This window comes from Caretta caretta, chromosome 4 (assembly GCF_965140235.1).
Source record: "Caretta caretta isolate rCarCar2 chromosome 4, rCarCar1.hap1, whole genome shotgun sequence".
Lineage (NCBI taxonomy): Eukaryota > Metazoa > Chordata > Testudines > Cheloniidae > Caretta > Caretta caretta.
The window spans coordinates 134,994,986-135,139,164 of record NC_134209.1 but is presented as its reverse complement, the minus strand read 5'-3'; the positions used below and the strand labels follow the sequence as shown (position 1 = coordinate 135,139,164).

The window sequence follows — 144,179 nt, the reverse complement described above, 5'->3', positions numbered from 1 at the left end:
TTCAGACTCTCAAGTAGAGTCTTAGCTGCTTGGAAATGAGCTCTTCAACAAGAGATAGGAGCTCTTTCCCTCTCTGAGCTTCTTTGGGAGCCTACTACCCACCCACCCCCTGCCCAAATCCAAATTCATGTATATTTATGGGGACCTCCCAAGCGTCACTAGAGGAATTGTGGGATAGGCAGCCTATGCAAATGAAGCTGATTATGGAAACACTGTCACCTTGTCATGACTGGAGGGAGTAGAGAGCTCTTTTCCTTCTGCTTCTCGCTAAAGCTGGGCAGAAATTTTTTGACAAAAGCTTCATCAGAAAAGCCAATTAGTCAACCCCAAAATGGCTTGTGAAAATGGTCTGGGGTCAGTGGTGAGCTGGAGCCAGTTTGCACCGGTTCACGTGAACCAGTTGATAAATTTTGAAGCCGGTTTAGAACCGGTTGTTAAAGGGGTGGACAAACTCCGGCCCGCAGACCACATCCAGTCCAGGGGCCCATTCTGCCCGGCCCGCCTGAGCTGTCGGCTGGGGAGGCTCCCCTGAGAATCCCTTTGTAATTTTTACTCACCTGGCAGTGCTCCGGGTCTTCAGCGGCGGGTCCGTCACTCGCTCCGTGTCTGCGGCGGCAGTTTGGCGGCAGGTCATTCAGTGCCGCCGAAGACCCTGAGCGACTGAAGGACCTGCTGCCGAAGTGCCGCAGAAGACCCAGAGTGACTGAAGGAACCGGTTCTTCAGCTTTTGGCAGCTTATCACTGCCTGGGGTCCATTATTTTTTGTTGCGTTGCAGCCTGGGTTTCGGGCTCTGAACTGGGAGACTGACAGCCTTGTGAGCCCTGGCTGCAGCTGGCAGTCTATTCCCAGATCAGGCAGGGAGCCTGGAACCCTGCAGAGCCCCAGCTCAAGCCAAGTCTCCTTGCCATAAAGCCAGGAACCTGGAAGTCCTGGAATGGGCTTCCAGGATCTATGGCTCCAAGGGAGCCCTGTCATGCAGACTGCCCTAGGATCCCAGGAATCCTTCCAGACTGTCAGGCAAGCTAGCTCCCTGTGCTACCTGAATCCTGAGCAGGCACCCTGGGGAAAAGTCTGGCTGCAAGTCTGGAGTCTGAAGACCCTGGGGTCTTTTGCCCAGGAAGTATGGGCCGGGGGGCCTGCCCCAGAGCCATACACCCTGGGAGCTGCTGACTGAAATTGACATTCTTGTCAGTTTCACTGCTATTATAGGTTTCAGAGTAGCAGTTGTGTTAATCTGTATTCCTAAAAGGAAAAGGAGTACTTGTGGCACCTTAGAGACTAAATAAATTGGTTAGTCTCTAAGGTGCCACAAGTACTCCACTGCTATTATAGTGATTTCAATCAACAGCTGCCAGGGTGCTGTTGTGGAGTACATTTCATGGTGGTGTTTCCAATTATTTTGGAATTTCCAGTTTTCTAGAAATTTCAAAATATTGAAATTTGCCTGCAATGAGAAATCCCAGGTAAGTCAGTTCTACTTCTAGCCATAGGGTTTACATAAGAAACATATGGCAATCCATATGACTATGTCCCTCAAGTGCTGAGAATGTTTAACCCCCTGGTAAACAGGGACTGATTCTGACTGATCAGAGGTTTTATGCCCTGTAGCTCGATTGATGATGGAATTACTCCTGGTATATGCTATAAGTGAGATCCCAAGCATTCCTATTAACCTGAGTTAAGTGAAAAGGATAGTTTAGAGACACACTTAAATTGCCTTTAGAAGCTTCGTGATGCGGGTAGTGTTGGGAAATTCAGTAGACAAAGAGAAGAGATTATTTTTAAATGTTTATTTTGTTTTATTATTCTCCTGCTCATTATCTGGGCAATTCAGGTTGAGCCTTGTGTATCTTTGAAGGTCAGCGCTGGCAATCAGGCAGCTAATTGCATCACAAATGACTTTGTAATTGAGTGGAGTGAGTGAGACTCTTCAGTCTGGCAAATTTAATAGAGATGGGCCTGAGCTGCATCTTTCCCATTCAAATCTATTCATCAAATCTTCTGACTTTGGGGGTGTTTTTGGCTGAGGAGTTAATTGTAGGTTTGGGGTGGTATTCAGATCTGTGGTTTGACTGCTTGCCCCCCTGTAAAATGTCATTTAAATCACTCTTTGCAAGCACCAATGTGCTTCACAAAAAACGTGATATAAAGTTTAAAAAGAAGAGCAACTAGAGAAATGAGTTTTTAAAGATTTAATTTGAATTGAAACCATTCATTTAAAAAAAAAAGACTCAAACCAGAGAATTCGTTTGCTGTCCTAGTTCTTTCAAAATAAGGTTTTAAGTATGGTCTCGTGGATCCTGAAAGATTATTTAAAGCCTGTGTAATGCAGCATGGCAAATGTTGGGATTCAGATAACACCATGGTAATTTATCTCATTGTATTCTCATGCCATAAATTATGCACATATTGGAGCTTTGTTCTGAATGAATCTCTCTGGAATGCTACCTACCAATATCCAGCCATTAGAAAGACCCTCACTTGCCTTGATTTGTGATTTGAGGCCCCCTCCCCCCAGTCAGTGTACCACGAGTACTTGATGAACATGAAGGTACCCATAACAACAGTGTCATCTTAACTGTCTTGAACAATCTTGTTATCAAAATTATTAAAACAATTCTCCCATGTGAGAGCAATATGGGTAAAAGCCTAATGTTTAGAAATAGCCAGTAGTAAAAATGTAGTTACTAGAGCAGGGGTGGGCAAACTTTTTGGCCCGAGGGCCATATCTGAGTATGGAAATTGTATGGCTCCGGCTGGGGGTGCATGCTCTGGGGTGGGACTGGGGATGAGGGGTTTAGAGTGCAGGAGAGTGCTCCAGGCTAGGTTCAGTGGGTTCAGAGGGCAGGAGGGGGATCAGGGCTGGGGCAGGGGTTGGGCGTGGGAGGGGCTCAGGGGTGCAGGCTCTGGTGGCACTTATCTCACGTAGGGCTAGCAGTGGCATGTCCCCACTCCAGCTCCTACGCGGAGGTGCGGCCAGGCGGCTCTGCGCACTGCCCCGTCTGCAGGTGCCACCCCTGCAGTTCTCATTGGCCACGGTCTTTAACTTGAAGTCTTTAAATCATGATTTGAGGACCTCAGTAACTCAGCCTGAGGTTAGGGGTCTATTTCAGGAGTGAGTGGGTGAGGTTCTATGGCCTGCCATGTGCAGGAGGTCAAACTAGATGATCATGATGGTCCCTTCTGGCCTTAAAGTCTGAGTCTATGACAAAGATGCGGCAAAAGCCAACCCAGAGCAATGCACTTCAACAGATTTGCAGCCAAATATTTTTTCTCCACACCCATTTTTATCTTGTTTCATATTCTGTAGGATTTTGGCCTTGTAAAGAGTGTTGTTAAATGTTACAATAATCCTCTCTGATTGCATTATTTATGGGTGTGTGAGACACCAGCAGAGGTGCTCCTGAGGTGATGATACAAAGGGAGAACCGTTCAATGAGGAATGGAGTTGTCCTGAATGTAGTAACTGGTTAGAAAAGAGACTACGGAAACTGTTGTCTCATGCCTAGAAAAGCTGGGGAGACTGTACAATTGAGGTACTTGGGTGTTGTGTAGACATTCAAGCTATATCATGTGGGCATGCACGCCCTCACTCACTCATCCAGCACAGATCCAGTGTACTCTACTGACTTCAGTGGAATTACTCTGGATTAATATTTATGTTCCTGAACACAGAATTTTGCCCTTACATAGAGGTGTCTATAACACAAAGCCTTAAGAAACAATCTAGTATGAGTCTTTATGGCAGGGGCATAGTCCCTTCATAAATCCTTCTGTGCTTCTCTGACTCTTGTATCTGGGATTCCCTGAGGATGGACAAATTCAGTCATTATGAATGTGAGACCTAGAGTGATCTTAGTTTCCGGGCCTTGCTCTGGGGTAAAGTCTTTATCCTGTGATATTCCGTATGTGACTCATTTGGTCAGTATAAAGGGAGTTTTATCCAGCTTGTTCTGTCCTCCTATAATGTGCACCCAGGCAGAGAAACTCATGTGCATGACAAAGTGTGCTAGAGTAGAGTACATTCACAAGCTGGCGAGAATAGTTTCCTTGCACTTTCATTTGCACAGGTGAAAAACTAGAGGTTATGTGGGAGGCGGGGCTCCCTCCTCATAGACAATAAAAGGCTATATTGGCTTTACCTCCTTCCAGGAGCTCAGCCTTGCTTCCCTTTCAGCTGTACCTGATACCACCCTGCAGAAGAATGCACTATTTATTTCAAGTCCACTTCAAAAAGGAGTGTTGGCTGAATGTTATCAGTTCAAAGGAAGTGTCTTCTTCAGAGAACCTATTTCCCCAAATTAGTCCACCGTGGCAAGCAACCATGAAGAGACTGAAGTTTACAGCCCTGCAGGTGTTGTGCTTAGAACGCCTCATCCTCCAGTTTTGCCAAAATGTTTAGCAATTCGGACACTGCTTGTAGCCCAAAGCGAATCTTGGGGTTCTTCCCCATATCTCACTTTGTACGTAATTTATAGGTATGTAATTATGATAATAAATGTTTCAAAGCTAATTGTTTCATTAAGGAAAAAAAGTAGAAGCCCCTCCATTCCTGAGCAGCCTGACAGTAACCTGTCAGTCACTTCTGGAAAGGTGCTATTGAATTCAATAGGAATTAAACAATGAGAATGAACAGATATTACTCTGAAAACCTGGGTCATTTCAGACAGAGAATACTGTCCTGTCTATAGAACTTGTAAACCAGCCTATAGCATTCTGTAGCCAGGATATAATTCTCTATTAATTCTACAAGATGGTTTAAGAACCCTGGAGAAAGTTTGTTATTTTCTATAAGACTTTTCCACAAGAGGTTTGCCTGGCAAACAAAATGGAGGTGAAAGACTTGGGGGATCATATTTCACTTGCAAGGTTTACAGGAGTAACACGGCCAGCTACTGCAAACTTCCTTTGCAGGGTAACCAGGGCTTCTCCCTAGGCCCCTCAGTAGAACTCAAAACTAGAAACAAAATTAAGCACTAGTGAAACATTTTCCACCCCTCACTGGCTTCAGCCTCTTGTCTTTCTTGGGCTCCTCTTCAGCTCCCCAGTCCTTTTCTGGAACATTGGCCCCAAGACTCCCCTGGACCCTGGTCCTGGTTCCATGGTCCGCCACTATATTTAGTGCTACTCCTGTGGTTCCCGCTCCAGCCACAACCCAGCTCAGCCACTCTCTTCCACAGTCAGCACCTTGCTGCTGAGCCTCCTTCTTAGATACAACTCTGCCCACATGTAGCAGGGCAGAGCTAATTAGGGGCAGGCCATGCTGTTACAGACAGGTTATTCCATAGCTGTACCCCATGCGGTTTCTTACATTTTCACGTGAAGCATCTGGTGCAGAAGTAGGATAATGGACTAGATCCAATAAAGGAATGTTTATGTTCCTTGTTTTTACCTGCTGTTTAAATACTCCCTTTCAATCTGCTTTCTAGGAACCACTCTTGTAGCCCCACGGAAACCAGTGGCCCAAATTAATCTCTCTTATAATTCCACTGAAGTATATGGAATTACATCCTGGGGAAATTTGGCCCAGTGGGGGCAACTCCCATGAGTAAGGGCTGCAGGCCCAGGCCCATATTCAGCTCTTATTTCTTTCTCTCAACTAGCTTGTGATATAGAGAGTGTAACATTTTCTCAAGCTTATTGGTTTCTGCAAGTCATCACCTGGTTTCCCATGACTGGCCTGCTGCAGTGATTCTTCTTTTACAACATTTTTGCATATTCTTTCTCTGAAATATCTTGAGAGCCAAGCAGGGGGGTTGGTCTGTTGGGAGGACAGATGAGTCTATGAGATGACCTAAGATGGTCTGCAGGATAAAAAGACAGGAGAACCCTATACCCAATGTGTACTTCCCCTATTCTGCCTTCTAAATCTCTCACGTCATAATCTTGCTGTATATATACATCAGTATTGATCTTTCTAAAAGAAGTTTGTGGAATTCTTTGTGGTCTACCTTCAGTGCCTCTCTCCTTTACTGCGTTGTCTGTTTACAGGAATTTCCCCAGGAAGCTGTCTGCTCTATACTACAGCAGCAGCTGCAGCAAACGGTTTTCAGCTATTGCTTCTGTTATCCGCTAAGTTTGCCAGTGCTTTCCTTCTAGCTTCCTACAGTTCAGGCCTACCTAATTATTCCCATTGTGTTATCTGTTCTTCCTTCTCTGGACTCACTGGCAAACCCAACAAAGACAGAAAAGCTCATCGAGTGAGCCAGGGGATTATTTCTGCCATGGTTATACACACATTTAGCACAGCCACTGCACTGTTCTGTAAACTTCCACTGCAAAAGCAATTTCAGTGTCTCGGCCCATTAAGCAAACACAACACAAATCACTTCTATGTGAGCAAGCTGTCAATTTCCCAAAATATCTTTAGAAGCAAACCTGAGTAGGTATGTCTGCATTCCTGGTGCAAAAAGCACAGATTCTTATAACACTGGAGTCATCATGGTCCACAAGGACAAAAGGCGTGTTTCACATCTCAAGCACATGACTCCATTGAAGAACAATGTATTCAGACACACACTGCTCTCTGCAGGTTAACAAGAGTTAGTTATTAGTGAAACACCCTTAACGTCAGATAAAGATAACAGTTATCATCACTGATATTATTCCAAATCTTACAAAGCATTAGCGATAATTTAAAGTTGGGATGATTCATTCAAAACGACCCTGCTATATGTCGGACATGAAAATGTCACCAGTTGTTAGTTCATCAGCATATATAACAGCAGGGTTTTAGTTTTCTTAGTTGGGTAGGTCTGGATTACAATGACATTAAGTCCTATCACTCAGGATACCCTTGCTCTCTTTTCCATGGCTTGATTTATTTGTCATTGTAATCCGGACATGGTATTATGGAATACACCTGTAATCTGTCCCTAATTTATTTTTTCCCCACACATAACACCCTCCTTTGATCACAGTATCACAATTCTTAGGGATAGGGTCTGAATCATCTCTAGCCTTGATAACCCTTTCATTCACTTTGCTCACAATCTCTGCACCTTTTCCCTGTCCCCTCTTAGGCACAGAACATCTTCCCAACTCTGGCCTATCAAACTGCTCGTCCCTAAATGAAATCCCTCCTAAAGACTCTCTTGTTCTGCAATGCCCACAATAAGTGAGTCAATAATATTGTCTTACACAATGATGATTTGTGTCATGGTCATACTCAATACATAGCAAAGGATGGCCTCTGCCCTGAAGTGCTTCCACTCTAAAGGGACAAGCAACAGACAAAAGAAATAGGAGTAGGATACAATGTACAAGCAAAGTGTTTGGGATGCTGGTAGTTCCATGTTGTTCATTTTGCTGGTTGCTGCAATATGTGAAGGGTTAGGGTGGCAAGGGAACAAAAAAAGTATTTACAATTTGTTATACATAACATATTTTACATACATTACCAGTTTTTTTTAAGGGATATGGGTCGGGTATATCCAGCAGCCCCTCAGCCTAACTATCACAGCTGGTTGAAAAAAAGAGACTTAATTCTTGCAAAAAGTTTCACAAAAATGTCATCCCTTTTTGTTATTATTGAGACTTTGAGAAACAATGTTGAAAATTTGAAACCAGCTCCCCTAGCCATTGTTAACTGGCTGATTTCTCGCAGACATCATCAGTGAAGTGGGTCTCAAGGAGGGATTTGAATTTATTTTTTGTTTCACGCACACATAAGCTTGACTAAACCACCAAGCTGTGCACATACCTAAACTGAATAACCTTGGGGCCAGTTCTTGTAATTTTCCTTTCCCATCTGTTCCCTACTGGTTGTATTGTAGCTACAATTTACTTGATAAGCTCTTTTGAGGGCAGGGACCATTGGTGAAATCCTGGTCTTATTGAAGTCAATGGGAGCTTTTTCATTGACTTCAGGAGAGCCAGGATTTTACCCCACGTCTTTCCAAGTCTTCTGTGAACAGCTAGAGTCTCTTTGGGTAATAAAAACAATAATTACTATGACTAGCCCTTTAAAGCAGGGACTGTCATTTACTAGATGTTTGTACAGCACCTAATACAACAGGGCCCCCACCTGGTTGGTCTCTAGGCCCGACTGCAATATAAATGTTAAATAAAAACTGAACCACCTTCCAATGCATCAGTTGTACTACACTGTTTGATTTCCTTTGATTATAACGGAGACTGTACTTCTTGAAAACATACTTTTTTTTTTAGAAAGCACAGTATAAAGGACCACTTACAAGGTTGTGGTGGTTTTTGTTTCTTAAGGCCCCCTCTTGAACACATGTATGCATGTAAGTAACACTCCTCACGTGAGTAACAGCACTGAGGTCAAGCTGTTATCATGCTACCAAACACCAGTAATCATGAGGGGGCACTAGAGAGCTGTCAGCAGAAGAGACATTTTGAATGAGACCTGAGGAAAGCATATCTCAGAAGCTTTTCAAACCAATAGCAAGCTGTAGTTTCCTTTTACCATTTTCCTCTCACCATCTTAAAAAAAAATGGGTACAATATATCATGATGCAATAACAGAGCAGGTGTCTGGTAAAGGTGGAACAACGGGTTTTTTAATGATGACATTCCCAATATTGCCTGCCTCCAAAAACCCTGAGAGATCTTTATTTCCAAGTGTATGGTATACACTAGGCTTTCTGACGTGTGAAAGTACTTCACAGCAGAAATGTGCAACTAAATGAATTAATAAAACTAATAAAATGAATCTATAAAATGCAGACTTGAAGTCTTGATTAAAGAAATAGAAGTTTTTAAAGAATGGACTATGGATTTAATGAAACCCAGTCCGCTAGAGAGCCAAAAGAAAATCCTCTAGCTTACAGGAAAAACTAAGGATTTGAAAAGTTGCTCCAGGGCATTTCATTTGCATCTTGTTGGCATACCGGGGGGGTGGGGGGGCTGGTGAGGGCCTGGGTCACATCATGCTTGTGACCATGCTGCTAACAGATGTCCTTGAAATTGATCTTTCCTACCCTCTTGAAATGGAAAGCACATATGGCACAAAAACTGCATCCAGAACCTCACAAACTCAGACTCACATTGGCCATTAATTTTGGGTGCCCACTTTTTAAAATGTGGACAATAGTGAACGACCCTGCTCCAATGGAGTTAATGGTGCAAACCTCCCACTAAAATCAATGGGAACAGAATTGGGATCCAAATTACCCACAACAAAAACCACATGCTTAATTATAATCTATTTATAGCAAACCCAGGACTTTTCACAGAGCTTTAATTCCATGGGCAGTTTGAAGGAGCAGTAACAATTCTTTTTGAATTAGAGGGAGACAAAAGGATGTTAGACAAAATTCCAGGTTTTGAGTGTAAACTCAAAAATGGCTTAATATATTTTTGAGACTTTCCAGAAATATTCTCTGTAGTCTTGAGAGGAAATATGCCAATTTCGAAACCAAAGCTATAGGAAATGTTAAAATAGGGCTTTAATATGGAAGCTGGTTGTAATCTTAGCTATGGAGAAGCTATTGCCTCTGTAGCCACAATACAGAATATTTACTTGTGCCAGCCTAGCTTTGTAGGAGGGAAGGGGTGCATTTCTATCCAGATATATATTCCCTTTAGCTAGGTGATTGTTTTTTGAAATAGATTACCCTTGGGAAAAGACTCCATTATCATAATTACAAGAAAAAACTTTTACAAACTCAGACTAGCTTTGTGATCTAGTTTGCAAAAAACCCCACAACCTTCACAAGGTTCACTTATTCTTACTTGAAATAATGCAGAAGCTTGTTGTGGTTGCACTACTTTCTGCCCACTGGTTATGTAAATGTATTTACTGCTGCCCAGAACTTCAGGTTGTTAGTTTGAGAATAGCTGTGTTCTGGGTTGGAGCACAAGCGGTGGTTTGATCTAATAATCACATTAAGTTGCAGCCCTAGCTGAACAGAACATCAGGATCTGAGTCAGTTCTTACGTGGGTTTTGCACAGATGTACCTTCATTGACCTTAGTGGATTTAATCTTAATTTACACCAGGGTGAGACTGGAATTAGCTCTGCAATATCTTATTGCTGTCCAACATATGGGTTGGAAATGAGTGATCTGACAAGGGATCGTTGATTATGCATAGCTCTGTGGGTTGAGTTCCATTGTAACAAAGACTGCCACAGAGAGAGAGAGAGAGAGAGTTAAATTTGCCTTTTTCCTGGATTAGAGGGCTCAGCCTTTGCATTTTCCTTCAACAACGCTCTCACTCCATGTTCACCCTTTGTCCTTCCAGTTTATGTTCACCCACTACCCACTAAATTGAGATCCTATTAAGCTTCACACCTGCAGTGGCTTTGTCCTCAAAATACTTTGCTGCAGCTAGTTAACTCTCTTCAACGTAGCATAAATTCAATACAGGTGCATTTTTATCATTTATAGGCAGAAAATGAGCGAGCTCTGGGTTGATCATGTGCCTGGGCCAATGTGATCAAGTTAGCAGGTTTGGAGCTGATCTGTCATAGTCTGGCATTGAGACTAAATTCCAATCCCTACATTTTTTTCAAGCTATTTTCCCATAGCCATGGTCTTACCTCTTGATGGGAAAGATTGTGCTGAGGTACAGCTTGGCACATCTTGCAGCAAAATGGCTTCTGACACTGTACTGCCTTCTACCCTTGTAATTAGCAAAGGGAAGGCCTGTATTTTCAGACTCCTTCTCCTCCTCAGTTCTCCTTTCCCTCTCCTACAATCTCCCTCTTCCGTCACTTGCATTCTGCTTATAGCAGTCACTCTTAAAAAACATTCCCATAGTGCCTTAGGTAGTTAGAGAATGTTACCTAGCATTTATTGTATTCTTTCATCTTCTCAGCAGCTGGTATACGGAATGCAGAGGGAACTAGGCTCAAAGGGGGTAGCAATATTTAAGGATGATGAGTGTACTTAAAAATTCCATCTGAAGTTTCACTGAACATGATGTTTTTCTTCACCTTTTATCCTAAACTCTTGTGTTGCTGTTAAACAACTGCTGTCTTCCATTCCAAAGCACTTCAGTGGAGGGGGTGAGTGTGCACAGTTGTAAAGCGCTGTTGTGATCTTTCTAGCTAAAAGGCACTATACAATGGAAGATCACTACCGTTTGCAACCAGATTAGTTACTCTTTATTGTTTGAGATGAATGACATATATTGCTTCTTTAAAGGGGCTTCCCAAGTCAGTTTTAAACATCAATAGAAGATGGGATATTCAGTTCATCACTGATTATAAACCAATATGGACACATTTAGGCTATATAATTATTATCAACATGCTTTCAGTGTGACGAAGGGTCTAAAAATAATCAACTATAATAGAAGATAAGGAATGGTGAGATTCAATCTGAGAGTCCAGTGAGAGTAGGGAGAGAGGGAGCAGGCAAGAAGAGGAGAGCATACTTTAAATATGAGAGTTTACTCCATCCAATTTAGGAATGAGCATTTTGTTGTCCTGGTAATAACAATATTTATAGAATGCTGAGTGCAGGCCTTGCAATGTTCTGTTTGCACAAAGTATTTGATTTTAGTAGCAATAACCGTGAAATTAAATGTTGGCAAATTTTCAGGTGTTTTTTAATTTTAAGACATTATATTAAAAATCAGACATTCTACCAGAAAATCTTTTAAGCGAAGAAGTGTCAGTTTATCAACGAGGACGTGGAATTCCTAACACTCCCTGAACTCATTCTTTCTAGAGGGTTTTCTATAACACCAATCACTCTAGTATCTAAGCCTTTAGGCTGCATATAACATTTCATGCAAAATCCAAATTATTTACTCATCTGATGGACAAAGACCAATTTTTATATTTTAAAATACAAATTGCTCCCAAACCCTGATTCTGCAAGGTACTCGCACAAATGCCTAACTTTAAACATATGAGTATTCCTGTTGACTTCAGTGGGACTAGCCATGTGTTTAAGTACCTTGCTAAACTTGGGCCTTAATATTACTATATTTACACTCATAGATCCCTGTCAAGGTTTCTTCCCCACTCTGAACTCTAGGGTACAGATGTGGGGACCTGCACGAAAGACCTCCTAAGCTTATTCTTACCAGCTTAGGTTAAAAACTTCCCCAAGGTACAAACTTTGCCTTGTCCTTGAACTGTATGCTGCCACCACCAAGAGTGTTAAACAAAGAACAGGGAAAGAGATCACTTGGAGATGTCTTCCCCAAAACTATCCCCCCCCCCAAGCCCTACACCCCCTTTCCTGGGGAAGGCTTGATAATAATCCTCACCAATTGGTACAGGTGAACACAGACCCCAACCCTTGGATCTTAAGAACAATGAAAAATCAATCAGGTTCTTAAAAGAAGAATTTTAATTAAAGAAAAGGTAAAAGAATTACCTCCTTAAAATCAGGATGGTAAATACCTTACAGGGTAATCAGATTCAAAACAAAGAGAATCCCTCTAAGCAAAACCTTAAGTTACAAAAAGACACAAAAACAGGAATATACATTCCCTCCAGCACAGCTTATTTTACCAGCCATTAAACAAAAGAAAATCTAACACATTTTCTAGGTAGATTACTTACTAACTTTACAGGAGTTGTAAGGCTGCATTCCTGATCTGTTCCCGGCAAAAGCATCACACAGACAGACCAAACCCTTTGTTCCCCCCCTCCAGATTTGAAAGAATCTTGTCCCCTCATTGGCTATTTTGGGTCAGGTGCCAGTGGGGTTACCTTAGCTTCTTAACCCTTTACAGGTGAAAGGATTTTCCCTCTGGCCAGGAGGGATTTTATAGCACTGTATACAGAAAGGTGATTACCGTTCCCTTTATATTTATGACAATCCCTCTATCTTCTTTTATAGTATCCATCATAATGGAATTAGAGCACATCCCAAAACTACAGTGTACACATTAAAATATATTTCTCTCTCTCTTACTCTCTCCCCCACTTCCCTTACAGTCAACTGGGACTGGGCTTGTTTATTTTTCTATTTTTTAAGGGATTGTCCTCTGAAAACCAGGATGAATGGAACATGCTTAGGCTCATGTACTAAAGGAGAACTATAGCTGCACGTAAATGCTGATGGAATAAAAATATGGTCCACATATTAAAAATGAATGTTCAGCCACATCTGGAAATACTAGCATCCACTTCAGAACCCAGTCCCTGAAAATGAAGCTAGATAGAGTCCCTTTTGGAGAATGCTGCCATTTTGCTGATCGTCTGGGCCAGATCTTGCTCCCAGCAAACTCAGTGGGAATTTCACCCTGTGTTGGGACGCAGGAAATGAGCTCATTTCAGAGCATGACAAAGCAGGGGATTTCAAAGATGTTGTCAGATATTGTCATTTCTCATATTTTTTATATTGATCAGACATGATAATAGAATTTATCTTACAACAGCTTTGCCTACTTATTATTAATTATTTTGATTCCAATAGCACCCCGAAGCCCCAGTCAGGATCAGAGTCTAATTGAGCTGGATGCTGTCTCTTTTGATCTATTCAGTGCTGAGTTATGTTTCTGGGGCCAAATTCAGTGCTAGCATAAGTGGGGGCAACTTAGTTAACATCACTGGTGTTGCCTCCATTTGCATTAGAGTCTAATTAAGCCCTACATCTCTTACCCTACATCACCAGGCTGTCATGATGGTCCACTGATTGTTTATTATACTCAACATACTTATTATTTTACTGATTTGCTCTCCTTCACACATAGACGCTGTGACCTGAATATCCCTTGTATTACATTGCAGCTCCCTACTAAATTTTTCACTTCTGTGTTCCTTTTGCACTCTCTTGGGAAGGGTCTGACACAGAGGTGTAGAAACACTAGCGTAGGAGCTGTGCAGAGCTTTACTGCAAACAGTCACTTCCAGTAACTTATGGGCAAATATGATTGGCCCATAAATCCCTTTGGGCTGGGCTCTGCAACAGTTTACTCAGTAAAGGATAAGAGTCCACTGGTCATGCTGAATGGCCCATTTGTGTCTCCAGACCTCCTGGATCTCACTTCCTCTTTTCTTCCCAAGTCAGCTTTTCCTGTGCCCAATCACGTTTTCTACCCGGAGTGCTGCTGTTGGCATGTTGTTGTCTGGAAGCTCCAAATGGAGAGTTCCTCACGAGGATTTGTTTTAACTTTCTCTTCCACCAAAACACAAAGTTCCACATTGTTCTAAAATACTTTTAGGACACGAACATCGCTACACTCCACATACATAAACACCAGCTCTGGAAACATGGCCTCATTCTGCCACAGCCCTACATTCCCAAATAGTTATAGTACTGGCTCTTCCCCGGGAAGGCTTATAGGCTTACAGCGTAGCTTCATGCTGCGTACAAAGAGTTCATTTAGACAAATGCTATGTGAGAGACTGTGGTTTCAGTCTCCAAGGAAAATTGGCACCGAAATCTTACAGTATTTGTACTTTGCAGAGATTATCATTATTTTCTATTAATATCTCTGCTCCAGTTAGGCAAAAATGTGTGACACGGTAAATAGAAGAGTGATACTTTTAACCAAAGTTACAAATTTTACAAAACAACAACTCCCGATTTGTGAGCCTTTAGTTTACTCTTGGTTCATATTTTCAAGTTTCCCGCCATTAACTTTGAGGACTAGAAACTTACTTTAAAAAATTAAATCTGAGATTCTCCTTTAATCGGTTGCTCCCCAGAGCTGGGGCTTAAAGATAAAACCCAGACGTTATGAGACTCATGATAAAATCATAAGAATTGGCAACACTAAGTCGTAAGAATAAAAATATTCTAGAAGGGTTGTACTATAGTCCCTTGAGGAGGAAAAGCATATTTACTGAACAGTTTTTAGGGATAGCAGAGAGCCAACTAAGTCTCTTAAAAAAGGCAATGATGGGTGATCTCAGCTACCCACATACAAACAAGTCAAATGTCACATTGGGACAAGTTTTAGAGAAGCAATTTCTTGATATGTTAAATGATCATGTCTTGGAACAGCTAGTTCTAGAACACACAAAAAGCGAGGCTATTCTTGACTGAGTCCTAAATACAACACACAGGAGTTGGTTGAAAGAGTAACTAGCCAGTCAGTGCCAGATTTTCAAAGATATTTAGGTGCCCAAATATACAGATAGGTGCCTAGTGGGATTTTGAAAAGCACCTATGTAAATAAAGTGCCTGACTCTATAGGCCATAGGTGCTTGCCTGGGTGCTTTTGCAGATCCACTGTGTCTATCTGCATCTTTGAAAACCTAGCCCTACGTGATGATCACTATGGTATAATTAAGTTCATCTTTAGGGAATGGACAATATCAAGAGTTAACATTGTGACACTAAACTTCAGAAAGATGGATTAAAAAAAAGAAGCTAGTTAAAAAGACACTAAATCTAAAGTGAGGAAATTAAAAACATTAATGTAAAATCCTGTCTCTATTAAAATCCATGGTAACACCCCATTGACTTTAATAGGGCCAGTAATTCATCCTTAGACTCAGCATATAGATAACTTAAGTAGCCATAACTGAGTCATAGAAGGGTGGCCAGACTCCTAAACAAAAAAGAAAACAGGAAGACTGTGATGGTGCTTCTGCAGTGAGTGAACCCCTTTACAAAGACAATAGAAAAATTCAGGATGGTTAAATGGCAAAGTTGGCTGAGCCAAAGCAGTCATCCATCAGGAAATGGAAATCCAGCCCAAGTGAGACCAATAGAAAGAAGCATAAAACTTTGGTAGGTTCAATGTAAAATAGAAATTAGAAAAGATAATTGGATGTTGGAGGCATATCTACTCTTTTCAGTTACTAAAAATGCACTGTCAAAGACTAAAGTGTTGAAAGATAAAGTATTGAAATAAAAATAGTTAAAGAACAACAAGTCCACAAGACTGCCTGGGATACACATAGGAGTTCTGAAGAAACTGAAAAATAAAGTGAACGAGCTGCTAATACAAATATTCAGGGTACATTTTCAAAAATGCCTAAGTAAGGTAGGACCCTAAGTCTGAGGCCATCTGTACACTACAAAATGATGTCGACCTAAGTTACATCAGCATTCAGCCACCACAGTTATTACATCACTTGTGCATGTGCACACTATGTTCCTTGTGTTGGCAGTGTGCATCCTCCCCAGGAGAGCTTATCATAGAATCATAGAATATCAGGGTTGGAAGAGACCTCAGGAGGTCATCTAGTCCAATCCCCTGCGCAAAGCAGGACCAATCCCCAACTAAATCATCCCAGCCAGGGCTTTGTTAAGCTGGGCCTTAAAAACCTCTAAGGATGGAGATTCACCACCTCTCTAGGTAACCCATTCCAGTGCTTCACCACCCTCCTAGTGAAATAGTGTTTCCTAATATCCAACCTAGGCCTCCCCCACTGAAACTTGAGACCATTGCTTCTTGTTCTGTCATCTGCCACCACTGAGAACAGCCTAGCTCCATCCTCTTTGGAACCCCCCTTCAGGTAATTGAAGGCTGCTATCAAATCCCCCCTCACTCTTCTCTTCTGCAGACTACATAACCCCAGTTCCCTGAGCCTCTCCTCATAAGTCATGTACCCTAGCCCCCTAATCATTTTCGTTGCCTTCTGCTGGACTTTGTCCAATTTGTCCACATCCCTTCTGTAGTGGGGGGACCAAAACTGGATGCAATGCTCCAGGTGTCACCTCACCTGTACCGAACAGAGGGGAATAATCACTTCCCTTGTTCTGCGATAATGTGCCTACTAATACAGACCAATATGCCATTGGCCTTCTTGGCAACAAGGGCACACTGCTGACTCATATCCAGCTTCTTGTCCACTGTAATCCCCAGGTCCTTTTCTGCAGAACTGCTGCTTAGCCAGTTGGTCCCCAGCCTGTAGCAGTTAATGGGATTCTTCCTTCCTAAGTGCAGAACTCTGCACTTGTCCTTGTTGAACCTCATCAGATTTCTTTTGGCCCAATCCTCCAATTAATCCCATCATCCAGATCATTAATAAAGATGTTGATCAAAACTGGCCCCAGGACCGACCCCTGGGGCACTCTGCTTGGTCCCGGCTGCCAACTAGACATCGAGCTGTTGATCACTATCCATTGAGCCCGACAATCTAGCCAGCTTTCTGTCCACCTTATAGTCCATATCTACTTATATTGATGCAGAGGCTAGATTGCTGTGGGACGTAGAAAGAGATCATTCAAGGTTCCTGGCAGCATTCAAGGAGCAGCTGGAGACAATGGAGCTCCAGGTCTGGGCCCAAGAAACAAGCACTGAGGGGTGGTTTGGGATGACAAGCAGTGGCTGCAGAACTTTTGGATGTGCAAGGCCACATTCCAGGCTCTGTGTGCCAAACTTGCCCCAGCCCTCCAGCACAGGGACACCAGAATGAGAGTCACGCTGACAGCTGAGAAGTGAGCGGCGATTGTACCGTGAAAACTTGCAATGCCAGATTGCTACCGGTGAGTCGGGAATCAATTTGGAGTCGGGTAATCCATCACAGAGGCAGTTGTCATGCAAGTGTGCAGAGCCATTAATCGCCTCCTGTGACTCTGAGCAATTGCAGCTCTGTGACTCTGAGCAACATCAACACGTAATGGATGGTTTTGAAGCAATGGGGTTCCCAAACTGAGGTGGAGCAATAGATGGCATACACATCCCTATTTTAGCACCAGAAAGAGCTACTTTTCTATGGTTGTGCAAGCACTGAAGGATCACCGGAGATGCTTTACCGACATCAATATGGGCTGGTCAGGGAAAGTACATGATGCACGCATCTTTAGGAACACAGGAGAGCTACAACCGGGGACTTTCTCCCCCAACCAGCAGATTACCATTGGGAATGTTGAAATGCCAGTAGTGATGTTGGACGACCCAGCCTACACCTTGCTCCCATGGCTCATGAAGCTGTACACCGCCCACCTTGACAGCACCAAGAAGCATTTCAAAAACAGGCTCAAAAGGTGCAGAATGACAGTTGAATGTGCCCTTGGTCATTTGAAGAGTTGCCAGCATTGTCTACTTACAGGAATGGATCTCAGTGAAAAAAAGATCTCAGTGGTTATAGCTGCCTGCTCTGTCCTGTATAATATCTGTGAAGCAAGAGGGAAAAGTCTCTGTCATGGTTGAGGAGCTCACTGCTGAATTTGAACAGCCTGATACAGGGGCTATAAGAAGAGCTCAATGTGGTGCTATATGGGCTCATGGAGGCTTTGAAAGACTACTTTAACAGTGAGCCAGAATATTAATATTGTCTGAGAATGATGTTATGGGTTCTGTGACAAAATGAAATAACAGGAAATTGTTGGGTGTCAGACCTGCTCAGACCAGGCAACTTATGTTGTGAACTAATAAAGATAAATTATGTTCCAAAAATAGAATTTTGTTCTGTAACATGAACCAGGCAAATAAAAAATAGTTAGAACTTCCTAAACTTAATAAATTAAGGAAACACAACTTATGAAGGGGAAAGAACAGTCATGTCCATTTCAGGTACACATACATCAACCATGTATTTCACACTTCAGTGTATGACTAGCTGTGGTTGCCTTTAATGTCCCCCAGGGTGGAGTGGTAGGGAAAGTGCAGCAGCCCCTGATGTCACATTGAATGTAGGGGGGAGGTGTAGGGAGGTCCTGATATTTAGTTGTGTATCAGTTGCATAAGGAGGCAAGCAGAGGAATCTTGGATCTGCAGGTCCACCAGAGTCAGCAGCATTTGTCTGCTGCTTGAGAAGCCCCATTATGTCCTGGTGCATCTCCCGCTCCTTTTTCCTGCTTGGACTGCCAGGCCTTTCTCCTCTCCACTCTTTCCTTCTCCATGCTGTCTGCAGGGTTCATCCTCCAGGCCCTGGTCTCATTCTCTGATACAGCACAGGCTTGCAGGATCTCCTGGAACACGTCATCCTGAGTCGACTGGAACGCCCAGTCGAAAAGGGACCCTGGCAGCTCTGGTCAGCACTGCTGACCAGGTCATTAAAAGTCCAGTTGGTGGTGTAGGCAGGCTCTCTGCCAGGCTCCACATGGCTCCCAGGAAGCTGCCAGCATCTCCCTCTGGTTCCTAGGGAGAGGGACGGTCATGAGGGCTCTGTGCGCTGTCCCCACCCCATGACTTATGAGGAGAGGCTGAGGGAACTGGGATTGTTTAGTCTGCAGAAGAGAAGAATGAGGGGGGATTTGATAGCTGCTTTCAACTACCTGAGAGGTGGTTCCAAAGAGGATGGTTCTAGACTATTCTCAGTGGTAGAAGATGACAGGACAAGGAATAATGGTCTCAAGTTGCAGTGGGGGAGGTTTAGGTTGGATATTAGGAAAAACTTTTTCACTAGGAGGGTGGTGAAACACTGGAATGCGTTACCTAGGGAGGTGGTAGAATCTCCTTCCTTAGAAGTTTTTAAGGTCAGGCTTGACAAAGCCCTGGCCGGGATGATTTAATTGGGGATTGGTCCTGCTTTGAGCAGGGGGTTGGACTAGATGACCTCCTGAGGTCCCTTCCAACCCTGATATTCTATGATTCTATGATTCTATGACATGCAGCAATTTGTAAAAGCAGCAGGTCTGCAGCTCTACACCAGATCTATTGTTGGCCTCCCTTGTCTACTGGTATGCCTACTGCAGCTCCTTGGCTTTCATACATCACTGCTGCTGGTCCCTGTTGTAGCCCTTCTCCCGCATGTCCCGTCCAATCTGTTCATAGATGTCAACATTTCTATGGCTGGGTCAGAGCTGTGTCTGCATGGCCTCTTCTCCCCACAAGCCCAGGAGATCCAACACCTGGAAGGAACGCGTCTGCAGAGGGTAGCCACCATGGTCAGCTGGGCAGTTACACACAACAATGGAGAGTTGCTAGGTGTGCTTGCCAAGCCGGGCAACCAGGAAAAGGAATTTAAAAAATTCACGGGACTTTAAAGGGGAGGAGCAGCTTCCTGTCCACCTGGCCCCTGGGCAGTGGAGTTCACAACAGTGACCAGAGCAGTCAGCGTGGGGCATTGTGGGACAGCTTCTGGAAGCCAGTAACTGTTGATATAAGTAATGGAATGTCTACACTGACACTCCCTCAACCTAACTACATGGACCTTGATTCTTGGGGAGTTGGTGTTATTAAGTCGGCGTAGCAGGGCAGTTATGTTGGCAGGAGCAAAATTTAAGTGTAGACACATCCACGGCTAGGTTGATGTAAGCTGCCTTGCATCAGCCTAACCATGTAGTGTAGACCAGGCCTGACTAACTTAGAATTTTATAATGCTGCCTATCACCACAGTGTTTGAGTATCTTCCACATAAAATCAATAGCAATAGTGAAGTCCCTAGTTAACTTCACACACTCTCTAGTACTCTGGGGTCAGAACTCTGCCTGGCATAGATGTTTGGGGGGAGGGGGAGGCATTGCAAGGAGTTTGGGAATCAAAGGGGTGTTTGAATTCTGAGTGCCACTTATGATAGAAAGTCTTTGCAATGGTTCGTAAATACAGTCTGCTATGGGTGTTGTTTGGATTCAGAATCTTCACTGGAGGAGAAATTTGGTCAGTCTTTTAATTGGTAGACTGCCGATAAACATCTGATGGGCATGGCTGGCCATCTCTTGGCAGTTCTGAAGTGCACTTACAAACCATGTGCTTATACACCAGCATTTGATTATTTTATGTCCAAATAAAAGGAAAGATGCAGTGCGGAGGAGACAAGGATTTTGGCTGAATCTTGTCTGTCTCTCCATGCATACAGAGAGCAGGGCAGGTCATCTTAGTTAGAAGGGCTTAAAGACACCTGGAGTAGGTGGGTGGTAGTTACCGGACATATTCAGGAAGCTGTTTCTGAAGCTGCACAGAGGGTTTCCACTGAAGGCAAGCAATCTTACAGGTTCCACATCTGAGAACTAAGCCAATCAGAGCTCGTCAGGGGAAAAGTTATAAATATAGGCGGTGGAGACAGCCCTGTGTACTCAGCAGCTGATCAACACAGGACCAAGAGATGTGTCTGTGTTGCATGCATTCCAATACCTATATCAGTCTGGATACAGGCAGGCTTTATGGATTTTCCGCCTGTTGTTTGTTGAGGAGATTCTGCTGAGACACTGCCATTCTCCTCAGGCTCTGGAGAATCCAGGTGATGGACACACATGCATTTTGAGGCCCCCCTGTAAAGACTGAGAGAAACTATCCCTGCGAGAGCAGAATGGAATGTGACTGTATGTGGTTGCCAAAGTTCAAAAGCATAATTGTTTTATCAGAATCTCTCATTGAAATACATGTAAGAGCAGCATAAAGAACACAAATAAATTTACTACCTAATAGTTTAGTTTAAGAACATTAATCAACATATTTCTAATATTTTTTGGAAATGTGTTTTTATTAAGTGTTTTGTTCACTAAGAATCTGTATGGTACTCTCCTTCTGAGGCTGACTGGCAGCTGTTATTTCCACCCACATTCAGGGCTTTGCATATCTTCGCTCAGAGGTTCAATTCTGGGGTTGTCTACACAGGACACTCAGAAAAATTAATCTGAATTCATTAAAGGTGTGAATTTAAAGTGGATTAGTTCAATTGCTTTATACCTGTATATGGACACTCTCATTCAGAATTGAAGTGGCCTTAATTCGGTTTAGCTTACTTCACTTTTGGAAGCCCTCTGTATAATACTTTTTTTCCCCTGAAGAGTTCTGAAAAGATAGAACTCTGTCCTGTGCTGGAACTGAGATGCAGGAAAAGGGAAGTTATAAGTATCATTACCTCAGCCCATTAAATACTGAATTATTTAATCTGTCTCTTGAACTACAACTGATAAGAATGAGACAAATGGCATCTGACGGCCATTTATATTTGATTCATGTTTGAGCTTGCAAGCTGCACCTTTGAATGTGTGCTAACTTATCAGTGTGTTTTTATGCATTTTGATCCTACTCACCAAAATACCCTTGCAGGTTTTGTACAGGTTTTCAGCTGTATTACATGGTTGTTGGGTGCGATTTTCAGAAGCACAAGGCATTGGTAAACTCAGTAATTTTGAAAATCCTACCTAATGTTGGTGATAAAATAGTGATACCTTTAGTCAGAACTATCCCTTGGGTATGGCGAATTGGGGTGACTGCTCCGGGTTGTGCTCTTTGGGGGACCCTGTGGGCTGGCACGATTGGCCGGCGCAGTCAGTCCCGGAAGTGACAGGTCGGTCCCCAAAGGGACGGATTTGTCATTTCTGCCCTGGGCCCCACAACCCCTAGGGACGGTCTTTCCTTTAGTGGAGAACTGTGCTCTACCTAAGCAATTAAATGTCCCGTTTCAAGAGGAGTATTCAGCTATGTGTTTGGAACCCCTTTTATGGTCTTTTTGTGATGCTGGTAATGACACAAAAGGACTGAAGATGTGCCAGAAATTAGATTCCATGTCTTCCTACCTGCCTGCCAAGTGCCTTGCATATCAATGGTGCTAAAGAAATAATAATTATTATTATTTGGTAAGTTCCTGCATTGTGCAGAATAAGGCCTTTGTCAAAATGGGAACCACATGATCAAAAAGGGAACCAATTTGTCTGGCAATTCTTATATAACTCAAGAGAACAACCATTGGGCACTTGGGTCTTACCTAATTGCATGTGCCTAATTACCTGACTGCATGCACCTAATTAATTTCTAATACTATCATGGGAGAATCCAAGGTCTTTCCAAATAATCCTCTAGTTTCCAGAGATTAATCCCCTCAAGAAAAGAATCAGTTTGTTATAGACCCTTGGGCCTGACCAGCACTCTGTTCCATTTTTCTTCCAGCACACACTTCAGAGTGGCAAGTAAAGAAAGGTTTCAGAGTAGCAGTCGTGTTAGTCTGTATCCGTAAAAAGAAAAGGAGTACTTGTGGCACCTTAGCGACTGATGACCCATCACTCTCACAGATCTTGGGAGACAGGCCAGTCCTTGCTTACAGACAGCCCCCAACCTGAAGCAAATACTCACCAGCAACCCCACACCACACAACAAAAACACTAACCCAGGAACCTATCCTTGCAACAAAACCCGTTGCCAACTATGTCCACATATCTATTCAGGGGACACCATCATAGGGCCTAATCACATCAGGCACACTATCAGAGGCTCGTTCACCTGCGCATCTACCAATGTGATATATGGCATCATGTGCCAGCAATGCCCCTCTGCCATGTACATTGGCCAAACCAGACAGTCTCTACGTAAAAGAATAAATGGACACAAATCAGACGGCAAGAATTATAACATTCAAAAATCAGTCGGAGAACACGTCAATCTCTCTGGTCACTCGATTATTGATCTAAAAGTGGCAATTCTTCAACAAAAAAACTTCAAAAACAGACTCCAATGAGGGACTGCTGAATTAGAATTAATTTGCAAACTGGATGCAATTAACTTAGGCTTGAATAACGACTGGGAGTGGATGTGTCATTACACAAAGTAAAACTATTTCCCCTTGTTTATTTCCCTTCCTACTGTCCTTGTAAACTGCTGGAAATGGCCCACCTTGATTATCACTACAAAAGGTTCCCATCCCCCCAACCCCGCTCTCCTGCTGGTAATAGCTCACCTTTCCTGATCACTCTTGTTACAGCGTGTATGGTAACACCCATTGTTTCATGTTCTCTATGTATATAAATCTCCCCACTGTATTTTCCACTGTATGCATCCGATGAAGTGAGCTGTAGCTCACAAAAGCTTATGCTCAAATAAATTGGTTAGTCTCTAAGGTGCCACACGTCCTCCTTTTCTTTTTGCAAGTAAAGAAGAGTGCTGATCAGAGGGAGTGGGGCTCCCACATGCAACGGCAAAACCCAGTGCAATTGACAGGCACATGGAAATCCCCTACCCTTTCATTTAGGAAATCAATTTCTGACCATTTAATTTTCATTTAGAAAAAAAATCTGTCCCTGCTTATCTTTCATAGGTCTAACCTAGTCACATTCTCTTTCCATCTGGCCAGCAGCACCTCTGCAGTCACTACTTTAACTTGCCCCATGTAAAGTTCAAGAATTGCCTCAGTTTCCCTTGCATAAAAGACAAACAACGCCTTGCACTTTCATAGGAACACAGGAATTTTTACACCTGAGCACTGGACTGGAAGTCAGGAGTTGTAGCGCCTAATTCTGGCTCTACCATTAACTTATTAAGTGACCTTGGACAAGTCGCGTAGTAACATTTCTGTGCCACAGTTTCCCCATCGGGAAAATGGGAATAACAAGACTTACTTCAGAGGCATGTTGTGAGGCTTAATTTATCAATGTTTGTCAAGTGTTTTCAGATCCCTAGATGGGAGGGACAAAGAAGATCAAGGGATTGTTATTAGTTATTTATTATTTATTTTATTATATCAAATATGGTCCATTTTATCCTTTATAATTTCTCCAGTGAAGGATACCTCAGAAGAAAGCATACCCCACTCTGGACTTAATTCCAACATTATGCACCTCAGGAGTAAATCTCTTCCTACCCCAAATAGTGATTGGCTTGTGGCTTAAGGAATGAGAATTTATACCCTTTGTCATTTCATCCTGCAATTACATATGCTACATTTTCCAGGTAAAGATCTAATCCTTACTGGAGTCTTACTAAGCTGTTGGCCTGCAGCAGTAATGCAGTGGTCATGCACTTAGGGACTAACAACATGAATTTTTGCTATAAACTGGGGGTGTATCAGTTGGAAATAACAGAGGAGGAGAATGACCTGGGTGTACCAGTTGATCACAGGAAGACTATGAGCTGCCAATGTGATGCAGCCATGAAAACGGCTAATGCAATCCAAGGCCTTGCATCAGGCAAGGTATTTCCAGTGGAGATAGGGAAGAGTTATTACCATTATGTAAGGCAGTGGTGAGACCTCATCTGGAATACTGTGTTCAGTTCTGGTCTCCCATGTTTAAGAAAGATGATTCAAACTGCAACAGGTACAGAGAAGGGCTACTAGGATTATCAGCAGAATGGAGACCCTACCTTACAAGAGGAGATTTAAGGATCTTGGGTTGTTTAGCCTAACCAAACAAAGGCTGAGGGGAGATTTGATTGCTGTCTATAAATACAGAAGAGGAATAAACACATTGGAGGGAGAGCAGTTATTTACATTAAGGGCCTATGTTGGCACAAGAACAAATGGATATAAACTGGTTATCAATAAGTTTAGGCTTGAAATTAGATGAAGGTTTCTAACCATCAGAGGAGTGAAGTTCTGAAACAGGACAAGGGCAGCAGTGCAGGCAAAAAACCTTAGTTGTTTCAAGACTGAACTTGATAAGTTTGTGGAGGGGATGGTATGATGAGACTGCCTACAAAGGCATATGCGCCATCCATGACTGCTATTAGCAAATATCTCCAATGGCCACAGATGGAGCGTTAGATAGTGAGGGCTCTGAGTTACGACAAGAATTCTTTCCAGGTGTCTGGCTGGTGTCTCTCGCCCATAGGCTCAGAATCTAACTGATCACCATATTTGGGGTTGAGAAGGAATTTTCCCCCAGGTCAAATTGGCAGAGACCCTGGGAGGAGGGGGCAGCTGCCTTCCTCTGGAGCATGGGATACTGGTCACTTGCTGATTTAAACTTGTGTAAATGGTCGATTCTTTGTAAACGGAAGTCTTTTAAATCAAGATTTGAGGACTTCAGTAACTCAGCCGGAGGTGAGCGGTCTATTACAGAGGTGGGTGTGTGAGGTTCTGTGGCCTGCAATGTGCAGAAGGTCAGACTAGATTATCCTGATGGTCCCTTCTGGCCTTACAGTCTATGAACAGGTTATGCAGGTTAATTATATGGTTAATCTGTGGAGATAGAGGTGGTTAGGGACTATTTAGAAAAGCTGGACGTGCACAAGTCCATGGGGCCAGATGAGTTGCATCCGAGAGTGCTGAAGGAATTGGCGGCTGTGATTGCAGAGCCATTGGCCATTATCTTTGAAAACTCGTGGCAAACGGGGGAAGTCCCGGATGACTGGAAAAAGGCTAATGTAGTGCCAATCTTTAAAAAAGGGAAGAAGGAGGATCCTGGGAACTACAGGCCAGTCAGCCTCACCTCAGTCCCTGGAAAAATCATGGAGCAGGTCCTCAAAGAATCAATCCTGAAGCACTTGCATGAGAGGAAAGTGATCAGAAACAGCCAGCATGGATTCACCAAGGGAAGGTCATGCCTGACTAATCTAATCGCCTTTTATGATGAGATTACTGGTTCTGTGGATGAAGGGAAAGCAGTGGATGTATTGTTTCTTGACTTTAGCAAAGCTTTTGACACGGTCTCCCACAGTATTCTTGTCAGCAAGTTAAGGAAGTATGGGCTGGAAGAATGCACTATAAGGTGGGTAGAAAGCTGGCTAGATTGTCGGGCTCAACGGGTAGTTATCAATGGTTCCATGTCTAGTTGGCAGCCGGTATCAAGTGGAGTGCCCCAAGGGTCGGTCCTGGGGCCGGTTTTGTTCAATATCTTCATAAATGATCTGGAGGATGGTGTGGATTGCACTCTCAGCAAATTTGCGGATGATACTAAACTGGGAGGAGTGGTAGATACGCTGGAGGGGAGGGATAGGATACAGAAGGACCTAGACAAATTGGAGGATTGGGCCAAAAGAAATCTGATGAGGTTCAATAAGGATAAGTGCAGGGTCCTGCACTTAGGACGGAAGAACCCAATGCACAGCTACAGACTAGGGACCGAATGGCTAGGCAGCAGTTCTGCGGAAAAGGACCTAGGGGTGACAGTGGACGAGAAGCTGGATATGAGTCAGCAGTGTGCCCTTGTTGCCAAGAAGGCCAATGGCATTTTGGGATGTATAAGAAGGGGCATAGCGAGCAGATCGCGGGACGTGATTGTTCCCCTCTATTCGACATTGGTGAGGCCTCATCTGGAGTACTGTGTCCAGTTTTGGGCCCCACACTTCAAGAAGGATGTGGATAAATTGGAGAGAGTCCAGCGAAGGGCAACAAAAATGATTAGGGGTCTGGAACACATGACTTATGAGAAGAGGCTGAGGGAGCTGGGATTGTTTAGCCTGCAGAAGAGAAGAATGAGGGGGGATTTGATAGCTGCTTTCAACTACCTGAAAGGGGGTTCCAAGGAGGATGGCTCTAGACTGTTCTCAATGGTAGCAGATGACAGAACGAGGAGTAATGGTCTCAAGTTGCAGTGGGGGAGGTTTAGATTGGATATTAGGAAAAACTTTTTCACTAAGAGGGTGGTGAAACACTGGAATGCGTTACCTAGGGAGGTGGTAGAATCTCCTTCCTTAGAGGTTTTTAAGGTCAGGCTTGACAAAGCCCTGGCTGGGATGATTTAACTGGGATTTGGTCCTGCTTCGAGCAGGGGGTTGGACTAGATGACCTTCTGGGGTCCCTTCCAACCCTTATATTCTATGATTCTATGATAATCACAAGTTAATTATACGTGGTGTAAATAAGTGCTTCCTTGTATTCTTGTTTGGTTTGTTGTCTTTTAATTTAGAGTGCCCTCAAGGTCTTGTACCATGGGAAAGGGAGATAGGAGTGTCCATTTTGCCTTCTCTGTCCCATCCTGTATTTGATATACTCTGTCTCTATTAAATAAATTATAAATTGTCTCTTTACTCTCCTCATAAAAAAAATTGTCAACTTTCCTCCTCTTCCATTAGTCACGTGCCTTGACCTTCTCTGTACCGTCTCAATTTCTGCTACGTCTTCTTTGAGATCAGGGACCTATTTCAGCCCTGGTGTAAACAGAGGCAACTCCACTGTGGAACTTCTGCTCGGATTGGACGCAATATTGTAGGTGGGACTATACTACCATTATATAGAATGGCCTGTATTATTTTCTATATTCACTTCATCTCTATCCTAGAAGAGAGCTTTATTACCTAACTTTATCTTAGTATAACTGCTTTTTTCACTAATTTCTGCATACTGACCAGCCATCTTCACTGAGCTGCCAGCAGTGACTCCTAGAGGCAGATTCTCAGTTGGTGTAAATTTTCATATCTCCATTGAAGCCGTTACCTTGCATTTGTCTACTGTGACTTTCATTTGCCATCATGTTGCCCAATTACCTAGTTTAGGGCCCCATGCTGCAGAATATCTCCTAAGGCATCCAGAGTGCTCTCAATTCCCTTGCAAAATTGGACCATGAATTAGTTTTTTCCTGAGTTTCTAGTACTTCTTCGTGGTCTTGACTGTCCTGAATAATTTTGTATCATCGGTATGTCTTTGCCTCCTGGATAGCTATTAATAAATACACACAACACCAGCCTTAATTCTAATCCCTGAAGCAACCTATTATTAATCTCTTTCCGTTGCTTAGAATTGACCATTTGTTCCTACTCTTTGCTTCTTATCTCTTACCAGTTTTTAATCCATGACAGGACTTTACCTTTCACCTCATGCTTGCCAAGTTTCCTCAATAGCTTCTTGTGTTGGACTTTATCAAAAGCCTTTTGAAAGCCCACTGGGTTCTCATTTATCCACTATTTTGTTAACTCTTTGAAAGAATTCTAGCAAAAGAGAGAGATGTGATTTCCACTTATAGAAATTCTGCTGGTTGGTACTAACATTTATAATATTTTTCTATAATGTATTTCCTTGAAGTAAGGTTGAACAGTTTAATTCCAGGAATCACACTTAGTACTTACTTTTTAAAAAATTAAATGTGTACAACCTGGGCCAGCCTCCAGTTCTCAAGATAGTGGGTGTTTTTAGTGATAAACTGCATAATTTTAGTAGGTCATCTACTTTGGTCTTTAGTTCTTTCCTTCAGAACTCTTAGGTGCCTGCCATCCAATCTTGGTGATACATTGACATTGAGTCCCTCAAGTCATCCAATTATCAGTTTGTTTGTTTGTTTTAAACAACTCTGCATCTGGCAGTGCCTTACCATCAAAATCTGGGAAGGGTAACCCGAGATCGACTGCTCCTTAATCGTCCTTTGGGGTGAAGAGGGAGGCAAAGAAATCACACATCATCTTCTCTGCAAACCTCCTTCACCCCTTTTATTATCCCCTTTTATTTCTTAGCAAACTCATTGACTTCCTTGTGAGTTTCCTACTTTGGATGCACTCAAATATAGAATTAGTCATATTTAGCACTTTGTACATGGCTTTCAAAAAATATAAAGAGCTAAGGGCCAGATTCTCTCATGCTCTGTAGTACCTTACTCAGCAAATAGTCTCAGGGAGTTTAGTTGGCTGCTCACAACATAAAGTCCTACTCCTTTAGACCTGTAATTTTGATTTGGAAACTTCTGGACTTAAGAGACTGATGTTTAAAAATTTCACACTTATTTAGCATTGTATTAAATCACATCTAACTCCTTTGTCTTACGAATCTTCATGGCATGATTTTTTTTTTTTTTTGCAAATAATGTCCCATTGCAGCAGCAATCATTGTCATTCACTATTTTAAATTAATTCAGCTCCCTGGTAGCTGTCCCAATAAAACAGCTATCTCTGTTAAGGATTTACCTAGGCCAGAAAAAGCAGTCCGTGTTAACAAACATATTTTATAAACTTGTCCTAACCACAACCTTTTTCTGACCTTGATCAAACAGTTTAAAAGAATTACTGTCCATCTACACTAGGGAAAATGTCAGTTAGCTAACCCCAGCATCTCTTCCTAAGCTAGACGTGCCCTAAACGTGTTCGTCTTTATCTATATTTGTTCTGCTGATTGCTTCTTCACCCTTTTAAGATACCATCCTGCAAGGGGCCAAGCATCTCTTCAGAAATTCTGAGCACCCTTAAATCCTACTGAGCATCCTCTTCACTGGGAGTTGAGTGGGTTCAGCATCTCTTAGGATATGCTCAGCACTGCACAGATTGAGCCCTTTCACCTCCATTTTACCAGCCATTTCACCTGGTTTGTATTAACATCTATGTGGTTGGACTTCCATTTTCACATCCTTTTGCTCTAATAATGAAACTGATAAGAAACATCAAAAATACAGTGAATGAATAAAGGATGTTCTTGTTACACTGCATTTAGGTACAGCTGAAAATACTTTTCATACAGTGGGCCTGACTGTTCACTGTTCCTGTCCTCCACCAGTGATTTAAATGGAATTATATTGATGTAAACGCTGGAGTGATGCAGTATGAAAGTAGGCCCAGTGGATTGAATTCACCTCCTCAATCCCCAGTTTATACAGGCATAAACTCTGGCTGAGGACCCTGGTGGTGGAAACTCTGCCAGGGGACCAGGTAGTACTGGCAGAAAGTGCCGCAACCTCATGCAGAGGATGTGTGAGAATGGATAAAGGGCAAGTGCAGCCCCAAAAGTGGGTGGTGCTGGACAAAAGGGAGGCATAACTAGTAGAGCACCAATTCAACTGCTTCCCACAGGGGCTTCTATCCGTGGAATTCCTAGAGAGAATTAAAGCTGCTACTGGGATAGGAACTTCAGCACAGCCTTCTACAGGCATGAGCAGTTGCTGTCACAAAGTCAGTTTAGCTCATGGAGGCGAGTGTACTTTACCTTTCCTGGCACCAACTGCTTTTCAGTTTGGCCCAATACGTGTCTAATTGCATCAAGTCATCCCTTGGGAAGTCTGGGTGCAGTTCTGGCCCCACTGAAGTCAATGGCAAAACTCCCATCTGCTCTGAAAAGCAAGCATAGCTTTTAATTTTGGTTAAGGTAAGAGTCAGGAGAAAGATCTTAGAGTCATCTTGGATAGTTCTCTGAAGACGTCCACGCAGTGTGCAGCGGCAGTCAAAAAAGCAAATGGGATGTTAGAAATCATTAAAAAAGGGATAGAGAATAAGACAGAGAATATCTTATTGCCCTTATATAAATCCATGGTACGCCCACATCTTGAATACTGCATACCGATGTGGTCCCCTTATCTCAAAAAAGATCTACTAGCATTAGAAAAGGTTCAGAAAAGGGCAACTAAAATGATTAGGGGTTTGGAACGGGTCCCATATGAGGAGAGATTAAAGAGGCTGGAACTTTTCATCTTGGAAAAGAGGAGACTAAGGGGGGATATGATAGAGGTATATAAAATCATGAGTGGTGTGGAGAAAGTGAATAAGGAAAAGTTATTTACTTGTTCCCATAATATAAGAACTAGGGGCCACCAAATGAAATGAATGGATAGCAGGTTTAAAACAAATAAAAGGAACTTCTTCACTCAGCAGACAGTCAACCTGCGAAGGCTAGGACTATAACAGGGTTTAAAAGAGAACTGGCTAAAGTCATGGAGGTTAAGTCCATTAATGGCTATTAGCCAGGATGGGTAAGGAATGGTGTCCCTAGCCTCTGTTTGTCAGAGGGTGGAGATGGATGGCAGGAGAGAGATCACTAGATCATTACCTGTTAGGTTCACTCCCTCTGGGGCACCTGGCATTGGCCACCGTCAGTAGACAGGATACTAGTCTGGATGGACCTTTGGTCTGACCCAGTATGGCCATTCTTATGTTCTTATGTCCCTGCACAGGAGTTCTCCAAGGGTGAAATCCTGGCCCCTCTGAAGTCAATGGGAGTTTTGCCATTGGCTTCCATGGAGCCAGGATTTCTCTCCAGGTCATCTTCACTCCCACATTTTCTTTCTTTAAAAAATGACACATACATCAATGATTTTTTTTTAAAAAATAGTAATTCAGAGCATTGTCAGCATGGAAGTAGGATACATATTCAGCGAAATACTGTGTAGCATACTCCTTAGACATCCACTAATATAATGTGACTCTCTCCACAGGGCCACAGAGCAGAAGTACAGAAGTCTATGGCTCTCACAAGGAGCCGCAGAATTCCCAGGACTGTGGAAAAAGGTAAGGCAAAAGGAGTTAGTGTACAGCTATAATCCTCAGGTGTGTCAGAAACTGTGCAGATGTCTGAGTGCTGATAAAGGGTACAGAGTTTGAGCATTACAGTTGCCAAGGAATTAATTCCCAGATCATATAGACAACTAATTAGCAGAATAACTGAAAGGAGAAAAAACTTTACCTGAAGGTCTGACTGTGCCCTCTCTTATGTGCAAGCAGCATATACAACTGCATCTCCTGGGACAGCAAGATTCCAAGAGCTTTAAATCTGCCAAATCCGGGGTGAGTGGCCATGCACCCCATATATGTCAGCAAATCATAGTATTTAAGCCACATGCCTCCTTTGGAAACAAACTGAACTTTTCTTAAAGATGTCTTGGGGCGTGAGCCAAAGGTCATTAAAAACAATGGAAAGACTCCCATTAACTGCAACAGGCTTTGGATCATACTTTCGTGTAAAAGCAACCAGAAAGCTGGCTACACATGTAGAGAGCTGCCAAAAGAGCAAACCTGAGAAGAGTAAAGAATTTAGTATAACTGTTTATTTAAAGAAGAAACATTCAAACAAACTAAGTCACTGTTACCTCAGGTAGAGAAATCAGAGTCTTATTCTGCTTCCAGAAATTAGAAAAGTAATCTTCATAGAGTGAACCTTGTTTCTTCATCTCTGCAAATACTTGACATCTTTTCATCAAATCCTGGCAAGTTACATTAATGTTTCAGCTGCTCTTGCCTTTTTAAAAATATTGCTCCTGACCCCCCAGGGACCCACAGACTACTAAATTCTCAGAATATCGGTGCTCTTAGGTGTATTTTCGAGGAAGTCTTTTGACAGTTGTAAAAACAAGTTGCCCTGTTTATGCTGTTGAACGTATTACGTTTGGACTTCTCTAATGGGACCAAAAGAGTTGATCTGATGGAGAAAATTACAGAGGTGGGAAACTCAGTCGTGTTTCATACCTTCTTACAGTCAAGAGAGATTGACCAACAGGGTATGAAATAAGATACAATACAGAGCTACCCTGGCCGGAGGAGGGATTAGGAAAAAAGTAGATAATATTTGCTGGAAAAGGAAAGGAGTTATACACAATGGGAAGGCAGTACATCATTTCCTTACATGTCAGTGGGCTGACTGATTGCATAAAATGGAAAAGAGTTTTGCTGCACCTGAAAAAATGGAATAGTGCCTTTGGATTCCTGCAGGAAATATATCACCTAGGCCTAAATCCAAATGGGTAAATCAGGGTTCAGCCCTAGAGCATAAAAATCAAAACAAACACCTGATGTTCCGTTCTTCAAAACCCTAGCTTTTACCGTACTTACTTATGGGACTAACAAAGGGGGAAGATTGTTATGGGGCAGGAATAAATTTTGTTTAGTATGAATTAACTTTTTATCAATATCACTGACCTCAGCCTACAAAATACATCACAGCTAAAGTTTATCTAGCCTTTCTTCAGGGATTTTCAGGGCTCCAGCTGGAAGGATTGTGCTTTCAGATACATGCGGATTAGTCTTTCAAGAGCTACAAGCTGACTATTATACCACTGTTACAGAACCTGGCCATAAGGAAGTGTCTGCTCATTTCCTTAATAGGGAGAGTAAAGGCAATGAAATGAATGCACTCTTAGTCAGGTTTAGACTCTCCCTAAACCCTTCCCAGAGAGAGATTTTGCCCTTTTGAACTGTTGGATATCACTTTCTCCAGGCAGCTAGGCAGCCAAGAATAACACCATGCCATATAGCTGAGAGAAAGTGAATGGACTCACACTTCCAAACTTTCTCTTGTACCATTAGGCAGCCCTGATCATTGTTACTACAGTGGCTGGGGAACCTGGATGGAAGACCTTGGCCATACTGTTATAACCTGGCGCAATCCTCCTCATTGAATGGACCCCAGCCCTGGCCCAGGTGCTTCTAAGATCCCCTGGATCTGTGTACTGACTGGTCACTGTTTCTCGCTCTGTGTCTCTCGGGCAAATTCCCAGGATCAGGCCCTCCATGTCTGACACCCTCCTTGGGCAGAGGGACCCTGCTATTCCATCACCATAGGCTCTGAAATCGGCGCCACATCCCTTCTCAGCCCTCAGTTGCTTAGACATGTTCCTCCAGAGTCCATCTAGCTCTGGGAGCACTAGTTTCTCAATTAACCCTCTCAGGGATAATGTGACAGTAAGGCAGATACTGCAGCCTTAGCCGAGGAATTTCTTAACCACAGAGACTTTTACTCTTGAAGAGCAGTAGAGTGTTAGAGACCTTTGGAAAACAACAAACCTCTGAATGCTAGTCCCCTGGTCAGAACTCCCCACTCCTCTGAGCCCTAAGCTTGGCCAGAGTCCATAGCCAGGCAGCCCTTCCTGTCTTCTGGGCTTGGTTGTTTTATTTCTGGCATTGGTCAGCCTCCCCATTGTTACAGCCACTCAGGGTATGTAGGGAGCAAAACACATGAAGTCTGGTTTCAACAACTACTTCTTTATAACTTACCAATTGGCCTGCAGCAACCTGGCAAAACTCCTCACCCTCGAATGCATGTTTAGGGACTATCCTAAAATAACTGTCCTGAACATACAACATCCCTCCCCCTTAAAGTTCAACATAAGTTTCTTGATAAGAAAATCAACAGCTCAATATAGTAACTGGAACTCTAACTAGAGGTGCCTATTCTGCCCAAGTCACCCACTATCTACAGATTCAAGAGTTCAGGGGTTTGTGTTGTCTCATGGAGTGGTGGCAGACTGGAGTAGATATTCCTGGCATACCCAGGAGAGGAGAAAATGCTACAGACACCGTAGTTCTAAGAGACTGAGAGTCCCTCGAGAGGTCCACTCCAGTACATGCTCCAACAGGAGTAGACTCTATCTCCCCAACTCTGAACTTGGGTGAATCACAGGAAAAGTAGCATATGCTGATCCTCTGGCTGGAGTCCTTTGAGCCTGACTCAAGTTCTTTGCTTCCTGTAGCTTTTATGACTGTGCCAGGCAGCCATTTGGGCATTTCCACAAAATTGTGACCCTGAATGAGTACTCCAAGAGTCAAAAAGTATGTGCCCTGTTGACGGTCATGATTGTATTTCATATTTTCTTGATGTTGATGCACTTGTTTCTCCAAGCAAGGTTTCAAGAAACTCCAGCTGGTACATACTGGCTGCCTCATAAGTACTTCCGCAGGCGATATCCCCATTATGGCATGAGGGGTTGTTCTCTAATTACTCAAAAACTGAGACAGCCTGGTCTGCAACCCTGTCTAGTAACCCTTCTAAGTCCATTCTTAAAGGACTGAACAGCCTATTTGTGGATGGGTAGTAGGGAGCAGATGTGATATGTTTGATCACATTAGCCCTCAAGAAGGCCTGAAATTCCTCACTGGTAAAGACACTAGCATTGTCAGAGACCACAGACTCAGGGAGTCCATGTGTTCTAAATAAGAAACAAAACTCCTCAATAGTTATAAATTAGGTAGCTACTCTGACCAAAATTACTTCCATCCACTTAGAATGTGCATCCACCACAACAAGGAACATTGACCCAAGGAAGAGATCAGCATAGTCTATGTATAGTCTCATCCAAGGCCTTCCATAGACATTGCCATAGGTCTGCTACCAGAGGCAATATTCTTAACTGTTGTTATGTGGCACAGCCCAGTACTGTTTGTTCACTCTCTTTCTCTCTGGGCTTGACCACCAGATGTAACTTCTGACCAGAGCGTCATTCGGGTCTTCCCATGGCAAGTTCTGTACTCTTCTTCCAGTATTAACTTTCTTGCCTGGGGAAGTATTAAGAGTCGTGATGCCCAGAGGAGAACCCCGTTTTGGAGACTTTGTTCCCAAGGCCTGTGAAAATAAGGATGTATGTCCGAAGAGCCCATCAACTCAAGCCATCCGTTTTGTACAAAATGAGACCTGAGACAGAACAGGATCTCATTTAGTCCACTGAGTGATCTGCTTAGTTGTTTGTAGAGCTTCTTCTACTCTGGCTAACGCGAGCACCACTTGAGGTACAGGAATGTCTTCTGGTGCTCTACCCACCAGCAGCCAACTGAGGCCAACTGCATTAGCAGTTGCAAGTCCAGGCTTATAGATCAGCTGATATTGGTAGGCTGTTAGCAATAAAGCTCAATATTGCAGGTGTGCAGAAGCCAAAGGGAAAGCAGCTTTGGCCTCCTCCAGAAATCCTAAAAGTGGTGTATGGTCAGTTGTTATAGTTTGTTGCCCATAGAGATACTGATGGAACTTCCTGACAGCAAAGACAATAGCTAGCTTTCTTATTGAACTGGGAATACCGTTGCTCTGCTAACAATAAGGAGCATGAGGCATTGCAGATGGGCCTGTCAATCCCATCTTCCATTCAATGCAAAAGTACTGCATCCACACCATAGGGTGAAGCATTGCAAGTAAGTAACAGGGCATGCTTGGGGTCAAAATGCACCAGGAGTTTGGCTGACTTCAGAAACTCTTTGGTTTCTTTGAAGGTGATCTTCTGATCCTTACCCCAGTGCCACTCTGACCCTTTTTTGAGCAATGCATGAAAGGGGCAGGCCACACTTGCAGATTCGCTATGAATCATTCATTACAGTTTAAAAGGACAAGGGACGCCTTGAGCTCACTCACATTTTTCGGAGCTGGAGCTTCTTTGATGGCTTTCGCCTTCTCTTCTAATGGTTACAGGCCTTTCCCCAAAACACCATGGCCTAAATAAACCACCTCCTTGGCCATGAAAACACACCTTTAGTGCATGAGTAACAATCCAGCTTCCCTTAACCTCTGCAGGACTTTTTCTAGACTCTCTAGATGCTCCACTTGTCACAAAAACATTGTTGAGGTACACCATGACATGGCACAATCCAGCCAATAATCCTTCCATGACCCACTGGAAGATAGCTCAAGCAGAGGAAATCCTGAATGATAAGTGCCTATAGTGTCTCTTATGTGTATTGATAGTGGCCACAGCCTGCAAGTCTTCATCCAGGACTAACTGTTGGTAAGCATGCAACATATCTAGCTTAGAAAATGAGACTCCACCCGCCAGTTTGTAGTAAAGCTTTTCTAGTCAAGGAATGGGATAGTGCTCCAAGTGGGTAGCCTGGTTTGCAGCTTGTTTGTAATTGCAGCAGACACGCATGGAACCATCAGCTTTTACTATAGGTACAGCCAATTCAGAGAATTTCACTCCGTATAATCCCTGAAGTTTCTAAACGTCACAGTTCCTCTTCTGCTCTGGCTTGTAGAGCATAAGGAACAGAGTGGGCCTTACAAAACCAAGGGCATGGAATGGAATCTATATTTATTTTTACCTTCAGATTCCAGAGTTCTCCCAGCTCTTCTCTAACTACTTGCTCATGTTTTTTCCAAAAGGTCACTGATCACTCCTGCACTTTTGTGATACAAAGGTCCCAGGAGTCTTTTCCAGTCCAGATTCAAAGTGGAGAGCAATTCCATCCAAAAAGCTTTGGCCCTGGTCCAGCTACTACAAAGAGAGGGAGATGAGCCCTCTTGGGCCCCATACCTCACCTTGATTTCGACCCTCCCCAGTTTAGGAATTTTCTCCCTGGTGAAGGATTTGAGTATAGCTTGGGTAGGGGACAAAGTCAAGCTGGGTCACACATCAGCAACAACTTTATAGGTCTCTTGCCCCAGCACCAGAGCTGCTGCCCCTGTGTCAAGCTTTCTGCTTATTCAACTGTAGCTTGACCAGGATTGGTTACTTACAAGAGTCTGTCTGATTCAAGAGAGCATACACCTCATCTGGCTCCTCCTCTTCCGGTTCAGGGTCCCAGCTGATGCTTCTTGCACATGGTATGTCCTATTCCCTCTTCTACCAGGTATCCCCACATTCCCTGCCTCTAGTTCTGCAGCACTTAGCCAAATATCCCTTCATTTTACAATGACACTCTGAATCTTTATGCCTGCACTCCATGTGAGAATGATCCCCTCACATCAGTAGAACTCCCTATTCCCTCTAGCATAGCCGATCTGGAGGTTGGACCTCCCTGACATGTCTTGTCTGTCCCTTTCCTATCTCCCAACTTGCTGATCCACTTTGCAGGGATTTGTGAAAGTTCATGGGTGCCTCTGGCACCCGTCTCCAGTGCCAGAGCAATAGTCATGGACTTTTGGAGTGTTAGAGTAGGCTCTGCAAGACTGCCCCACTGCATAGCTTCATTCCTGATGCCACAAACAGTGCAGTTGCACAACATATCCTCCAAACCATTTCCAAATTCACATTGGGCTGCCAGCTGGCATAGATCTGCCACGAACTGCGAGACGGATACATTAGGTGCCCTGACACAGGAGTGAAACTTGAACCGCAGGACACTAACAGACGGTTTTGGTTTGTAATGATCTGTTGCTACTTTTAACTATCAAATGTCACTGTTTCCTGGGCTCCAGGAGATTATGAATGAGTTCAAGGGTCTCACAACCCTCAACGCTCCGGGGGATAAACTTCCCTTTTGCCTCATCCGTGACACATTCTATGTAGTGTGTCCAGGTTTCCTTCTGAGGGTCAAATTCATCCACCCTGCCATGACTCGCCATTCCCTTGTGTGGCTGAAGAACCCAGAGTCTGCACCTCCGCACTTCCCCGGCTTGTCAGGGAGGCAAGACCTCTTCTATCCTCTCAGGAAAACAGGCAGTCCTGGGAAGCAGCTCCTCAGGAGCACCACAGCACTGCATCCATGTACAGTGCTTTGCACGTGTCAGTCAGGGCACCTCGTCGCCAATATGTTACAGCTGCTCAGGGCGTGGCGGGAGCACAACACACATCAGGTCTCAACAATTGCTTCTTTATTAACTTACAAAAAGGCCACCAGGGTCCAGGCAAAACTCCCCATCCCAGAATACATGTTTAGGGACTATCCTAAAATAACTATCCTGAACCCCAAGGAGACAACACCCAGCCAGAGAGGACCCCTCCTTAAATAAAATCTCCCCTCATTAGCCAGGTGGAGAAACTGCAGCTCTCCCAGCTAAGAGCTTAGACTGGGGAGTTCCAACCCCGCGCTCCCAGACAGGCTTCTCTGTAGAGTCCATTCAAAGTCACTAGCTTTGCTGGTAGAAAAGCCATTGTTCCAGAAGGGAGGAGTCATCAAATATTGATGCCCTTGCTGGCTCTTTCATTGTTAGCTGTCTCTGAGCCCCCTGCGGACATGAACATGCAGTGTCTAAAGCAGCCTGATCTTGTCAGGCCAAGACAGTTTTTCCCCAACATGGAACACAAAATGACAGCACACAAAATGGATGGTCATACTTTGACACACAAGTCTCATGTGCAGGAGCCCAACTGAACATTCTACCATTAGCATGTAAGGTCCAAGACATAAGCAAAGCCTTGTTCATCTGATGGGTAACCCACACCTAAACCTTTCATGTGATACTTAACGGACAAGTTGTCACTCATTCCCTTCTGCTGCAGGTTTGCAGCATCTGCTTGTCTTTCCAAATATTTGCCTGAACCACCTGATTAGCTTGAGGGGAAAAAGCTATGTTTACATTTAGCTTTTGGAGGAAGGAATTATCTTATGCCTATCACACAGGATTGGAAGCCAGAAGATTTGTATTCTCTTCCCAGTTTTGCCAAATACTGTCTCTTTGACTTAGGCAAGACCCTAATACTTCTGAGTTTCAGTTTTCTTAGTTCTAAAATGGGGCTAATAATACTTCATTACCTCATTTTGGCATTGTGAAGCTTACTTCATTAATGTCTGTAAAGCACTTTGAGATCTTTGGAGGGAACATTCTATAGAAGTAAGAGTGTCCTAAACTGGGCTTTCAAAAATATAGGCACCTACAATTAGTGGCCATTTCTGAACATGTTGGCCTATATTAATTGTCCTCCTCTTTTTAGCCCAAGAGAAGATCTTGCTTCTGGGACAGGAATGTTACTATAGGTGTCTCAAGCAGGACGCAAAAAATTAGGTGAAATTTTTGGCAACAGTGCCCAAAGTGCGGTAATCCCTCATTAGGTGCCCAGGCCCTCCCTATTTCTGCCTTAGCCGACCTAGCTAGTTAAAGGTTCAGGCAGTTAACCCTGATGCCTGTTATCTGATCCCCTCTTGAATACTGAAAACCAGAGGAAAACCCTGAGGACAGTCATGGTCAGGACAGTCCCTGACAGTCTGGCAGCCCCTAAAGGAACTGTGTTATCGAGGAAACCTGGGAGGCAGAGTTGAGGCAAAGGACCAGCTGTAGGAGAGACTAAAAGAACATATGTACCTGATAATAAAGCATATAGTTGGAGTGTCCCATGAATCAGTTCAGTAACTATTTCCAACCCAGTGGAGGTTAAAAAAATGATCAAATCTAATTACTGTCTCTTGTTGCACTTCTTGGGATCACTGCTCCATGTGCCGACTTTTTCAGGTAGTACTAGTCCTCTGGAACAAGAGTTGGGAGAGCTACTTCTGGGCCTGCAATATGGCTCAAGCCATTTAAACCTGCCCCTGACAAAGTACTGGTGAATTTAAGGAGCAACAGCATGTGGCGCAATCCTGCACTTCGCGGGGGATGGATTTAAATCGTCTCCAGTTCTTTTCCATTTCTAATTTCTTTGACATTTTAGGTGGGGTTTGCTTCTCCTCTGCTTTGTGATGTGGTTGGGATCCCTGCTCTCCAGGTTGCTTGTGGTCATTGTTTGGAGCAAGTCTATAATCTTACTGGACTCAATTCTGGCATTCTATGACCATAGAGGGCCCAAATATGCATAGAAAATACAACTTTTCCCCAGCAAGGCACAATCATACCTTGTACGGGGAATTGATTTCTTCTTATCATTAACATTGAAATATCTGCTTTGTCTTGGAGCTCATTAAAAGATTAGTGTCATGTAAAACTTGCATAGTGATAATATATGACTTAGTTAAAGGTAACCTCTTCCCACTGAGTAGTTAACTTTCCTCAGGCACTAACTAAACCTTCTCCTGGAGCTGTCTTTCAGAAATAAATCTGCAAGTGCTACCATCCCCCTGAACGCCTCCTGTGATGAAGTGTGTAAACCCTGTCCCTGACGGGAAAGGGATAACCAGCCGTCTGAGGCTGAATTAGCCACCTCCTGTTACTTCTGGCTTGGCTGTTAAGCTTGAGAGAAGGAAAAGGGGAAACTCCAGCCTATGGAGGCTGGTGGGGGAAGTAAAGCAGACAGGCTGTCCTGTGAATGGTCAGGAGCCTGACTGGAGTTAGGATCCCTGATGAGCTGCAGCCTGCCTGACCCCCTGAGTAAGGGAAGGAATGTGCCAGTCCCGGATGGTGAGGTTTTGTTTGAGGCACAGGAGTGTAGTGACAGACTGTAGTGGCCAAGGCTTGCCTGTGAGGTAGAGACAGCAAGCTGAGCCCAAGGGTTGGTTGTCTTCATATTTTTGTTGCATTTTGGTAAAAGGCCCCCAGAAGGGGTTGGACTCCATAAAGTGGTTTGACCAGAGGGCCAGGTCATTCCTGCAGCTGGAGTAGGTCAAACACTGGGGAAACTGAGGCAAAGTTGCTGCAGCACTAAATCTGGCCACAAGCAGGTGTGCTGGAGAGTGACAACTTTGCTACATCTCCCCACACCACTGACCACAGTCCTGGCAGCCTCATCTGTGACTTCGCTTCCCCTGGATATTGTAGTCGTCACTGGCTGATGGGGCATTGACCTGAGGCAGCTGGGCATGCAAGTGGGCTGATGCACACTCCTTAGTTCCACTTACCGCTCTCAATTTCCTGTGCTCATCCTAGTGACAGGTTCACACAGGGTGGGCAGGCTGGGAAACAGCAGCACAAATGAAGATAGGCCATTTGGAAGCACAGCCATAGGGCAAAAACCAAGACGATTCCTTGAGGAAGTCAGGAGCATGGTGGACTGCAACCAAATCTGGGAAACATAAGAGAACTTGCATAGTTCATTCCTTATGCTGCAGCTGTCCCTCCCATGCTTGCAAGGGTGACAGAGTCTGACAAGAGGTGCCTAGTCTTGATCTTATTGGATGGCAGCTGTTTGAATAAGCTTGCCAGTACAGCTGGTCAGGAATTTTTCAACAAAACAATATTCGTTGGAAATGTTGATTCATTGAAACTGAAATTTTTCCTGAGAAAGCTGGTTTCAATTAATTTTTCAACTGAAATTTTTCTTTTGCAATTGTCATCATTTTGTTGTGATATTTTCTAAGTGGAAAAATTCCAGTTCTTCCATTTGAAACAACGTGTCATTTTGAAATTTAACCTATAATAAAAAAAATACATAAAAATGATTGAAATCAAAATGAAATGTTTCAAAATGATCAAAATGCAGTATTTTGATTAACACAAAACTGGTGTGTTTTTCCAGCTTCTGAACATTTTCAAGATTTTCACTTTTTGTGCCAATTGGGGACTTTTTTCAATATCTCAAATTTTCATGGGACAGGAAGCTGGTTTCCCACCCAACTCCGGAGCACAGTTTGGGCAGATTACACTCAGACATTGTTTTGCATGGAGTGCTGCAGTGTGTACACTTGCAACCAGGATAATCCAAAGGGCAGTCGTGCAATGCGCTAGTTACCCCAAACAATAATATTAGCAGTGAACATATCAGAACAATTTTGACAATGCTGGTCCTAGCACTACACCCCACGGTCTTGCCTCTGGCAGATACTCACCCATTTGGGGGCAGGGAAGAGATGCTCCGTTCCACTGGGGGCTCTGGGAGGCACTGTAACTGACTCCTGGAGCTCCATGTGTGATATCCTTGCGTCTCAGTACCTGGGTAGCTCCACTTTCCAGTGCAGGGAGGAGCCCTGGCCCCACCCCTTCCCAGAACCCTTTGGAGATGCTAGCATAGGCAGCCGCACTAGCCGTAGGGAGTTCTTGCCCCCCATGGATGCAAGGACACCATTGTGCTCTGTCCCTGCAAGGGGCTGAGAGTTTCCTTGCACCCTCTCCCTCTCATGCATATCTGCACTGGCACAGCCTGGCACTGAATGCTGACAGTGTATTAAAGCTGAGCCACCATCTGTCTAAGGGGCAAGCTTTCACCCATCTGACTCTTGTTCTAGATGAGAGTCCCTTGTGTCTGAATTGGCACCAATACTCTGGCACCTTTCATCATAGTATAGGAGCAATGACCTTAGACACAGGGAGGTTCAGTGACTTGCCCTAGGTCACACAGCAAGCCAAAGGCACAGTCTAGAACAGAGACTGGCATTTTCAAAGGTGCCTATGAGAGATAAGCATCCAGCTCCAACTAAGAGCCTATTACAGTTGGATAGATGACTTCCTTGGATACCTTTGCAAACCCCAGCAAGAAATTAGACCTCCTGATCGCCATTTTCATATCCTAACCACTAGGCAGCGAGGCGGCTCTGGTTTTTGGGTGTCAGGACTGAGATGTGTGGTAAATAACATTACACAGTTTTAGTCTGAAAAATCTTTTAGTTTTCTGGTCCCAACTGGCAAATACTCCATGGACTAGATTGAAACCTGGTGTGAGAGGTACAACTTGAAGTCAATGAAGTTTCCCACCAGACCTGAATTCTCCACTTATGTTGAATGTCTGGGAACAGGCAATAATGGTTCTGCTGGCCACCAGCTCCTTATTTATTGCTGTAGTTCTTTTGATGCCGTATGCCCACTCAGTACAGATTCGGTTCCTGCAATATCTAGCTTTAGGTCCTGGGGGATCCATATCACTGGGAACACTGGGGGGTATTTTGTGCTGGTAGGTTGAGCAGATGAGGATTTTAAAGATGATTTGATGGTTCCAGGACTGGGCTCGGGGGAAGGGGTCAATCTCCAGCTCCGTCACAGATTTCCTGTGTAATCCTGGGCAAATCAAATAATCTCTCTCTGCCTCAGGTTCCCCTGTAAAATGGGGATAACACTAATACTTCCTTTCTCCTGCCCTTTGTCTGCCTTCTTGATTTAGATTGTGATTTAGATTTAGACAGTCTTGGTGGCAGGTGTCTGTCTCTTCTTACTCTGTGTTTATACAGTGACTAGCCCGAGGCCCTAACCTTGATACACGACTCTAATACAAATAGCAAATGTTCATTTGATTCTGGAAATCCAGGGGTTGGATTTTATTTTGAAGACCTTTGTCTTTTACGAAGGATGTGTGTAACTTTGTCACAGGGGTATGTTTTCTCATAGAAAGCTTCCACTGGCCTCAGCAACAAGGACCTGGCTATTGTTTCTTCTGTCACTTCTGGCGTCTCTCACACCCCACGCAGGCCAGCACATCATCAGACACTTTACCTAGGGCTGCTGCTGGGCTCGGTGCACTCCTGCATTTGCTGTGAAAGGCCTTTAGCGTGGCACGGAGAGATTTGCCTTGCCCGATGTTATCTGCTGCATCCCCTCCAGAAGGATTCATCAGGCACGATGAGGCATCCTTGCTGTGGAAAATGTTGTTCATGAGCCTTATCGCTGTTTGTGGCATGATTCTTTATCAGCTGGGTTCCCAGGATTCTCTAGTTCTTGATGAGTGTTTTCATCTGCTAAACTACACACATAACTTGTTTTAGGAGAGAAGGGCCAACTCCTGAGAGGTGCTGACCCCTGCAGCCATGTCTCAGGATTGGGCCCAAAGTAGCCAGGGCATTACTCCTCTGAATCTTTCTTCTAGGTTGGGCCAGCCTCTTTTTTAAAATGGATTTACTAGCACCCAGACAAATGGTGACTTAATTAGGATTACTCATAATTTATGCCGCTGTAAGTGGGAGGAAAGCCAGGCCCACTCTGTTTAGTCTGTCAGCTGGCATCTCACTATCTGACTTCCTTTTCTAGCAGGACCAGCTGTTCCTCCACAATCAGTTTCACTAAGATAGTAGATTCATCTAAACATGCCATTCTTATGAATGTCCCCAGACTAAAATCAATCTTATGTCCTCCAGACACAGTCACTGTTCACACAGGGCCCTGTTTCCCCTGTCCTGCAGAAAAAATTGTGTGGGGTGGGGAGGAGGGGGCAGGTGTGGAAATCTTCACAAGACTGTTACTGGAGTTTTTGCCACAGTGGTTCTGTCAGAGCTATCTTTGTTGACATACATAAAGCTCCACATTCAGGCACACAACGTGAAAAGCTGCTTTAAGGCAACTTTAGTTATCCCTCCCCTCCCCCACAATCTATTACCGAGGCTTTTCTAGCACTGGGGGAGCCGATGAGTTTGTTGTACTGTCATAGCACACCACAAGAGACCCACCCTGTGTTTGTCATATACCGTTGGAAGAGGGGTGGAAGACAGCAGCAAGCTATTTAGAAACAGGAAGAAACAGCAGTACAGCCTCACACCGTAGGGAGGGTTTGGAAATCCCAGGAGCTGGGTACCCAGCTGAGCTGAGGCATCAAACAACGTTGTCAGCAGTGAATGCTGAGAGCAGGTTTTTGAAGCATTAGTACCCACATTCTGTTCTGACAATTCCCCTTGTTGTCTCAGGCCCCCAAACTGGGTACCCCTATCTTCTGCAGTCTTCCCAAAATAGGCCCTTTGAGTATTCAGCTCTATGCCTGTCTGTAGCTTCTACAGAAGAACATGTGGGAAAGACCCCAGGTAGCTATGTAAGCATACCAGCCCCAGGCGCTGTGCTAGAAGGCAAGAGATAGGTACCATTGGCACTATCCTGAGACCAGCTCGAACACAAAGCAATCAGGGGGATGAAGCATAAGACAGAAGCTGTGTGTTTACCCTGAGCTGGCATTACCCGCTCTTTGGATTTGGGTAAAGACAACACCAGAGTTTGCAGGTCTGATTCTGCCCTCATTCATATCTTCTGCACCAGCAGCAGGCCATGGCCTGTGCCAGCAGGCCAACCACTCTCCAGAGCAGAGGGAACCAGTCATTGCTTCTCCCACCAGGCCACCTGAGCAGACAGAAGAGTCAAGCACATGAACTAGAGGAAGTTGCCCCAGAAAGCCATTGCTGGGAAGGTGGGAAAAAACCACCCCAGAGAGGGGAGCAGCAGGAAGCCCAGGAGGAGCACAGCTATGTCAGTACAAATCACGCCCCTGACTGTGATAAGTACCAAAATCTTCAGGGTTGACCCAGCCTTAGGTTTGTGTGTAACCCTGGTTATCGGCAGGTGGGATTGAACCTGGGATCTCAGGAGCTTAGTGCACGAGTCCAAAACCAACTGGCTGTTTGTTAAGGCTGTAGAGCAGACTCAGTTTCTCTCTCTCTCTCTCTCTAAGTGGTCTCAGTCCCACTATATGGGACAGAACACCCCACCCGGAAGGTGTTTGGGTTACACGTGCATGTCCCTGTATTTCATTGTCTCCTTAGGTAGCTGTTTCTTTTTTTAATTAATGCGTGCAGTGGTCAGTTACAGCCCCTGCCCTTTTGGCACTCTCTCGGGCATTTTGCATCCTTCCTCTAGGAGCAGGATTGCTGCACAATACCCAGTTTTTCTCTCTAGACGCATCTCACTGATATCACCTTAGACTGAAAGTGGAAAGCATTAGCGGATCCTCCTAGGTTTTAAACCCATGGTTCCTAGGGCTCCAGGCAGCCTAAACTTGATACTTAAGCCAGTGAACTACACCTTCCAAGTAACCAACTCACTAAATCTTCAGGGACAGATTGATTGATGCTGCTGGAAGTCTGGAGACATTACGGTGACCTCATGCTATTGAGCAGGAACCAACTGGTCCTTCAGGTGCTGGTGCTTAAAACAGGTGGATTAAATCCCCCTACACAAGAAAATACAGCATTTAAGTTATTAGACAGTGTCAAACTTGCATCTGATGAACTCTTAATAGATAAGTGCTGAACAGTCAAATAGCGTATCACCCAGAACAGCTGGATCTAATATAAAGTGACTCAGGATGATACATAGCTGGCATTGTATGAATAACAGATGGACACTGGGTTGGTTGTAGCAGCTTGTTGATGTACTGAGGCAACTGAAAAGAGACTCACATAACCATGGAGAGTCATTCTTTGTCTGTACACTGAAATTGAGATGACAAGAATTTGGGTTTACAACAGATGTTAATATACAGATTTTTGATGCCCAGTTCCCAGAGAGATGGATAGAAAGAAAATCTCAAGGCAAAAGATGGTTTTATCAAGTGGGAGTTGTAGTGAGGAATGTGGTCCAAGAGCAGATTGCGAGTTAACTGATATAATTTGCAGATCTGATTGGCATTGGAATCCCTGTGTATTAATCTTTAAAGCCTCCCTCTAGTCAAACAGGCTCAGCAATGTCTGTAGTAGCATCCTTGTGCAAATGTGCAGGACATCCAGACTGGATGCACTCTTGTCAATTTGAGTTCCTGACCTTAGTAAGGAGATGATGACAATGATGATTCCAGGTGAGAATAGTATCTGCATTGCTTATAGCATCTCCTGGTTGCTAATGTACAGTGAGACATTCTAGGTTGGGGCAGGGCACATGGAATGGTCTTGGTAGGCACAATGAGCTCCCCCTCCCTTCCCCCAGTGGTCAGAAAACTTTCCCTTTTTTTTTTTAGTAGTTTATGTTTAACACAGTACCATACTGTTTGCTTTTTTGTTGTTTCGGCTGCTGCCTGACTGCATACTTCTGGTTTGAAGTGAGGTGTGTGGTTGACTGGTCAGTTCATAACTCTGGTATTCATAACTCTGAGGTTCTACTGTACAAAACAAGAACTAAAATCCCACTGGTAAATTGCTGAGTACACTCCCTGCTGTGCATAGCCAATCAAGTTATGGGGAGTGAACTATTTTCAGAAGATTTGCTGAAAATAACATGGGGCAAGCAGTAAACAGAATTATCTGCTAGATCAGTGTTTCCCAAACTTGGGACACTGCTTGTTCAGGGAGAGCCCCTGGAGGGCCGGGCCGGTTTGTTTACCTGCTGCATCCGCAGGTTCGACCAATCGCGGCTCCCACTGGCCGTGGTTCGCCGCTGCAGGCCAATGGGGGCTGCGGGAAGTGGCGTGGGCGGAGGGACTTAATACTGTGCTGGTAGACTATAGACCCTAGCTCTGCCTCTAGAGACAGCATGAGCTTGTGGATAAGGCACTGGCTTAGGTTACAGAAGCCCTAAATTTTATTCCTAGTTCACAACAACTGACTGTTGGGTGAGTCACTTCCCTTCCTGCCTTTTATCTATTTACATCACAAGTTCTTTGGGGCAGGAGCGCTCTTACTATGTGTTTGGTTAATTCCTAGCACATTTGGGGCATCTGTAATACCGGTAAGAGTACGGAATAGGTGTGGCTGAAAAAGCAACTTGTGTGGGAGATCACAGCTTAATTGTATGCAGCATCCACACCAAGGTTAGTTTCTAAGATCCAAAAAAAATGCAGAGCAACAAACTCATGTAATTAACAATAGTTTCAATTGTGCTGCTCTACTGAGCACTGGTGAGGCCTTAGCTGGAGTATTATGTCTAGTTCTGGGCACCACACTTTCAGAAAGATGTGGACATATTGGAGAGAGTCCAGAGGAGGGCAACAAAAATGCTAAAAGGTTTAGAAAACCTGACCTCTGAAAAAACTGGGCATGTTACAGTCTTGAGAAAAGGGCCCTGATAACAGAATTCAAATACATTATGGGCTGTTACAGAAAGGATGGTGACCAATTGTTCTTCATGTTCACTGAAGGTAGGACAAGAAGTAATGGGCTTAATCTGCAGCAAGGGAGATTTAGGTTAGATATTAGGAAAACCTTTCTAACTGTAGGTACTGGAACAGGCTTCCAAGGGAGGTTGTGAATCCCCATCATTGGAGGGTTTTAAGAACAGGTTAGACCAACACCTATCTGGGATGGTTTAGGTATACTTGGACTAGATGACCTCTCAAGGTCTCTTCCATCTCTACATTTCCCTGATTCTATGAAATCAGGAGAAATTTCACTGAAATCAATGGAGTTACAAGGTTGTAGCCCAAGGTTAAAGGTATAACAGAAATAAAAATCAAAAGGATCAAATGTGTTTTCAGTTTGACCACTACGTTCAGAGTTCCTCCAGCTGAGAAAAGAACTGGGCCCAGGGTGTCTGAATCAAGACTTCAGGTTCTGTTCCTGGTTCTGTCACTTCCTTGTTATGTGACCTGAGGCAAGTCACTTCACCTCTCCCCATCTCAGTTTATCTAACTGGGAAATGCATGTAGTACTTTTCATATAACTCTTCCATATTTCTGTCTATACCAGAATTCATAAAGCACCTATCACTGAACAATCTAGGTGCTGAGTGCTATGTGGGCATCTGTTTCACATGAGGTGTTTGCAGAATGTTTTGAACTCTTCAGTGCTCATCTGCTGAACTTTGGTTAAATGAAGGTTGATTATACCAGGCTCTTCGCCATGCTCTGGATCCCCTACCCGCCAAGTGTGCTGCGAAGATGTGACATTTTGTTTGGATGAGTGGCTTTAAAGTCTGGAGTTGGTTTCCCCAAGCCTGGTGCACTGTTAAATAAATACCAGCTGGCTTTAAAGAAGCAGCAATCCAATTAGTGGCTGCTGGCATTCTCCTTCCTGTGCTCTAGGCTTTTGGAATGTGGAGTGCAGCGTTTCTCTATATAAGCTAGCTGGACAGCTCATACGTTCACTGCACTCAATACTTGGAGAACCTGGAGTTAAGTACTTTCAAAAGTTTCCAGCAGTTCCCCCAATCAATCAAACTCATTTGTCCAAAGAATGACCTCCAAGGTCTCTGGAATTATACTGCTTATACGTGTTTCAGAGTAACAGCCGTGTTAGTCTGTATTCGCAAAAAGAAAAGGAGGCACCTTAGAGACTAACCAATTTATCTGAGCATAAGCTTTCATGAGCTACAGCTCACTTCATCGGATGCATACTGTGGAAAGTACAGAAGATCTTTTTATATACACAAACCATGAAAAAATGGGTGTTTACCACTACAAAAGGTTTTCTCTCCCCCCACCCCACTCTCCTGCTGGAACGTCTTGGGGGGGGGGGGGAAGAACTCTATTTGTGGGTATTTTCAAAATATTGCATACGTTCCTTCTGCTGTAATGAACTGATCTGTGCTTCTCAGCCTCAGAACAGTCAGGCAATGATGAGCAACTGATCAACTGGCAAACCAATTACTGACCAGCAACAGAATGCAGCTACCAATACAGAAATTGTATTTAGAAGCAGATGCTAGCTGCTCTCTTGGGAAAGCTGAGAGGGGCAAAGTGTTGAGGAGCTTGCTTTTCCAAGGATGCATACTTCACTTGAAGATGCTAAAATTAAACCTTGGGTGTTTATCTCGAGTGCTCTGAGCTTCTCTTCAGTACTGCACAGTGCTGCTCGGTTTTTGGTCTTATATATAAAATCATTTCCCCTTCTCTATTTAAACTAACTCTTTAGAAGATTGGTACTGAAATAAGGTGACCAGATGTCCTGTTTTTAAAGGGACAGTCCCATATTTAAGCCCTCCTGCAGGTGTCCTGACTTTTTCTTAAAAATGGGCAAATTGTCCGATATTTTCTGTCTCCCCCATCACATCAGTACTGGCGGGTCCTGCTGCTGGGTGGATCCCTGCTAGCCAGCCGCCCACCAGCAGTGACTGGCGGGGGACCAGTGGCTCATGCTGGGGCTCATCAGGCTGGTGGCGGGGCAAAGCTGCAGCACACAGGGCCAGCCACTTCCTCTGCTGGTCCATCAGTGCAGCCCCCACTGCGTGCTGGCTCTTGGCCAGCAGGGCCCACCCCATTTCTGGACGGCACTGGCTGCACGCTGCGGTGGCTGGTGAGTGCGGGCAGGTGCCAGGCGGTGGCCAGTTACGTGTCACCTCTGCTGGACATTCATCAGCCCTTTACATCTTCCCCCTTTCTCTCTCCTCTCCCTGCTTTGCCCCTTCATCCCTGGCAGCTCCTCCATATCCCCCCGGCGGGGCTCACCCCACTCCTTGTGCTGTGCAGAGAACCAGCCCCTGCTCGGAATGCTCAGCTCATCAACAGCCTGACCAGCAGGCTCCTTCCTTCCCCCATTGCCTCTGGCCGGGCTGGCACCCCAGGAAAGCCCAAGACTCTCCGGCCCGGGGCGTTGGACAGTAGCCGAGTCCTGCATGTGCAAAAACCCTGCACAGCGCTCGCATGGGGAAGCCTCTCCTCCCCTCAGCTAAGTTCTGGAGCGGCGGGGGGGGGAAGCAATTTCCAGCCTGTTCGCATCCTGGCCCTGCAGGCTCCAAAGCAGTCCCCCGGGCAGGGGCTTAGCACCCTCGTTGCGCCCCCCCAACATCCTGGGTCTTGCCCCTAAGGAGCCTGGGGCTGCTCCATCACTCCTCCTCTGCTGAGCCACCTTTCTGGCCGGGTTCACTGAAGTCCCTGCTGTCAGGTTTCCAGGGCCCTGGTGCACAATGCATCCTCAGGGCTTAATCCCTTCCTGCTCACCTTGGAGCCAGGCCAGGGGATAGGAGGTGGCTGGGTTATGTTGGTGACCAGCAGCAGCTTTTGACACTGCGTGGGCAGGAAGGGACAAGCTGCTTCCAGACAGGGGGCGGGCAGGGAGAAATGAGTTCTGCAAAGACATGGGCCAGGTCATCCCTTCCCCCTTCTCCCCTGCGGCTGGAAGCAGCTTCAGTCCTTTCCCTCTCTCATAGTGCAGGAAAGCTACTGTTGGCCAAATTCTGGTGTGAACCCTGGCAAAATTCTGGGGAGGGGGGGCATGTGACCCTGCAAGCCCACCCCCGCAGGTATTGCCTTGGGAAAACACGGAGCCAGGTACCAGGAGAGCCGAGTCTGTCCCAGGGGCCCAGCCAGATATGGAGGGCGGAGAGCACCGGACAGGGAGGGTCGGGTCTGTCCTGAAAGGTGTACGGGAGTGTGTGTGTGTGTGACCTCTCCCCGTATGAACCCTAAAGCCTTAAAGATAAGAAAGTAAATAAAAAGAATCCAGCTACACAGTGTTTCTTTTTAACAGGGGCTCAGTCAATTTGACGTTAATTTGAACGTTTGTACAGCATAGTTCTGATTGATTGCCATTGAACTTGCTTGACTATGAGTAATTTTACCAGGTGTCCCGTATTCAGCATAGGGAAATATGGTCACCCAATACTGAAATCTGTTTCCTAGCTGATTTACCCCTGCCTCCATCGTGCACCCAGACTGGGTTGTTATTGCAGAGTAGGTTTGTTATTGTAGGGTTACTGGTGGCAGCTGGGCTGCTGCCTGCCATCTTAATATTTGTTTTTCAAGAGCAAGAATTTGAAGCTCTATTTAAAAACAAAACAAAGAAAACCCAATATAAAGAATTCAGCATACTGGGGAAAAAACAGATGTGAGATCAAAATCAATCAAATCGTGGCCTTGGATAGTTATCCTTTAAATTGGGGACTGGGTACCTCGGGGAATGGACTTGTGACACGGGAACCCTTCACCTTTACACTAGAACTTTGCCTCCAGCCCAGATGATTACTATGGGCTCTCCAGGGCAGGCACCATGTCTTCCTTCTTGTTTGTATCACAATGGGGAGCTCAATCCTGATGAACCAGTGTGCATCAAAAAGTAAGATACCCCCACCACAACTGCCACCCTTGTTGACAGTCTTAGCTGGTAGGCCATGGCGCAAGAAGACAACTACCTTCATCACTGCTAACTATCCTTCCAGCTCCAGATTCAAAGCTATAGCTGTTGTGCTATAGTTTTTACTACCAGGACCTTTGTTTTTCAGAGAGGACTTCAAGAGCCCAAAGAATCAAACCCATTTCATAAGGGCTAAATTCATATATATTAACAAACAGATGGACAACCGACCTCCCCTCCCCAATCCCCTCACCGAGTGTTGCTTTCAATATACGATGTCTCAATGTAAAGCTACATGGAGCTAAGACGAAAAAGGATTTTATTTCAGTTGATATGGTCTCTGAACATAAGATCTGGTAACAAGATCACAAGAAAGAGGCAGTTAGAGTCAATTTGATACCTGCTTTTAATTTTCAAATAAATTTGCCCTGGTTACAGATTGCACAATCTGTGTACAGCAAAGGATAGGGGAAGAAACCTATGAAATTGTATTGAAAAACCAAGGCTGAATAGAAAGTCATTCAACAGGTAAAGCGTTTCATATTGTAGCGGAAGGAGTCCTGCCAGTGAAAGAAAATTCGTCTGAATTCTTGTCCAGGGTAACTAAACCCTTGAATACAGCTGTTTGTTTTCATTTGTTACCCAGGGAAGCCATCAAAGAAAGCAAGATAGGATTTATTTTGGTAGCTGCAGCACTCAGAGCACAACCCAGCAAACAAATCATCATATCTGATACTGGGGTTCCATTTAATACCCAGGTGTTAAAAGCTAGAACCCTACTGGCCATTAAGAGAATCTTGTGGCTAGAAATAAGGTAGATGCATACTGTTGTTCTTCCCTGTAGATGTTTTGTTTCTCATGTGCTGTGAGTGACAAGCAGTCTATGTCCTGAAGGCAAAATGCATGTTAATACCCTTGAAGCCATTCCTTTATTGAGACTATTTGCTACATTTGCACTGAGAATTCCTAACATGAGGATTAATCCACAGTCATAAGACGTGAGGTCACTATACTTATAGTCCTAAATTCAGGGAGACAAAAATAATTTAAATGCTATTATTTTCTCAGCAGCTACAGTAATTTCTAGTAATAAAATTACACCGTGACTGTCTCAAACTCCAGTGTTGCTATGCACCATTAACACTAAGAAGCAGAGCGGAGCCTAGCTCCAAATACCAATCGCCAGGACCAGAATGCTGTATAATTCAAATTCAGTATTAGAATTGTGAAGCTTGAAGCCATCTCTGCTAAAGATGCATATTTTTGCCACTGAGTCAGTGGGTCTTGAAGCAATCTTGTTGCAGGAAGAAAAGGAAAAAGAATATCTAGAGCTGTATGTTAGCTAGAGAGGGGAAATGATTTTATATATAATGTCAAAAACCCAGCAGCCCTGCACAATATTGAAGAGAAGCTCAGGGCACTTGAGATAAAGACACGAGATTTAATTTTAGCATCTTTGAGTGAAGTATGCATCCTTGTAAGAGCAGGGTCCTCAACATCTTGGCCCTCTGAGCTTTCTCAAGGGAACTGGGTGGAGTGACCCTTTGTAATTACAACCCTTTCTCAGCCACCCAAATTTTGTGGTGTTTACCCATAGGAAAAAACCTCTCTCTTAAATTCAGTGGAATTAACCAACTCAATACTAGGTGTTGCCGCTAGATGACTTTGCCTTTTCGCTGTTTCCACCCCAGTTTTCCCTTCTGGGTACCAAGACACTCCAGCCTTTGTGGTAGAGAAAATTAGATACAATCCAAGATGAAAAGAGAAGTGAGAGGCTCACCTGGATTGGGTCCAAAAGATATCAATGGGCATCTTGTATAATTGCAGTGCTGCTGCAGAGAGATCAGCAGAAGTCTTCAGTTCCGAGCCCCCTCAGTTTGACATCCAGGGAGCTGCTTGCAGGATGTCCTCTACCAGGGGCCCTCAAGTTTAGGATTAATTTCCCCGTGGCTCAAAAGAGCCTGAATCTGTTGACCTTCAGGATGGGATCTCATCTATTTCCTTGGGTGAGGATTCAGAGGGATGTGCTGGTGATAAGGGCTGGGGGTTTTAGGCTTGACAGAGTATGTCTTCATCCAGGCAACCCAGGAGAACATCTTGTCCTCACCCCCTCTTCTCCTTTCTTTCAGGGTAACCTATATAACAGCTATCAACAGCTCTAGCTGGGATGCATCCTGCTTTCTCAGGCCTGTATTATCGCCTTCCTTGCTTCTCTGGTGCATGACATTTCTGAACACCATCAGAGACCCTTTTTTGGTTGTGACAAGCTCTTCTGTCACAGCTTCCTTGAGTAGATTTTCAATCAAGTGATTGCTTTTTCAAATAAGCTTGTATACTGCCAAATGCTATCAAAATAATTATAGCCGTGTATGTTTATATTGCAATTCTCATCCTAAAAGAAGGCAAACCTACTTTACAAACTCAGCAAACTGATAGGCATAAACACAGCAACTGTTTGACAGTGAACAACCACAGGACACACTTGTTTTGAACTGGAAGCCAGGAATACCAGGGCAGATCCTCAGCTGGTGTAAATGATCATAACTCCAGGACAATTTACCACAGATAAGAAGCGGTCCCACTGTATCCAGCTGAAACTGCAGGGATAATTTATTCTGTTCTATATACTCTCCTGTGTTGGTTCTTACACTATGCTCATCACTGTCGACAGCTATAATTACACCTGTTGGAACTTGTGAAGTGAGCTGTAGCTCACGAAAGCTCATGCTCAAATAAATTGGTTAGTCTCTAAGGTGCCACAAGTACTCCTTTTCTTTTTGCGAATACAGACTAACACGGCTGTTCCTCTGAAACGTGCTAACACCTTCACTCTCGTAAAAGTGCCAGGGGATTGTTAATGGTCACAAATGATGAAGACCTCAGTTTTATCTGAAAGATGGCACATCCAGCCCCACACTGCCCCCTAGCACCATGCTGTGGCGTTGGTCAGTGCTGACTCAAAGGAAAGAGTAAAACTCCTTCTCTAGGTTTCCCAGTGCCTCTAGTCTTTAGATTGTAACGTCCTTTGGGCAGGAAATGTCTGTATTTATGTGTCTTGTACAGTGTGGAGCAGCCTGTTAGCACCCAATGTATAATAATAAAAAAGTGTCACATACCAAATCCCCTACACTATATCCTGCAGCATGTAAAAGACTCTCCACCCAAATATCTGTGCTGCCAGTTCCCACAATTTTATCATGACAGCTGGTGTTTTTCTTAAAGCCCCATCTGCTGGAATCAAGAGATTGCATGAGTCTCTCGTCTTTCTTGTCTTTCTTTCTTTTTTTTTTTTTTCTCTGTAAGGGAAGTTTCTAGTTCTCCTGATTGTGGAGAAAAGCTTGAAAACAGGAAGTGAGTGAATCTCAAAGGCTCAGAAGGCAGATAAAAATAACCCACCACTTATTTATTTAAGCCAGTCTCATGATTTCTTGTGTCCTGACACATGATGTTAGAACACATAGGGTTGGCAGTACTAAAGTATTGCCCCATTCCTTCCCTGTTTAGCTGTCAGAACTGACAAGAATCCTTGCATGAGATGACATGACTGCAGATCCACTATGTCATCCACCTTCCTCCATATCTTGTACTCGTTACTCATGAGTGAATTACAACACTATTTAAACAGGAATGACTGCATTTCTAGAATATAATTTAATGTAAACTCAGTTACAGAGAGCATCATGTACTGTTTGCAGGAAATCACTTTGCTCCACTGGTGATCATTTAATGTCAAAAGGACAAATTCACACCTGAAATAAGCAGACATAACTCCCTTGACTTGAATGAAGTTGCATCTACTTACATGATCAATGAATTTGGTGTTGAGAGTCCCTGATCTCTCCTTCCTATGTTTATGATGCTCTCTACACCGTCGCCGATGATTTGTTTGTGAAAGCTATACTTCTCTTTACACTTGTTTTAGGCATTCCAGCTGTTTGGAGAGAACTGATTTCTCTAATTAACCTTGAAACTCTCAGACTGACTTTGTATTATTAGGGCTCTATCTTTCATCTTGTTTTCTGTTCCTTTCAGCTTCAAAAATTTACTTTCATCCATTTTAAATTTTGCAGACTTGGTCCAATCTTTTCAGTGCTGTGCGCTGGATGCTAGCTTTGGGGCACCACTGCGGGCCAGGTACAGAAATATAATTCCGGATTCTAGAATCAGATTGTTTTTTCCCTCGAGTTAGGAGGATTTAGCCACGAAGGCAATAATGGGGTTAAGAAGTACTGTAATAAAATTACATTAAAGAAGAGAATAGCTCACCTCACAGTGAGAACCTTGAGGAAAAGGATTTTTTCGCACCAGAGTCCCAGGGTTGACATCAATATTCATAGTGGTAAATTGGAGATAGCAGCCAAGGGTTTCACTCTCCAGCTGGTTGCCATGTTTTGACTTCATATGTTTCCTTACTGAGACTGCACTATTGCAGATGTATGTGCTTCTGAACACTGAACACAGCTTCAGTGCGTAGTCTTAAATTGGGAAACCAATCCCTAGGAACATGTTTCCAGACATTTCCATGCAATTCATTCTTCACGGAAAGAAAAAAAGGATCAGTCTGCAGTTCAAACAGCTGTAGCTGAAGATCTTGTTGCTGCTCAAGGAGTACCTCCATCAGCCATCTATTCCATCAGGAGGAGGATGCTGGACGGGGAGGTGCTCTGCGATTGTGTGGCCTATTACTGCTCCTCCCTTGGTTCACATACCTGGGCAGAGTTCCTCTGGGCTGTGTCTGCTGGCTCCCTAGAGGAGGAGCAGTGGGCACTGTCCGGGATCCTCTACTCAGTGTCCCCTTCTGGATCCCTGATTTTGAACCTGTGACCCTCACTCCTGTCCCTGTTTTTCATTTGTTGTCCCCTGTCATTATTTGAGCCCTGGGTTCAGTAGCCCCTCCTCTTAGGCTGTGGGAGGGGCCTTCAGATGTGGGCAGGCAATAGGTGGTGCCTCCATCAGATTGTTGTACTGCAGTTGAATGCTGGATCTCAAACTCTCAAAATCTGCATAACTGATACTGAACTCGACTGATATAATTTCCAGGAAGCTGCAAAAATCAGCTTAATCAATCTCAGCTGAGAATTCCTTGCATGATGGAAAATGAATGATGCTGTTCTTCTGAAGGGATGCATTGAAAATTCCACGTTTTCTGTGGAAGGTGTCAACATGGCCCCGAACAGCAGAAATATTCTGATCTCTATCTTGCAGCCTGAGACTGAGCATATTGAAATGAGTTGTTATATCTGTTAAGAAGGGGACAGTGAGCAAAGAAATGCTGGGTCTTTCAAGTGCTCTTACACGGGATGGTTTTGCTTATTTTCTCTTCTTTCAGAAATGCAAGGATCTGCTTTCTAAGTTGAAAAAAATGTAGAAGGCACTTTCCTGCACCCAGCCACTGAAATTGAGAACAGAAAAGAAAACTTTCATATTCTGCATTTAACTCCTGAAGGAAATGGATACATTTTCTTTGCCTCTGTGCTGTTTCCTCGATGGATGATGTTGACAACTTAGTTTGAAATGCCCTATTCTCTGCATCAGTTTTTCTTTTCTTGCCTGCAGTTCTCTGCAGTGACTTGTACCCTTGCACATGGATCAGTGTTGCACCATGTTTTATTTAAAATTCACAAAGCACATGCCACCATAAACACTGTCAAGATTCCTTCCCCACTCTGAACTCTAGGTTACAGATGTAGGGACATGAAAGACCCCCCCTAAACTTATTTCTACCAGCTTAGGTTAAAACTTCCCCAAGGCACAAAGTCTTTGCCCTTGGATTAGGTAAAACGCTGCCACTACCAAGTGTTTTAGACAAAGAACAGGGAAAGGACCACTTGGAATTCCTATTTCCCCAAAATATTCCCCCAAGCCCTTATATCCCCTTTCCTGGGGAGGCTTGAGAATAAACAAGATGAGCACAAACCCCTTGGATTTTTAAGACCCAAAAAACCTAATCAGATTCTTAAAAATCAGAACTTTATTAGAAGAACACAAAAAAGATAAGAGAACAACTCTGTAAGATCAGAATGGAAGATAATCTTTCAGGCAGTCAGATTCAAAACATAGAGAATCTCTCTAGGCAAGACCTTAAGTTACAAAAAGACACAAAAACAGGAACACACATTTCCTCCAGCACAGCAAATTTACAAGCCAAAACAAAGAAAACCTAAAGCATTTTTTAGCTAGATTATTTACTAACTTTACAGGAGTTGGAGGGCTTGTATCCTTGATCTGTTCCCTGCAAAGGTATCACACAGACAGACAGATAAAAGCCTTTCCCCCGCCCCCTCCAGATTTGAAAGTATCTTGTCCCCTCATTGGTCATTTTGGGTCAGATGCCAGCGAGGTTACCTTAGCTTCTTAACCCTTTACAGGTAGAAGCTTTTGCCTCTGGCCAGGAGGGATTTTATAGCACGGTATACAAAAAGGTGCTTACCCTTCCCTTTATATTTCTGACAAACACAATACACAGATATGCTCACAGCAGAAACTCGAAAACAGCTAACCTCCCAACTCAGGGAGGAGACTCTGGCAGAGGCCTCACAGTTGCCTTAGGAAGCCGGGCTGCAGGCAGCTGAAAATCATTCGGAATCATCCCATGGGCTGGATCCCGCCTTCAGGCTGTGGTTGGGCCACCAGTGTTTGTAGTCTAGGCATGGGGGAAGGGTCCACTCACTCTGCTAAGCAGTACTGCTGGTTGCAAGCATTCAAAAATCATGAATCAAGCCTGAAAATATGATAAGCTTAGCTTAAAAATCATGAGATTTTGAAATGATACTGTAATTTTGTGGTTTGTTTTATTTGCTTTCTAGTTTCTGAGCCTTTAGGTGCACCTGGGTCACATTTTTAAGCTTTTCTCAGAAACTATGAGGGGCAGAGAGTTACTCTCTGTCTTTTTTTTTTTAATGGAAGATGAGATTCTTTCTCAATCTCATGACTCTGGGAGCTAGAGCTTTGACAAAATCCTCAAGATCATGAGACTTGTGATAAAATTGCAAGAGTTGGCAATGCATTTGCAAAAGTGCATTTGCAAAAGCAGCCTTAACGTCCCCAGCTCGGGGTATGTCTACACACAGCTGGGAGGGTGCTTCTGTGTGCTAGATGCCAGAGTATGTACGCAGGAGGGTGGATGGGACTATACTTGAGTTAGTGCATCTGTCTACCCATGCTGGGAAGCACACTCCAAGTTGCTGTGTAGCCATACCCTAAGGCCTGGTCTACACTATGGGGTTAGGTCAAATTTAGCCGCGTTAGGTTGATTTAAAAATGACCGTGTCCACACAACGAACCCCATTCCGTCAACCTAAAGGGCTCTTAAAATTGACTTCTGTACTCCTCCCCGACGAGGGGAGCAGTGCTAAAATCGACCTTGCTGGGTCAAATTTGGGGTAGTGCGGACACAAATCGACGGTATTGGCCTCCAGGAGCTATCCCAGAGTGCTCCATTATGACTGCTCTGGACAGCACTTTCAATTCCGATGCACTAGCCAGGTACGCAGGAAAACCCCCGGGAACTTTTGAATTTCATTTCCTGTTTGGTCAGCGTGGCAAACTCAGCAGCACAGGTGACCATGCAGTCTCAGAATCGCAAACGAGGGAATCACTTACAGGGAATTAAAATCAACAAAGGGGGCGGGTTTGCATAGAGGAGAAACACACACAACTGTCACACCAAAGCCTGGCCAGTCATGAAACTGGTTTTCAAAGCCTCTCTGATGTGCAGCGCGCCTACCTGTGCTTTTCTAATCGCCCTGGTGTCTGGCTGCTCAAAATCGGATGCCAGGCAATTTGCCTCAACCTCCCACCCTGCCATAAACGTCTCCCCCTTACTCTCACAGATATTATGGAGCACACAGCAAGCAACAATAACAATGGGAATGTTGGTTGTGCTGAGGTCTTACCTAGTCAGCAAACAGCACCAGCAAGGTTTTAAACGTCCAAAGGCACATTCTACCACCATTCAGCACTTGCTCAGCCTATAGTTGAACAGCTCCTTACTACTGTCCAGGCTGTCATGAGCCATGGGAGCAAGGGCTAGGCTAGGTCCCCAAGGATAACTATTGGCATTTCAACATCCCCAACGGTAATTTTCTGGTCTGGGAAGTAAGTCCCTTCTTGCAGCTGCTCAAACAGCCCGGAGTTCCTAAATATGCGAGCGTCATGCACCTTTCCCGGCTATCCCACGTTGATGTCAGTGAAACGTCCCTTGTGATCCACCAGTGCTTGCAGCACCATTGAGAAGTACCCCTTGTGGTTTATGTACTGGTTGGCAAGGTGGTCCGGTGCCAAGATGGGGATATGCGTTCTGTCTATCACCCCACCACAGTTAGGGAACCCTATTGCAGCAAAGCCAGCCAGTATGACCTGCACATTTCCCAGAGTCACTACCCTGGATAACAGAACATCAATGATTGCATTGGCTACTTGGATCACAGCAGCCCCCACAGTAGACTTGCCAACTCCAAATTGATTCCTGACTGACCTGTAGCAGTCAGGCATTGCAAGCTTCCACAGGGCAATCGCCACTTGCTTCTCAATTGTCACGGCAGTTCTCATCTTGGTATTCCTGCGCTTCAGGGTGGGGGAAAGCAACTCACAGAGTTCCAGGAAAGTGGCCTTACACATACAAAAGTTTTGCAGCCACTGGGAATCATCCCATACCTGCAACAGTGCGGTCCCACCAGTCTGTGCTTGTTTGTTGGGCCAGGAATCGGCGTTCCACTGTATCAACCAGCCCCACTGCTGCCATGATGTCCCAATTGCCACATCCCGTGCTTTCAGGAACGTCGGTGTCCATGTCCTCATCAAAATCCTCCTCGTGTTGGCGTCTCTTAGCCTGGTTCTGCATATACTCTAGGATAATGTGCGAGGTGTTTACAATGCTCACAACAGCAGCAGTGACGGTGAGCTGAGCGGGCTCCATGCTTGCCATGGTATGGTATCTGCAGGAGAGCAGAGTTGCAGCAGAAGCAGTGGATGATGACGGTTAGCAGTCCTACTGCACCGTCTGCTGACAGCAGCACCCAGGACACAACAGAGGTGGTGATGGTGAGCTGAGCTGAGTCCAGTCCCCCTAGAAGCTGGTGCCCAGGGTGGCTGCCCTGCTCGCAGGCCTCTAGGACCAGCCCAGGTTACAGGCTGGGCAAGAACCTTGCTCCTTGGTAGGGGAGAATTTAGGCCATACTCTGGGTGCTTGGAAAGGAAATAATTGCAAAATTTGTGTCATAGTGTAGCATAAAAATAGACTTTTAACACTACCTTTACTGACAGCCACATAATATGCTTAACATTATATACAATTATAATACACCTGTACATATAACACTGAATAGAGCACTGGACTCAGGACACCCAAGCTATATTTCTGGTTCTGCCATTGTCCTGCTGGCTGACCTTGGGAAGTCACTCCACCTCTTTGTGCCTCAGTTTCCCCACCTGTCAAATGGGGATAATGATACTGACCTCCCTTGTAAAGCACGTTGGAATCTGTTGATGCGGAGCACTAGATAAAGGCTAGGCATTGTTAGGAGCACCCATAGTACAAGTGTTTAACTACTATTGTGATGGGTACTAGAGGAAACCCCTAATATATTTAGGGTATTATTTATTGAACCTTGTAATGCTTGACTCTTTACAAATACACAAAACACAGACCCTGCTCCCAGGAGCTTACAGTCTAGTCTGGACACAGACAAGACAAATCTGATTGAAATAGCACGTGGCATGCCAATATGAGAGGGAGGTAGAGTAAGACTGCAGCAAAGACTTTGCAGAAGATTTGAGAAGGGATCTGAAGGAAGTTTGCTTGGCATACACAAGGGAGGTGATTCCATGCTGGGTGGAAGAAGGTCCAAAGACAAGAGAGGTAAATTAATACAAAAGGAGCAGCCAGGACAGGGCCTCAGGCCAAGCCAAGAGAGCTAGAGGAGGAGCAGAGATGTTATTAATGTGACCCTACTAAATTCACGGCCATGAAAAATGCATCACGGACCGTGAAATATGGTCTCCCCCCATTAAATCTGTATAGTATAGGGTAAAAGCACACAGAAGACCAGATTTCATGGGGGGAGACCAGCATTTCTCAAATTGGGGGTCCTGACCAAAAAGGAAGCTGCAGGGGGAGTTGCAAATAGGGGATCGCGGTATTGGCACCCTTACTTCTGCACTGCCTTCAGAGCTAGGTGGCTGGAGAGCAGCAGCTCTTGGCCAGGCACCCAGCTCTGAAGGGGGTAACCTGCCAGCAGCAGCGCAGAAGTAAGGGTGGCAATACCATACCATGACAGAGCTGGGTGGCTGGAGAGTGGCAGCTGCTGACAGAGGGCCCAACTCCGCAGGCAACAGTGCAGAAGTGAGGGTGGCAGTACCATACCAGGCCATCCTTACTTCTGCGCTGCTGCTGGCAGCGGCTCTGCCTTCAGAGCTGGGCTTCCAGCCAGCAGCCACCGCTCTCCAGCTGCCCATTACTGCCGCTACCAGCAGCAACGCAGAAGGGTAGCAGTACTTCAACCTCCACCCTATAATAATCTTGCGCCCCCCCCCCACACACACCCACAACTCCATTTTGGGTCAGGATCCCTACAATTACAACACCGTGAAAAAGAAGTAGCACCTGAATGTCAGCAGCCAACCTCCACTTTCCCTGTTGTAAGCAAAACAACGGTACATGTGCAGCTAAATTAAGCTATTTCACAGGAGATGTCAGTTTTAGACTTCTAAGGCCTTGCCTGCACAAGGAAAACTAGGAATCCTAATTCTTCAGCAAGGACTTGCGTATGAGACATAAAAGTTGCTATACTCAAAAATCACACTGTTCTGATCCACCTATTCTGGTATTTTGCGTCCCCATAATGCATCTAGCCAGCTGTGCAGTGCTGTATATGGAGAGGGAAGGGGAGGGGAAGAAATTCTTCCGGATCCCTGCAGTGATCTTGATCAATAACAGAGACAGTAGATACATAAGTGTAGTATGTCCCTGCAAGCAAGTTATTCCTGTTCTTCCCTGTATGGTGAAAACAAGGGGCATAAATTAAAGTTGCTTTATTTCACCTTAACCCGTGATTGATTTTACCATAATCCCAACAACTTCTTCCCAACTTTCTGTTCACTGAGTCTCCCTTGCACATCACACACCCAGTGAGAATGTGTTAACTTAAGTATGGTTTAGAAATCCACTTTACCTTGCTTGCACCCAGTAACACAAGACCAAGAGGCTATTCAATGACATCAAAATGTGGGAAATTCATTGCAACAGAAAGTTGTTGAGGTCAAGAATTTAAGATTCAAAAAAGGGATTGGGCATTTATGTGGCTATAAAGAATATCCAGAGTTGTTATAATTAATGAAACCAAACATTTCAGAAGGGATATTAAAACTTATTCTTCAGGGATCTCTATTAGAAATCAGGGGGTAGCGGGATGGGAGATTGACCCTATTTCCCTACTGTGGGGTTCTTATTAGAGCTGTGTGAATAATGGGGTTTTCAGTTTGCTGACAATTCTGAAAAACTGGTGGGGGGGTGGGTGGAAGGGGAAATCATTTTGAATCAAGCCAGAAACGAAATTTTTCAAAGTATTTAGCTAATTGAAAAGTAAAAAAAAAATTGTCTGGAGTTGAACAAAACATGAGTTTGACCTGGAACAAAATGCTTCATTTAGCTTCATCATAACATTTCATATCAAATTTAGTCTAGATTGAGGGACTTGGAATCACTTCTGCATAGACATGTTGTCACTTAACCTCTTTGTTTAGTCATCTGTAAAACGGGTACTGTAAAGCTTCCCTCCCTAACTCATTCAGTCAATCGGTAAAATTCATTCAGATCCTTACCTGAAAGGTGCTCTGTAAATACAAAGAACAGTCACAGCAGTGATCATTTTAAGTGAATGACAGAAAAACCTGTGAAAAATCAGACCTGACTTGAGCCTTGACCATATAGGGTTAAAAATAGGTGCTTTCCCCATGGCCATATTGACATTCCATGCTGACAAATATGTGGGCATTTAAATCACTGCCGGAGGCAAAGCTGCAGCCACACACTTTACTATTTGAATGGGAGGAGACTGGGCAAACCATAGGTATAGCCATGTGTGTAATCCAAAACCAGAATGGCATGGGGCGTACCCTTCAGAGAGAATTCATCCTTCATTAGATATGATTTTAACCCTTTATGAACCTCCAAAATGCTGTTTGTTCCATGCCAGTACTCTTAGAAAAAACGTGGCACTGCAAATACTGTCTTATAATTGCATAAGCAAAGCTGTGTACACTGGGAGTGAAAACAGCATTTCAGAATTGGTTAGAATAGGGTTTTTATACACTGTGATTGTAATTAGACATTGATTTTTAGACATTGGGGGCACTAGGCTGAACTTATCCTATTTACCATGCTCCCAAATGCCCAAAGAACAGTTTAAATGCCTGTGGAGAAAATAGCAGTAAATAAGGGGGTTATAAAGGGTTAAAATGAAACTTCTATATATCAATTGAGACAAAATGTGCAGTGATGTGACAAGAGCTCTTGGGCGTACTCAGCAGTGTTGCAGAATGCTTTTTACCGGTGGTTTTCAACCTGTGGGCCGTGGACTATGTTTACGGGGTCCATGAAAGGTTGTCATAACTATAGAACAGTGGTTTTCAATCTGTGGTCATAGAACAATAGGATTAAAAAGGAACGCAAGGGTCATCTAGTGTAGTCCTCTGGGGGTCCGCAGACTATGTCTAAGATTTCCAAAGGAGTTCACACCTCTATTCCAAATTTATTAGGGGTCCGCAAATGCAAAAACGTAGAAAACCACTGCCATACACTGAGTGAATATAAGGAATAAACTATGAAAACCCAACACATCCTTTTCTAGAGCTCCCTAGATGATTTAATGATCAATCATTAAAAGCAACACAATGTTCTCAATGAAGTACACGGAACCATTGAACTAAAATTTCAGATTTGCTTTGGCCTTTCGCCGATATTAAAATTTTTAATGGTTTAGTACCAGGAAATGTTGTGCAAGTTATTACAGGCTCCAGCCAGAGCCCGGAAGTCTACACAGCAATGAAACAACCTGATAGCCCGAGCCCAGGTCGGCTGACACAGGCCAGCCACAGATTTTTCTTTGTTGTATAGACATATCCTAAATAATCCCTTTTTAGGATTAAGCAAGAAATTTTTATGCCCCAGAGACACAGAAAATTGTCTTGTATTCATATGCCCATCTTACAAATTAACAAAGTCAGAGATCAATTTACATTTTTCTTCCTTCCCAACCCTACGCAGATGAAATTCAGCGTATACGGCCTCCAGAGGTTCCAGAAGAGACACAACAGATAAGAACTCTTGACAAGTGGGTTATCAGAGTGTCCATGCCCAGGTTCTCCAGCCAAATGCTAGTGTGTGCTCAGTATCTTGAAGAAGTTTTTAGTGGACGTATGAGAAGATTCTCAGATCTGTGAGCCAAGTCATGGATCTGAGGAATTCTGGAGAGATATAGCTCTTTCTAATTAAGAACAAAGGTTTGTAAATCTTGATATGTTCCTTGATTTTCTGATGATGGAGATATTAAGGGTACAACACAAAACTGCCTCCCAGGAGAAGTTCCAGGTAATGAAAGAAGGAGGCTGTAGATTTTCTGCATTTCACAGAACTTTGTGCTCTTTCTGCTTTAAATTGATTAATCACCAAATCTGAATGGTAAAATTATTGTAGTGGCTTGTATTACTGAGACCTAGCCATTGTACCAGGGGTTTCAGCCCAAGGTTCTACACTGCAGGGCACACCAGAGCCTCTCTCCTCAAGTCCACTGGATGTCTGCAGGCCTGCGAGCAATGGCTTACAAAAATTTGGTTCTGTGCAGCATAGGTGCTGGTATTGGGGGTGCAGCAGCACGCTCTGGCTTGAGGTGGTTTCCATCATATACAGGGTTCAGTAGCTCTCAGCACCCCCCCCACTAAACAAATTGTGCCAGCACCCCTTCTATGCAGTGTAGTTGTAGCAGTGTCACTCCCAGGATATTAGAGAGACAAGGAGGGTTGAGGTAATATCTTTTATTGGACCAACTTCTGATGGTGAGAGAGAGACCATGTTGGTCCAATAAAAGATATTTCTTCACCCACCTTGTCTCACTAAAGATCTGGTTGAAAGGGGACCTACCCTGGAGTATACCTCTCCTTAAGGAAGAACATATAAAAGCCCTTTTCTAGCAGAGGAAGTTTCATTTGTTTAAAGGTTGCAGTAGTCTGGGTTAGAAGAAAAGATTTGATCTGGCTCAGTCCCTTTGACTCCCATCTTTGACACCTAAAAGTTTCACAGAGTATGCATGTAGTGCATTTCTCTGGGATGGGATAGAAAGATTTTGTGATCAAGTACCATGCCTTTGGAGTTTCTCTTATGATTGGGTTGCAGGGATGGTGTCCCTACCTTGTTTGCCAGAAGCTGGGAATGGGCGACAGGGCATGGTTCACTTGATGATTACCTCTTTTGTTCATTCCCTCTGAAGCATCTGGCATTGGCCACTGTTGGTAGCTTGGCTAAATGGACTGGGCTAGATGGACCTTTGGTCCGACCCAGTATGGTCATTCTTTTATTCTTATGCTCTGCAAAGTGTTATGGCAAGTGACTCCCCATTACCACAGATCAAATCTGAAGCACTTCCAGTGCTTACCAGCTTGATATGTTTAGTCTCTAATTCTTCTAAGTGGAGTCAGTCACAAATAGGGCCACCCAACTGTAAAGTTTCTTGTGTAGAATATTCAGATCTCTCCAGTTCTCAACCATGTGTAGTTTACTCAAACTGATTCTGGGGATTTTGCCTTTCCGCAGGAATGCATCAAACATCCATAAAAATTGTCTTCTTATACCAAACAGGGAGAAGGGCTGACAGCAGCTGAATAAAATTCAGGACTCTAAAAAGAATGTCCATCTTAATTAAATTAGCTAGATCCATCAGGTTCATGGGAAGGTCATGCCATCTGGTTAGATACACCCTTAGGTTCTGGAGAAGCAGAAGTAAATGAAGAGGAAAATGCTTAGTGACTTGGGATGACAACTGCATTCTAAAATACTCAACGCCCCTGGCAAAGCAGTTGGCTTGCCAAACATTTAACAATTTCCCTTCTTTTCTTAGGGCCCAAATTGGCTCCCTTTAAAGTCAATTGGAGTTTTGCACGATGAGAGCAGGATTGGGCCCTGACTTTTCATTGACATTTGCTTCAGTCAGTCACAGTTGACTGCTCTTTCACTAATTCCTCCCTTTATTTTCCACAGCTCAGCAACAGAGTTAGAGCTTCTAGTGTCCTCCAGTTTCTAGTGAAATCTGAAAATCTAGGTTTAAAATAAAGGAGAAAGAACAGTTTTGTGGTTATGCCAGTGGTTACGCCAGTACCAAGATTCAAGAGATCTGGTTCAATGCCTGCTTTTGTCACAGACTCATTGTGTGACCATGGGCAAGTCATTTAATATCTCTGTGCCCCTGTTCCCTGTCTGTAAAATGAGGGTAGTAGTACTTGCAGGAGTGTTGAGAGAATACATTAATCAGTGTTTGTGAGATACATGGGTCTCATCACTGTAGTATCTGGGTAAGTGCTAAAGGCTTGCATACACATGGAATTATTCCTGATTAACTCTATTAACTCCTATTCTGGAATAAGGATGTCCACACATAGAGTTAATCAGAAGTAATTCTATATGTACACAAGCCCTCAGACAGGTAAAATAGGGGAGTCCTGGGCTGGATGGGAGGGAGGAAGCTTCAGTGATTACAATACATCCAGGACATTCTTCTTCTTAAAAAGGAACGGGATGGGTTCTTACTACTGATTTTTATGTATCTTGGCTAATTATTAAACAACAGGTGCACACTGCTAGTTGTCTCAGGAAAGTGAAATGTCTGACTAGAAGAGGTCAAACAAAAATATATGGACCTCTGACTTCTACATAGCCTAGCTAGATGAAAATTAAATATTGTTTAAAATATACTTCAAAGACATAAAGATCTTGCCTGAGGTCTGTAGTTTTCAGGGTCTATATTAGCTGTTACCACTCAAGAAAGAGATCTTGGAGTTATCGTGGATAGTTCTCTGAAGACATCCGCTTAACATGCAGCAGCAGGCAGTCAAAAAAACTAACAGAACATTAGGAACAGGATACTCTCCAAGAATACCATGCCCATAGTCAGCAGCAAACAATTGCCATGCGTACACAAAGATGCACATTGACAGGGCACACCATCCTGTGTGCACCTTATTACTGCGGCTTGCATAAAGTGTATTACCTGATGCAGCAAAAAGCTGCAGATTAACCTTCCTGTCTGGACAAGACCTAAAGGGCTGTAAATTAAAAAGAAGAATACTTCAGCTCAGTGTTTGCCTTTAGATTTTAGAAAATAAGAATGGCAATAGTGGGTCAGACCAGTGGTCCATCTAGCCCAGCATCCTGTCCTCTGACAGTGGCAAGTGCCAGATAATTCAGAGACAATGAACAGAGCAGGGTAATTATCGAGTGCTCCACCCCATCATCCAGTCCCAGTTTCCGGCAGTCAGAAGTATAGGGACACCTAGAACATGGGGTTGTGTCCCTGACCAACCTGGCTAACAGTCATTCGTGGACCTATCCTCCATGAACTTATCTAGCTCTTTTTTTGAACCCAGTAACAATTTTGACCTTCACAACAATCCCTAGCAATGAGCTCTCCAGGTGGACTGTGCGTTGTGTGAAGAAGTACTTCCTTATGTTTGTTTTAAACCTGCTGCCTCTTAATTTTATTTGGTGACCTGTGGTTCTTGTGTTAGGTCAAGGGGTAAATAACACTTCCTTACTCACTTTCTCCACATCATTCTTGATTCTACAGACCTCCCTCATAGCCCACCTTAGCCATCTCTTTTCCGACCTGAAAAAGTCCCAGTCTTTTTAATCTCTCCTCATCTGGAAGTTGTTCCATCCCCTTCATCATTTTTGCCAATTCTAATATATCTTTTTTGAGATGGGACAACCAGAACTGTACACAGTATTCCAGGTGTGGACGTACCATGGATTTAAATAGTGACTTTACCATATTTTATGTTTTATTATCTAGCCCGTTCCTAATGTTCTGCTAGCTTTTTAGACTGCTGCTGCACATTAACCAGAGGTTTTCACAGAGAGCTATCCACGATGACTCCAAGATCTCTTTCTTGAATGGTAACAGCTAACTTAGTCCTCATCATTTTATATGTATAGTTGGGATTATGTTTTCCAGTGTCCATTACTTTGCACTAATCTACACTGAATTTCATCAATCATTTTGGTGCTCAGTCACCCAGTTTTGTGAGATCCCTTTGCAACTCTTTGCAGTCAGCTTTGCACTTAACTACCATGGGGTAATTTTGTATCATCTACCAACTTCGCCACCTCACTGTTGACCCCATTTTCCAGCTTAGTTATAAATATGTTGAACTGCACTGGCCCCAGTACAGTTCCCTGGGTGACCCTGCTATTTACCTGGCCCCACTGTGAAAACTGACCATTTTATTCCTACCTTTGTTTCCTAGCTTTTCACCAGTTACTGATCTCATCAATACACTGAACAGCCGCTGTGCTTGTCTTGTTGCCTAGTAAATTCTCAGCAGTATAAACACAGGGCGATTATAATTCAAGAGTTATCAAACCACAAACATTTCCTTTATTGCCAGGCATTATTCCTATTGTTTGATCTCATGGCTGTTAACGGAAGAGCAGCTCCACTCGCAGGCACTTAAATTTCAAATCTCTCTGGGTCCAACCCCTGCACCACTGTTTGTAGCCAGCGCCTGGTGCTCCAGCCTCTTGCAGTAAAACCCAGCGGGAACCGGCAGCCTGGGGAGAAGGCAGCTCATGCCAGCAGCCTGGGCTCCAGTGGGAGAGGCGGGCGATTGCTCCTTTCTTCGCCGCCCGCATTAATGAAGCTGGGAAGCGCTGTCGCCAGCCCTTTCCCCACGCGCCTCCTCGCCAAGCCGCGCTGCGCGCAAGCCAGTGGCTAAGCCGCTACCTGCACTGAAGCTGCAAGGCGCATGCTTCAAGCGGAGGAGGGAGCTGGAGGAGTGGGGGGAGACCAGCGATGCTGTCCCGGCCGGTTGAAACCGGGATAGACTGAGCTGTTGGGCGCTGCGGAGACGAGAGTCCTCCTCCTCCTCCTCTCCTCCTCCTCCTGCGGGTCCGCGCCCCTCCTCCAGCCCCAGCTCCTTGTGGGTTGCTGGAGTTGGCGGGTCCGCCCGTTTGAATGGCTTTGCCGAGCCCTAATTCTCCAGGAAGCCTCGAGGGGAGGCTCCGGCCAATGCACAGCCCGAGTAACGGGCGCAGGGTTGTCCCGGGCAGGGAGACCCCCCCACACCCTGCGTCTAGTCGCCCGAGGAGCAAAACGCGCTGCCCTGGCAGTCCGAGGCGCAAGGGCGCTTCATCGTGGGAGTGGCGCGCCGGAGCCTGCTGGCGGAGTGCGCCCCGGGGGCTGGGGCACGTTACTCACCTTTATTGGCGCCCGGCGGAAAACAATGCAGCGGCGTAGTGCCGGGCACGGGATTCCTGCTGGAGAAAAAGTTCAGCGCGACCTAAGCTTGTGTGTGTGTGTGTGTGTGTTATTTGATGACAACTGAAAATGTTTCTTTTGATTGTTTTCTTGTAAGGGGGGGGGAAGAATCGCGCGAGGAAAGCAATCCCCTACTGTTTGCCACACCAAAATCCCTTTGAATGTTGTTCACGTGGGTTCGAGATCGCTGTTTACTTCTGTGGAGCTGAGCGGTGTATTTTTAGAAATAGGGACTGGGGGTGGAGAGTGCTGCTTTTATATGCACGAAGGGAGGGAAGAAAGAATTAATCCCCGGAAACTATCCGCAGTGGTGAGTGACTTGCTCTCCCACTCAAGAAAAGCGAACTCCCCCCCAGCTGAATGTGGCCTCCAGCAGGAACTTAGCCAGGTGTTAGTTACATTTTTAAAAAGTAAGCAAATGCATTTTGAAACCAGAATGTTCCCTAACGAAAATTCAAAGTTGTCATTAGTTTGTCACCCCTATCGCTTTTGATATAAGGCCTTATTAATAAATACATGCCGCACTTCGTGCATTATAAACTATACATACTTTGAGACCAAATTCGAATCACTACGATTTGGTGCCAAATCAACCTCACGTTTTCCACTTTCTTGAGACCATTAATGAGATTCCATGCTGCAGAATAATGACTATATAGGTATATATCAGTGGATTTTTAGACAGATGTTCTAGATAACTGGCTATATATGCGCATGTATACACAAGAATCTATATACATACAGCCATGTAAATGTATGCAAGCATGTATATACAGAGAGATAGATTTTAGATAGTCACTATTTCTAGAACAATCTGCGCATGTTTTTCCTACATAGATTTTACTGAAACAAAGAGGAATTGGTAGTCTTTTAAGGAGCAGGTAGTTTTCAAGAAGAATTCTAGATTACCTAAATGCCAGACATTTTATGCTGCGAACTCTGCAACGTGTCAACCTGAACCTCAGTCAGAGCCCTTGCTAAACAAAGTCAATCATACTCCCCTCCTCTCCAAGGAGACAGGCCCACCTCTGACAGATTTGCGTAGTATCTGTATACCCCAGCAGGGCTTGGATAGTTAAAAGAAGAGGAAATGAAATGCATGCTGTAGTAATGAGCAATAAAACGCAAGGCAAAGGAGGTGTTTCTCCTCCCCACTCCTGGAGATCACATGGTGACCCCTGCCAGCCAATACAAAGGACGCTAGGACCCTGAGGGACCCCCTGATTCCGAATTGCACCGGCTCTGCTGCATTATAAATACTTCTCCAAAATGCACTGGCCCTCCTTTCTCGCTTTCCACGCAGCTCCGTTTGTTTCGCACTCATAAAAGCTGCTCCTCTCAGTTACTGCTTGGCGTGTTTTGTTTCTTATTTAAAGCCGGGCTCCTTTTTGTTTCTCGGCCAGTTTGCATGCATTGTTCGTCTCCCAAAATGGTTTGTGAGACTAAGATTGTGGCGGAAGATCATGAATCAATTTCAGGATCCAAAAAAGATGCGATCATTGTGTCTTCCTCCCAGATGTGGCCCTCCTTATCTGGCTCACCTTCCTCCTCCGCAGCTTCTCTGAGTGGTGTGGAAGAGGATTTCAAGAAAGACAACGTTTATATACGAGAATTTCATCCTTCCGAGCAAGAGGTGGTGCGCCGTATATTTTATGAAGGAATCATGGAAAGGATTCCTAACACCGCATTTAGAGGGTTAAAACACCACCCCCTCATTCAGTTGCTCTATGGGATACTCGCTAGTAAGTATATTCACTTTTTTTTAGGGGGCACACTTGTTCAGCAATTGTAATAAAAAGGAAGAATGGTAATAAGATCTGTGTTGAAGGATGGAGAACCCATCCCTGCATCGATCCTATTAATATTTGGTGCAGAATTGCTGTCTCAGAGCTGCTGGTGCTGGAGGGAAAGAACAGCCGCAGCCTCAGCATCTTATCCTGTCATGGTGCAAAAGTCAGGCCAGTTAAAAAGTCGCAATATTGCAAACAGCGGATCTCTACCTCGGGCGACTGCGAGGAGCAGGAACGAAGCACTGGACCGTGAGCCCCGCTTTGGAGATCACTGCAGAGCGGAGTGTGCAACACCGATCGATGCACTCAGCCTGCACTCCGCATGCGGGCAGCAGCCAGCCTGCGAGCAACGTGTGGGTGGGGGTTCCCTGCTTGCACATGGGGTACGCGTGGCTACTGGCTAGGGGTGGGGAGCGTCCTCCGGGGAGATAAGTTGGGGGCGGATGTTCTCTGCAGGTCTGAGGGGCTGCGTGTCCAAGGGGCTTCCCTCTAGAGGGAGCGGGGCGCGCGGCCGGCTCCGGTGGCTCTGGGTGTCTAGGAGAGGTATCCCCGGACAGGGTGTCGGGGGCAGGGACTTGCGAGCTCTGCTTCTGCCTGTGTGCGCGCGCGCAAGGGGAGGCGGGGGGTCCCTGCAGCTCGTTGGGGAAGGGGGTGCAGGGGTGTGTATTGTGTGCGTCTCCCTGCACTGGCGGGCGGAGGAGAAGTGTGGGGCGGGGCGGGGCGGCGGGTGCTCCTCTCTGCAAGCCTGCGGGGGTTTGCTGCCCGGGGCCGGTGCGCCCGGCGCAGCCTGGCCGGAGCGGGGCTGGGAGCTGCTGCCGCCTGTGCGGGAGGCGGAGGCGGCGGCGGCGAGTCCCTGCGCGGCGCAGACAGACTCGCCTTTCCAGTTATTCCAGGCCGGGATGCTGCGCTCCGCTGGGGCGGGGGGAGGTGAAGCGATGAATGGGAGCGGCGCCGCCGCCGCCGCCGCTCTCCGCCCGCAGCTTTCCCCGCTCTCTCGGCACCTGGGCGGGGCAGCGGCTGCAGCCGGGTTCCAGCGTTACCTAGAGACCGCCGGGCTCGGGCGCGAGACGCCGCCGCTGCGGGACGCTGGACCCGGGAGGTCTCGCGCCACCTCCTGGCTGCAGAGGCGGCGGCTGGGGTCGCCCTGCGGCATGCAGCCGCGCGGGGCCCTGACCTCAGCGGGGTCGAGGGGCGAGACGTTGTTTGTAACCAGCGCGTATTGCAGAGAGCTGCCGGTTTAGTATTAATTCAAAGCCGCGTGCCTTATGAGTTTATTAAACATTGCATCTTCGGGGTTGATGCAAGTTACAAAGCTCCGTAAAACGTAGACTAAGGCGGGATCCCTGCCTTGGCCAGCTGGCAGCCGAGAGGAAACTAGATTGTTCCGATATTTACTTGCTCCTTGATAGGGTTTAATAGCTGAAAAAAAATTACCTCTGCAAGATAATGCCAGTTGCCGTCAATGCAAAAGCCCCCCCAAAGAAAACACCATGTGGACCCTTTTTCTCTCTCATGCCCTTGCCCTTTGCATGCGGCAAGACGGCTGGTTCCTTCACCTTTTGGGCCAGGGAGAGAGAAGGGAATGATAAAGAATGTCAGGTAACTTTGTAATTATTGGTAAGATACTAAATGCACCTGAGAACAATGAAGTCTATGCCCGCCTCTCTCTGTGTGCCTATGTGATTGATCTAAAAACATCCTTGCTTAAGATTCACAGCTTTCAAAGTGGTAAGTGATGATGGGGCCAGCAGCCATCTCAGTGCTGTCTGCTGTTTTATTTTCGGTAGGCCTGCATTACGTTGCTTCCTGATACTGAAGCAGGCTAGTGTAAGGTTTTGGGATGACTGGCCCTTAGGGACCTTCTGGAAAACCTGTATAACTTCCAGTGACCAAAATAATTAATTAATAAGCACACAGCTACTGGGTGGTGTGCTCAAAATATCTTCCTTAGTCACAGTTGTGCTTTGTCCCCTGTAGTGCTGTAGAAATGGAAAGTCACATGTGGACATCTTGGTTTTAGTGCTTTGATTTCTCTGCAGGGACTGGTGATGCAGTCAAATCTTGTCTGAGCAGCAATCGCAGACATATCTTAATAGAGACACCATCTGTCTTTGATATTTGTGTGACGCAATGATATTTGCAGGATTTTTCAACTGTGGCAAGTTGGATGGGAGCTTTTACAGAAACACACTGCAAAATCCTTCATCAAATGTGATATAATTATTATAGTTGAATTTTTTAAAGTAACTTGTGAATTGGGAGTCTTAAATAAAACTTTTTACAGGCTGTTTTTAAATGAAAAATGTGCTATTAATCTAAAATACGTTATTGTGAAAATGTAAATTGATTAGCTTTTGTTTATATTGTACAAATGTATGTTATGTCTGATTTTTTTTTAAATGGGTTTCTATTCCGAAATCAACACTAAATTCTCTTTTCTGACAGGTATCGTTTATTTCTCTTCCTTATCTCCATAGTAATATGCTTTGTTGTGACCAAGTCCTTGCTGCTGACCTGCTGTTTGCCCATCTTTCTGATGGGTATGAGGTACTACTTCAGTAGAAAAGTTATCCTCAGCTATCTCGAGTGCGCGCTGCATACGGACATGTCTGATATTGAGAATTATTACATGAAACCACCAGGTGAGTATTAATTCCATGGAGGGAACATTCACCAAATCCTGCTCATGGAAAAATGGCCTTTTAATAGCTTTTCTCATGTCAACAGCACTGAGAAATCTTACAAATGGCCAGAATGCAACCTGCTGGCTGCACAAAATATGAGGAACCACCCTAATCTTTAATACGGATATACAGCCCAGGGAGCCTACAGGTTCCAGAATGCAGTGCTCGCTCAATTTCAGCATTCTGGCATAGTAGCTGGGATCATGGGGAAGCACTGCATGCTGGACCTATAGTTTCCTTGGGATGCACTTTTGTGTTAAAGGTAGTTGCGCCAGTCTGTTCTATTTAATGAGAATTATATCCATTGGACTCTATAAGTTGCCCATGCATCCTCCAGCTGACAGCATCCAGCACAGGGTGGGACAGGGAGATGGAAGGAATTTTAGCAAAACTGCTTAGAAGAACCCACTTGCATACCACCACTTCAGATTTGGGAGCCACACATTTTAGTTAGTCTGTATATTTTCATGTATCATTCAAGAAGAACTTCCCATAAACAAGTGTTTTGGAAGAGGTATGAAGCAGGTAGGTAAAGAGGTACTGTCTATCTGCACATGTGATGTATGCATCTATATATTCATAATGTGTGTGTACTGTGTTTTATACAATTCTTATTTTTTGTTACGTAAATATGTTGTTAGGGTCTCCTAAATGCTCACAAATAGAAGGTGAATTGTCACAGGAATCTGTCAAAGAAACAGAGGAAAGGGAAAACCTTGTTTTTAAATTATATATATTTTTTGTTTTAATTTATGATAGACACCAATATATGGGGATATTTGAGTTCCCTTTGATACCTAATATGGGTGATTAATATTTGAGGCTACAAATATATTTCATTAGTGACTGGTTAGGAGTGCAAAGCTAATGGCCAGTAACTTTCTGAAGCCAGATTATTATTGCTACTGTAGACTTTTTTTTTTTAATGTGTTTTCATTTTCCCCCGGCAACATTTCTGTTCTGCAAGTGTAAGATCCTCCTACTGGCCATTTCTAGAGGATTAACATATTATAATACAACAACCAAGTACATTTTTTCTCTTCATTTCCAACATTCAGTATTCTTTAAAAAAATTGTTCATTCTGTAATAAAAATATTAATACGCCTTTGAACAATTTCTTTCGGATCTTGTTTCTCATCTAAATACATTAACTGGTTCTCATAAATATTATGTCTGATTCTACAGTGTCTAATTTAAATTGGGAAGATCAGTGTTTTATAGCAATTGACTGATTTGGGGTGATGTATAGTGTGCATGTAATTAAAATGTCAAACTTCATTAAAGGAGGTGCTACCTTAAAAATAAGGGTTAAAACTGAAAAATGTTTAACCTCTGCAGTGGTTATTAATGAAAGAAAGTGTGGGCTCTTGTGAGGCTTTTTTGACAAGTGATCTGGAATTCTTGACAAAGGGTATAATCTGAATTTGAAAAGTGTTTTTAGACATGCATCTTTCAGTAACGCTTGTGAGTTGTATGGCTAGTGCTCAAGTTATGAATCTCAATGAATATATTTACAGCATTAGTATGTATAGAAAATTAAGTTAGAAGATGTACTCAGATGAAGAATGAGAAACTTCAGTAGTTATTTGCTTTACGTTACTGCAGAGAACAAGTAATCAGTGCAATCACATTCTCGCTATGAATGAGATGCATCTGATTTTTACAGTGTTAAACTCTGCCTTTATTTACTGACATCATGGGTCATTCAATTTTGGAATAAACTCATGGACTTTCCTCTTGGTTTAATCTGTCAGAATTTAAACACGAGTAGGCAGGGTTCAAATGTGCCTTAAATGGCAGGTTTATGCCAGATTTATAGTATCAGTACTGCTTATTAAAGGGTTACTCATGTCAGAAGTGTTGAACAACTTGGCACAATTCATAGCCTCTGCTGAGGAGAGCTTGAGGGCCAGAACGGGACTGAAACTGCAGGTCAGGGTTGAGGCTTAGTGGTGAAGCTACTAGGTGCAAGCTTTATTATATGTGTGGGGAAGCTTCCAATGCACCTACCTATTCAATGTGGAACCCTGTGTAATGCTAGCTGGCCTCCGTTTTCATGAGCATCAAATTCACCCTTCCCTCCTATTCCCAAAACATATACAGCTTTCAGTTTCACATTCCCTCCCTTTGATTTAAGATATCAAGACAAACTGTCACTTTTCCAGCACTGCCTTGAATGTGGTAGGCTTTTGAGATTGTAAAGTTTGCTTACATCCTGGAGGTGGCTTGGAGTGTGGATGAGTAAGTCAGTTGTATGCTAAGCCAATTATATTCTATCAGTTTGCACAACATGCAGATGTGATGATATACAAATTCCAACCACAAGTATTTTATTCCTCATAATCTGCTGTTAGGACACAAGCCACAAATTATTACAGTGCTCTCAAATGAAAAGTGCTGGCTCCCTGTTACAACTTGTACAGTACTGACAGCAACTACATAGATAATTTGCGAACACCTTTTCTGAAACCAAGGTGTGAGTGAACTCCCATAAGTTTCACAAGCTCACCAGAGTCTTCTGTGTTCTCCATTATTTTGCTTAAAACTGGATTTAAATCCCTTTATTTTTCCATGAAAATATTCCTGTATCATCGCCAGACTTGCAAACCTTTCTCTGCAGGTATGGAGGGGAATACATGCTGTCCTCAGGACTGAGTGAAAAAACACAAAAAAATGGAATCCTAATATTTGAGTGGAACGTAAACATCAAGACAGATAAACGTTAAGGCTGGGATTTTCAAATACTTGGTTCCCAACTCCCATTAAATTCAATTAGTTGGATGCCTAACTCCCTTTGGCTCCTTGGATAATCCCTATGTAAGTGCTTGCTATTTTTGAATTTGAATGTGGAGGATATGGGAACAGTGTTGTTTCATACAGTGGTACATCAGAAAAAGGACAGATGGCCAGTCTTGAAACTGCTAGAACCATAATGTCTGATCATGCTGCCATTGAAGAAGTTTTGCTATTAACTTTGATGGGATCAGGATTATTTATTTGTAGTGCACTAGCAACTGGAGGCCCTAATGAGGAGCAGAGCTCGGTTGTACAGTGAGACGTACAGACGTGTGGTATGTATGGCAGTTGTAGGCCAGATATAGCAATAGCCCACAGTGAACAAATATGACAAAACACTGTTTAAAAATGACCCAAAAGAACTGATCTATAGGGACTCAGTAGGCAGTATATGGGGTCACTTTTACAGACATTAACCAGAAAGGACACAGCTTCCAATGTGTTTTGAAATCCCAGCCAGAGTAATTACTAATGGAAGCTTTGAAGTGAATTGCCTCTGTTGCTATTTCATGACCTTCGGTATAGATGCATTACTTACTCATCAGGCTTGAAGACCCAATGTTCAGCAATTCTTTGCATTATTGGTGTGTTGTTATTTTTTCTTTCTACATGTTTTGTAGAATAGCTGTTTCTTTCTGATCCACTGGTCCCAAATGTATTTTAGTTATTGCTGGTTTTTAAGTTTTCTCTAGTGCTCAGATACTTAGAGATGGGCTCTGTATATACAGATAAATACATAATGCTGACTGGAGTTTTGCAGAATTAGATTTGACAAAACTCAGTTTTTCAGTTTTCTCTCTTACTTGCCCCATTATTTAGGGACCGATCCAGCAAAGCACTTATGCACACACTTAACTGTAAGCACACAAGTAATCCAATTGACTGCAACTGACTTTAATAGGATACTCATATGTTTAGTACTCTCCTGGATTGGGGATTTAGTGCATAAGAGCAGATTATTAAAACACCCTGATGCTGTAAGTAATCTTGTCTTTCTAATTTTAAAAATGTGAAAAGACTAACATTTCATGTTTGAAATGATAGCATTGACACATTCTTCCCAGATACTAAGAAAGAGTAGTGGGGAAAACATTACAGATGACGGGGCATCATTGTTAATTGTGAGTGACTTGAATTTTAGTGTAAAGAAATTAATCTTTATTGCCTGTCAGGGAAATGGATGAGCTGAATTTTTGGAAGTGACTAGCCTTACATTTAATGATAGATTCACTTATCTGTCTTTAGAAAATTTCTGAGGCTAATGTTGTCGTGTGTGGGCTCTAAGATGTAATTAAGTTTTTAAATCAGTAGTTGCAACAGTGAGAAGTTAATTTGAAATTGAACCCTGCCTCTAGTAGTTCTTAACATAAATAAGATGTGCACAGCTGGATTTTTGTGTACAGTACTTTTGTGGTATGACAGTTTTATTGCCTAATCAATTTCACAGTGTCTTCTTAAGTTTTAACTGTAACATTCTTTCACAGTTTTGATGTTTTGTTTTCTTCAAAAATTGGGATCTAGACTGGAAAACCAATGGAAAATTAAGTAGTTGCCACTAAAAAGGATGATCACTTTTAAGCCAAGTAAATCTAGCCTTTTTATCATTTGAATTCTGGTTAAATGTGTTAAAATCTGACAATAGCCTGGGTATTTAGGATTTTTCTGTATTCTGAGTGGCTGCAACTTAATATATGGTGTCTTATTAACTGATTCGGACTGGTGTAAAAGGCTGTGAACACACTCCTATTGCAAAAACAAAAGGAGGACTTGTGGCACCTGAGAGACTAACAAATTTATTTGAGCATAAGCTTTCGTGAGCTACAGCTCACTTCATCGGATGCATTCAGTGGAAAATACAGTGGAAAATAAACTTCAAAAACAGACTCCAACGAGAGACTGCTGAATTGGAATTAATTTGTAAACTGGATACAATTAACTTAGGCTTGAATAAAGACTGGGAGTGGATGGATCATTACACAAAGTAAAACTATTTCTCCATGTTTATTCCCCCCACCCCCCACTGTTCCTCAGACATTCTTGTCAATTGCTGGAAATGGCCCACCTTGATTATCACTACAAAAGGTGTCGGTGTCCTCCTCGTCGTCCCCCCCCTCCTTACAGCGTGTATGGTAACACCCATTGTTTTATGTTCTCTATGTATATAAATCTCCCCACTGTATTTTCCACTGAATGCATCCGATGAAGTGAGCTGTAGCTTACGAAAGCTTGTGCTCAAATAAATTTGTTAGTCTCTAAGGTGCCAAAAGTACTCCTTTTCTTTTAGCGAATACAGACTAACACAGCTGCTACTCTGACTCCTATTGCAGTTTAGTTTAAATTGACCAGGAACAGGTTTAATCTAAAGTGAAGTAAGCTACTCTTAGATTGAAATGACAGGAGTTTATACTGGTTTATCTCAACCATTTTAACTGAATTTATTTAACAAAACTGGTGCAGGCTTTCAGAGTGACCAGCTCAGTCAGTGGGCTAGATTGTGATCTTGTCTTACGTGTCCAGGCAGGAGAGTAAGAGGACATAAGACCCCACCCTCCTGAATCCAGGTCTGGTGCTGAGCACAGCCCCTGCATTCCCTGTCCCCTTCACCCTTTTCCCTCCCAAGGAAATGGGCAGAGCATGTACCGCTGCCCTCGATGCACCAGTGGGTAGAGTTAGGCTGGCACAAGGGGGAAGGTAAGTTGCACCCTGTATGCAAGAAAAAGGAGCAAGGGAGAAGTGGTGACTCCAGTACAGTTTCTTCGAGGGCTCTTCCTTGAGTGGCACAGCTACACAGGGCAGAGCCCCAGAGAGGTAGGCCCCTGTCCTACTTCAGTGAATTTGATAGAAGTTTTGCCAGTATTGTGACTTTATTCTAGTCTAGCTGAGATCAGAAATTTGTCCAGTGAGTTTATTTGTCCGTTAACTAAGGAGTGGGTCAGTTACACAGAGGAGTATTGGTAACTTATTTTATCTCGGAATTTTCTTTTTGGTGGCCTCTTGTCTAGCTAGAGATCAGAGAATTCTGTGCTTTATGCTGTAGTTCTTGGGCCTGCTTCCTCTCATCCTACAATGGGTTTATGCCACTGGAACACCATTTACCTCCTTACCAGTTTAGAGAGTTCAGAACCTGGCCCCTTGATATTAAATGAAGGGCCCCATCCTGAAAACATTTGCACGTGTAAGTAGCCCTGTTGCATACAGTAGAGTTATGCTGGGTATGTCTACACAGCAAAGAAAAACCCACAACTGGCCTGTGCCAGCTGACTTGGGTTGTGGGGCGGTTTTAATGCTGTATAGACTTATGGGTGTGGGCTGGAGCCTGGGCTTTGGGATCCTCCCACCCCACCGGGTCCTAGAGGACCCTAGAGGGTCTTTTCTGTTGAGAAGTCAGATCCTTAAAACTATTTTGAAACCCTCACACAATTGCTTTATTAAAGAGGATGAAGGTAGGAACACTTGGAGTTAAAATTGCCTGATATTTTCCATTATAAGGCTGTGTTTTCAGTTGCTTATAACTTTGCCCAGTTTAAACTGTTTGGGCTGAAATTTTCCATGCTGTGTGGGTGTCTGCCTCAGGTTGACAGGATTTATGTATTGTATTTTTCTTTGAAAAAAAATTAACAAAAATGGGTCAGCTGAGAAAAAAATGTTTTTGCCCACCTTAACAAATTGGTTGTAAGGATTTCCTCCGAGATTGTTGTATAACTTCATTGGTGTGTTAGATACAGAAACTCTCATGGCTACCACCGTTAAAGTGTTATTTCCTTTTAATTGCCCACCTGAGCTTGAAAAAATAAAGTCCTCAAAGTAAAGGTTGAAATACTGCAAAATTTGATGTCATCTGTTCGTTTTACCTAACTAGGGTGTTGGGTTTCTTCAAGAGCCTGATTGCATATGTGCAAATGGGATAGAAGTGCATTATCAAGCTCTATCCCTCAGCTTTGTCTGTCTGTTCCATTTTTGCTAACAGGAAGGGTATTAATGTGCAGAATTCTGCTCTTGAATATGTATATCCATAAACTAAAAGCAGATCTCACTTGAGATGTACCATCTTTGATAGTTTCCTGTATTAACATTAGATTCCTCATGGTACATTTTGCAATATGCAATAACAAATTATTTTTGTGTTACTAGAAAACCTGGATTAAAATATATATATAGCCCATAATTGTACATATATATATATATATATTATGCAAGAATATATTAAATTAATAATGGGATTGGTGGGTTGTGATTTTTGAATCCAATAACAAGCCATGTGTATCAGTATTATAAGGTTTTTAATAGGCCCCCCATATATAAAAGTGCCATTAATTAAACTGTCATGCTGGAAGTTGCAAGTGGAGTAAAGTAGACATCAGCAGTTACGCAGAGGTTATTATTTTTTCAAGACTTTCAAACAGAAGCAACGCAAGGACATTTTAAAAGTAAAATTACAGTAGCATCATTCATTTCTGTTTGCTCTACATCTTAGAGTAGCTTTTAAAAACACTTTGATTTCTCATAATTTTTTCTGACTGCATTCTACTAGCCAGCTTCTCTTGTGTGTATTAATGTACATCCTAAGGGGCCGTGTGGAAATATAATACCCAGTTTGAAAGTGAAGCATTGGCATCAATGGCTGCAACCAGTGGCTGGCTCTTTTTTCCCAGTTGCATGTTTATGTCCTCTTCTCCCTCCTCTCATCCCCTTGCCTAGGAATAATTGCCAAAATGGGTGCCTAAAGTTAGGTTCCTAGCCTAAGATTTTCAAAGAGGGTCTTAAAATGAGGCGCCATGCTTGGGTACCTAAATAAGTGGCAAAATTTTCAGAAGTGCTGACATCCATTGAGACACAACTTTGGATTTAGGAGTCTGACTTTTAGCGCCTGTTTTTGAAAATCTGCACCCTTAAGAGCCAGATAGGCAAAATCAATGAGTGTTAGGCATCTCAGTGCTTTTGAAAGTCCCAGTGGGTGCTTATCTGCTTCTTTAGGCGACTTAATACCTTTGAAAATCTGGCCCTACATCCTTATTTGGTACTTAAATAAGAGTTCTGATTTTCAAAAGTGCCAAACGCTATTTGTTCCCATTGACCTCAGTGAGAGGTAATGAGTGGGTACTCAGCGCCATTTACATATAAGATGCCTAAATAAAGATTTAGGAACCTAAGTTTAGACACTTATTTTTTTAAAATCTTGGCTGTACTGTTACCCTGGTTGTACTGTCCATGGCTGTCTCTAACACAAGATTTCTTTTTGTATTGCAGTATTACTGAAGATATTTTTTAAAAAATCATAACAAAGCTGTGTACTGCTACATCATCAGATGTAACCCCAGACTGCTGCAGGGGAGAGCAACATAGCCGAACATTTTGTCAATACCTGGTTCTGTAGTAGTTAGGAGAGCCCTGTAAAGCCTTTTGTTGTGCTTTTTTTTTTTTTTTTTTTTTTTTAAAGACCTAAGGAATAAAGTGGAAAGTTCACCAGTGGTTCATAGCATAGTTTTAGTTTTTTCTTGCAAGAAGCAAGGAATTACTCAGGAATCTTGTTCTGACAAGTGCTTCGTGAGATCATTCTTTAATCTTCTGATCTAAAACCAGCAAACAATGTGTCTCCCCCCCATTTCCCCCCCCCCCCGCATCTGTTATTCCTATTCGGTGCCAATCATGATACAACTTTTGCTAATGGCAAAATAAAATCACTAAAAAGCCTGAGTTATGCTTTATATGAATAATTTAACACTTATGCAACAGTTAATAATGCTCTAATAAACGATACAGACATGAGTGGTTACAAGCGTGTGATTCTTCGGCTTAGGGCGTATCTATACGACAGGCACTGCAGTGTTACAGCTGCTGCTCTGCCACTGTGGCTCTGTAGTGTAGACTCCTCCTATGCTGGCAGAAGGGGTTTTTGTGTCCGTGTAGGTAATCTGCATTGACCATTGACATAGCTGCGTCTCCACTGGGGGAAGGTTGGTTTAACTGTGGTGCTCTGAGGTGTGGATGTTTTACTCCCCGGAGCAACATAGCTAGTTTGATCTAAATTTTAAGTGTAGACCAGGGCTATAAGGGTATGTCTAAACAGCAAAAGCTGTGTGCAGGCTAGCCTACTTGAAGTCCCTTGCATCCAGCTCGTGTGGGTACCAGGAGCACAACATGGGTTTCTGAACGTGCCAGCAAGCGGCATACCTGTCCAGGAGCTGTGCCAGGCATGTACTGCCGATGCTGAAGACTGCACTGCCCTGTCTTCACTGCTGCTGTTACCTGCACTAGCTGGATTCAAGTTAGCTTGGGCAGGCTAGTCCATGCATAGCCTTTGCTGTGTGGACATACTCTGTTAGATGATTATAAGACATGTTTATAAGCAGCCTGTTGACCTGTTGGACTCTCACAATAAGTTGATTAGCCATTTATTAAAACATTGCTAATCATTTAATCTTTTTATAAGCAATTTTTCAATGTATCATCAATATAAAATGTGACCAACATCTCTTTTAAGAATGGAAAGTGTAGAAATACCTGGCAGGAAATGACAATTCTGCCTTTTTACGGGTGTGAGAGCTCCTACAATTTAACAGCAAGTTAGGGTTTGATATTTTTTTAAGCCTAATTCGGCAAGTAGAAAAATATGAATTTTTAAAAAATGGATCTCAGAAAAGATTCATTTAGCTTTGTGTATTTTAAAAAATCAACTGAACAGGACCTTACTATTGGAAAATATGGATTTAAAACACTATAAAAGTTCCTGAAATATAAAGCAAACAACCATCAGGCAGGTTTTTTTCTTTTTTTCTTTTCTGTTAAAGTGACTGTGGCTTGTGTGAGGTACCTAACTTATATCAGTGGAAACAGAGTTTTCTCTCTCTCTCTCTCTCTCTCTCTCTCTCTCTCTCAGAGAGACAAAGAGAGAGAACCAGAATCACAAGTTGCAAGTATGGAAGCTTCTCTGGCTCTGTCCCATCAATCTACTTTTGAATCTGACTTGGAAGCCACCTCCAGAGGTGTGAGTACTTACCTTTCTGCATATGCAGTTGTAGGTCTCACTGCTAGTTGTCCTGGTGGTGGTTTTGTGATGGAACAGCTGTCCACTAGAAAATGACCACCACCACGCATCTCATACAATAGAGATCTGAACAGCTATTATGTAATAACTTGGTAGTAGTGTTGAATTATTGGTGACTCGTTACTAAGTCTTTGGATTATCTTCTACCTGTCCTTCTTTTTCTTCCCTCCCCATCCCCCAGTGCTTTCAGTGTATGATCAGCAAGTTATGTCCTACTAGTCAGCTAACATAGACTACACTACAACTGTGTCATACTGTAGGCCACTTGCATCTCTAATTTCTATAATTCCGTTAGGCCATTTTGTCCATCTCCATGTCATATTCTCCAGTGAATTTGGACTTGTTTTGAAATTTTTGTAACTGTGGAGGTTTCCCACATTTTGTTAGGGTGACTGTTCCAGAGCCCAGGAAGTTTCTCCCTGCTTTCCCTTCCCCCCACCTCTCCCACCAAAGGTCTTCCTTTCCTTGGAGTTTACAATGCTCAGATACTTGAGGATACTTATTATAGTGCCTCTTCATTTATGTGGAAAATGAGAACATCCAGCGTTATAATAAATATTTTAAAAAAAACCACCCCAACAATAGACAATCAAGAGGTCTAGAAGGGATATAAATCTTCATGATGCAGAGCATAAAGCAGCCTCTAACACATGGAGGTTAGGAGGACACTTTTCTTGGAGACAGTTTAACTGCAAACAGCCACAGTTTCTTGCCCCTTCCTCTAAAGTGTCTGGTGCTGGTTACTGTCAGATAGAGAACACTGAACAAGATGGACCACTAGTCCAATAGAGCATGGCAGTTCCTATGAGAAGGATCAGTGCAACCAGAACTATAAGAAGTGGTTCTATAGGACATGTAAGATAACCACTGAAATCAAGACTGCATAAGTGACATGTCTCATGGGATGGTTGTTGGTTTTATGAGGTTAACAGGTACTTACCATGCCAAACCTTGCTTAGCTTATGAAATGTAGAAAAATCACAGTCCATTGCAGTAGAGCTGTGGGCTAGTGGATATTTTGTTCTTTTCAATGTTTCCCCCAGAGAACAAGGTAACAGCATCAGAAACACTGCATAACACTACGAGTGGAGCCCTGGAGAAGCCCCTGACTATCTAGTCTTCCAAAAGAAAATAATGTCAATAATAAAATAGTTCTGTGCAGCTTTTGATACCAGCGAGACAAAAAACAAAAGTAGAGCACCTGCCATTTTCCGGCACTAATCCGTCCAAGCACTAGCCAGGCTTAAACGGGCTTAGCTAAAGAGGAAGCCATTGCGGCACTATCTGAGTTTATAAAGCCAGTGCTATAACGCTTTTATAAGATGCTGTAAGGCTGAAAACCAGGGAATGTTCGTGATGTAAGAAAAGGGCAATTTAACAGTCGTCAGGTGGAATTAAAAAGCCCAAACTGTTTAAAAGATGTATTCTTTAAAGTGTCATTTCAAACTTCTCCTGCTTCTGAAGCCAACTAGATTTACTTAATGGGTCTGGAAGAAAAATCTGGTTTTGGTTCAGAACCTGCAGGTGTTCTGAGGGTCACGTCAAGCTGTGTCTTTCAGCATCTCAAAGGCCCTGGTTTTCATTCAGGAAAAAGGCTCTGAAAATGTTTATCCAAAAACTTCACTTCTGGGCTGAGATTGAAGTAGGAGAAAGTTCAGATTAAAGGCCTAATTCAGCAAAGTGCTTAAATCCAGTTGTTGTCCGTGAGAATCAAGCTCGTGCTTCGTGCTCCTCTGAATAGAGATGGGATTACTTGTTTACTTTAGGGTAGGGCATTGCTGAATCGGGGCCAACATTTTGTGGAGGTTTTCTTCTTTTGTTCTTTTCATGTTTTTGTGGCCATGTCTATACTATAAAGTTAAATCGACTTCATGGAAGTTGACATCAAGCCTCCGATTTAAGCCAGTCAATCTTGCATGTCCACACTAGGCTCATTGTGTCGGTGGAGTGCATCCGCACTAGCAGGGCTTTCATTGACGCACGGAGCACTCCACTGTGGGTAGCTATCTCACAGTGCACGTAGCCAGGTGGAATTTTGGGTTGGCCTTGCAATGACTTATGGGACCAAAACATTGGTGGTGATGGGAACATTGCGTTAGCTTCCCATGATGCACTTACCTCCCTTCCTCCCTGAAATCAACAGCAAACAAGCCAAGCCTTTTTTGTGTCTTTTTTTGTAAGCTAGGGTTACCCACGCGGACACCATAGCACAATAAGCATGGACCCTGCTCAGCTGTACACTGTTGTTGTGAGCATTACAAATACCTCACTCCTTATCCTGCAGTATTTACACAGCTGATGTAGGAGCTGCCACACGGAACAATGTGTTGCCATGCAAGGAGTCCTGCTGGAAGACCTAGAGCAGAGCAATTCGCAGTGGCTGGCAACAGTCACACCTCACCTTGACACGGTTGAGCGTCATTTCTGGGCCCGGGAAACAAGCACTGACTGGTGGGAACGCATCGTTATGCAGCTATGGGATGACGAGCAGTGGCCGCAGTACTTTTGAATGTGTAAGGCCACTTTCACGGAACTGTGTGAAGAGCTTTCCCCAGCGCTGAAGTGCAGCAATACTAAAGTGAGAGCTGCTCTGACAGTGGAGAAGCGAGTGGTGATAGCTCTGTGGACGCTTGCAACGCCAGACTGCTACTGGTCAGTGGGGCATCAATCTGGAGTGGGTAAATCTACTGTGGGATCTGTTGTGATCCAAGTTTGCAGGGCCATCAACAGAGTTCTGCTAAGAAGGGTAGTGACTCTGGGCAACATGGAGGACATAGTGGATGGTTTTGCCGCGATGGGGTTCCCTAACTGCGGTGGGGCGATAGATGGAACGCCTAGTCCTATCTTGACACCAGACCACCTTATCAGAGTACATAAACCGAAAGGGGTACTTCTCAATGGTGTTGCAAGCGGTGCGGGATCACAGGGGCCATTTCACTGACATCAAAAGGGGATGGTCTGGAAAGGTGCATGATGCACGCATCTTTAGGAACATAGGTCTGTTCAGAAAGCTGCAAGTAGGGACTTTCTTTCCAGACTGCACAATAACCATTGGTGATGCTGAGATTGTCTGGCAGCCAATTTTGAGCTGCCAGACACCAGGGCAAAAAGAAAAGCACATCGAGGGGCTCTGTCTCCGTGAGGCTTTGAAAACCAGTTTCAGCAATGGTCCAGAGTAATCTGTGATGTTCCTTACCAATCTGTCCCCTCCAGTGCATTTTATCCCCTGTAAACTCCAAATAGTTTGTTTTTTACAAAAGCGGCACTGGTCTGGGCAGAGGGAAGGGAGAAAAACAGGAAGCCGCCACCCCCCATTCCTTCCCCCCCCCCTTTGCTTGCAATATACGGTGATCCCTTCCAACCACAACCATGGCAGCTTTGGGAAAAAGTAGTTGTGTGACCCAGATTTCACCAAACGGGGCAGATTATTTGTTGAATTGTTTGTGGTTTAAGGGATATAAATAAAACATTCAAAACTTCCCGTTTCCCCTAGGTGACCCTATGCAATGTAACTCTCCTCAGGGTAACAGAGGCGGCAAGGGACCAGATGCTGCAAGCCTCTGGGTGCAGATCTGGTCCTGATGCTGCAATGCTGTGTGCTGCAATGATGCCAGCAGAGTTAATACTGGAGTGGCGCGGGAAAGTGTCCTACCGTGGTGGACGAAATAAGGCAGCCCTCCTCAGAAACCTTCTGCAATGGATTGCAGAGTACCTCCATCAACGCTTCCTAGAGATCTCCATGGAGGATTCCTGGGCCGTCCCCGTGCACATAAACAGTCTTTTTCGGAGAGCGCCCTCTGCGTAGCTGGAGAGGCCTCCACTACACATACTTTTTTATTCACATTAAACATAAAAAAAGAACAGCATGTAACCCCTAGAGTTTGATTGGAAATGTGTACTCACCAGGGGTGCCTTCCCCGGCCTCTTGCTCCGCCACCAACTGATCCTCTGAAGGGATGGGCTCCAGGGTTAAAAACAGTTTTTGGTGATCGGGGAGAATGGATCCTCCGCTTGCCTGCCTCACATTCTCCTCCTCCTCCTCTTCTTCCTTGTCAACAGTGTCCTCCTCGTTGTTGCTCGAGATCACGCGGGGCTCCTGGAAGGTATCCACGGAGCGTTTTGGGGTAGTGGTGGGATCGCCGCCGAGAATTGCATGCTACTCCTCGTAAAAGCAGCATTTCTGTGGGGCAGAACCAAAATGACTGTTCGCCTCCCTTGTCTTCTGGTACACTTGCAGGGGCTTTAACAGGGAAGCAACTGCTTCCTGTGTACCTGGCTGACGTGCAGTGGAGTTGAAACCGCTCTCCAGAGCGGTCGCAGCGGAGCACTGTGGGACACCTTCTGGAGGATAATTCATTCGAATTACACAACGCGGTGTCTACACTATCTCCATGGATGTTGAATCAAGCGCTACTCCTCTCATGGAGGTAGAGTACAGAAGTCGACTTTACAGGCCACTTAGGTCAGCGGAAGGGACTCGGTAGTGTAGACACATATATTATTAGGTCAACTTAACACTGCTTAGGTTGACATAAGTTTGTAGTGTAGACCAGGCCTGTAAGTGACAGATGGGGGATTTATATAGAAATCTTGTTTCAGCATTACCATACAGCATTTTACTGCAATGCTGGAATAAACATATCTTCATGGGACTGCTTTGGATTCTTATCAGTGCCCCTGCAATGTGTTTATTCTCTCCTTCAGGAGAGCCCAGGTCCTGGCACACAAGAAGAGACAGTTGGTCCAACTAATTCAGTATCCTATCTTTGACAGTGACTGAGAGTGAATGTTCATTCTACCATGCCTAAGCATGAGACACCATAATGTCTAAGCCTAATGTTTTAGAGGAAGGCAAAAATCCGTCATAGTGCATGGGACTGCGGAAGTCTTCCTGATCCTAAATGCTGTTAAATTTATGCTCTGATTCATTAAGATCGTTATTTCTCATAAACCTAGCTAGTGTAACAACTGATGCTAATCTCATTCGTGAGTCTGGTCCTCTTTCAATGCTTACTCAGCTGCCAGCCTCAAATATCCCAGGGAAGGGCATTCCACGGATTGAGTATACTCCGCATAGAAAAGTGTTTCCTTTCAGCAGCCCTGCTGCTTCTAATTGCATTCTGTGTTCCCCTCACTCACATAATTAGGTATAGTGGAGAGGCGTGGATACACCTGGGTATTTGCTATCCCACATTGACTTGTTTTACATACTCTCTCAAGTCCTCACATATCTTGGTTGATCTTTAATCTGAAGCTACTGCTAATGAAATCCTGTCAACATGTAACTTGATTATAAATGCTATATTAACATTACAAAGTTGTGAATAATTGGACTAGATTTATAGGACAAACTTTTGGCCATAATGGTGTGGTCTGAGCATATAACAAAAGCATAAAACAATGATTGATCTCACTTTTGATTAGGGATTTCCATGTGTAATTTTTATTAGGGCTGTCAAGCAATTAAAAAAACTAACCACATGATTAATCGCGCTGTTAAACAATAATAGAATACCATTTAAATATTTTGGATGTTTTCTACATTTTCAAATATATTGATTTCAATTACAACAGAGAACACAAAAGAGTACAGTGCTCACTTTATATTTATTTTTTATTACAAATATTTGTGCTGTAAAAAACAAGAGATAGTATTTTTCAATTTACCTCATACAAGTACTGTAATGCAACCTCTCTATCAGGAAAATTGAACTTACAAATGTAGAATTATGTACAAAAAAACCTGCATTCAAAAATAAAGCAATGTAAAACTTTAGAGACTATAAATCCACTCAGTCCTACTTCTTGTTCAGCCAGTCACTCAGACAAACAAGTTTGTTTATATTTGCAGTAGATAATGCTGCCCGCTTCTTGTTTACAGTGTCACCTGAAAGTGAGAACAGGGTTTCAAATGGCACTGTTGTAGCCACCGTCACAAGATATTTATGTGCAAGATGCGCTAAAGATTCATATGTCCCTTCATGCTTCAGCCACCATTCCAAAAGACATGTGTCCATGCTGATGATGGGTTCTGCTCAATAACTGTCCAAAGCAGTGCACACCGATGCATGTTCACTTTCATCCTCTGAGTCAGATGCCACCAACAAAAGGTTGATTTTTCTTTTTTTGGTGGTTCAGGTACTGCAGTTTCCATACTGGAGTGATGCTTTTTAAAAACTTCTGAAAGCATGCTCCACACCTCGTTCCTCTCAGATTTTGGAAGGCACTTCAGATTTGATTGAGTTCTTAGATCTAAATCTTAGATTGAGTTCTGTAGCTATCTTTAGAAATTTCACATTGGTACCTTCTTTGCATTTTGTCAAATCTGCATTGAAGTGTTCTTCAAACAAACAATGTGTGTTGGGTCATCATCTGAGACTGCTATAACATGAAATATATGGCAAAATGTTGGTAAAACAGGCATACTATTCTCCTCCAAGGAGTTCAGTCAAAATTTAATTAACACGCTTTTTTAAATGAACATCATCAGCATGGAAGCATGTCCTCTGGAATGGTGTATACGAAGCATGAAGGGGCATACGAATGTTTAGCATATCTGGCATGTAAATACCTTGCAATGCCGGTTACAAAAGTGCCATGCGAATGCCTGTTCTCACTTTCAGGTGACATTGTAAATAAGAAGCCGGCAGTATTATCTCTCGTAAATGTAAACAAACTTGTTTATCTGAGCGATTGGCTGAAGAAATAGGACTGGGTGGACCTTGTAGGCTCTAAAGTTTTACATTGTTTTGTTTTTGAGTGCAGTTATGTAACAAAAAAAATCTACATTTGTAAGTTGCACTTTCACGATAAAGAGATTGCACTACAGTACTTGTATGAGTTCAGTTGAAAAATACTATTTCTTTATCATTTTTACAGTGCAAATATTTGTCATAAAAATAATGTGAGCACTGTATACTTTGTATTCTGTGTTGTAATTGAAATCAATATATTTGAAAATGTAGAAAAACATCCAAAAATATCTAATACATTTCAATTGGTATTCTGTTGTTTAACAGTATGAGTAAAACTGATTAATCAATTAATTTTTTGAGTTAACCACGAGTTATGGAGCAGGTCCTCAAAGAATCAATCCTGAAGCACTTACATGAGAGGAAAGTGATCAGGAACAGTCAGCATGGATTCACCAAGGGAAGGTCATGCCTGACTAATCTAATCGCCTTCTATGATGAGATTACTGGTTCTGTGGATGAAGGGAAAGCAGTGGATGTATTGTTTCTTGACTTTAGCAAAGCTTTTGACACGGTCTCCCACAGTATTCTTGTCAGCAAGTTAAAGAAATACGGGCTGGATGAATGCACTATAAGGTGGGTAGAAAGTTGGCTAGATTGTCGGGCTCAACGGGTAGTGATCAATGGCTCCATGTCTAGTTGGCAGCCGGTGTCAAGTGGAGTGCCCCAGGGGTCGGTCCTGGGGCCGCTTTTGTTCAATATCTTCATAAATGATCTGGAGGATGGTGTGGATTGCATTCTCTGCAAATTTGCAGATGATACTAAACTGGGAGGAGTGGTAGATACGCTGGAGGGCAGGGATAGGATACAGAGGGACCTAGACAAATTGGAGGATTGGGCCAAAAGAAATCTGATGAGATTTAATAAGGATAAGTGCAGGGTCCCGCACTTAGGACGGAAGAACCCAATGCACAGCTACAGACTAAGGACTGAATGGCTAGACAACAGTTCTGCGGAAAAGGACCTAGGGGTGACAGTGGACGAGAAGCTGGATATGAGTCAGCAGTGTGCCCTTGTTGCCAAGAAGGCCAATGGCATTTTGGGATGTATAAGTAGGAGCATAGCGAGGAGATCGAGGGACGTGATCGTCCCCCTCTATTCGACATTGGTGAGGCCTCATTTGGAGTACTGTGTCCAGTTTTGGGCCCCACACTACAAGAAGGATGTGGATAAATTGGAGAGAGTCCAGCGAAGGGCAACAAAAATGATTAGGGGTCTGGAACACATGACTTAGGAGGAGAGGCTGAGGGAACTGGGATTGTTTAGTCTGCAGAAGAGAAGAATGAGGGGGGATTTGATAGCTGCTTTCAACTACCTGAGAGGTAGTTCCAGAGAGGATGGTTCTAGACTATTCTCAGTGGTAGAAGAGGACAGGACAAGGAGTAATGGTCTCAAGTTGCAGTGGGGGAGGTTTAGGTTGGATATTAGGAAAAACTTTTTCACTAGGAGGGTGGTGAAACACTGGAATGCATTGCCTAGGGAGGTGGTGGAATCTCCTTCCTTAGGAGTTTTTAAGGTCAGGCTTGACAAAGCCCTGGCTGGGATGATTTAATTGGGGATTGGTCCTGCTTTTGAGCAGGGGGTTGGACTAGATGACCTCCTGAGGTCCCTTCCAACCCTGATATTCTATGATTCTATGATTCTATGAACTGCGATTAATCGACAACCCAGATTTTTATTTAATGTTAGTGCGTCATACAGAGCAGATCTGTAGCCTGTGCCTAGCCTGAGAGATGTTCATGTATTTATGGATGCAGAATTCTCTTCTGAATGACATCACGCTTAAAATAAATGAGCTAGTGTCATCCGTGGTGTAAGAGGGGTCAGTGGAGTTACAGCAGGGATGAATTCGGCCTGATCTGCCCAAAGAAGGGTGGCACATCATTCTCAAAAACAGCCAGCAGTAATATGCACGTAGGCCTGATTCACTTTTTGTGTTACTCCAGATTTACACTAGTGTAACTCCATTGGTTTCATGGGAGTTAGATTGGAGTATTGCAGGGATAAATTGGGCCCATGCTTTCCAGAGAAACTGCTCAATGGGTTCTTTACTTTTTGTGGTGCTATTTCAGATAGGCGGAGATAGAAGTACTTGGGAGTGCAGGAGGCTTTGTGTTCACGAGTCACATAATTCACAAACAACAGAACAAGGTGAAGCTTTGAGTGATTTGCTGCATTGTTAAATCATACCACTGTTGTAATGCTCCTATCAGCAAGTTGTTGAATAAATGGGCTAAATTCAGCCCTGGCATAAGCAGATGCAACTCCACCAAAATAATCTTACACCATGGATGGAATTGGCTGTATGTGGTAGGTATGAATATAACAATCCCCCAGGGACTCACTGTTTACAACGGATCCAGAAAAGCAGGCAGACTGCAGTCAAGAGGGTGTTAGATTACAGCATGGAGTGAGAGAGATCAAAGAAGTTGGGAGATAACCAAGGAAGGATGCTACAATTAATGAATTGAATTCATAGGGTGTTTTCAGCTTCAATGAAAGAGACCTTGGGTTTATTCTCCATAAGAAACCAGTGTTACTATTTCCTGCAATGTTACTGAGCTTATTAATGGACATTAGTGGCCTGATTTTCAGAAGTGCTGAGCACTCCCAGGTACCATTGAAGTCAACAGGAACTGCAAGTGCTCAGCAACTTGAAAAGTCAGGCCAGAAGAAAGAATTGTATTGACATACTCAGGGCTTGTTGGTGGCATTGCCTTATGTTATCCATTTTATTTTATTTGTATTCATCATCATGATAACTGAGCGCCATATACTGTTACTAAGAATTGCAGCCTTATCTTGGTAGGTTGTTCCACCAGGAAGCACCTCTAATGTACAAGGCTGTGTATGTGGCTGATTGCTTCATTGTCAGCTCCGTTGTTCTGGAAGAGTACGTGTGCGCTGGTGGGTTGAGAATGGAGAGTCACTGTTGTGGGCTGTGTTTAAGTATTTGAAGACCTTAAAGTCCATGGCCTTGAAATGGCACAGGAAGCAAACTGGGAGCCATTGGAAGGTGCAGTGGATTGTCTTGCTCAGGAGGTGGGCAAAATTGCATAAACTGGTGTTTCTGCACGGCTTCTACCTCCCAGTTGCAGAGGTGACTAGCATAGCACATTCTGGCTAGCTCCTCCCCACAAAGGGGAAGGGCGTATTTTCCTTGCAAGCTGTAGACAGAATACTGCAGTTCTCATCACTCTTCCTACCTGGGGGACCAGGATTAGTAAAGAGCCTGATTAGCCTCAAGACTATGTAGTACTTCTGTGAACAGAAGGTGGGTCCTTCAAAGGAGGGAGGGGCTGTTGTCTTGGTTAGCTCATCGAAGTGCTTTCCCCTTTCTGACAGCATCATTTCAGTCTTTCCTGGACTTACTTTGAGCCATCTACTCTTTATCCAGGTGTTCTTGTGTTAATGTGTTTGTGTCTGCAGATGAGGCAATGTGGAGCTGGGTGTCATCAGTAAGTAGTAGCCAATGAAGCCTGTAGTCCTGTCTGTGTCTCCAAAGGGGGTTCATATCGATATTGAAGCAGAGTGGGGACAGTACTGATCTGTGCAATAAACACACAGATGAGGGCCCTCAAGGATGTGAAGCAGTTGTCTTGGGGCTGTATCTGAGAGGAATGCAACAAAGTATCTCAGTGCTGCACTGTACAAATCCAGCTAGAATTCTCCTTTCTACAGTGTATTGTGGCAGACTCCATATTTTGATATGCGATGCTGCACATATTGGTATAACTCCATGGTATGAAATGTGTGATCTGAGTGTTGGGTGTGGTTGATTTTTAACTGTCAGCCTATTTAATACTTGCTTGTATTTCATGGAGGGTGTATGTATGTGTCCACACACACAGGTTGCAGTTCTGAGCTACAGTGCCAGAAATAGGGGGGAAAATCCTTGCCCAAGACTGGTTCTAGGAAACCAGCTGTGTATTTTTATTTTGTAGTTTGTACTGAATCTGTGGCTTGAGCCTTTTCTTTGCTCACTGTTATCATAAGAACAGCCCTCTTGGGTGAGACCAAATTCTGTCTTCCGACAGTGGCCAATGCCAGATGCTTCAGAGGGAATGAACAGAACAGGGCAATTATCTAGTGATCTATTCCCTGTCATCCCCTCCCAGCTACTGGCAGTTAGAGGCATTTGAGTAACACATCCTTCAAGGTGGTTTTTAAAGCTGCTATAACTCCACATCACTGATGGTTGTTCACTCCAATGGATTATTAATAGAGAATAGAGGCTGGGGGCAGTCTTATGTTTTGTATTAGCTGAAAGATGTCATCCTGTTTTAATTTGGTTTAACTGCAGGAAGAAATGCAAGCTGGCATACAATGCAGCATGAGCTTTTCATTTTTAGATTAAAGAAAATGCAACAGTAGGTTCTCCCTCTGCAGTGAAGCAGCCAAAAAACTTCAGAACACTCAAGAAAGTAAAGCTGATAAACTAATAAAGATAAATGTTGATGTCAAAGATTTTTCAGGGCCCTGGTGTTTGCTGTATACCATTAAAGTGTCATTTATTTATTAACTAGCACCTGTTACTGTAGTAACTAGGATCTTGATCTGAAACCAGTTCAAGTCAATGGGTGTTTTTCCAGTTACCACATTGGGAGGGGGAAAAAATAATCATGTCCAGGTCATTCAAACACTTTACAGGTAAATACATGATTCTTTCGGTTAGTGGTACTTGTTTGCACATATTTGTTTGGAGGGCTGATCAGTGAGTGCAATAAAATGTATGAGTCTTCTCAAAGTTGAGAGAATTTACACCCAGTAAAAATGAGACCATTTAATTAACAAAAAAATATAGAGGGGCCCCTCCCTGCATTCACTGAAGTTAATAGCAGAACTCTTACTGATGCTGGTGGGAACAGGAGTAAGGCCCATAATGAACAACAGCAAAAATGTTAAAGTTCTAACTTATTTTAATACGCAAAATATTTAGTTTGTTTCTAACTGGCTGGAATTAGTGATTGGTTATTCTGTCCTAAAGCATCATTTATGGCTCATATTAGATGTGTGTAATCTAGACCGTACCGCTAAAGTATCTTGGACTGCGTCCTGCTCATTGGGCAAGTCCCATTGGTGTCCACCAGAGCTGGTCAGGAATTTTTCAATTGAACGTTTTTTTTGCAGAAACGTATTAGTGTTGATGAAACTTTTTTGTCAAGAGGGTTTCTCAGATCCAGGATAGGTTTTTAGGTGGGAGAGAGAGGGTAGCCTAGTTGTTAAGGTATTCATCAGTGATGTGGAAGACCCAGGTTCAAGTCCTACTGAGCTTTCAAGTCCCACTGGGCTATCAAGTCATTTTCTCTCTGAGTCTCATGTTAGAGCTGTTCCACTTCATATAAATAAATATTCATTGGGGTAGAGTGAGACTGACCATATAGTTAGGGCACTGACCTGGGATATGAGAAACCCACGTTCATGTCCCTTCTTTGCCTGACATTGAGAGCAGGGACTTGAACGTGGGTCTCCCACATCCAGGGTGAGTTCCTAAAGCACTGGGAGCTGGGTCTCTTGTATGATTTTTGTCTTTCTCTCTTAAAAAAAAAATAATTAAAAAGGTCTTGGTTTCACCCTGATGTGGAATGGAAACAAATTCTGAAACCCCAGTTTTTCACGAACTGGAATTCTTGCTTTCTGGCCAGTCCTAGTGTTACCAGAATAAGTTATGTGAATAAGGTGAACAGGATTTGGACTGATATATTTTGTCCAAGGTTTTTCTTTCTTGATGATTAAGCCATCTTCTAAACTAAGACTAGTTCATTTGATTATTGTTTATTGTCTTTATAACAGTAAAAGTACACATTGTAATAAAAACCCGTCAGTTTACAAATAAATCTAGATGTTCTCTAATTCTCTCCTAGTTCTTTCAATCTGTGGAAATTGAATGATGCTCATCTATGTTTAATAGATCCAGAAAGCAATAAAGTCACAGTAGTAGATTTATACAGGATAGTAGAAACCAGGCATTAACAATGTTCATTTTATATAGCTCACTTAAAAAACCCAAAACAGCAACATAAAATTTATTTTGTAAACTAATAGCATGAGAATCCAATGTTTAGCAGCTGCCTTCCAGAATTGGTACTAGGAAGATAGTTTTATATCTGGAATGTAACATATGAAGTGTGGCTAGATTTAGATTTTTTTTTAAGCATCTATCTAAAAATTATTAATTTACAGAGGGTCTGACCCGGCACTTCATTAGCTTCACTGAGAATTTTGGATGCGTAAGGAATACAGAATCAAATCTCTAAACTGTCAAATCTTTTCTGCAGAACTAAGTTATAATAAATCAGGTGTCTACCTTATTTGACCCTTCTATTTATACCTTTCATGATTAAAATCTTGAATTCCCCCCACCCCCTTTTGGTAGACTTTTGGAGACGAAGCCTGCCTTCCCTCCTGCTGATGCAGACCCGTTGATTTCACTGGGGTTATATAGTTGGTACTGATGACAGCATTTGGCCAATATTGTACATTTTGGAATTCCATGCTTGATCAAATGCTTCAGCAGGCTTTTATGCCTACATTTAAAGCATCTTCAGTTTACTGGTTAACTTCAATTGCTCACTGAAGGGGTGGGGGGGAAGCATGTTCTGCCAATCCACGGCTCCCAAACGTTATGGTTCATGTGCCATCGTCTTAAATTGTGAATGGGTGGAACATCAAGCTCCACTCTCTGCCACAGCTTGGGGAGCCCTGCTTTCCCTCCTGTAACTGTTAGAATAAGGGATTGTCTTTACACACAACGCTAAAGCGACACAGCTTCATCAGGGCAGCTGCAATGCTGCAAGGCTTTAGTGAAGTCACTACTACGCCAACGGGAGAGCTTCTCCTGTCGGCGTAGTTAATCCACTTCCCTGAGAGGCAGTAGCTATGTCAATGGGAGAAGTCTTCCTGTTCACATGGTGCTGTCTACATGGGACAAGGGCACGATAGGGGGTGGATTTTTCACACCCCTGAGTGACACAGTTACACCGACATAGGTCTGTAGTGTGAACCAGTCCCTGAGGGTTTTCTAATCATTTCTCAGCAGACAGGCTGCAGTTATTTATTTCTGGCTGGCTGATAGGTGGTACCTTTTTTTGGTGGACTACATTGCTGATTTCTTCTGGTTTTCCATTAAATTCTTTCAGCACCACTGCACAGTGCAGAATTTGCACAGAATTAATGTTCCGCACAGAATTTCCTTTTCCTCTGCAGAATTGGTGCTGAAGAGCTGCTGGCTGCCACTAGGGGCTGCTGGACCCGGCAGAGCCCAGCTTACAAAAAATACAGGACACTGTATGGGGGAGGAAGGAGAGAGGGAGTTGGAGGGCTCCAGACAGCTGCAGTTTCCGGGTCGTCCTGAAGGAAGAGGTGATGTGCAGGAAAGTACATATAAGCCCAGGACCCAGCATCCCTGGACTCTGGGGGGTGGGAGGTGTGGGTGTCTGGGTTCGGGGGCACACCGTGGCTGGGCTCTGGGGGTAGTGAATGTGGGTGTTTGGGTTGGGGGGCGCCCCGTGGCTAGGCTCTGGAAGGGAGGGGATGCAGGTGTCTGGACTCGGAGGCGCCCCGTGCCTGGGCTCTGGGGAGGAGGGGATGAGGGTGTCTGAGCTGGGGGTGCCCCATGGCTGGGGTCTGGGGGGAGGGAGTATGGGTGTGTGGGCTGGAAGAGGTCCCACAGCTAGGCTCTGTGGGAAGGGTGTGGTGTCTGGGCTGGGCGGTGCCCCATCTCTGGACTCTGTGTGGGTGTCTGGCCCTGTGGCTGAACTCTGGGTGGGAGGGGGTACGGGTGTGTGGGCTGCAAGGGGCCGCATAGCTAGGCTCTGGAGGGGGAGGAGGCAGTAAAACAGGAACTAGGTAGAGTGTTTTTTTTTAACTTTCTACTCTTGGAGGAATCTTTTTTGTTGTCTATATTGTTACAGTCACAGTTGCTTACAGGTATACTGAAATAAATTACCAAAATGAAACTCGCATGATTATATAATGTTATTTTGACAAATAAAATATGCAGAATTTTGCTGAATTTTAACATATTGTTCGCAGAATTTCTCCAGGAGTAACTTATGTGCATTCCCTTATGTTCTGGCCAGCGCAGCTGGTCCGCTATGGTGTGGAGAGTATGCTGTACCTTTTAATGGGGTGTTGCAGAATACGCTGTCCTCTACAGAAAGGTACCTGGGCCATTTGGCTGCCTCTTGGTGCTTCCCTTGAGGTGGTGTGGCTTTGCACTCCCTTTCCTACAGCCCAGGCCTTTAAAGGCATAATCTGACATACCATGACCAACAAAAAGGCCAAAATGCACGTTTTAAAATTCCTACTATTTGCAATTCTAGATTTCACATAATCAGTGCTTCATCAGAGCCTTATCTCCACTCTGCTGCTTACATCTTTTCAATTGAAAAATGTTTCCAGCTGTCTTGTTAGGGGCCTGATTCTGGTATGTGCTGAGCAGTTCCTGAAAGTTGCTAAGCACCATTCCCTCCCATTGTTATCAGTGTGAGATGAGGACACTCAGCATCATGCAGGGCTGGGCCCTCATCAAACAACTAAACAGTAAGATGCAGAAATGATATGCTGGCACTGGGCTGATTGCATTGATTGCTGGCTGGCTAGGATGATTTAGTTGGGGATTGGTCCTGCTCTGGGTGGGGGTTGGACTAGATGACCTCCAGAGGTCCCTTCCAACTCTGATATTCTATGATTCTATGATTCAAGGGTCTAGTCTAAGTAATGTCTTTGGGCCCACTTTTCCTTTCACTTACTACAGTAACTCAGCTGTAGTCAGTGGACATATAAGAGTGTGAAGCTTAGAGGAGAATTGTGTCCAGCATTTCCATTATTTTAGGGCTACTTAACCTAGTGGTTAGTGTCTTCTGCTATAAATCTCCCAATTCTGCCTTCTTCCCATTGTTTTCAGCTGGAAGATGTTTGTGGGTAGGATTTGGCCTTTGCCGCTTCAAAGAGTTACAGAATGAGCCTTGACACATGTAGCTTCAGCTGTGATGTGTGGGGTTTTTTCTGGGCAAATAAGTATTTAATAACTATAATTTACAGATTAACACACAATCTGAAATCTTGAGAAATTAGCTCTCTGTCTGTGTGAGAGAGTGAGACTGACTCCTGGGACAAAACAAATTAGATAAAATGGCAAGATGTTCTTGAAGTATGCAAATTACTTCGGGGGCAGTTTGAGAAGAGGAGCGAGTATTGTTCGGTTGATTCTCTGACAACTGCAATAAATCCAACCCACCCTCACTTTCTGCTCAACCGCACTGATAATAAATCCTCTCCCAAATAGCAAGCCAAAGGAAAAGCCAGGTTAAATAAATGCATCATCACAGTATGAAAAAATATGTAGAATTCATAAGGATGACCCAAGTGCAACAGTTCCAAGTTTCGTAGGGGTCCCTGAAGGATAACATTCCCCACCCCCTCTCTCTGTTTTTTTTTTCTTTTAAAGAGTCATTCACTTAATATTTTCTCAATGCTTAGTTGAAGATTAAATATGAATGATAGATACATATTTCTGGCTAATTTTTATTCCATTTCTTAAAGACTTAGGTTAGAGTGGTTGTCTTGCAATGCCTGGGAACCTCTGCTGTTAATCTCCTTTCTCATATTTAAAGTGCTTGTGAATGAACTTCTAGGTGAAGAAAGTGATTGATTTAGCGTGACTGGCTGAAGCCATAAATAGCACAGCCAGGTATTGTGCAAGCTACTCACACCTGAGTTGGATCTGCAACAAACACTATGACACTACGTGGTGAGTTTTCACAGGAGGCCTAGGCTCAGATGCTGACATGGAAAAGAAAGGTTCAGACAAAATATAATCATGAGAGCAGCACTAGTGTTCTGCCTCTGGATTGGACTCTCTTGGGGCAGTTTTCTGATATGCAGGGAGATGCTTGAATCTTGCAATGCACTGGCTGTAATACTTGTAATATAAGGGATGTTGTGTATGACTGAGGTGAGTGATGGTGAACACTGGCAACTGTCCCATAGAGGATATCGGCCCAGAGCATGTTAACAGTTTTCCTTTTGCTCAAGTGACAGAGGCCTGTGTTTGAGGAGCAAGGACAAGAGTTCAAGTCCCAACTCCCTGGCTACGTGTGATGTATAGTAAATCTGTTTTCAGTGTATGAGGTTTTTATGAAATCTCACTCTGATTGCATTAAAATTCTGATCTCTGTTTTAAAAATGCACATGAAGTGACCTGTCCAGGACTGATTGGAAGTGGAATGCATAGGAGCAGAGATTATGGGGGAAGATCATTGGAGGATGAGGTGTTAAATGCCTGTCTTTTTCTAGATGAGAAGGGAGTTCTTACAGGAGTTCTGTGTGCTCTGAGCACTGCTCATTTTGATGGTAAAATTTCAGATGTTTTGCCTGGTAGGGGGGAGACAAATGAGCATGTGATCTTTTTACAGTTTAATTAAATTAGTAAAAACTGTTTACCACCAGACAGTTCATCCTGAGATGAAGACAGACAAAGAGAAAGGGAAAGGAAAAAGAAAGAAGGAACAAGGATAGCTAGCTGAGCTCCATTTCTGGCTGGAGGCTGATCCTTCTGTTCTACATCTATCTCCTTCATCTAGACAGCAGCTCTCCAAAGCATGTCTTTCAAATGTTGCCTGATTCAAGGGATGTGACCGATTTAGTGCCCTTCATTCTTACTGCTGTGAGTTATTTATATCAGAAATAAGGAATCATGAAAATGAGGTTATACGGAGTTATTTACATAAAGGAAGGGATCCCACGACATTCTTAATTTCATGTTGAATAATTTTTGTGTCCCCTTCAGTTTAGGTATTTGTGTTTCCCCATTTAGGCCTGGTCAGATTGAGAGGGATGCTAACAGGTGTTAGAACTAGCAAGTCTTATTGGGTATCCAGGATCTCTGAAATGTAGCACATTTTGAGCAACAATGCTAGGCAGCTACAAACTATTGTAAAGTTCTTTAGTTGACAGAAAGTTCCACAATAATGTCTTTCAGCCTAGGTCCAGTATAGACTTGTGACTAAGAGTGAAAGAAATGCTGGCCCTACTGAAATCAAGAGGAAAAATACAAGGGCAGGCCCAGAGAATGGAGAAACTTGAATATCAGAAAGAGAGAAAGAAAGAGATGCCCTGTAAAAATGTATGTCAGCCTTCATGCTGATTAGTTACACAATTGCAATCATCTACAACTGGTACAAATGCCATCTAGCCTTGGTGGCTCTCTTCATACAAGAGCATCTAGATTTTGTGACCAGACAGAAGGTAGATGTCCTGTATATATGCCTGAAACTTGTAAAATCAGCAGCATTCATTTATTTTGCAACAGACAATGCTTTCCCCAGAAGTCTCTGCTTTCTTGGTTGGCATATGTTTAATCTGCCTGGCATGTCCCTTTAATCATAGAGAAATGGAGAAATTTGCCTGGACTGGTAAGTTGCTCTATTCTTTTTTAAGCGTATCTGCAAGATAAAAGGTCAAAATGATTTAAATAGCACCACAAACGTCCATGGCTCTGCACAGAACGCTTTGGCCTAGGGATCTCCTCTGTGCTCACTTCCTGCCATGGTATCTGTCTCTTTCTCACCTTAAAGCTATCTATAAAGGATCTGGTGGAAAGATGAGATACACCTCCTTTGCCACCAGGTCATTTCTAAATATTGACAAACTCCCAGGCTGTGAAGGACAATTTGTGATTGTCAATAACAGATACTTGAGAAACAAGACAATTATACTCACCACAGCACTTTTATATAGTGCCTTACAAACTTTATATATCTAATCCTCAAATACCACTGTGTGGTAGGTGATTGTTCCTACACCTGCTTTGTAGATAGGGCAGCTGAGAGGCCAGGTGACTTGCCCAGAATCTCATGCAGAGATGGAATTGGAATTCAAAAATTCTAAGTTAGTATTTGCCCAAGGGGATATAATTAAGGCTCCATCATGTTGCAACTTGTTGCACTGAAATGTCACGACCTAGCAATGCAACATCATTGTATTGGATCAGCATGTGGGCCTTTGGAGAAGGGATTTTGAGACATGCTAATTCATCTTGCTAACTAGGGACCAGATTGTGACAGGTCTATGGGTGGACATGCAGGAGACTTGGGGTGCAGAGAGAGACCCTCCCCACCCCCCTGACACACACTGCACAAGGGCTTGTCAACATTACAGGCCCTGTCCTTTGGGGAGCCCAGAGGGTGATATTTTCTCCCTATAGAGTGTAGGAGGAAGATTACTGGGTGGAGATTGCTCTATGGAAAAGATTGTTATAGAACTCCTTGGCTGTGTTATCTCTTGCAGTGAATCTGCAGAGCTAGAGGGCAGGAATGGCATGCATTTCCCTAGGCCCTAGCCACTCCCCCACCCCTTCCCTTTGTTCAAACCCAGAGGTCACCTTTGACAGAAGACAGGAAGGGGGATAGTGCCATACAGGAACTTGAGACCTCCCTTTCTGCATGAAATTCTGTGCCTGGATGGGACCTTCCCTGAGTGGAACGTGGCAGCAGAGGGAGGCAGCGGACTTTATAGGCTGGCGTTAACTTCCATCTCGAACTCCAACAGATGCTATTTCCCAGTCATTGTGTGCTCTCCCTGGTTCCAATGAACACACAGTGTTCACTTTGCTTTCCATGTTTCCCTCATGGTAATTCCCTTGCAGCCCTCCCCATTGGCTGTCTCAGGTAAATTATATTTGTAGTATATCATATTGTACAGTGTGCTGCAGTAGCTTGGCCAACTGGTTTTGAGTTGTAGGTGGACATCTGCTGATTGTTTATGCTACTGAGACCTGCTAAAACAGAATGGAACATAATTGTTAATTTACAGACACCATTAATGGGACATTGTCCACTTAAGTCATATTTCTGTCTGAAAATACTTCATGTACTACAAGTTTCAGAGTAGCAGCCGTGTTAGTCTGTATCCGCAAAAAGAAAAGGAGGACTTGTGGCACCTTAGAAACGAAAAAATTTATTATAGCATAAGCTTTCGTGGGCTACAGCCCACTTCATCGGATGCATAGCATGGAACATATAGTAAGAAGATATACAATTAGTTAAGATGACCTATTATCAGCAGGAGAAAGTTTTTTTTTCTCCTGCTGATAATATTTCATCTTAACTAATTAGCCTCTCGCAGTTTGTATGGCAACTTTCAACTTATCTCTGTGTGTGTGTATAATCTTCTTACTATATGTTCCACTGTATGCATCTGATGAAGTGAGCTGTAGCCCACGAAAGCTCATGCTCTAATAAATTTGTTAGTTTCTAAGGTGCCACAAGTCCTCCTGTTCTTTTTATGTACTACAAGTAGTAGCTAAGGTTACCAAACTGAAAGAGACTTGATTTCTCTTTTCTGTTTGAATACTCTGTACGTTTGGCAGCATTTATTCCCTGTATAATCAGTTTCTCCTGTCCATGTGGAGCTTTCACACAACAGCAGGGAAGAGAAAAGCATTTGGGGTCAGGTTGTGAACATCTTACTTGCATTGGCAAGCAGTTTACTTACGCAAGTTGCGATACTGCAGTCTTCAGGTCTGATTGTGTGAGTAACTGATCAGCAGTGTCAGTCAGGGGCTGCCAATCTGGCCCTTAAGAAAAATCTGGTTTTCGGGTGGGATTTTCAGAAGTGCTCCGTTTTGGTCTAAATCTGTTCCCATTGATGTTGATGGCAGCTTTACCTGTAAGAGAGAGGTTAATCCAGTAGTGAGTATTTTTGAAAATTCCATTCTTGAATGGGCAAAACTTGGCAGCAGCTGTCAGGCTCAGGTACAGCATCTGAAAGTATTTGTCAGTCTGTCTTTTTTTTTCCTTTTTTTTTTCTTTTTGGACATGACTTGACTTCCAAGCTAACAATATTTCACAGGGAGCTGCTGTTGGTTCCCCTGCTTAAAATTAATAAGGTTTCCTCACAGGTTAGATTATTCCAGTGTCTCAGCAGCTACTTCTGTAGGAATCAATGGGGTTTCCAGAAAGAGAATAAGTGAAATACAAAGGAGAAATTTTGTAAAATATTAGCTTGATTCCTTTAAATAAAATGGGAATGTGAAATACTAACATTACCCCTGACTTTCAGAGCTTAATTTGTCCATTTCTGGGAATGAAGGATTTCCAACCCCTGGGAATTTCTCATGTTTCCACTGGACCATGTCCCACCAAAAATACTACAGAAGGTTCTCCCTGCCCTTATCTAAAACACATATATACACACCCTCAGGTAAAATGTAAAAGAAAATAACTTTCCTATAGTTTTTTTTCCCCAATCATCCTATATAGGAAAGACATAATTTGTTATTAAATTTTACTAGTTTTTAGGGTAGTTTCTGTAGACTCCTATTAAATGTCCCAAGAAACCTTAAGAAATTGATTTTAAGTTTATTACATTCTGTAGTACTTTTCCTGTGTGGTGTCTCACTTTTCTCTCCTCTTACACTTCTCCCTCTTACTTCTCCTCTTTGCTTCCACTACTGGTTCCAATCTTCCCACCCATCCGTCCAGTGCTCTTTCATTCATCTAAAGAGGCAGAAGAAATTGCAATAAAAATAAATAATTTTGGTTTCATCCACCGCCCCTGGTGGCTTGTGGGAGAGAGCTGTCGCTGTGCAGCACACGGTGGGTGGATTTGTGCAGCCAGGGAGAGGAGTAGAAATGAAAGGTGTTTCACAAATTACACTATGTTCTGGAAGGGGAATCAGCAATGAGGGATGGGGGTCAAGGCAGGGTTAGATGAACCACAATCTGTTGGGAAAGTAAAAAATTCCCAGAAGCAGAAAATCACTCTTAAATCTAAGCAGTAGACTAGAAAGACTGCCATGGCATGTGCTGGTCATGTCTTAGTGTAATACTAGCCTTTCAAAAGCTAAGAAACCAAATATAAAATGTTTAGAACATTAGTCTTTCTGTCATTTGGTTGGTGTGGTTTCTACACCGCTGAAATTGCCCTTGTTCATGCTCTGGTTTTATGACTGCCTTGTTCCACTCCTTACAATACAGCCTGTCTCGTGACCATCCAGAGAACCAGCAAAAGTTCAGATGCTTAATAGAACTGGGACTTGATTCAGTTGATGTAGATGTTTGTTACATGCTAGTAGGGTGGCGTAAATTATTGCCAAGGATACAGTAAGGTGTGGTTGTAAAAAGGAAAAACAACCAACAAGAGAGTGTAAAAAGTTAAAATAAAACAAGTGGTCTCTAGCACACCAAAGATAGTGAAAATAACTATAAGAAGGCATAAGATAAAAGGAGCCATCTCTCTGCTTTATCTTTCTTTCCTTATCCTGTTATGACCCCCGTCTTGGCCTGTTGAGCAACACCAACTTCCTGATGCATAACGTATATTAATATTTACATGCTCTCTAAATTGACCTGTGACCCATGGACTTAAATACAGCTCAAGCAAAATTGTACTGTGGTGAACCTTGGAGATACCTTAATGTGGCCTTTTAAGAGAGGGGGTGGCTGCTTTTTGGAGGTTGTCTTGACTGCTAAATACACTGCCAGCCGTACATGATTAAACCTGCCTCTCTACCTACCACTGGTATGCACTGTAATTCCAGTGACCTCTGGCTGACCGTCAACCTCAAAAGATGTCCAAATGGAGGAAGATGTATAAACATGTTAGCAATAAATATTTGAAACAGGACTGTCCACGATCTTCTTTTTAAGGATGTTGCATAGCCTTAACTCAGATTTTTTTTTAGTTGCGAGATAAATCACTGTCCATATGTGCTTTTAACGTAGCTTTTAGCTGTTAGTTTCTGCTGAATTCAAAGCTCTTTGATTTGAATGGAGAGGCGTCTGAATAGCAGTACAAAATAGGTAGAGACACATTGTTATACTGCTGTAACTTGTGCATCCTCAGTGGCAGTACAGCATGCTACCTACTGTTCGAGAATGTTCATTTGCTTTATCATAGTCATAGAGGTGCTTTATCCAGGGGTGGTCTAATCCATCCACCCATGCTGAGGCAGGACCAAATATACCTAGACCATCCCTGGCTTCTAACCTGTTCTTAGAAACCTCCAATGACTAGTCACCAAGGGAGGTTGTGGAATACCCATTCCCATGCTTAACTATTCTTATTCTTAGAAAGTTTTTTTGTTTCTTAATATCTAACCTAAATCTCTCTTGCCTCAAACTAAGCCAAATACTTCTTGTTCTTCCCTGGGTGGACATGGAGAACACGTGATCATGTCCTCTTTATAACAGGCCTTAACTTATTTGAAGACTGTTATCAGGTCACCTCTCAGGCTTCCTTTCTTAAGACAGAACATGGGTTTTTAACCTTTCCTCGTAGGTCAGGTTTTCTAAACCTTGTGTCACTCTTGTTGCTCTCCTCTTGACTCTCTCCAGTTCGATTCCATCTGTTTTAAGTGTGGTACTTCAGCTGAGACCACACCAGTGTCAAATAGAGCAGGACAATTACCTTCCATGTTTTATGCACGGCACGCATGCTAATACATCCCAGAATAGCATTTGGTTTTTTGCCACAGCATCACACTATTGATTTATGTTCAATTTTTGATCCCCTATAACACCAGCTCTTTTTCTGCAATATTGCAAGCCAGTTATTCCCCATTTTGTATTTGTGCATTTGATTTTTTTCCCTCCTAAGTGAAGGAAACATGAACCCTCTCGCAGTCCGGAGAATCACTACAGAATACCCAAGCTGGGGATCAATGAAGAGTTGGGGTTGGATGGGTGTTTGTGTTTTTGAGTATGAATGAGAAGGTGAGCTAGTACATTTTTAGAGAGGCTGAATATGTGGACTTATAGATTCATAGATATTTAGGTCAGAAGGGACCATTATGATCATCTAGTCTGACCTCCTGCACGACGCAGGCCACAGAATTTCACCCACCACTCCTACAAAAAAAACCTCACATCAATATCTGTGCTATTGAAGTCCTCAAATCGTAGTTTAAAGACTTCAAGGAGCAGAGAATCCTCCAGCAAGTGACCCGTGCCCCATGCTACAGAGGAAGGCGAAAAACCTCCAGGGCCTCTTCCAATCTGCCCTGGAGGAAAATTCCTTCCCGACCCCAAATATGGCGATCAGCTAAACCCTGAGCATATGGGCAAGATTCATCAGCCAGATACTACAGAAAATTCTTTCTTGAGAAGCCTGGGAGTTGCAGTAAAGACAAAAGAGGGTGAAGATCTAAGTAACCCCTTTTTTTTGGCAAAGTTCACATGTGGGGATGTTTTGGGTGTGACTGTAATAGGATTTACAGACATGTGACTGTCCAGAAAATGAGAGTAGAAACTAACCTCTGTATTCCTTATGGGAGGACAGTGAAGTTGAGCTCAGTGATGCCCCTATGTGACAGTTAGGGTCCAGACACCCCAAGGGGCGAACAGAAGGCCAACCCCCCCCCAAATAACCAGTACAACCAACTGATTGCATACTGTGTAACTGGATAGGTTTTTATAGTACAATAAGGTGTCTTTTGAAAGCTTGTAATGTTCTAAGTGGAGTAATTGTTATGTGGATACGTATACAGGCTTGATTGTGGAGTGTATGTATTTGTGTGTAGAAAACTGGTGCAGCTTCAGTTCCATGTCAAACAAGGAAGGGCACCCCCTAAACTAGTTATCTACATGAAACTGACTTTGAGTAACTATCCATTGCCCAGCCCAGGAGAAGAGATTGGTGGACCATTAGAGATGGTGAAATGACATTGAGACAACTCAAAATGGAAAAGAACATCCTGACTGTCCAACATCAAGTCGGGAAGCAGTTTCCCCTCTCTGACTAACCAAGAGTCACCGGGGACAAATGTGAGGGGAGGAAAAAGCTTTTTAAAAACTGGCTTGGAACTGAGCGGTTTTTGTTGTTTTTTTTATCCAGAACTTGGGGGATAGCTCGAGGTAGGATGATGTCTGTGAGCATGGGATCCCTCCCATAGCTGGGGGGTATCCTCGGAAACTGTTCTAAGACAATAGGTAACTTATTAGAAAAGGGATTTTATCTAATATGAAAGTGTAAAGGCTGAAGTTGTCTCTTGGTTTTGTTTTCTGTGTAACTTGTGTTTGCTTTCTGTTACTATTTCATCTTGGAATATGTGTTTTTTTCTTTTAAATAAACTTTGTTTTTATCCCAAGCAGATCTCTGATGTGCAAACCGTGTGGAGTGTGTGTGCCAAAATGATGTGATAACTGGGGGGCTGGTTTCACCTTCAGGGGTGACAAACCAGAGAGGATCATTCTGTGTGTCTGGTAATTAAGAACATAGGAGAGATGTGTTTGGGGAAACCCAGGACTGGAAGAGCTCTTGGTGTCACCCTAAGATGTAATTAGGCTGGTGAGACAGGGTGAAACCTTATGCTTGTGGGCAGGTTGTTGATGTCAGGGAATTGAACCAAAGCTGCCCATCATAAAGACCCCTGAAGTTAAAGGGTGGGCAGAGACAGAATCTTTTAGTGGTCTGGGTGGACCCCAAAACGTCACACCTTAACAATCAGGGAATTGCCTATCTTGGATCTACTGAATGAAGGATATTATGACAAAGTAAATAACTCTTAGGGTGGGATGGGCTGAAAAGGGCTGTGTTATGGTTAATTCACTCATATGTTGGGTATAATAGTTTTTTTTTTCTTGGGGTGGGGAGAGATTAGAATTAAGTGTGTTGCATTTTAGAATAAACAGGAGCAGGTATATTCAAATAGCTTAGTGGCAGGGTGATAGGGGAGGCTGTATTGTGGGCTACAGAAAGGTGGTGTAGTGCCTGGAGTTGAAACCAGGAGGGTGAGAAGGTTAGAATTTCAGGGAATTGTGCTGAGCTGGAGGTGGTGATCCTTTGATCTCAATTCCACGTTGGATACAAGAAAGTAAAGGCAGGAAAGCCATGTTTGAGCAGAAATAATCATGAGTCAGTAGTGACAGGAGAGTGAGCCATGCTGAGAATATTGAAGAAGGCTGTGTGGGGAGAACTTGCACCAGGCTTGTAGTCAGAAAGGGAAGACCTCTCAAAGGAGTCTGAAGGGACTTTTGAGAGAGGTGTGGCACACTGAAGGTATTTGGGAATGTACGAGTGGGCAGGTGGTTAATTATCCTGGGATACGGGAGGTGAGGTTTGAAGGAGAATAGGATGAAGGCATGAGGTGCTTTTATTGTCTGACAGGGCCTCGTGGCACAGAGATATTGGAAGGACAGAAAGATTGTGGGTAGTAGTTACCTGAAGTGATGTAGCTGACATTAATGGAAGAAATAAGGCTCTAGATTCACCAGTACACTCTGGGCCTGCTTCGTGCTTCTCTGGCAGCTGAAAGGAGCCATAAACATGGATTAAGTGGCCAGTTAAATTAGCGATGCGAAGCAGCAGTAAACCCAGAGTGGCGCAAAGCAGCTGGAGCATATCAGTGATTCTGGTCCATTGAGTTCTTTGATCACAGGGGTAGAGGACAAAGCTTATTATGTTAGAGGTAGCAAATTTCTTGGAGTCCCTGGAATTATGGTCAGAATTATGGTCAGGCCAAATACTCTGTTGGTGTAAATTGGCTCTGCTCCAGTGAAGTCAAGGGAACTAGACCAGCTTACACCAATAAAAATTTGGCCAATGATAGCATTTGCTAGAACAGCAGTTCTCAAATTGTGGGTTAGGACCCCAAAGTGGGTCGTGACTCCATTTTAATGAGGTTGCCAGGGCTGGCTTGGACTTTCTGGGGCCCAGGGCCAAAGCCCAAGCCTCAGGGCTTTAGCCAGGGGCAGCAGGGCTCAGGTTATAGGCCCCTTGCCTGGGGCTGAAGCCCTTGGTCTTCAGCTTTGGCACCCCCAAGGCAGCAGAGCTCGAGTGGGCTTAGGCTTCAGTTCCCCCTCCTGGGGTTGTGTAGCAATTTTTGTTCTCAGAGGGGTCGCAGTGCAATGAAGTTTGAGAGCCCCTGCTCTAGAAGGGTCTTATCTAAAACCTGAGCTTTTTATCTAACTTAGGAACTTATCTGGCCCCCAGTATCTGAGTGCCTGACCATCTTTAATGAAGTGAACCACACAACACCCCTGTGAGACAGGGTAGTGTCATTACCCCCATGTTACAGAGGAGATCCTAACTGACTTGCCCAGGGTCACACTGGAAGTCTTGTGGCAGAAGAGGGAATTGAACCCAGATCTCCCAAGTCCTACATGAGCGCCCTCAACTCCTGGGCCATCCATCCTCCTCCTTTACTTATGTCTGTACTGCCATCATGGGATGTGTTTGCAGTTCCCGTAGCTATACCGGAAATAGCTTTAATCTAGCTAGCTTGGGTCCCTGAGCAGCAAACCTGGGGCACTGTGGGCTTCAGCCTGGGCTAGTCCTTCAAGTAATTACTCTGGGTCCCAGACTGGCTTGTACTGCCCGTGCTGAAGCATGCATTGCCACAGCTTCACTGCTCCAAGACCCAAGCTAGCTAGATTGCAGCTTGAGAAGACATACCCGAACTAGCTTGAATCACACCTTTTAGATTGCACTCTAGACATGCCCTTTGTTGTGTAATGGACACCTGGGAATCCCTGCTGTTTTTCAAGGCACTGACCATCGGATCGCCCCAGAATGGCCATTATATCAGGGAAACAGTGAAGAGAAGAAGAAAGCAATGGTATGTGTAGAGGAAGGTGGTTAAAGAACACAATTAGAGATGTTTGTAAAGAAGGGCTCGTTTAAGGAGATTTTCTTGCAATAAGTGGGCAAGATCAAGAATTTTGAGGGTACTTGAAGCTGGGTGGAAGTGGTGGATAATGGAAAGGAGCTAAGCCTGTGGATGTTTGTTTCTGTAGTTTTGTTGGTCCAGGCATATTAGAGAGACAAGATGGGTGAGTTAGTATCTTTTATTGGACAAACTTCTGTTGTCTCTTTCGCCAACAGAAGTGGATCCAATAAAAGGTCACCTCACCCACCTTGTCTCTCTAAGTCTATGAAGGTAGATGAGGGTGAAGTTGAGGAAAATTAAAAAGGAACAGGTATCGCAATGGAGGCTTGTCACTGACAAGGTGTTTATTCATCTCTCCAGTCATGATTATTTTCAAACAGCAAAAACCAATTTATGCGAGAATAAAATGTGAACTCCTGGTATTAATAGCACCCTATTAATTCTGTTGCCTACTTCTGCCAAGCAAGATCTGTTAGCTATTTTATTTCAGTCCAGACAAAAATGTATGAAAAGCAGAAAGGCTGCAGGCCTATGACTCATACCTGTAATTTCAGAATAACCGGAGGAAGGAGATACACATTTTCCACCCCATGTACGAAAAATGTCACCAGGGAAGGAATAGGAGGCTTTTTCCCCTGAATGCCTTTGCCAGTCCTCATTCAAGAATGTTCAGATTTGAACTTCTGAGGGTAGTGATTCTGTTTAGTGGCAGTGCTTCTAGAACTAATTCAGCAAGACGGAAGGACCAGTTACCAAGAAGAATTAGTGATAGGCCTGTGAATCAGCACAGGCTAAACTGACCGTTAAGAGACAGGCTGAAAAGGTAGAGTTTTCCTGTTGTTCTGAAATGTGATGGTTCACTCTCCGAGCCAGTGTCTTATTTGGGGGTGGATCTCAGGTCAGCAGTTTACCACCAGTTTGCTCCCCTTCAGATTATGCTCAGCAACAGACCTGCATTGGAAAAAGTAATGGGAAGCAATTTCATAACCCAGGTTTAAAAATAGATTTTCTTTTCCTGTTTAAAATTGTTACAGTAATTTGCTAAAAACAAAGCAGGAATCTCAGAGGATACTTGATTTACGTGTCTCTAAATCTTAAAGGGGCATTTGTGTCATGGACATAGGCGCCATCCCTCATCCTAGTCTTTCTGTAAACCTAACTGTGCCATACGTCATTGTGTTGAGAGTAGAGCCGGTCGGGAATTTTTCAACCAAATATTTTTTTTGTTGGAAAACGCTGATTTGTCAAAATTGATACTTAATGGGAATGTGTGCATGTTTCAGTGGAGAATAACTTCTCAGGTTTAGGATGGAATTGCTGAATTTGGCAGAGTAGGGCCTTGAACCTGGGTCTCCTACATCCCAGGTGACTGCCCTAACCACTGGATTATTGGCTAATCTGAACACTTTTTTTGCACCCTGCCCATCTCTTGATCTGAAATAGGAAACTTTAAAAAAATATCTGAACACTTTAGCAGGATGGAAAACCATTTCCCGCCCAGTTTCCATTCTGAGTTTAGTGGAGTGGAGGGAAAGGGGGTGCGTTGTGTTGATAGAACAACAAACTACATTTGATCTGGAACTAGCCTTGTAGTCTGGTTTAGTGGCACCATCATTTACTGCCATTCTGGTTCCAGGGCTAGCAAGTGTCAGTTTGCTGGGCAGGCAGCAATCTGAATTGCTGGGGGAGCAGAGGACATCTTAGTACTTCCCAGTGAATCATATTTCTCATGTCGACTCCCAGAATTGACCTGATGTGTTGCCAAGATTCAGGGAAGTCAACCTGGGACCTAGTCTCTCACCTCCCCCCCTTCTTGTGAATTGTCCTTATTGCTTGATTAGCCTTATTCAAGCCATGGGGGAGTGGGGGTGGGGTTGCTCATACGGATAAGGATGTTTTGCAGGATTAGGCCCTAAATGCTAAAGTAGGAATTACTTCATATAGAATACAGTGAGCTCTTCAGCTAGGTTTGAGAATTTTTTGCCGTCACTGAAACATCATTTGGAGAATTTATCCACTTCAGCCTTGCCTAATTAATTCCTTGATCAAACTTATTAATACAAAATTTAACATGTTTTGCTCTTGGGGCCAAATACTACTTTAATGTGAATCAGTGTAAATCTGGAGTATCTCCATTGGCTTCTCCCACCCAATAAGCATTCCGGTCATTGGAGGAAATTATATCAGTACCTCTGATTAGCAAGGCACATCTATCCTTTGTTTCTAAGTTTTTTGTAACCTGGGATTCTTGGTGGATCTCATGGTGCTACTGGGTTCTCAGATTGCAACAGTGGTCATGTGCATTTCATCATATCATCAACATCTAACAAGCAGATTCCACCTCTTCCTTTTGGATGCAGACCTCCCCGGACTAATCCATACTCTTGCCACTCCAAGTTTAGATTGTTGCAGTGTTTTCTCCATTGGGCAACACCTTTGAACCATTCAGAAATTGCAGCTTGGGCATCCTTTTCAGTTTCCCTGTTCCTCCCTGAGAGCACATTATGTCTTTGCTCTGGGATCTGCACTGGCTACTGACAGGTTTCTGAGTGAAGCTTGTGGTGAGTTTGATTATTAAAGCCCTAAATACTTTTGATCCAGGCTACCTGAGAGATGCACTTCCAGTCGTGTGTTACTGCAACCCCTGATTTCGTATGAGGCACTTGAGAGAAACAGAAGCAGCCAAAGCAGGGACCACTGCACTGGGCTAGGAAGGGGTAAAATGGGGCCCAGCTGGGAGCACCCTTTGGGACCCAGAACTGTGCAGGGGAGGATCCCCTCCCCTCAGCCATGTGGCATTGGCTGGGGGGAAGGACAAACTTCAGAGTGGAACCAGGCAAAGACCCTGGCCAATAGGAGCAGCTGCAGGTGCCACCCAAGCAGGGACCATCAGACATTCAGAGAACTTGCTACAGTTCTGACTCAACTTTCTCTGCCCTGTACTGATTGGCTCTTTGAGGGGCAGGGTTGGACCAGTCTCTGCACCTCAGTTTCATTCCAAATCTTCCCTTCCTGAGCCCCCTTACCTCCTTTCCTCTCCACTTTTCTTTCCGTCTGTGGCCCACCCCCAATTATATTTATTTATTTATTTTGTAGCGCTAACATAACAGTGTTGTTCTACTCCTTTCCCACCCTGTCTGTCTGGTCTAGTCACATGGCAAGCTCTTCGGGGCAGGGATTATCTACTATTCTGTGTTTTGTGCAATGCCTGTCAGAATGGGGCCCTGTTCTTAGTTGGTCCTTAGGCACTATCCTAAAAAACTTGATAATAATAGTCAGGAACAGTGCTAGAGCATTGTCAGTGGTGAGTCCTTGGCTTTGAAACACGCTTCCCTCCTTGGTCCTCCAGCGCCAGGGTTTGATGATGCTTGGCTCACCCCACAAGCCCTGCTTGCTTTCCAAGGAAAAGATGTGACTGAGGGGATGGGTTGGTTAATGTTTTTTGGGCTTGGGAAGTGTTTTTCATTTTTAAGATGTATGGGTGCCTGTCTATCTAGGTACTGAGCATGCTCACGTATGTGCTCCATCTTTTGGCTTTATTAAAAAGTGTGTTTTTATGTAAGCCCTGTAGTGAGCCTGCAGTCAGAGAAGAGGAGTTATATTTAGACCAGTACAACTGTGTGAGGAGAGGTCAAAGTTAAGTTGGAGTCCTTGTTTGTGTTGTCTTTTATTTAAGTAGGGTTGTTATTGGTGGAAACATTTACTTAGGGGGACAATGCTTATGGAAGGCTTAGACCTTGCTGCATTGTTGCCAGGGGTCTTCTGTGGGCATGCTCAGAGCAAGTGCCCACTATCGTCAATGGTCAAGTTTATCGTGCTTCTCTGCATTTCTGGCAGTGTATTGATGTACAGCAACAGGTAGTGTTCTTACCATAAGAGCAGCACCCAAGGACGATAGCTGTAGACATGCTTTGCTTGCTATTTCTAGGAAAGCAATTACTAGGTGAAGAAGGATATTCCCTGCTTGCTTATTAGGTTAGCACTTCCTTTTTATGATGATTTTCCCTTGCACAGCATATTTCATCCACATAGATGCTACTGTTTACTGCTCTTAGGGATTATTTCACTCACCATTCATGTGAAGTCACCTGTAGAGTAAAACACAGCTCAGCAGTGCACAAGAGTGAGAAATAATATTCTTCTTCCAGTGCTTGCTCATGTCTATTCCATTCTAGGTGTGTGGGCACCCACGTGTACAGTTGGAGATTTTTGCCTTAGCGGTATCTGTAGGGTCAGTTGTGGTGCCCCCTTGAGTGCCACGCTCATGCTCTGGTATATTAGGCGCCGCCGATCCTACGCCCTCTCAGTTCTTTCTTAATGCCCCTGAGAGTTGGTCTGAGCACTTTGTCTTGCATCACAAGAGTGTTAGTGGTTCTTACAGTCCATGGTTCTGTCTCCTTTGTTTTTTGGTTTTTAGGTACTTAGTTAGACCATTACGTCAACTGTTACAGTAGTAGTTTAAGAGTTAGAGTCCCAGCTGGGACTCTGCCTCGGAGCAGGGCATGCCCCATCCCCCAGGCTTTAAGCCATGCTCATTGTGCAGCCAGCCAATACCCATTAGTCACCCTCACGATAGCTGTTTGGGGAATCCCACAGAAAGGACAAGTGCAGGATCTGCAAAAACTTTTGCCCTCAAACTCAAACGGAACAGGATATTCGCTTAAGGGCCCTCCTCATGGAGGCTGTGCGTTGTCCTGCCTCGGAGCCCTCTCGATCAGACTCCATACCCGGCACTTTGGCATCTGTGCGCACTTTGGCATTCCACCGACACCGGAATCCGCCCAGCACCGTTCCCTCTCACTGGTGCCTAAGAAGCGGTCAAAGTCAACGGGCCCCCTGGCACTGCAGAAAAAGGGGGCTTTGGGCAAAGGACCTGTGTTAGGCCACGTGCCCGCCCCGGAGCTATTTGGGGGCACCAGTGTGGTCAGACCCCCTAGCCCAGCCAGGGACCCACCTCCGACTCCAGGGAGTAGCAAGGGGTCCCAGCCCCTCATAAGGCCATCTGTGCCCGAAGCTGGCCTGGCTGCCAAAGCAAGTAGGCCGTCCGGCACCGCAGACTCCAAGCCAGGCGATGGACCTGGCTAAGGCCATGGCATCTATGGGCAAGCCAGTTATGGGACTGTCCCCTAAAGCAGCGGAGCATCCCCGGTCCCCATACCACAGGCATCAATCCCCATCACCGCAGCCTCGGTCCCCTGTCAGAAGACCCAGGTCCCTGACACCAAGATGTCCACCTATGAGGCACAGGATACGTGAGTCACAACGCCAATCCTCGTACACACAGTACCATCGGGCCTCCCACCAGAGATTGCCACGGCGCAGATCACCATCACCTAGGCAGTCTCCCAGGCGTCAATCCTCTCCAACCCCCCCCAGTGCCGGATCGTTCTCAGAGGCGGCACTGACCTTCGGCTCCCCGGTACTGCTCTTTGGGCAGGGACAGTTCTTCACCCTCTCCTTGCCAGTCGCCGACAAGAGTAAGTCGGCAGACTGCGGCATCTACAGTTCCGCCCTGATCACTGGAAGGGCAATGGTCCAAGTCTGAAGGACAGTTCAACCCCTCACCAACAAAGGTGAATCACCACCAGGCTGCGAGACTGGCATGGCTCCTGCGGTGGAGGCAGGGGCAGTGGCCCGCCCAGTGGCTGTACTGGAACCCGTGGCATGTACCTTTTATGCCCGTCCCATACTCCCACCATTCCTCCCGGGCTGCATCGGACAAGCTGCCCTTGGCACAGCCAGCACCGGAGTCGGAGCACGGTGCAGAATCCTACACAGGGATGACAGTGGGGCCCGATGCCCAAAGAGCCATCCCCAAGGGAAGCTGCCCCTCCCACTGCGGCACAGTTGTCTTCATCGTCTCCAGATGAAGCGTTGGCAGGCCCCTCGCAAACAAGCAACCCCCTGATGACTTCAAGGAGCACCAAGCCCTGCTCAAAAGGGTGGCTGCCAACCTAAACTTGGAGGTCAAAGAGCTATTGGAGGAGTCCAACCTCTTTAATGTCATGCCCTTCTCCACCCCAGCCCAGGTCACATTACCTGTCCACCCAGGGGTCCTAAAACTTGCTAAGTCTGTGTGATTAAACCCTCTCTTCCATTCCGCCTACTTCCAAGAAGGAGGAAAAGAAGTACTATGTCCCAGCAAAGGGATTTGAGTACCTGTGCATCCCCCTCCAGCGGGGGTCCCTGGTCATGTCTGCTGTCAACAAAAGGCCCAGACAGGGCCAGGTGAACAGCACACCGAAAAATAAAGATGCCAAGAGGCTGGACTTGTTTGACAGGAAAATTTATTTGACAGCCATCCTGCAATTTTGGGTGTTTAACCATCAGGCCCTACTAGGCACATACAACTTCAGCCTGTGGGACTCCATCAGCAAGTTCAAGGAGGGCCTCCCACAGGACTGAACCCAGGAGTTCGCCACCTTGGTGGAAGAGGGAAAAGTGGTGATGAGGGGCACCTTCCAGATGGCCTAGGACGCTACGGACTCGGCAGCCAGGGTAGTCGCTTTTGCAGTGGTCATGAGGTGCAGCTTCTAGTTACAGTCCTCTGGGTTGTCCCAGGAGATGCAGACTATCCTTCAGTTTCCTGTTAGAGGGAGCAGGGTTCTTTTCAGAGCTGACTGATGCATGGCTCCATGGCCTTAAATACTCCCATGCCACCCTCCATTCCTCAGGCCTACACACCCCTCAGCAGGCTAGAAAGCCATTCTGTCCCCCTCCACCTCCGTCCAGGTCATGAGGTATCCCTCGGTCCAGCTCCTACAGAAAGAAGGACAGAGACAAAGGACCTGTTCCTCTGCTCAGCCTGGTTCTTCCGAAAGCCAGAAGCAGGCATTTTGAGGATGCGCCCGAGGATAGTGACCCAGTCACTTCCCAGGATCCACCCCCCTGCTCTTTCCTCAACCGCCTGCGCCCCTTCCGATCGGCCTGGTCGCAGCTGACCTCAGACGGTTGGGTGCTCGGCATAATATCTTCAAGCTACACCCTGCAGTTCATGGCCAGCCCTCTGTCCTACTCCCCCTTCCAGGTCCCTCTTCAGGGACCCTTCTCACGAGCAACTAATCGTTCAAGTGGTCGAGAACCTCGTAAGCCTGGGGGCGGTAGAGGAGGTCCCTCCAGACATGAAGGGGAAAGGGTTCTACTCCCACTGTTTCCTAATCGCAAAAGGGGGCCTCACACCCATTCTGGACCTGCGCTGCCTCAACAAGTCTCTCAAGAAGCTGAAGTTTCGCATGGTCTCTCTGGCCTCCATTATTCCCTCCCTGGATCCAGGAGACTGGTACACCACTCTTGACTTAAAGAATGCATATTTCCATTTTCCTGGGGCACAGGCGTTTTTTCCGTTCTACGTTGGGTCACTGCCATTTTCAATTCATGGTGCTGCCCTTCAGTCTCTTGTCAGCCCTGAGAGTGTTTACAAAGTGCATATCACCAGTGGCCGCTGAGGTGCCAAGGGGTGCAAATTTATTCGTACCTCGATGACTGGTTAATTAATGGCCTTTCCCAGGATCAGGTGCGGCATCATCTCAACCTGGTTTGCTCCATCTGTTGCGACCTGGGGCTTTTAATAAATGAGAAAAAGTCAACTTTAATTCCAGTGCAGTGTGTAGAGTTCATTGGAGGGGTCCTCGACTCTACTGAGACCAGAGCCTTGCTCCCTGAGGCTAGGTTCCAAGCCATGGCAGACCTGATCTCATGTATGCAAGCCCACCCTCCCACCACCGGTCACACATGCCTGCAATTGTTAGGCCATGCGGCGGCCTGCACTTGTGGTCCGGGACGCGCATCTCCGTCTCAGGCCTATGCAGGCGTGGCTGGCATTGGTCTGCATCCCCAAGAGAGACAGCATGGACTGTGTGGTCAGGGTCCCAGACCATGTGCTGTCATCACTCACATAATGACAGAATCCTGCTTCGGTGTTGGAGGGAGTTCCCCTCACAGCTTCTTCCCCGTCAGTAACCTTTGTCTCCGATGGCTTGGACCTGGGATGCGGAGCCCACCTGGGCAATCTCAACATGCAAGGTCATTGGTCGAGTCACAATCACTCCTTACACATCAACGTCAGGGAGCTCAGAGTGGCTTGCCTGGCCTGCCAAGCCTTCCTACCTCACATAAAAAGCAGGGTGGTCCAGGCGCTGACAGACAATACAGCGGCTATGTTCTATATCAACGAGCAAGGCAGAGCCAAATCATCTGCCCTTTGCCAAGAAGTCCTCAGGCTCTGGAACTTTTGTATACAACACAACATCCTTCTCGTAGCCGCACACCTCCCTGGGGCCAGGAATGCTTTGGGAGATTGCCTCAGCATGATCTTCTCGTCTCGACACGAGTGGTCCCTCCATCCAGAAGTGATCAGCATCATCTTCCAGAGGTGAGGGACTCCCCAGGTGGACCTGTTCGCACCCAAGCAGAACAGGAAATGCCATGTTTTCTGCTCCTTTCAGGAGATTGACAGAGGCTCCCTGCCGGATGCTTTTTTGCTCCCATGATCATGGGCTCTGTTATATGCCTTCCCTCCGATGCCGTTTAATTCACAGAGTCCTCATGAAGATCAAACAAGGTGGGGTAATCCTCATAGTGTCAGCTAGGCTGTACCAGCACTGGTTCGGCACATTGCTGGACCTCTCAATTGCTGCTCTGTTACAGCTACCGCTCCTGCCGGAAGTGCTGTCCCAAAACCACGCAGTCTTCTGCATCCGAACCTGGCGGTGCTTCATCTGACAGCTATTTTGTACATGGTTAAAGCTGTACCAAGCAAATTAAAAATTGCATTCCCTAGATGTCTGGAGGGCACTAGCCTTCTGCATTGAAAGGTCCAAGCCATTCCGCAAGTCAATGCAATTGTTCGTTGCAGTGGCCGACAGGATGAAAGGTCATCTGGTGTCCACTCAGAGAATTTCTTCTTGGATCACTGCCTGCATTTGCTACTGCTACGATCAGGCAAAGGTGTCCCCTCCAGCGATTGTCACCGCCCACTCAACCAAGGCGCAAACCTCTACAGCAGCTTTCCTAGCCCAGGTGCCTACCCAGGACATCTATAGGGCAGCCACCTGGTCATCCATCCACACGTTTACATCCCATTACGCACGTACCCAGCAGGCCCGGGACAATGCTGGCTTCAGTAGAGGGATGCTGCAAGCCACTAGACTGTGAACTCCAAGCCCACCTCCAGGTTTACTGCTTGTGAGTCACCTAGAATGGAATCAACATGAGCAAGCACTCAAAGAAGAAAAAACGGTTACCTACCTTTTTGTAGCTGTTGTCCTTCAAGATGTGTTGCTCATGTCCATTCCATTACCCACCCTCCTACCCCTCTGTCAGAGTTTCTGGCAAGAAGGAACTGAGAGGACATAGTCGTTGGCGCCTAATATACCAGCACATGAGCGTGGTACTCAAGGGGGTGCCTCAGCCAACCCTATGGATACCGCTAAGGCAAAAATCTCAGACAACTGCACACATGGGCGCGCACACACCTAGAATGGAAGGGACATGAGCAACACATCTCGAAGAACAGTTACAGAAAGGTAGGTAATTTTTTTTTTCCAGTTGACAATGCCATGGAAATTTTAAGTAGACAGACTGCAAGTACTCAATGGGAATTCTGACATCCATTTAGGATCAACATCCATGCTCTGGGAGGAAAGCATTGTAGGACACTAAATGACATGACTGGTTTTACATTTCACCTGAAAGGCAACAATATGCCCAGTAACTCCTTAACACTGTGACGGGCTCTGGTTCATTACTGATTCAGAGGGGAAGAATGCTGCCTACTAAATCACTAATATAACTTCCTCCAGCTACTGGGTTTTTTTTGTTGATCTCCTGTCCAAGTACTCCGTGCACCTAGCCCTGCTTAGCTTTGAGACCACAGCTGAAGGTGGTTGGCTGCAGGGCTACTCAGTTACTGCATTAGGCTGAAGTTTCTCGTTATGTTGGATTTATCCTGACTTGTACTGTACACAAGCTATTCACATGTCCCATGGAAATAGAGTCCTTTGACAATGCTGGCTATATCAAAGAAGGAATTTTGCAGTAAAACCTGCAATAAAGAAGCTCATTTTGCAGCTGCTTTTGACACAGAGCTCCCTCTAACTAAGGCCGTTCCAAGAAACCAAAGATATGTAATGTTGTTGTGTTAGGGAGAGTTAATAAATTCCCTTTGTGTGCTTTATTGAGATAAGTGAAACACCCTTATAATGGATAACCTTCTAATAGGGCAGGGTGGCGTATGGGATGGTTCCACTTCACCTTTCCCATATGATTTAGGAGAAGTGAGCTCCTGAGTTTGACACATTTTCAGGCTTTCACCTGAGAATTAAATCTTGGTGCAGGTTGAGGACAAATTCCCCTAGTCACCTTACACCGGTGTATTGTCTAATGTCCTTTACAATTTTGGTCTCAAATAGGAAGTCTTATATTTCAAATTGGAGGAGATTTTTTTTACCCATCTCCCTCTTGGGCAATAACAATCTCTTATCAGTCTTAAGAAAGCAATTTTGGGCCAGATGCACAAAGGTATTTAGGCACCTAAATATGCAGATAGGTGCCCAGTAGGATTGTCAACAGCACTTAAGTAGGTTGGGTGCCCAACTCCCATTGATTTCAGTACCTTTATAATCTGGCTCTGTGTCGGCCTAAGGTGATGTATTAAGCCCAGGTAGGCTTATGCAGAAGGGCAGTTGCATTCTTCAGCTTCAGATTCTGCTTTATCTTCTGTAGGCTCCTGCTTCTGGGTAGCTGTGTTGGACGGAAATGTGGTGGGAATCGTGGCTGCGAGAGGCAACGAGGAAGACAACACCCTGGAGCTGCGCCGCATGTCCGTAGATTCCAACTTCCGGGGTAAAGGGATTGCCAAGGCCCTGGGCCGCAAAGTGCTGGAGTTTGCCATGCTCAACAACTATTCTTCCATTGTACTGGGAACCACAGCTGTCAAGATGGCAGCCCACAAGCTGTATGAATCCTTAGGGTTTAAACATGTGGGCATCACTGAACACTACACCCTCCCTGGGATGACGCATTCCATACTTGAGAGAATGTTTTTCCAGCTTCGCTACCACCGCTACCGTCTGCAGCTGCGCGAAGAATAAAAACAAAAGCAAAAAAAAAGTTTTTTCTCCCATCCCCCCAAAATTGCCCTTATTTTGTTTTTCATTGTTTTTGTTTTCAATTGTTTGTTTCGTTCCCTCATTTCATTTTTAATTTGCTTTGTACAGCTTGATTGTACAAAATAAGGATCCTTCCTCGCATGCTGTAGGTGGTGGTGCTGAGGCTGGAAGTACTGCTCTCCTAATGCATACAGTGTTAATGACCTGGCAGGTCAGAGTGGACCTACAGCCTGTTGTTCCAATCTTACCCAGGTACCTACATAAAGCACAGAAACTTACAAACATAATAGTACCACTGGTCTGGTGTACATAGTATTTTTTTTTCCAAATGTAAGATAATGTAGTGATGACATTCATAATACAGTAAGTGCAGAAATATTACTTGAATGCATTTCTCAGTATTTCATGCACCAGTAACTAAAATATGCATTCATCTTACTATAAATTACTGGTTAATAGTTTTCAAAGAAAATGTGAAAAAACGCTTGCTACAATGCATGAAGAGGAAGTGTGTGCACGCACTCAAACACACAGCACTGCCATCCAGGCACTGGTGTTGCACTTTTTTTGGATGTGCCTCATTCTGCCAAATATCTGAAAGAACCTCGGTGCATCCAGTAACCATGACTTTTTCTCCATTCTCATTTTCCTTCCTAAGCCAGCAAACAGACTTGAACCATTTGAACTCTGAGCCCCATTGTAACATATTGTAAAGTAAGATCAAACTTAAATATCTCCTGCGCTGTTCTATATCCATGCATAACCTGCAGTCCTGGGCCAGACTTCTGCATGTGCATTGGAGTTTCTCTTTGCTGCCTTCTGGGTTTGTTTGTTTTTTTGTTTGTTTGGGGTTTTTTTTTAATTTTTTTAAATTTTATATTTGTTTTGGCTTTTGCTGAATGGTGTCATTGAAGCATAATGGAGGCTGCAGTTCCTATGGCAACACATTTGCACATTAATGTGAGCACCAAATCTAAACACTTCAGACAAGCAATGTGTGACAGATAATTGCATTTTGGGAGTGTGCGGGGGGGGAGGGGGGGAGGAGCATACATATTATCTTAACCAGCTGCTGTTTAATAATTATAGATGGCCTCACTGCAGCCTTCCATAAAAGGTAACTAACTGCTTTAATGATGTCAGATTTGTGAATCGTACAATGCAAAAAGCAATGCAAAGCAGATTCGGCATGTGTCTGTACCTAATATGTATGTACAGTGCCTGCCAACAAAAGAATAACCAAGAATACAGCTTCTTCTAGCCTGAAATACCAATTTTTATAACTTATTTAAACAAATAACAACTTTGCATGAATTATGTCGGGGGGAAGATCAGTAGGTTTTAATTTTTAAAATGTGGTATCAGAAATATTAAAAACATTTCTGGTTGCACTTAATTTGGGGTGGGTGATGGGATTCAGCTATCTTATAACCTTTAAAGGGAAACCCCCTTTAAGTTAAGTTCCTGAAAAAAAAAGTTACTATTCTATGAAGTATTATGTGTGTGCGGTGTGGGAAAAAAACCATGATGAAATTGATAAGGGACTGAACGTATGTTACTAACACTTGTAACTATAGTAGAGTTATAGGACTACAACTAGGTAGGAGAGTTTCAGAGAGGAGGAAACAAATTTATCCTTGTCAAATCAAATAGTGGAGACAAGTAAGAAGGGTACTAGAAAGAATGAAAGGAAGACCAGACAGAAGGCTTAACTAATAAGAAGTGGGACAGAACACACATGTGAATTATATTGTGAGGTGGAAACCAAAATGCTAGCCTTTCACTTCCAGTCCAGGGTCTTTCCTGCACTGAGATTCATCAATGTAAAGGTAGGAATTGGGTCCACAGTTCATTAGTTCCTAACTGGCTGGTAGCCTATGGTACTGGCCAGTTAGACTGGAGAGCCAAACTCAGGACTGTCTGTGCAATTCCTGCTTACCAAGGGCGGGAGCATCTCCGTGGGTGCTTCTTTCAATCGGGAAGAAGCCTGCACATACTTAGCAAGTGTTAAGGAGAAAGGCAGCTTTCACAGTAGAGAAACTGGAGCCTAATGAGAGGGTGTGGTTAGTCTCCTGAGCCCACCCTTTTCATTCATTGTCTGCTCTTGCTTCTAGCTAGCAGGGTGGGAGAACAGATTCCAGCCTCCATACGCAATGCCAGGTCAAGGGGCGAGCAGGGTGGGGGGTACAAAGGGGTAGGTGCAGGCACATCCGAGCCAGAAGATTTTGTCCTATTACTCTGTTAAGCAATTCACACTCTCAGCCCTGGATTTCTGCCTGCCTCAATCTATACCATACATAAAATGGCAGTGCCCTAAGGTATATTGTCCCGGTAATAAAGGGAGAAAGTAGATAATGGAGGGCACTATGTCAGGAGACCAAGAGCTTAATTAACACAATTTCTTTGCGGGCTACTATATATTTTTAAAAGTCTTTTAATGCTGTACATTTCTCCTGAAGTGGAGGGTAGGGGTTTTTGTATAGTGTACAGAAATTGGCATAATATTTTCTTGCTGCTTTCAGTGATTTATTAACCTGGGTAAAAATAGACCATTATAAAGTGTTAGCAAACGTGAAAGAAAAAAAAGTTTGTGCCTTTTTAAATTTTTTTTCAGTTGCTGTAGAGTCACCGCACTAAAACCTTTCCAGATAATGAAAATAGCTAGTCTCTTAATGAAGGGGAAAATACATAAATTTAATTGTTGTTTTTTTATTGGGGTGTCTAATTAAAAGAATGTTCTTGGTTTTATTTGATACCTGTGCCTTTGTAATATGCCTCATTCATATCTATGTCATAAGCCAAAACTGGTTCAAATGCCCTAAACTCCCACAGAGACAGAAACACAGTTAAGTCACCAACTTTCTTTAAAAAAAACAAAACAGTTAAATGTAACATTATTATTGTATCTCTTACCATAACACCTTTGATTTGCATAAGCGAGATAATGCTTTTACAATATGCAACTTGGAAGGCGCTATGGGAACTCGGTACTTCTGAACAGGCGGGCAGGGCACCGAAGTTGTAATGACCGGAATCAAGATCCTGCCTCTCAGAGATTTATTGTTGTGCAAATTTATTTCTCTTAATGCCTGTGTGAAGTCACCCCTGCTTTGTCAGAAATGCATTTTGGAATATTTTGTTTGGTGAGAACACCAGGAGCCATTGCTGTCTGTCCTGTTCGCTAGCTTGATCTCCAAACGGAAGTAGTTCTTGCTGAATGTCTTGCTTTCGTTTTGCCAAACCATGACACCAGAGTGATTGGTAGAACTCCTAGTAATCTAAGCCCTGTCTGTGCTGACATTCGCTGGGAACTCTCCAGCTGCTACAGTAGCTTCACCTCTGGTAGCAGGAGTGAGAGTGCTAGTGTAGACCAGGCTTGGGTATCTTTATTGCTGTTTGCTAGATCTCCTTTGAGTATGGTTAGACAACTCAGAGGTTGAAAACACTGGACCCGTCAGTGCAGTCTTAGTTGTTGGACCTGCATCTCTGGGGAAACTTTCCCCAAGCATGTTAATATGGACCCAGCCTTGGAGCCCGATAATCCCCTCTATTTCCTGTAGAATCTCTGTGGACTTCAGGCTACAGACTACTGATGCTTATCCCTTCCCATCAGAGGGCCCAGTTTGGGCCGAAAGGCCAACTCCTGCAGTCCCTTCCCAGGCAAGTCTCCCACTCTGCATAGAGACCGCAAGATCAAAGACTTGTTTGTGTTTTTATCCATCCATAGTCTCAGATTTTATATATTTAAATGGCATCATAAAAGATTAGTTACATCCATTTTTCTCATTGCAAGAACCCCAGAGCACATGTGAGGTGACACTTCTCACCACGAAAACTCCCAGCTTTGCATTATGTATTAAAATGCAGCTTGCTCTTAACCTACTGCTGCTGGAAGCCATATTGCTGGGTGGACTTCTTGTGACAATACCAGTCCTCCTTCATTCTGCTTGAACATTTCTTCGAGTGATGGTCCCTATTGTATTCCACTGTGGGTTATATATGTGCACCATGCGTCCGGAACTGGAGAATTTGAAAGTAGTGTCCGTTGGTCTGCCCATGCTCCCTGGCTTACCTCATGCCTCCAACCAAGGGGATAAATGGCAGGGCAGACCAAGCACCTCTCCAGTTCCTTCTTGTCGCCTCATGGTCCGGATCAGATCCTCTCTGTCTGTAGCTTCAGCTTTGGCCTTTAAAATAGGATTTAGTTTTGTAAATAGTTCTAGCATTTTGTACAGATTTCCCCCAAGGTTCTTGCAGAGTTTTGCTTGAACTAGTCGATCTGCTTACCTGTGTTCTTCCCTAAACTACACGCTTCCTCAGAGGAACAGAGACTCCATACCCTCGATGTGCAGCAAGCCTTGGCCTTTTACCTACACAGAACAAGACCAATCAGGAAATCCCCAGGACTATTCGTCGCTACAATGGAAAGAATCGGGGGACAAGTGTTCTGCACCTAGGGGGTTTCCGAATGGATCTCTAACTACATCCTATTCTGCTATCAACTGTCGAACCTTCCCACCCCGCCCCATGGGGTAAGCTCATTCCACAAGAGCACAAGCAGCGACTATGGCATCGCGTCAGGAAGGGCCCCACCTTGATGGGGTAAAGCAGCCATGTGGAGCTCCATTCACACCTTTACGGGACATTATGCCCTAGTCCAGGGCTCCTCTCCAATGCCTCCTTTGGAATGTCTGTCCTTCACTCAGCCCTAGTGTCTGCCTCCTCGCACCCTCCTCCTGCTGAGACACTGCTTGTTAATCACCCTCAGTGGAATACTAGAGGGCCCATCGCTCGAAGAAAAGGAGGAGGTTACTTACCTGTAACTGGAGGTTCTTTGAGATGTGTGGTCCCTATCTGTATTCCACATCCCGCCCTCCTTCCCCTCTGCTTCAGATCTTCCCTGATCTGGGGTGGAGAAGGAACTGGAGAGGCGATTTGGTCCATCCTGCCTTTTATTCCCTGGGTCAGAGGCATGAAGTGAGCCAGGGCGCATGCGCTGACCAACAGACGCTACTTTCAAATTCTCCAGCTCCGGACACACAGTGTGTGTGCGTAACCCACAGTGGAATACAGATCTTGAAGAACCTCCAGTTGCAGGTAAGTAACCTCCTCTTACTGGCTGTTGTTATTTAACACTGGTATACAGCAGTAAGTGTGTAAGGGGCTATACAAAGACACCGTCCCTGCCCTTAGAAACTCTCAATCTAAGTCTGCAATTGAAAGAACCTTTACAGGATCTTTCCAGGGGGGTTATTCTAACATTGTAGAGAGTTAATTTATGTACTAAATAAGAGACTACATTAAAATTGAATTTTTAACAGTGTTTAGACACCTGTTACTATTCCCTGTCTATGAACAGGCTGTCAATGGGAGAAAAGGGGCTGCCATTTTAGTATTTCCATGCAAGCCCTCCAGACTGATGCACAGTGTGGTGGAACAATCACAGATTCTCTGTGTGTGTGTGTCTCTCATCATAAGGGTTGGAGTTTATAACCACCTTGAGTTCAGCTGGAGAATGTTTTTAAGAAGTACTAGAACTTAGTATTTTACAACAGCTTTGCCACTGTCTGCTTTTCCCATGCATGCAAATGGATTATCCCTGCTCTCTGCCCCATTCTGCACTGTCAGCGTCACAGTTGCAGCTTTCTAGTTAATTTTTATTTTAGTGTCAGGATTCTGTTTTGGTGATTTGTTTGGCGGCCAAACATAGATTTCCTGCCTGCAGCCTTGATCCTACCATGAGCTCCATGTGTGTGGATTCCTGCAGGAGACCTGACTGGGGTCGGGGTCAGGACCAGGATCCTCCTGGCTAAACCCTCCTTGCAAGATCAGGGTCTAATATATTGCATAGTCCTCTTAAAATTGTAAATCACTAAAGGGAAAAATAAATATTTGAGTCACATGTGTCTAATATTAACTTCATTAGCACGTGAGCCCTCCTTGGGAGACACCTGGGCAGTTCTCGCTGAAACAACAGGAGTTGTGTGTCCATGCTAAACTGGGGGGCAGAACCGGCCCCTTGGCGCCTGCTCTGAGCAGTGCCACCTATAAACCATGTGTCTCATTGACATCTAACCCTGAGCAGCAGGAATCTAGGCCCCTGACTCTGCTCAGCTCCATTCAGTGATGCTAAGTGGTTAAAGCAGTACGGAAAGTGGGTTCTAATCTTCTCCAGGCCTCCTCAACTGATATTGTCACAAACTCATGCCATTCCCCCTCTAGTGAAATGGTCAGCACCTGCAGAAGGTTTAGAAATGGCCGCTTTAATCTCCGCTTTGACAGGCACTTCACAGTGCTTCTTGCCATGGGAGCTTTCAGAATTCTGCACTGAGAGGGATGACGCCAGGCTTTCCCCTAGGTTGCTACTGCTACAGGGTATGTACAATATTATTTTTCAATACCACTTTAATGCTTCCTAGGTTCCCCTCTCCATAATTGTATTGCAGTCTCTATTCGCACACAGGACTGTGGGCTCCAGATACTGTTTTTATGCACAGAGTCCTACATGTGTCAGTAGAATAAGTTTCTCCTTCCTAGTGCATCCATGGAACAAAATTATTGGGTATAACTTGTGGGAATGAAACTTAATTCCAAGAACTGTGTTTGTGATTAATTTGTAGAACTAAGTTGATTTTAAAATTGCTAATTAGCAAATATCTACATTAGTTCATTACTTTGCCTGTATGATTTTAAAATGAGTATTTGTGTAACAGCCTGGCATTTTATGTAGTTAAATCTTGTCAAGGGTTGAACAGTTTTTGATTAGTTGATTGTACGGTTGCAGGATGAAGCTTGGTTCTTAAAAGTGCTTATCTGAAATGAAAACAAGAATTTTAACTAAAATGTAAAATACCGTAACAATGTTCTATGCATATGTGATCTTGCAATGTCACAACAACAAATTATTTATTTGAATGGTCACTGAAACGCCATATGAAAGTAGAGTACAATAGCTTATCAATAGCTTATCAATGTAAAAATTAGTGCAACTTCCTTGTAAAGGATCAAGTGGCATGAGTAACATATTAATGTCCAGAGGCCCAATCCTGCAGCCCTTATGCACATCAGTGACAGAGAATGGACCGTGCAAATGACTGGAAGTCAGGAAACCTGGGCTGTGTTCTTGCCTCTGCCAATGACCTGCTGGGTGACCTGAGGCAGGTCACTTTTGCAAAACTCCTTGAGATCCAAGTATTCTTATTACTCACATGAGATGCAGGATTAGGCCTTGGCTGGCTGCTATTCTGAAGTGCACACTTCTAGGGTGCAAACCCATGCAGTGAGGAGCACTCTCAAGTCCCTGTGACTTCAGTTGGAATGGAGGGTGCTCGGCATCTTGCAGAATCAGACCCTTAGATCCTTGTGCTCCCACTGCAGTGGGTGGCAGAATTCCCACGGATTTCATTGGGAGCAGAATCAGGCAATCGGATAAAAAAATCTGATCAATGAAAGTCAGTTGCTTAGATGTTTAGAGAAGGCTGTCACTGTCCTTATTATTGTCCTTTGTAGCGTTGAACCGTATCAGTTCATGATCTGTATCTTCTGCCTTTAAATTTTTCCAGAGTTTATGACTGAGATGCAGATGACTGGATAACTAATCCTTTCTGCAAGGTGTTCAGAATTGCTAGACAAACAAAGGCAAGAGCCAGCTCCTGTTACCTTTGAATTAACAGTCTAATTTTAAATTTGCGCTAAGCCTGCATTTCATTAGAGCCTGGTTTAATGCTATTGACATGCATTCTATTTAAAGTCTAATAAAGGTGTTTTGATTCCAAGCCATCTGGAGTCCTGGGGTTGCATACACTATGCCATATAAAGAAAAAATAATGGATGTGCAATTATTAAATCAGTTTGAAAATGCAAAAGGATCAGTTTCCTTCTTCTCAAACCATACTCACACCAAACCTTGATCAAGAAATCTCACACCCTTGTGTCTGTAGCCAGAGGTTTTTACCTCTCCTCAGTGAGAGGGATATGTATAGATGTTGTATTTTCCCTCTCTGCCACTAAAAGACTTACCTGAATTATCTTTCTAAGCATCTTTAGCTGAAATTAAAATAAGCTAGCATGCAATGTAAACAACTGAGAGTGTAGTTAAAAGACAATAACTTGAAGTCAACAATAAGCTAGAAGTCAACATTTGGAGTGTACAAATCAATGCTTGCGTTGTTTTGCAACATGGATAGTTTTTTGAAAAGGAAAGAGTTTACTGTTAAAGTTTAAATAGTAAAAGGTGGAAGTTAATTAAATCAACAGTGTAACAGATACATAATGCAGTTGTAAATTTCTTTATAAGTAACACATGTTTGAATGTGAAATCAGCAGCTGTAAGCATGATGACTATATACTAATTTTGTTTTCAATATCCTTTAGCCAAAGCTAAGTTTAGACCTTTGCCTTGTATGTATTTTTTTCTTTTCTTTTTTAATAACAAAAGCATCCACTGCGTTTTGGTTGTTCTTATGACTGGGCTGTTATCTTTAAGCAGTTTGTGTGCTTGCGTTATTTTATTAAGGCTAAAAAATCTTCTTGAAACTAATGCAGTTAAGGTAAAATCACTTCTTTGTAGTGTTAAACAGATTGTGTAGTATGCATTTGCAGAAATATCCATTCAATGTCAACTGAAAAAAATTGGGGCTAGATTAGCAGAATTGTTAGTGTCCAAGTGAGTGCTCGCCTAGTAAAAATCATGGGTTATCAGATTTAACATGCTCCTCAATGGAAACTCAGACTCCCCTCAACAGTCTCCTGTTCTGCATCTCTTCATACCTCTACAAGACCAATGTGAAATAAGTCTTGTGTTTTCTATGTTCAGCATGGTAAGTGCTGTACTTTGTAACAGGAAGCGGCTGCAAAACCTTAAAGACGTATTCTCCTATGAACATACTTTAAAACAGCAATAATTACCACTGTAAAGAAAATGAGTGTGTTTGCAAAGACGGGGGGAGGAGAACGGGAAAGTAGTAAATGAAGACATAGTAATGAACACGTTGGCAATCAAGTGCTGCTATTGTAACTGGGGATCAGAGTTAAGTACTATCATGGGCCATTGGTCTTTGAGACTTGAGGTCAGATTGGAAATGAACTTGTTGATACACGATCATCCAACTTGAAGACAATAGAAACACCCCAAGTCTTTATACAATGCAGTATCTTCTTGGTAGAATCTTAAAAGTAAGTTAAAGTAATCCACCATTCCTAGCTGGAGAGGGTTGTCCTTTCAGCAGATAGATGAGAGCACTGTCAAAAGTAGCATAGAGCAGTGTGTCTGTTTCTGCAGTCTCCTAATCCAGTTTTCCGCTACAACTCTGACTCAACAATAGCAGAAGATAGACTAAAAGAATGTACTTTTCTGTGCCAGCACACAATGAGGATAATAAGTGCTGCTGGTAAACGTTCGCATACTGTCCATATCAAAACAAACCAGTTACTACAGCATGTGTCAAGAAATGTTGTACATGCAAGTTACTCCTCAGTACATCTTTAGGCATTGGAGTCCTTGCCTATAAACTGCTACTCAATATAGTGATCTCTCTACTCAATCTTCCTTTAGCAGAGTACGGACACACTATATCCACTCAGCTCTGAAATGAATGCAGCGTGTCTTTAAGAAGAACCAAGTTCGATATTGTAAATGAATGACTTGTAGGTACTTAAGTTCTGTTTCTGATGGCCGTTGTAACTGTGAAAATTAACCAGACCTGCTGTGATAAATTTGGATAAATAAGGTTTATTCGGTTAATTTTTTATAAGTGAAAACTGAAAAGATGAAAGAATTGTAATATGAAAGCAACTGCTGTAAATGTGTGAATGAATAAAATCTAAAACTTACATAAGTTATTTCTAAACTGCATTGCAGTGAAATTACTGACTCTGTTCTTAGAGTACATGAAGTTTCAGAAAATTCGTAAGCTTTTGTCAGTGGTGGAAATGCTGCAGTAAAAATACCAGTTCTCTCTCTCTCTCTCTCTCTCTTCACCCTCCCCCCGCTCCCCCCACTGGCAAATAGGAAATACATGGGTCATACATGCCTCCGTTTTACCATCCCCAGGCACTCGTGGCTCACTGACTAATCCCATCATAGTTAGAAATGTGTTCTTCTGAAGATATGTATTTGGTAAATAGACAGTCACAACTAGGCCTTGTGTTCACACACATTAGTCTGCCAAGACAAGCTTTGCATTTGACAGACTATTGGCTTGGAATCGCATACAGTACAGTAATTAAGAGGAGTTGCTTCTTGAGGCTCTTGCAGATGCCTGTGGAAACTGCTTGAGAATTTGTGCTCAATACTAGAACTAGTGACAGATGTAGCTAAAGCCCCAGCTGAGATCAGAGCCTAATGGTGCAAGGTGCTGTTTATACCCAGGGCCTGAGATAGTTCCTGCTCTGAACAGTTTACATTCTGAACAAAGGACAGAGGGAAAAAAGAGGTGTTCTCCTCATTCTGGAGACAGGGCTATGAGGCACAGAGAGTTTGACCCATATCCTCAGAAGTATTTAGGTTTTAAATTCCATTATTTCAATGGGAGTTAGGCACCTATATACTCTGAGAACCTGGGGTTAAAACCGGTTGCCCAAGGTCACGTGTGGATAGACTCTATATCACCTGCATTCCAGGCTAGTATTACCCCAAGACCACCCTCCCTCTTGTTCCCTTCAATGTCTCTTTTCCTTTTATTTATTTTTTAATGTAGTTAAACTAGCGCAGACAACATACCCATTACAAATCCTCACATTTTTAGGTTGGTGTAGTTGGTTAAAAAGCTGTTTTATCTCCTTCTACCTTAGATACTTACCTGACCCTCTGTCCCTATTACCTGAGTCCCACACAAGCTGCAATGTATTTATCCTCCTAACACCCCTTGCCTGTAGGGAAATGTGAATTAGGGGGGGAAAACTACACAGCCTCTACCCCTTAGTCACACGGGCAGAGCTCAATGCACCGTATAATACAAATAAGCTAAACTGAGCCCCACTGAGGTGACAGAAAACTTCTCCTAAAAGCCGATTTACAATGCCAGGAGAAACTCAACAGCACACTGCCCTGTCAGTGGGGTTGGTCCAAGTGTCTCCTACCACAGGGACATGTCGGTACGGGTACTGCAGTGGGGAGTATGCCACCCAGCCTGGTTAATGGTGTTAAAACTAGCTTTGTGGACGTGGAGGCTCAGGCTAGCTGCCCAAATTAGGCCACCCCCCGCCCCTGGGGCTGAAGTTTCTGCTGGTGCTGCAGGGTCTAGACTATTTTTAACACACTAGCTCGAGTGGAGGTAGTATTAAGAGTCTGTGTGTTTGGGCCGGGGGCATGCTCTTAGCTGCAGTGTAACCATAACCCTAAGAGGTGATTCCAACTTAGTGGGTTCTGCAGTTACTTGCCTTAGTGCTCCTGCTGCCTTGGTAAAATGAGCTGTAGATTCCCCCCCACCCCCCTCGAGTGCTGTGCCTAGATGAAATCCTTGTCTAAATGCTCCCGCTTAAATCACTGCATCACTCACGTGACTTGTTGCTGAGCTTGCATACAAGCAGCTGGTTGGAGCCATGCAATGAAGTGTATTGAGTATGTGATATAAAAAGCTGCCCCCTGGTCTGTGTCTGTATTATACAAGTGTACAACCACGGGGGAGGGCGATTGCACTGCTGTGTCTGAGGTCTCCGTATGGCCATTTAGCGTTTAGCCTGATTCCAGCTGTGCAAATTCCCTCCCCGGGGCAATTATCAGCTGTGCCCGCAGGGCAAGACTTTTTTTTTTTTTGTGCCTGTGCTAAAAAAACAACCTCAAAAACAAACCCTAAAAGGCCTTTGACTTAGTTGTGGAGGAGGGGACTCACGTTTTTTCAGTTTCTGGAGCAGTATCTTTCCTCTGACATAGGCTGTAAAAAATGCTTTGAAAAATTAAATGTGGTGGTTAACCTGTAACTGGGTTCTAAGCCTTTATATGTAAAAAGAAATCCATTAACGTAGGTTGGGGGTGGACAGGCAAGTTCAGAACAGGATTAAAAGCTATCCCAAAGGTTCATCTAACCTTGAACAGAAACGCATGTTCTGTCTCACTCACTTGCACTCTCTCTTTGATAGGCATAACTAAAAGAACATACTTATTTTTGTGAAAAAAAATTACACATCAAAAAATTGTTCATGGGCTTATTGAAAATTCAAATAAAAGCTCTGGTTGGTTTTTGACAAGTGAAAGATTTTCACCTTGTGGGTTTTTGACCAAAACATAAAATACACATTTGTAACGGGGGGGGGGGGGGGGTGAGGGAGGGAAATCCCTCCTTGCCTGAGCAGCTGCCGCTCAGCTGCTGTTGAGGCCCAACCTGAGCCACAGCGCAGCTGTGATTATGGCCAGGTCAGGCAGGAGGCAGGTGCACAGGTGGCTCAACATCCAAATTTGTGAAGGCCTCGTAGCCCTTGCGCCAGCTCCCTTTGCCCCATTACTAGCCAAGGAGGAGGGGTTTTAAAATAACCATGTTGCCCCTCCACAGTTTGCAGTCACTCGGCAGGGGCGTGTGCCACATGTTGAGTGTTGCAGAAATAAGTATGGTCAGAGCGGGGCAGCCACCCAGGGTGGAAAAATGATGCAAAAAAGAAGGGTAGGGGGGCACAAATATGCCTGCTCTCCCCAGGCGCTAAAATGCCTAGTTCTGGCTCCAAGTATTATAGACAGTGTACAACCCCTTGTTACCTTAATAGCCAAACACTTTTGTTTTAGTCTCACAACACCCCTCTGTGGTACAAGAGCACTGCTAGCCCCCGTTTACAGATGGAGTAAACAGGCCCGTAGCTTCAGTGTACATAGGCACCTAATGCCCATTGAAACTAATACTTACCCAACATTACTCAGGAAGTCTATGGCAGAACAGGCCCTTGAACCTGGGTCCCAGCTGACTGCCCTAACTACTGGACCATCCTTTCTCACTGAACCGTAAATGGATACTGTTAGTGTCAAGTGGCATCCTTGGCATGGTGCCGCTTCATAGCATGTAGGGCAATGACGGCAGAATGTTTGACTGATGTCCATGAAATGCACTGCCATCTCTACAGTCTTTCAGCACAGCGGGACTTCAGGACCGCACTGCGGTGCACAGTGCAGGATGCTGGCAATGAACATTCAAATGACGACCAGTGCACAAACACTGGCTAAACAGCAAGGGAGTCATTAAGCTGGTCAGCCCTAAGCAGCAGGCCGTCTGCCAGCTGCATTAGTTTTTTTAACCACCCACTCTTCCTTGGAAACAAAGCTAAACGGAACTAAAACAGGGTCGGCTTTAAGCCCCTCAGAGCAAGTAAACGTAACTGAAACGAAAGGCTGGCAACAAACTAGCGCGGAGTTGCTCAGTAGGGCCTGTTTCACAACCGCATCATTAGTAGTAATATTACTGACATGTTTCCTCATAAAGGAGAAGCAATTGCCTTTGGCTTGTTCCTGTCCATGGCAGCCAGGCACTTCCATCGCAACTAACGCATTCTATGTGCCAGCATGACTTGGGGTAGGAGGGCAGGGCTCTCTCACACACACACGGTCATAGAGCCCTTCTACTACACCATGAGGTGTACACTAAGGGGACCAGCTAGAAAACTACAACCATGCAGAAAGGGTTGGACCATGGACGCCTTGGCCAAGTGGGCCATTGATAAATCTAACAGCAGGTGACCTATGGACCCTGTTTGGAGCACTGCTGAGAGAATATACGTAAGCAGAAATGATCACTGGTTCCTTGCAGTCCTTCCCAGAGTATTGGCACCCAGCTGGGCATATTCCCCAGCGTCCCCAGCTACATTCACTAGAGGATTGCCCCTTTTTCCCCGGTGCTGCTGTTAAACTTTGGCACCCTTCCCTTTTAGTAGAAGGAAGAGGCTAATGTTCAGTAAAGGTGAATTTGTCCTTTGCCTCAGACCATTGTGTACTGGCCTCATCCAGAAAAAATACACCACTACTGCCACACCAAAACGACACCACATCTTTTAGTTCAAGCTGTAGCCCTACCCTTCTGGATGCAAAGGCCCTTGAATGACTTGCTTGTTGAAACAGATTTCTCACAAAGGAGGCTACTGGATGTTTACTGCTGAAACCCTGAGTGGCCCCTCCAGGCAGGTTTTATAACTTATAGATAGTCTAGACACACATAGGAGCCAGCTGCTTTTCTTTAGTTTAAGTTTTCCATACTGAACTTGTACAGGTGGGAAATTGAACCATTAGGGAGCCTGCCCATTCAGGCAGCCAACTTTCAACCTTCTAGTTTGCTGATCGGATTGGCCATCCAGTGGCAGATTACTGCAGCGGCTCATTTGGTGACCCTGCAAGAACACCAGCACTCTGGCCCCTTTCCCTGCTGCTCGTTCCGCGCTCCCCCGCCGCACCCCCCGGCCCCGCCACTCCTCAGCCCTGCTCCTCTCCCCCCTGAGCGCCCCCCCTCCCCCTCCCCCAGCCAGGCTGTAAGATGAAGCTGGTGCAGAGTGAGTATATTTCACACACATACACCCCCCAACCCCTGCCGCCCTGACACCACGTGAGCTGGCTGAGCCACTTGCCCGAGCCCCATGTGGTGCTGGCCAAAGCCCTTGTCCCTTTCCCTCCCCCGGGCAGAGCTGGCCTGAGACCCCCCCTTTCCTCCCTGCCCCCAACCATCCAGGCCAGATTAACCTTTTGTGGGCCTGGCGCCAAACATACCTGGCGCCAAACATACCCCCCCCCCCCATGGGTGCAATGGGGCATGGCACAGGGGGACAGAAGGGGTCAGTCCCCAGAGCAAGGGGCCAGCCACGGCAATGGGGCACAGTGCACTGGGGCGGCCCCCCCGCTCTGCCCAGCCCAGCGTGAGGGCACTGTCTACAAACTGGCAGCCACCCCACACACACACACACACTGGCCCACCTGGTCCTGGGCTGCCAGTGTGCCTCTTCCCCCCTGGGGAGGGCCCATGCTGTGCCACTTTGCCCCCCCACAACCCCAAACCCAGCACCCCTCTATGTCCCCTAGTCCCGGGAAGAGGATCGCTCCGGTCCCTTGGGAGTGACGTGATCAGTCGGGCCGGAATTGGAGTAGGGCCTGCCCCAACTAGGCTCCCTCAGGACCCATTTGCCTGGCGGGGTCCGGCCAAGCTCTCCAATCTAACCCTCCCCACACCCCCCCGGCCAAGACCAGCCTGGCCTCTGCACCAGTCCCAAGCGGCTTGGCCCCAGGGAGGCAGCCAGGACGCCACAGGTGGTGGGCAACGGAGACCACTCGGAGCCGGAGTCACACTGGGGAGAGGGGCAGACCCCTGGGAAATGACCCTTGAGACCTCGCCCAGCCCGGCTGCTGGGCAGTGAGCTGCCTAAAGGCGAGCGGGACCTGCTGGCTGGGAGCCGCTCACACAGCAAGTCCTGGGCGCTGGAGTGGGCCAGACCCAGCTGTGTGGATGGCTTAGATGGGGCCATGATGGGACCCTTCCTGGTGTGGGCCTGGCACCATTATTGTAAACCTGGACCAAGCCCCCTCTCCCTGCCCCCCTTCCCTTCCCCACGGAGCCAACCCGAGCCACTTGCCCAAGCCCCCTCCTCCCCTACAGAGGGCTGTCCCGAGCCCTGCCATTCACCGTCCCACCCCTCCCCACCCCACCCCCTGCTGCAAGCCCCTTTTTGGCAACACTGGGCATTTATACACTTTGCTCTTGCCCAGTGTTGCCATAAAAGTTGGTCCACTTGGGGCCAAAACAGAATGTATGGTAACCTTAGGCTGGGGGGTCCCCAAATTTTTTTGATTGTGCCCCCCCCCTTATTTGGTCTGCAGGGGTGGGGTGGGGCTCGAGCAGAGCTGGGGGAAGAGCAGGGCTGGGTGGCTCTCTCCTCCCACTTGCCCGTGGAGGCTGACCCAGCCCCAACCCCCAGCACCTCCCCCGAACGTTCCTCCATGCCTCCCCGGGGGGGGCAGTTTGGGGACCACTATCCTAGGTTGCAGTAAGAGCCACCCAGGAAGCTCAAGCAGCTGTGGGGAGCCCAGGGAGCCCTGGGAGGGGACCGGGAAGCCCAAGAACAGACCCTGGCCCTGCCCTTGCCCCCCGCAGGGCACACCGCCCAGTGCAGGTGGAGGGTCCAGGGCATCCCACAGTGGCCTGGACTCCCAGGGCAGCTCTTACCACAGCCCCAGGATGGGGAGGAGCAGGGGTGGGGCCCCATGGCAGGGAGGGCTGTGGGGAGCCCAAATGTTCTTTGTGCTCAGGGCCCCAGTAAATCTTGTGAACATCAATTCTGTAGCTAATATGGGCCTGTAACGACTGGGGTGCTGGTTTGAAGCCTGCACTAGGAGGTTGGGGCGTGGTGGGTGGGAAGAAGTCGACTTGAGTTTCCTGTACTATTTGATTTTTCCTCAGTAAAGAAATTAGGTCATTCATTCCTTTAAGGCTCAGCTCTGATCTCTTCTGTGCTTGATTCTGTTTGGAACTGCAGCAAAGTAGCTGTAGATTCAAAATGCTGAATGGGGACAGTTCAGTAGTTTCCAAGCACATTGGATGCAAAAGGGCAATCAACCTCTGCTTAAGCAGCAAGCATTTCCCTTTCAACTGCTGCTTCCAATGAAGCTGCAGTGTCTGCAGCAGCCACCTAAAGCCAGAGTCCCAACAGTGAACTGTGCTCCTGCAACCGCTCAGAAATGGGGGCTAGTGTTGCAGAGGTGTGATGGGCAATAAGGGAAGAATACGTCCGGTCAAATCCCATAATGCCTCACTGTCAGCATTAGGGTTCCATGTGCCAAGGCAAGGAAGGGGAGATCTGAACAACCAACTGCACTACTTAGACCCCCAGTCCAGCTCCTTTCGCTCAGCTGGCTTTTAAGAAACAGGAACGAGTGAGAAGAGATGAATTAGCCTTCTTCAAATAACACATCCTGCGGAGAAGCACAAGGGATGTAGGAGTGGAGCAGAGAAGACCACAACATACTGGATTGCCTCTGAGTCATCGTCACTTGTCCTATGTCCCATTTTATCTGGCCACAGCCTTGAGTAGCAGCAGTAGAAACCCAGGAGCATATATATCTACACTGGCTCTTGCCATCCAAATTTAGAACCTGCCATCCCTGGCTCAATTGAAGTGGGACAGCTGAACTGCCAAATAATATATGATCAAATATTACTTTTAATTAAAAATGATGGCTAGAGCAAGTCAATTTTTTTAACTGCTCCCTTGTTGGTAGTCCTTAAAGGTCAAATCCTGCTCAATTTACTCACTAAGCCTATTCATAAGCCTATAAGACCAGCTGGATTTGATCCAAAGAAGCTTGAGCAGAACAGCTGACTTTAAACAGAGAACAGCAAAATGGTTGAAGTTGCTGCTCCCGATGTAGTAGAAATATGGTGCCCTAAAAAAATTGTTTCTATACATCAGCATCGTGGATGCGCTACCCAGGAATGTGCACAGCTTTGGGGGTGGACATATGACCCCGTGTTGTAGAGCAACAAGCAGTACCAGGTTTTTTTATGGCGCCAGTGGGTCCATGGCACCGGGCTAGGGTTGCCAACTTTCTGATCACACAAAATCAAACACCCCCAACCCGGCCCACTTCTCTGAGGCCCTTCCCCTTCTCTAAGGCCCCACCCCTCCGCTTGCGCCATCCCCCCCCTTTCCTCTGTCACTCACTCTTTCCCATCTGCACTCACTGGGACAGGGGAGTGGGGTGCAGGAGGGCGTATGGGCTCTGGCTGGGGATGCGGGCTCTGGGATGGGGCCAGGGATGAGGGGCAGGAGAGGACTCTGGTCTAGCTGGGGCAGGGATGTGGGAGCGGGTGCAGGGTCCCGGCAGCACTTACTGCAGCTCCAAGGAAGCAGCCGCCAGGTCCCTGCGACCACTAGGCACACGGACACCCAGGTAGCTCTGTGTGGTGCCTTCGCCCCCCCCCCCCCAGCTCCCATTGGTCGCAGCTCCTGGCCAATGGGAGCTGCAGAGCTGGCACTGGGGCCAGGTCACTCCAGTGCCTAGGGGCCGCTTCCAGGGGCAGCACAGAGCCAGGGCAGGTAGGGAGCCTGCCTTAGCCCTGGGCCCCCACTGCGCCACCAACCGGACTTTTAACGCCTGCTTGGTGGTGCTGACTGGAGCCGCCATGGTCCCTTTTTGACGGGGCGTTCCGGTTGAAAACTGGATGCCTGGCAACCCTACACTGGGCCCATCACCCCAGAGCAGGTTTGTAGGGTGAGAGCAGCAGCTTCTGCCCTGAACAGAGCAGTCAGAGGTCGTGAGGGGGCAGCAGCATGGGGTGCCCAGCCCTGCCCCACTCCAGCAGCTCATACCATTTCATAGCTGGGGGAAGGGGGTTTGGCAGGCCTGGGTCAGGGGTTTCTGGCTGCCGTGTAGTCAGCTGGGCTCCCCCGTGGCACCTGTGTGCAGATCGCACAGTCACCGCCTCCTCCCTGGGCGCTTGGGCCCCCTGCCAGGCCAGGGGGGCAGCGCTGGCAGGAGGATGCTGCACACGCAGCTGCCCCACCCCGTGCGCCTGCCCCAGCTCTGCCATTATTCGAACGTCGAGGCCGGGGAGAGTTGGGGATCCCAGACTATGCTGGGCAGGAGGCAGCAGTGGCACCCAGCAGATGGGCACCCTGACCAGTGGGTGCTCCTTGCTCCAGGTAAGCCTCCTCAGACTCGGCCCCGCAGAGCAGCTGGAGCCCCAGCACCCCATGCCCCCGACCTGCGTCCCTGGAGGAGACCCATCCCCTGGCCCCATACACCCACCAGCGCCCCTGGGGGAAACCCAGCGCCCCTGCCCCATACCCCTCATCAGCACCCCGGGGAAGACTGGACCTCCCACAGCCCTCCCCGCCACATCCCCCTACCAGTGCCCCTGGGGAGACCTGAGCTCCCCTGGCTCACCTATGCTCGAGGCCCAGTGGGGAGCTGCACTCAGCAAAGCTGCAGCCACGTGTGGCCTGGCTCGATTCAGTACGGTTCTGAGGAGAACAGGGGCAAATCAACAGCAAGGGGTGATTCTGGAGTTGGGGGCCTGAGAGGGTCTGGCTGCAGATTCGGGGGCGGTCTGGTTCGTGAATAAAGGTTTGGGAGGAGCCCTGTTCTGGTAGGCAGTGGGGTGGTTCAGGTCGAGAGGGGTCTGTTCATAGAGGGATCTGATCCAGTTGAGGCTGGAAGGGCATCTAGTCCAGTTTGGTGGTTTTGGTCTGGGGAGGAATGTTGGTCTGGTCCAGTCTGGTCCAGTTTAGTCTAGGGAGAGATGTGCGTGTGGTTCAATTTGGAAGGTTGTCCTGGTCTTTTGGGGGCACAGCTGGTCCTGATCCTAGTCTCTGTGCCTCTCTGCCTGGAGGGAAGGACTAGCAAGACTAGTATGAATAATGACCCTGTAAAGAAAAAGTATTAAAGTTTTTCATATTTTTTATTTTTAAAACTTTAAAAACAGTTTTTTATATTTGCCCCAAATTCATACAAAAATTTAATTCAAGCCCTGGTAGTTCAAGACAGCAATGTGAACAGAGAGCTAGAGTGACAGTTCCCTTTTAGTGGGAGTAGCACTTGGCTGGTTTTGGCTTTTGTTAGTTGTTTTTACCCACTGTGTTTTACTTTGTGTTTTTTTTTCCTTTAGAATTTATTTTATGTGCACTTGTGTGTATTCTTTTTGCCCTAGGGCTACCATTGTGGGTACCCTAATGGCATAGGATTGCCAACTTTCTAATCACACAAAACTAAACACCCTTGTCCTGCCCCTGCCCTGCCCCTTCCCCTAGGCCTTGCCCCGACCTGCCCCCTCTCCAAGGCCCTGCCCCCTGCACATTCCATCCCCACTCCCTCTGGCCCACCCACACTGGCTCATTTTCACTGGGCTAGGGCCGAGGGTTGGGGTGCGGGAGGGGGTAAGGGTTCTGGCTGGGGTGCAGGCTCCGGGGTGGGGCCCGAAATGAGGGGGTTTAGGATATGGGAGGGGGCTCCAGGCTGGTGGGGGGGTGGAACTGAGGGATTCAGAGTGTGGGAGGTGGCTCAGGGCTGAGGTAGGGGATTGGGGTATGGGAGAGGTACAGGCTATGGGGTGGGGGTGCAGGCTCCGGGGTGGGTCCATGGTGTGGTAGGGGACTCCAGACTGGGGCAGGGGGTTGGGATGCAGGATGTGAGTTCTGGGAGAGTGTTTGGGTGTGGGAGGGGGTTCAGGAAGGCGTGCAGGGGTTGGGGTGCAGGAGGAGGTGAGGAGTGCGGGCTCTAGGCGGCGCTTACCTTGGGAGCTCCCCAGAAGCTGTGACATGACCCTCGGCTCCTATTCAGAGGTGCAGCCAGACAGCTCTGCACACTGCCTCTGCCCACATGCACCACCACTGCAACTCCCATTGGCTGCGATTCCCAGCCAATGCGAGCTGCGGAGCCAGCACTCAGGGCGGGGGCACTGCATGGTGCCTACTGGCTGTGCCTCTGCCTAGGAGCCGAGAGACATGTTGCCACTTCCAGGGAGCCACGCGGAGCCAGGTAGGAGCCTGCCAGCCCCGCCAACTGAAATTTTACAGCCCGGTCAGCAGTGCTGACTGGAGCCGCCAGGGTCCCTTTTTGACTCAGCTTTCCGGTCGAAAACCAGACACCTGGCAACCGTATAACGGCAGTCACCTCCATCTGCAACTTAAACTTGTAAATATTGTAAATGAAACCTGTGCAGCTGTGTCACAGACAACTTCTGTGTCATCTCCTGTCTTTTACAATCATTCCTCATGGGAGCCCACAAATATGTTTGGAGCCAGCCTGGCCTACACAAAAATTTAACAACACGGCAACAAGGAGACTGCAGTGTATTCAGCATGGAATTTTCCAAAAGACTAAGCACTGGCCTATCACTGCTCCCATTGAATTCAGGTTAAACACCCATTGGCTTTAACAGGAGCAGGGGTAGGCCAAAACAAAGCGCTTCTGAAGAGCACTTCGGTAGTTAATTGCTCGGAAGAGTGCATTTTTAAACTCCT

General features: G+C 44.7%; 1 protein-coding gene and 1 long non-coding RNA gene across 3 annotated transcripts; both read left to right on the top strand.

Annotated features, from left to right (window-relative positions):
- The first annotated feature begins 71,632 nt into the window (after window positions 1–71,632).
- On the top strand, window positions 71,633–133,111 carry NAT8L (N-acetyltransferase 8 like). Of its 2 annotated transcripts, none has more exons than XM_048849095.2 (3): window positions 71,633–72,218; window positions 74,744–74,908; window positions 122,878–133,111. In XM_048849095.2, the coding sequence occupies exons 1-3, from the start codon at window positions 71,885–71,887 to the stop codon at window positions 123,243–123,245; spliced, it is 867 nt and encodes a 288-aa protein (XP_048705052.1). In that variant the 5' UTR covers window positions 71,633–71,884; the 3' UTR covers window positions 123,246–133,111. The 2 variants fall into 2 exon arrangements, with proteins under 2 accessions (XP_048705052.1, XP_048705053.1); XM_048849096.2 differs by lacking the exon at window positions 71,633–72,218 and adding an exon at window positions 73,017–73,865 and having other exon boundaries at window positions 74,712–74,908.
- On the top strand, window positions 74,921–83,513 carry LOC142071951 (uncharacterized). Its single transcript, XR_012668219.1, has 2 exons — window positions 74,921–79,330; window positions 82,995–83,513. It is a non-coding gene; the product is annotated as an uncharacterized LOC142071951 (long non-coding RNA).
- Window positions 133,112–144,179: the final 11,068 nt, after the last annotated feature.

Bases quoted from the DNA above. Each gene is read 5' to 3' on its own strand.
- NAT8L (XM_048849095.2), top strand. From the start codon at position 71,885: ATGCATTGTTCGTCTCCCAAAATGGTTTGTGAGACTAAGATTGTGGCG. The intron at 72,219-74,743 runs GTAAGTATATTC...TTATCTCCATAG, and splicing joins GCTCTATGGGATACTCGCTA to TAATATGCTTTGTTGTGACC. The intron at 74,909-122,877 runs GTGAGTATTAAT...TATCTTCTGTAG, and splicing joins TTATTACATGAAACCACCAG to GCTCCTGCTTCTGGGTAGCT.